We start from the raw sequence: 144,179 nt of genomic DNA on the forward strand, positions 1-144,179 counted from the left end.
TGTAACTGGCAACATGTAATGTTTGTCATCTGTTAGAAGGGTTTTTGTTGTTGTTGTTGTTGTTGTTATTTACTTATATATTGGTTCATTATATCTGTTTTATTTCATTCGTTATTGCTTATTTATTTATTTAATTTACTTTTTTTCTGACCGTCTGAGTTAATATGAATGGGGGATCGTGGAAGGGATTAATAACGGACAATATCCTACTGTTCACCCTGTTATCATTATTTCAATCTGTATTGTCAAACAAAATACCAATAAAAAAGGTTTGAAGTAAAATATACCCTTATGTCCAGGGCTGTCCTTAGGTTGGTGCAACTGGTGCGGTAGTTTTTTATTTATATGTATATATTATGTATAAATTTATGTTAATATTTATATTAACTGATCAAATCTGACATTAAAACCATATTCTTAAACAGGCACTGTTCACAAAATGCACAGTATATTTTAAAATCTGACATACGATCAGCATGTCAGAATTTGTCAGGTTATGTCCTCATTAAATACAGTGCTGGATGTCTTGAAGGACGAGGATCGGAGGGCACAGAAGCAAATAAAGATCAGAAAAGCAGTTGACACTGATGGTAGGCCTATTTCTGGTCATTTTCTTAGATCCTGCTCTGATCGGCTTGCAGGTTTATTTCCATACATCTTCAACGAATCCCTTGCTATGGTTCCCACCTGTTATAACCGTCATGTAGCCTTCCTGTTATTTTGACATGGAGAGGATTTTCTTTTCCCCGAAAATGCTTGTTAATGTCATTGCATTGTACTAAAACTGACTGACTTTGATTACTGATTAATCGACCTCATTGATCTGAGCTTATGCACCTCAGTTTTTGAATGAATGTTGAATAGAAATGTGACAGCTCATAAGTCTTAAGTGTAGGAGAAAAGTCTAAGTACTGTAATGTTGTTGAGATCTTGTTTGAAACTTTGGAAGACACAAATATGAGACCAATGTGTGATGATGAGATCTCTTCTAAAGCTTCAAAGGAGACCATTGTGAGAGTGTTGGAGTTTTTGTCTCAATAAAATAAAATTGAAGACAAAGCTGATACCTAAATGAGGCATTTAAAAGAATCAGCTCTTAGTATCTAGGTTTAGAGTAACCTCAGTCCGAGTCATAGCCTTGTGGGCAGCACATCAACATTAAGACACAACTGCACCTGAGACAGCATGAGGTCCAGTCCCAGTTAAGGACACTTTCCTGCTCCTGTTCCCTTCTCACCCATCTCTCCTCCTATTGCCCTGACCGTTGAAGGTGAAAAACCCCAATGTTACCAAACACAGAAAGAGTAATCTCTGAGTAATAAGACTTTTTTTATAATAATGTCTGGAAAGAATTTACAGCAAGACAATAAAGAGATCTGCCATGTTTCTTACAACCTATTTGCATTTCGGACTCCTTTCTACAGAACTTTCTTATTTTTCAGTTATGTCCAAAAATAATTTTTGGAGACAATGAGACACTGTTGATACTAATTTTTCCTCTTGGTGGTTATGAAGGTCTTTGAGAGACTCATCAAGAACACCTTGCTCCCCATTACCATAGACCCTCTTCAGTATAGACCCTCTTCGGTTTGCCTACCGTCACTGAGGATGCTATTGTTTATGTCCTGCACACTTCTCTTACCCACATTCACAGAAACAAAGGCCTACAAGGCCCCTATTTATCGGCTCAGCATCAAAACAATAGTACCCCACAGGCTGACCTCCAAACTTCAACAAGAAACCAAGGAACTGGGTGTAGACTTTAGGAAGAGACTTTTTGTACAGGGTCCACAGAAAGCAAACTTGCTCAGTGAATCTCAATGTGGTATGAGAACTGCTCTATCCAGGACTGCAAAGCTCTGCTGGGAGTGGTGTGCTTAGCTGAGCAGTTTGTTCAGCTGATTTGTTTCAAATCATATTAATATGAAAGCCCATGAAGCCTTACATGTTTAAATAGGAGCACGCTTCCTAAACCTGTTGTAAAGTTTTATTGTCTTGTGTGATTGATTACAGTAGAAAATGTACAGGAGGGTAATAATTGATGCAGTGACAAAATTGCACTGCAGTATTTCATTTGAATGCCTTTATCAATTTCCAGTTTAGAAGTGAATAAAATAAATTATTTTCACCTAGATAAATAAGAGACTTCTTTGACTTGTATAATTTCAATTTAACATAAAGAGAACTCTGCAGTGTACAAAATGTACATAATGATTTTGCTGTAAAAGAAAGTTCTTTTTAGCAGATTTGTTTGAGGTTCACAGTATATGAATCATTCATCATCATCATCATCGTCGTCATCATCATCGTCATCATCATCGTCGTCATCATCATCGTCGTCATCGTCATCGTCGTCATCGTCATCATCATCATCATCATCATCCTCTGTATTCACTGCTCCAGAGAGCACATCTTCTATCCAGTTTTCCAGCTCTTCAGGTGTAGGCAGCTCATCATCATCAGGTATCTCCAACCAGACACTATCCGCCTGACATAGAGGCCATGACAGTGGGACAGATCCAAGCATGAGAAAGAGGGCTTTCATAATGAATTCAGCAGATCTGGTTAAAAATTAAAGTAGTGCACTTACATCTGTAACATTAACTACACCAATCTGTGGTCTGAAGAGGTCGACCTTGAAGGTCTTCTCCCAGTAAGGAATGAGCTAAGAAAGGAAATGTGCATATAAAGAGGGGTTCAACCGAAGAAAGATTTTTTTCTTCCAGTTTTTGTCATCACATTACAGTATTACTGACTCAAAATATTGTCATGCATCTATCCAGACTTATTTTAGTCACCAGTGGGAAGTTGTCTGGGTCAATCCACACAATACTCAGGTCTGGATTGTGTGTGTTGTCTCTGGCCACTTCCTTCAAAATCTCCAAGAATTCAAAACCATCTGAAAACCATATTCAAGGTCAAGTCCTTTTGATGCTACTCACACTAAATGAATAGCATTTTGGCATTATAAGCAATGAAGAGGTGCCCTGAAATTGTACATACCAGGGTCCTCTTCTTCTGCAAAGGCTACAATGTGGATTCCATTCAAATCATCCTCCTGCAAAAGAGAACTTTTATTTCAGTGTGTCATTGCTTAATGGTATCCACAAGTATTTCTCTGCTCTGCAACGGGGCTTTATTTTGCAATTAAGCTGACTTTTCACTGTTCCACCTCTTACATGGCCTCTCAATAAATGAGAGCTCTGGCAATGTGGGCATAAAATATTGATTTGGGTTTCAATAACTGGACATCTTATACCGGGTGCTTATTAGAAAAACAGTCAATTACAATATAAACAGTCCAATGTAATATAATATAATAATATTAATAGTGAAGTCCGCTGGAGTCATTTTTATGACAATCAATGACTGACATGCAAGATGGAGCCAGTCATGTTTGTATAAAACAAGAAAGTGAGTCTGTGATACGAGAGGCATGAATGCAGCCCTAGTTTAAGTTAATGTTTGAGCAGACTGATATAGAACACTGCGACGGATGATATTTGGAGGTATCTGACCACTAGATAATGCAACTGACCAATCAAAATAGTTTTCCAGAAAGCCATGCAATAAATTATGATAGTCATATAAAATATAACAATCCTACAATTCCAATTTTTTTTTAAAAAATAAGGCTCACCCAAGTCTCAAACATGTCTTCTGCCCTGAGCTTTCTTAGAGTTGGTCTGTGGAGGTCAATAGATATCATCAAAATGAATTTGACATCAGTATCAAATATCTGTCCGTTCATCCTTCAAAATATCCTTAGATTAGCTTTTACTGATTACCTTCTGTGTTCGGATATGAAGGCCACCAGCTCTTCCTCTGAGTGTGGTTTGTCTGGAATGGTGACTGGTTCCTCCATGAAGGGCTCATAGAAGTCCACCTCATTCATCTTCAGAGTCAGCTCTTTTGCAACCTGAAACGCAACAATTAAAGCAACACTTCTGCCATCAGTAGCGAATTTTCCACTCCCCAAAAGAAAATATGGCACATTGATAGCTTAAAGATATTCTAAACATAAACAGAGTATAAAATAAAACAATACTCACAGATTTCTCAAAGGTGGCAAAAAATTTGATAAAAGGCTGAAACTGTTCAGCTGCCTCTTGGAAAGCAAGATAATCTGAGGAAACCAGAGAAAATTAAAAAAATGATGCTAGCATTTGTTTGTTTATTTATTAAAAGATAACTAAATCAAAAGTTGTAAATTCCATTTTGATCCCTGGGACCTTTATTTTTGAAAGTGTAGCCTACCAGAGTGGTGACTTGAAATAAATGACCTTTAAATGTCAACTATAGCTTGAAAGAGTAGTAGCCTACAATGCTCAAGAGGTTTCTTTGTGCATTTAAAAACATAACTGGATAGTACAGACATTTAAAAATGAATGTGTTAACATTTATTACATGGTATTCATTTTTTGCATACTATGAGGTGTATTTGGAAAGTGCAGAGATCAGATAACCACAGCTGAAGGATGTAACTGGTCCTCATAGTCTGAGCACACATACTTACGTTCAGAGTCACGACTCTTGAAGAAACCAATGAGTTTGATGTCTTCTTCCATACGGTCAAAAGCTCGTAACTCCAAAGCATTGTCAATGATCTCAACAGGATCTTCCAACAGCTGAAGCATGAGGGAGAGATGGAGGCAGAAAATTAAAATGGCATATAAAAGCAGTACAACAAATAAGATGTCTAGATTTACAATAAATACAGATTCTTTACATCCAGAAGGAATTCCACAAGAGTGTCTGCAGCAAGCAGGCCATCAAATTCAATCACACGGTCCTCTTTAAAGACATAGACGCTGCCTTCCTCATGCAGACCTCCAATGAAACATAGACATTCATCACTGCCATGTAAAGTAAAATCCTAAAATCCTCACAACAGCAGAAATTTGCATAAAGAGATGCTGATACACTGTACAGTATGACTATTTGCTTGTACAGTGTATCAGCATCTCTTTAGGCAAATTTCTGTTTACACAATGCTGTTGTGAGGATTTTAGGAGATGTTTTAAGGCCATGCTATATATCATGGGTACATAATAGTCATGTTTGTGTCATGTTTGTATCTCCCTATAGTCAGTGCAATGCACTTTTGCTTCTATCACTTTTTCATGAGACCAAAACAGATTTTGATTTTATTTGTCTTACACCTGTTAAACTAAGATGGAATGAAGATTTGTTGGGATAGATGGCTGAAAAGTGTTTAAAATATTTGACAGCTTATCTTAACACTTCATGGGGCCTATATATTCCATGAATAAACATATAGCAATATAATTCTTAAACAATTATGGATATGCGTTTTCACCTCACCTAGTTTCTTGGCAACCTTAGCATCTTTTTGGGAGTCAACCATTCCAAAGCCAATGCCCTTTTCCTCCAAGACTTGAGCAGCTAACTATGGAAAAACAAATCATGATTAGCATTGTAACAGTTTTTTTTTTTTTTTTGTCATACTGGAAAATGTGAAATAAAATAAAATAAAGTCCAATAAAATACATATAACCTAAGTTTATATATATATCTGTTTTAGATAATATTAGTAGTACATGGAGTACCGCTGAGTCACACTGGCATCGTTGTCTAGATAGTGAACCTGTGAGCCACGAATTTAGAGTTAAGGAGGCCACACACATAAAATTTAATAATTTTAGAAGTGTTCTCGTTCCATAAATACACACAGTGTTCTGCTTTCATCACGATGCGAGTAGTATAAATGGCTGAATTTTAAAAGCCAACACTCCAGTTTCCCGAGCTCACATTCAGAAGCTATCAGGTGCACTGAGCATAAAGTGTCTGATTAACATGGTGACTGATGATGTCCACTTTTTAATCCAGATAAATACTTAAGTGAAAAAGAGATGTGAAGATAGACATGTCAGTCAGCTGCAGCCTGTGGGTCTCTAGAGTACTGATATTACATACAAAAAATATATTTAAAACTATATTATATTACATTTATTTTTATTATGACATTTCTTACTTGCAACCCATTTACATTAAAATGTCATTTAAAAAAAATAAATACATTTAATCATGTTTACTGCACGTCTATAGGCAATTCCATGTTGCTTTGCTCCAAATAACACCCTCTGAAGTCCATTCAGTCTTATATCTTACACCATACATTCACTCATGTCTTGTCCTCTCTTACCTCTAGCACTAATTCAGTCATTTGTAACTGTTTCTGCAGCTCTTTTGCAGTTGGCAGAGGAGCGTGGTAGAACAGGCACAGCATGTCGTATTTCTTCAGCCCTTTGTGGTAGTTCTTCTCATTTATGTCCAGGACACGATCTTTGCCATCATAACGTGGGAATTCGAGGCCTTTCTCAGCACTAGCCAGGGTAGAGAGGCCCAGAGAGGCAAGCAGCAGGATCCAAGTGATCTGCATGGTCTATACTAGTGACTTAAGACCTTTCCAAAAAGAAACAGTGGCTCTTCATGCAGCTCCACTAGGTTTAAGAGTTCTTTCCGACGGTATGTGTGCCCTTCTTCTGTAAATTCAGCTTTCTCCAGGCAAACCCTTGACTCTCTGCCTTCTCTCCTAATCACAGACAAAGAGTGGCTGGTGGATTGTGCTGGTAATAGGATGGGAGAGAGCAGGCAGGATACCTTACATAGCAGTGTTCCTCTAACCCTTTTTTAGGAGCCCAGTTGTTTCAGAGCTAAAAATACCCAAGTTGGACAGCAAAGGGACAAGAGCACTATGGAAGAGTGATTAGGCTTCAGCTGATGACATTTGATGCTAAGAAGGGAAAGGAGTGATATGAAGACTTCACTGCAACATAAGACAGTTGTAAACAGGAGCAAATGGACTCTTTCTTGTATGTTCATGTGTGTGAGTTGGAAATCAGCTTGCTGTTGATGACAAAAAGTCACTGTGTAAATTAATGTACTGTACTGTAACCGGACACCTGTGCGCGTCTTTGTGTGTGAGATGGGGTTTTTTTTTTTTTTTTTTGGTCAGGTATGTCCCACTACATGTGTGCACAAGTTAAGCTGACAATGTACATGTGCTGTTAAATTTGGAGATTTGATCTCTGCAAAGTCATTTGCACAAAAACTGGAATCTCTAATCGAGGCAGGAACCCTCAAAGACTGAAACTGTATGTTCTCTTAAAACATATTCCAGTTATATTTGTTTTATTTACAACTCTATTTTGTTAAGTGTACAGTCAGTTATTAGAAGTCAGCTGAAGTCAGACTGTCTTTCAGGCTCCTCTAAAGAGCACCATTAAAAAAATTTAGCATTATATTTACTTTTTTTTTTTTTTTTTTCATTCATTTTCAATTGATTTTTCTAAATATGAATGAATAAATGAATTAATGCACGCTGACTTGACTGAAATTATATGTAATTAATCAAATTATGCCCACAGGCTTCTATAAGTGTTCTTTTGTCTCCAATCCTAACACTTGTTAAATCACATTTTATTACTGAACCTTTGAAGTCTGTTTGACTTTAAATAGAGTTTGTTGACACAGAAAATACACCAGCAATGCTCGTGCCCAAATTAGGATCAGCTGTCTCAAGGATTCCTGTCTAATTGCTTTAGACACAGCATTTCTAAAAGGTCTTTTTCTCATACAGTCACAATGTCTTAAAAGTAGTCTTACAACATCAACACATAAATCTTAAATCAAACTAACTGCTAACATGCTTTACAAATCACTCATGTTAGGTGATCCAAACCATTCCAAATCCTGTACTGGAACTTATTTCAGAGCTGTTTTGTGTCCAAGAGTAAAGGTTCATTGGATCTCGGGCAGATAACAGAACACTGGAAGTATGCCTTAGTCTGGGAAGACCAGACTCATTCTTTGTACTTGTGGTAGGTAATGCTCCCTTCTCTTGGTCTTCACTGTGCTTAGTATCGACAACAACATAACAAGCATCACAGTTAGCAGATCATGTTGCAAATGTTTTTCTCAGTAGGCCATTGGTTTAGGCTATAGTGGTTAATTCTCAAGGATTTTAGTCATGGTGTTTGTGACTGACTGTACAGGTGAGGCTTAGATTTAGCCAATAAGTAATAACAATGTAAAACAGAAAGAAAAGAAACACTGGAGAGAAAACTTGGTTGTTCCAGTTTCTCTGTTCAATATTTGTGTCAAATGAAGTTGCTAACTGAAACCACTAGATGGCATGTGTGTCCCATGTCAGACTCATTTTTCAGTAAATCATATCTAAACTCCATTGAATACTGTTCCATTTTTATGTGGTTTGGGGTGAGAAGGAAGGAAGGTCCTTTTATGTTTATGAATGTGAATGAAAATCACACCCCAGATAGTCACTTTTTTATGTTTACTACATTCATGAATACTTATATCCAGCCACACCTGTATGGTTCCTTTCAGTTTATCACACAAGATTTGAAGTCTGCATATGGTGTAGCAAACAATACAGCCATTCAGAAACTGCAGTATAGCCCAGTTCTCTCTAAAAAATTGTCCACGGTTTCTGCATTTCTCAAAGAAATGTAAACATTTAGCTGAACATACTAAATGAAACACAGCTTTAGACATGTTCTAAATGCACCCTGCTGTTTTCTGCATTGGTCTGTGTTGTTAGCACTGACATTTAAAGCAATTTAGCATACCTCACAAACACAGAGGCATATTGTTTGATTCAAGTAGCCTACTGTTGTGGAATGCTGTGTATTTTTTTTCTTAAAGTGTCTTCATTACTATAGCAACACTGAACTTACAACCTCTCAATTTCTTTATGTAATGGCCATCATTTCTAAGTTCTTTCCAGTTCAAGATTTGAACCAAGTGATACTCTATGAATACATTACAAATGACAAGTGATTTTGAATCCTATTTAAATGACAAATTAATGTGTACAAGTATATGTACTATTTAAATTAATTAATGAGCTTGGCAAACAGGTGATCTCTTTGGATACAGAATAAAGTCTGCATCTGCAGATACACACTACATTTTCTCTATTTCCAGCAGAGAAAAGCTATGATGCTCCTTTAAGAAACACTCAAGGACAAAGTGAGAAATGGAGTGAGAGAGAGAGAAAAGAGGGGAAAAGGTGATGGAAATATTTGACTTTCCAGTGGAACATGAAATGTTTAAGAATTGCTGAAGACTACAAGTAAGCAAGGTCAGATTGTATGACTGCATCAGTTCCACATTTCCTCCCTTTTCTCTCATTTAAAACAGATACATTTTCAATTTGGTTTACGCATAAAGGGTTCTGAAGGGAACCAAAGTGCATGCAAATAAAATGACACAATGCATCATAAGAACACTATGATGTTTAGAAAGCACTGCTACTGATTCGAATCAAAAGGACATTTTAATACGTTACACAGTAAAGTGGCCTGAGGGTTGAGGGGTATAAAACAGTTACTGGAGCAGAGAAACAGCATCATGAGCTGAAGGACAGCATGTGCCAAAGGTCTCCAACCTTGCTCCAACCCCACACACCTGAACCAGTAAATTAAGGTCTCTAGCAGTAGCGCCGTTCCCTATACGCAGAGTACGCAGTTTGCGTGGGGCACCATCCCAGTTGCGCCATTCCCACATCCACGCTCGTATCTCATGTTGCGGCTGAATGCAAATGATCATAATTGATGGATGGACAATAATATATGCCCATGAAAAGACATATAGAAAAGAAATCGAAAGACAGTAAAAAACTGGCATAAAGCTGGCTTGACGTTGGACGTACATTATTTGCAAATTTAGGGACCGTCTCTAAAGTTACATGCGATATTGGTATATACTTTTCTAACGTCAGTAGCATTTGAGAATCACTTAACAGTCATAAAACCACTGTAAACTATTCATCTAGATGTCAACTATAATGCACACCTTTTACATTTTTTATATTTATTAAAATAAACTGTAAATCATATGTAAATTATGCTACTTTTTCACAACCGAATGGGCTCAAATTCAAATTTAAAGCTCAGTAGCATTTGAGGAGAATGACTTACAGTCATAAAAACAACTGTAAAGTGTTAATTTAGGTGTCAACTACAATTCACACCTTATACATTTTTACTGTTTATTAAAATAAATTGTAAATCATTTGTTAAAGGTAAAAACGAAGCCCGTGCATCACTTTCAGGCACATTCATAATCTTGTGAAACTTTTTTGGCTTTTGACGTTAATAACGTGTTGTAATGTCAGAAATAATTTCACTAACACCAACGCATCTAATATTCTCTCTGACTTTCCATTTTCCCTTACGAAAATTATGGTTTTTAACAAGAATAACACCAAAAATCATGGTTCTTGTACCCATTGTAACTGCAAATTAACCATGGTTTTGTTTCTTCAAATAATAATTTACAAAAAAATATTTTTTTGTTTATTTTTTTTGGTTATAAAAACAGACCTAAGCCATCAATAGCCTTTAAAATGACTTAAAATGCATTATACAAAAACAATGAGGCAGTAATGATTGGTTAATATCACTTTTAAAATACATAATGTAAGCTAATACAAAATAAACAATTTATTTATGTTATTACAAATACCTGCAAAGAGAGCCAAAGGCCTGGTAATTGCTGCTGTTACATGTACAGGAGGATCAAACCCTTGTTTAGGCTATTAGCCAAACATTTAATTCAAATATTCACTTAATCTTTCATTTTTGGCCAACTTTTTGCTATAGATGACACAACCTCTTTAATTTCTTTGACAAAAAACATGTGGACATCACAACCCTTAACAAAATAAACCATGGTTTTATCATACTAAAACTGCTTAATTTTCTTTTGCATGATTTTTGAATGCTTGACACTATAAAATCAATCACACAACTGTATTAATAAAATCATAGCCATAGGTAACTGTCTAGAGCTACAATTGTAATTTGTAAACAATAGATTTCATTTATTTACTTTTTTATTTCTGTAAAGTTCTATTTTTACCCATATAGTAGTTTTTTCTTCATAATATTTGAGGAAGGGGGCACAACAATACAATCCTTACGGCACCAATTTGGCCAGCAGCGGCCCTGGTCTCTAGGGTTACTTGGAAAATAACTGACAGGTGTGTTGAAGCAAGGTTGGAACTAAAGTCTGCAGCAAGTTTTTTTGGGGGGGAAATCCGTCTTTCTTTGGTTATGTATTTTGAGGTGGGGGTCGATCACATGCAGGGTTGGGTACACACCAGTATACCTCAAACCATCATATTTATCCATTCAGTAAAATGGCCTAAGTACAACTCACATAATTACAAAAACAATGCTTCTCTGCAAGTAACTAGCAGTTTTATGCTTCAACTACTACAACTAACATTGTGAGGGCCAAAATTACATTGTGTTGTTTAAAAAATCTCAGTATATTGTAACAGAAAAGCTGCATTGAGATAAATTACTTCATTATTCCAGAAAGTTAAAGTGTTATAAATGAGAGAATGTTTAAGCCAAGTCATTTGCATGTATGTTAGTCTGAGAACCTGATCTAATGATAAACTGGTTTTAATGGAGCTGTTATATCCTGCTTGTGTTAACTCAGGTAGTCTCCTCAATGTCAAATATATTAAAAATATATAGCTCTTTTATGAATTCTGGTACAGTACTGTATACCTTACGCACTATAATGATCACTTCTAACACTGTCCTTTGTACTTTACCATTACTTTTGTACTTTACCATTTTATATATATATATATATATATATATGTGTGTGTGTGTGTGTGTGTGTGTGTGTGTGTGTGTGTGTGTGTGTGACCCTGGAGTAAATCACTGGAGTATATTTGTAGCAATAGCCAAAAAAACATTGTATGGGTCAAAATGATTGATGATTGCCAAAAATCATTAGGATATTAAGTAAAGATCATGTTCCATGAAGATATTTTGTAAATTTCCTGCTGTAAATATTTTATTAGTAATATGCATTGCTAAGAAATTAATTCAAACTTTCAGATAGCTGCATCTCGGACCAAATACCCTCATATTCCAGAACCCCAAAATTCATCTCGGGCCAAAAATTGTATCTCGACCAAATATTGTCCTATCATAACAAACCATAAACCAATAAAAAAAAAGCTTATTTATTCAGCTTTCAGAGGATGTATACAATCTTTTATCTCAAAAACACTTATGACTGGTTTTGTGGTCCAGAATCACAAACACATATATATAAACTTTGGATTTCTCAGAAGATTCTGAGAAGGTTACAGAGAGAAATGAAAAAGTACAAAGGCAGCATGGTAATTTTCCATGAAGTCTGTCCCTTCTAGCGTCATCATGCCTCACCCAGTTTCTGTCATTTGATCTGTGACACCCTCTTTACCCTCCACCCTTCTGGCTTTTACCATGTACCATTTTTTACTTCTTTTTTTATTATTATTATTTCTGAAAATAACAGACTGGCTATGCATAGAAACAGGCCAAAGTTGATCGAAAAAGAAAAAAAAAACAATTGGCAAGAAATATCAAGGGTTTTTTTTTATTGCAAGTTGATGCTGAACTCTAAACTTTATATTGACTTATTTAAGAAGTATCTTTAAGTACAGTACATCAGGTTTCACTAAAGATAACCAGTGTAGAAGGTGCATGCAGCTGCATTATACATTGGAGAACACAGATCTTAAAAAGGACAGCTAATGATTAGAATCAAAAGGGCAATTTAATACATAACACAATAAATTAACCTGGGGTGTGGAGCAATGTAACATTCCAGGGTACTGAAGCAGAAAAACGGCAGCATAAGAAGAAGGACTTATGGTAATGACTGGTCATGGGCTGAACATTATCAGTTAAGCAGGCAGCAAGAGGAGATGTAAGATGATCCATCTTTACTACTGTCAATTTAAATGGTAATTTCAGTACTGTTTAGTAGTTAAATATGTGTTCTGCACCTTGTGTTAAACCGGTTTGGCAGTTTGGATCCTTTGAGGTCTGTTACCACAGTCCTGAACTCACTCCTAAAGCATCTTGATCAACGCAGCATCCATAAATATTTCTCTTTTCCATTCAGATGCTATTTTGTGGAATGATTGCATTAGTTGAGGAATCTCCTGCAAAGCGGAACTGCTTGACCGGCCATCTATATTGAATTTTGGGAATGTGTGACATCAGTGTTTGTTTTGCTGTGGGTTGTGGTGGAGAACAGTATGATTCATCATATGAGATACTGAACAATGCTGTTTTCCATGTGTCTCTGCCCTGGTGTCTGAATGCTTGTGACAGGTTTACATTACTGCATGACCTAAGGCTTGACAGAGATGTTGTCTTTTGTTCACATTGTATGATTCGGTTAACTATACTTTGCATTATAACCACAAGCATGATGAATACCTTTCAAAATTGAGGTTAATTGTCATTTTTATACAGTGGGGGAAATATTTATTTGATCCCCTGCTGATTTTGCAAGTTTGCCCACTTACAAAGAAATGAAGGGTCTTTAATTTTTATGGTAGGTTAAGGTTGATTTTAACGTATAGAGACAGAATACCAACCAAAAATCCAGAAAAAATCACATTATATAAAGTTTAGAAATTGATTTGCATATCAGTGAGTGAAATAAGTTTTTGATCCTTTAGCAAAACATGACTTAGTACTTGGTGCAGAAAACCTTGTTGGCAAGCACAGAGGTAAGACGTTTTTTTTAAGTTGGTCAACAGCTCTTTGGTCTTGCCTATTGTGGTGGGAGAGGTCAGAATGGAAGATACAGATTGTGTGGACAGGTGTCTTATACACCTAACGAGCTGACATTAGGAGTAACTTCTTAAAGTGACAGGACTAATCTGTGTTCCACATGGGCACATATGGGAGCCATATTCTTGCTCGTTTGTAGGAGATCAAATACTCATTTCACTCACTGAAATGCAAATCAATCTCTAACCTTTATATAATGTGTTTTTTCTGGATTTTTTTGGATGATATTCTGCCTCTATCCGTTAAAAATAACCTACCACAAAAATGACACACCCTTTATTTCTTTGTAAGTGGGCATACTTACAAAATCAGCAGGGAATCAAATATTTTACCCACTGTACATAGTAGAGCAATGGACAAAAACAACAGATTCTTCAAAACATTTAACCAACATCCAAGCGGCGCTGAATATCTTGTATCTGGAAAACAGTAAATTTACAACAGATAAAAAAGTTACAAAAAATTGTTGACCATATTTATATACATATATAGTTAATATTACTGCATTAATCTAATTTTTATTTTTATTTTTTTATTTTTTTTGCACTTCATTACATTGTTTTGGGGGTTTTCTTTCTTTTTTAACTTTGTGTGTGTGTGTTGGAATTTTGTCAATATTACATTTTAATGATTAAAAAATATTTTTATTGTTATTATTTTTAACTATGGTTACAAATGTTATAAAAGAAAGGATACCCTTCAGTTTGACACAAATCAAAAAGGAATTGTGGATGACACAAGAATGACAAATGACATGCTTAAAAATGTTCTCAACATAAGACATGCTATTATGTAAGAGTCATTTCATAATCAAATGCTTGAGTTGTTACTGGCATTCAGTGTCGTGGTTGTTAGATTTTTTTTATTTGCTAATAAAGATAATACCACAATAATATAATGTTGCCCAAACCCAGTTGGAGAAAACTGCAGTTTTTTTTTAATAATTATTTTAATTTATGAAGTAAATTTCCTCATAACTACAGTAATTGGAATTGCATCATATTTGCATAATTTTCTTTAAAAACAAAAGCAGCTTGTTTCATTCAAATGACAATAGCTTTTATTTAGATGGTAACATTATAACTAACATGATTTGTAAAAGAACATAGACATAGTCTAATGGTCCCAGGTGAAAAAAAGTGCACTTCCATAATGTACTTAAAGTGCTCTGTTTTCACGCACTAATTTTGTACTTAATATACTAAAAATTATTATTTAGTACTTCTTAAGGCAAACTTAAGATCATCTAAGTGTACTCAACTGTGCTATTTTGGGAAACCATGAATATGAACAAAAATGCACTTTTAACACACTCTCTGTATTTAAAAAATTTATTTAGTTACAACTTTTAGTACACTTTGACCATCTTTCATACACTAGTACATTCAAGTGTACTACAAGTGGTGAGTAAATAATTTTTTTAACACAGAGATGGTATTTTAAAAGTGCATTTTAGTTCATATTTATGGTGTCCCAAAAGAGCACAGTTAAGTATACTTAGTGTTATGGCTGGGTGCTATTAAAAGCGCACTTAGATGATCTTAAGTTCATATTACGAAGTACTAAAGGATCATTTTTAGTATATTAGACGCCCCTCTCCTCCACACCTGCACTTCAGATCAGTGAAGATGATGTGCGCCAGGTCTTCTGGAAGATTGTTACACACCAGCCTGTCTGAAAACCTGTGTTGACCAGCTGGCCCCCATCTTTTCACAGATCTTCAACAGATCACTAGAGCTGTGCGAAGTCCCTTCATGCTTCAAATGCTCCACCATCATCCCCATCCCAAAGAAACCCAAAATTACAGGACTAAATGACTATAGGCCTGTGGCTTTAATGTCTGTGGTCATGAAGTCATTTGAAAAACTGGTGTTATCCCACCTGAAGAACATTATGGGACCCTTGCTAGATCCTCTTCAGTTTGCCTACAGAGCTAACAGGCCTGTGGAAGATGCAATCAATATGGGACTGCATTATGTTCTGCAACATCTTGACAGACCAGGGGCTTATGTGAAGATCCTGTTTGTGGACTTAGGGTTAGGGTTATTTAGGGCTTTTAACACTATCATCCCAAACCTCCTCCTGCCCAGATTAACTCAGCAGCAGAGGTTGTACTTCCTTTGCCAGCTGAGAAAGTTCAACCTGCCACAGAAGCTGCTGAAACAGTACTTCTCCACCATCATTGAATCCATCCTCTACACTTCTATAACTGTATAACTACCAAATCTGACCTTGGAAGACTACGCCGGATAGTCTGGACTGCTGAGCAAATCATTGGTACAACCCTATACTCTCCAAGAACTGTACTTATCCTGAGTGAACAAAAGGGCTGGCAAAATCACTCTGGACCCCTCACATCCAGAACACTGCCTCTTTGAACTGTTGCCGTCTGGTCAGCGCCACAGAGCACTGTGCACCAGAACGGCCAGGCACAGGAACAGTTTCTTCCCTCAGGCAAATCATCTTATGAACACTTGACAATAATTGTGGAACACACAACACTATTTATATATACTTATTTATCTAACACACATACTTAGTTTACATTTCGCATTTGCACATAATATACCTGTATATACAAAACTGTCTATTGTAATATATCTGTAAAAACAATTGTCAATCTGTATATTGTTATTCCCTATTTACTTGTTCTACTTTTATTCTTTTATTATCTGTGTTTTTGTCCTGTCACTGTCATTCTGTTGCACTGTGGAAGCTTCTGTCACAAAAACAAATTCCTCGTATGTGTAAACATACGTGGCAATAAAGCTCATTCTGATTTTGATTCTGATTAAGTACAAAATTAGTGCATGAAAATAGAGCACTTTACGTACATAATGGAAGTGGGTTGTTTTTTCACCTGGGGTAGTTTATTTCACACAAGTAAAACTTTAAAATATGCTTTCTGAATTACAGTTACAATCACCCTTGCTTGCAACTAATTCGCATGCAAATCGCATGCTCTTATTTGAATTGGGCATTAACTGGAGTGGAATATTCTGCTATGAGTGCATTTCCCACACCTATATGGCCTTTAGCTGTAAAAATGAAGCAGTCAGTCCAAATGTGCACATCTGAAATGGATTTGTTGTTTTTCACTGTTGCTGTCCGGCTGCAACAATGAACAAAGAGCAGCCCACGGCATTGTTTTGCCAGTACTTTTCCACTGCCTGTAGTATAGCAGCACCAGCCTCAGGAGGAAATGCAGAGATAGAAAAAGAGGTCATAGTAATATTAACTAAACATAGGAGCAAATAAACGGGTTTTCACAGAACGGCTCTATAGCTGATAAGATGCTGTTAGGTTAAGAGGTACAGAAGAGGTAAAATATTGCCTGTTGAATGGATGTGATCAGACTTTCTACTGCATGTTGCACTTCTCAGTACTGCATTTGTCCTCATCATTCTCAAGTCCAACAGTCATAATACTTCTTTACCCATGGATAAGTAGTTCAAACCAGTAATGGATAAGTTTAGACAAGGTTATGCCTTCGATTAGACTAGGAATGATGAATCTCCCTTTGAGGTGAAACTCCAAGTCACAGGTTGCACTGCATCGGCTTGGTTACAAAAACTTGCAGCATGTAGATTGTGATTGTCATATATTTGGAATGTTGTCAAAACAGATTCTTGGAACATGTTTCCGTTTCTCATCGTTCTCAGAAACATCAAACAGAGTATTGACACACCCTAACAACCTGCAGGGCTTTGCCAAACAAAGGTGTGAGGTGGAGTTTGGCTCAAAACAATTATTTTCCCACGCATTTTCATCTTCAAGAAAGTTTTCCACTCGGTCACCTTCATTCCTAACATGCATCTGAATGCAAATTAAATGGAAGCTGACAGTGGAAAACTACTGCACAGAAAAATTGTCATGCTGTGCAGAGAGTGAGAAAGAGAGGGAGCACTGCTAAACTGTATCCTTTACAATTCACTTCAAAGCAATGCAAAATCTTTATTTTATATTCTTTCAAAGGCATATTTAAATTGATTTATATTACACAGACCACTAGCATCTGCTAATATAACTATTGAGTGACTTTATAAAGCTAATGTGCACTGTATAAGCTATTAAAATGGTTGATTCTCTGCGTGTGTATAGGAGTAATTGTCTTCCTATTGCAGATGGATTAAAATATTTATCTTGAATATTCATTTAGGGGAAAAAACAACAGGACTAAATAACTTTATGCACAATTATGATGGCATTGTTCATGCAATATCATATTACTAGAAGAAAGGATTATCATCTATACAAGAAGTTATATGGAGCCATGAATGACCGAAAAACAACAATGTAAAAATGTCACTTTGAAATGCAGTGGTGTTTGAGTCAACTGTTTGGAATATGACATTAAAGGTGCAAGTAATTAAACAACATTCAAGTAAATGGCACAATATATAAGATTTAATGTCAAATAACCACGCTCACACAGTTTTTCCTTTTCAAATTAATGTCTTTTTATTCATCCGCAACTTTTGATAATAAAAGTAGCAAATGTACAGTGTACAAAACATCATTGTGTATTTCTGATAAGATCAGAGATTGAAAGCAATAAACTCCATATGCATCTTTTAAGCTCATGGAACTCATCACATTGAATCGATAAAGCCAGATTTCTAGCAACAGAAAACATCATAAGAAATGTACACACTCTAAACTAAATCGCACAACAGAAATATTTGAAATCCATACACCATTCAATGACAAATGATTCAATACAATAAAAACATGAGCTACTGAAAACAAAACCAAATAATCACAAAACCCTTTTATTGTTATGAAAGGTCACATTAAAATAAGTACCTCAGAGAGTGACGTTGAATGAAATAATGTAACCGTCAATTACAATTCACATTATTAAACACAAAACAAACAACATATAAGTGCCTTCAAAAAAGACAACCCCATCATCATTTCACTACTAAATAAATGTTTAAATATTCTAAATGTTTGGGTGTTGGTTTGAAAATCTGTGGTGTATCCAAAACCGACAATCAATTCCACACCCCTAAGTAGTAGTAGGGCATTGCCAGAAAAAAAGGTCATATGCATAAAAGTGTCCACTGTGTGCTACTACAAACAACACAAGAAAACTGATCATTTATATTGTAATTTCAAGGAGATCATGTCAGGTTTGGATGATGGGAACAATGAATCTGAATCGATTAGGCCTCAGATAACCGCAAAAGTTGCTAAACTAAGTTGCTAAACTAATTTAATTACAGATTATGTAGCGATATGACTAGGGATGCAGCGATACCTTTTTTCAGATCTGATCCAGAAAATTCTGAGTATCGGCCGATTCCGATCCGATACCAACGGCGTTTTTTTTTTTTTTTTTTTAAATCAATGTAGAATTTCTATAAATGTGTTGACCTGATCGTCACTCTTTTGTGTGTTAAACACAATCTACTAAATATAGACCACTTCATTTTAGTGAAAAATAAAAAATGAAGAATATATAATCATAATCTATGACAAAAATACTATGACAATAATTTAGCAGCAAAAGTTATTCTAGAATAATCATGAGTGCACAATTTTATAAGATCTAAACGTTTAGTGAAATAACATTTAGTGAGGAACACATAAAAGTGAATGTGTCGGACTAAATCTGGTAAAATGTTAAATTGCTCTTTGTATTGTTGTAAAATACATTAATGAAAACAAGTAGATGTATTTATATATAAATATAGGCTATACATTTAAGACATTTCTTTTAATTGTATAGCACTGTAATGAAGGTAATGACGTAATGAAGCACAGAAAATGCCAGTTTCGGAGCCGATACCGAGTATCAGATCAGTGCATCCCTAGATATGACTGTGCTTTTTTTCCTCTGAGATTGAGAATGAATCTACAAATAAGAATAAAATGAGCTGATAGCTGCAAAGAAATAGGAATCACTTCAGTAACATTCACAAGGACCACAAGAGTCCAAAACCAAACTGTTCATTTGGGGAAAATAGATATAAAAGAATGAAAGTCTATTGAACATATTCTTTTTATTCATGTACCTCTTTTACAAAGAGATTATCTGTACAAAAATGGATTTAAACATATGGATTGATTTACATAGATTTAATTTATAATGTAAAACAATAGCTCTCCAATGACTTTATCCCTACTTCATTTTATTTGGAATGATAAAAAGGGACTTTTTGCAGGTTCATTTAAAATAAAAATAAATAACTCACTCAAAACTCTTGACATAACTTCTGACTTTAAATGTCATTACATTTAAGGTATTTTCACGGCATTAATACAACATTGTGAACTTGTACTTAAAAAAAAAAAAAGTTACATCTGTTTAGAAAATCCCTCGCGCACATCTCATTTTCACTAAGGCCATCCAGCAGTTCCCCTTTCTCTGAACAAATAGTGCATTCAACAGCAGATCAACAACAGGCAATGCCTGTTACTGTAGCCACAATCAAATTCTTCTTCTAAGAACAAGATACTATTTTGTGCAGCAATCAAAATTGGACATTCCAGTCTTAATGTTTTGGGATCATAATATCAGTTATACTGTATTAATGGCAGTGTTCCCCAGCTAGTCTTTCCTGTGTCTTTCCTCTTATGGTCATTTAGTAACATCCATATAACCAGTTTGTGTATTTTATAGTTGAGTTGTTTTGTAGCGATAACATCTTGAAACTCTTTTTGTTTTTCTTCGCATTAAGTGTTATATTTATTTACAAAAATCAATGTCTTCACGGCTCTGCACAAATGCTCTGCAAAAAAGGCATTTTGGTGTTTTTGTCCAATGAAAGTAGCTTTAAATACAAAGTAAAGAAAATACAGCAAATTAAATATACAGTTACAATTTACATGAATAAATACTCCCTTGTATTTGGGAATGTACATTAGGTTTAATCAGATGGCACAACACCTTAATTATATCTGTTTAAATAAAAAATTTGACATCATGATACCCACCAATTCTCACTGTAAATTCTTGATTTTCACAATTTGTAGCTCACATTAAAACTTTGGAAACACTATTCCTGTTAAACAGGTAACAAATTTACATGTGAGGTCAAGTTTTAGAAATTTGGTAGTCTTAACTGTGCATATGCAAAAGACAACTTCTTTACACATTTAAATACTACTATATGAGTGGTCTGTTGAATGAAAAAATGACTTGAGGCAAAGAACTGGCCTCATTTCGGTTTTGGAGGAGTGCACACATTAAGGCAAAATTCACCAAGGAATAAAAATAGTACATCCTACATTACCTTAGCTCTACCAAGTATAAACTCTAAAAAGCTATGGTCTCAATAATCTATTTGGTTGTCAACATACCACAAAGAACAGCTGAATATTTTAAGGATGTGTGAAAGAACCAAGGTAAAGGAATAAATAACTTCTATCAGTATGATTCAAAATGCTTAAGTCCCTAAAAGAAAGTTCTAAAAAGAAAAATAAACCACACTGTAAATATTACAGACCCTAAATGGCTTGTAATAACAAATCATTATATAAATGTGCTGTCTTTCAGACAGGCCTTATGGTACTGCAAGATCATCATATTACAGGGAGAAGTACACAAACATGAAAACACCCAGTGAACAGACAAATACCAGGCCTAAGTTAAGTAAAAGCTTGATCTTAGGAGGTTCATAAAGCAATTCACGGACAGCTCCTTCATCTTCTTCAACCATTTTGGGTTCGACAACAGATGATTTCTCTTTGTGACAACAAATCCAGTCAAACACTTGCAGGCAGCTCTCTTCGTCACACTTGCCTTCATTCTTCTGTTTTACAAGATTTGCATGACCATTGGCATACAGCTCCATCGGTGTGGATGCCTCTGTGCTGGGGGTCATGGGATCTTGCTCACAAGGGGAGGGCATAAGGAGGGTCATGTCAGCCCCATCAAGACATCTCTCCTTCTGGACGTCTTCTGGAACATCTTTTTTGAGAACACCATCGCCGCTGCCATTAGTGAGTTTGTACATCTCCTCTCGTTCACTCACAGGAAGGCGCTTAAGTTCTTTCAAGCCCCAGATTGTGGTACGCTTGACCTTCTCCTCTTCTGGTGGAGATGTGCACAGACTGACACACACAGCCACCAGCCCAGAGATCCAAAACAGTCCAGCAGCAATGTACATGTAGTGGACATCTGTGATGAAAGCCGGGCGTTCATCCAGCTGGTCACATCTTGGCTCACGATATATGAACCCAAGGAAGAGACGGGCAGTGCCTAGTACGAACCCAGTCATGCCGCCCCAAAATGCGCCGGTCTCATTGCAACGTTTCCAGAAGACTCCAAGTAGAAAAAGGGCAGCAATGGGTGGAGTGAGGTATCCTGCAATTTCCTGGATATACAGGTACATCTGGCCACCTTGCATCTCAATAATGACAGGCACCCAAGCGATGCTGATAGTCACCATGAATAGCACAAAAAACCTGCCGACGACCACCAGCTCACGGGAGGAGGCACATACACGCACCATTTTATAAATGTCCAGTGTGAAGATGGTGCTAGCGCTGTTAAAAATCGAGTCTAGGTCACTCATGAGGGCAGCGATCATCACAGCCATCATCAACCCCCTGAGACCCACCGGCATCACGCTCATAACCAGCCGAGGGTAGGCGATGTTGGAACAGCCAGCCTGACTGCCGCACACAGCCATGCAGTGCTCTGGTCCGATGCATGCCAGCTCATCGGGGAACAATATTCGTGAGATCATCCCTGGAATAACGATGATGAACATTGGAAGGATCTTCAGCATTCCTGCCATAAGCGTGGAGCCTTTGGCATGGGCGATGTTCTTGGCGGCTAACACTCTCTGGACGATGACCTGGTCAGCACACCAGTACCAAATGGATGAGGGCGTTTGACCCAAAATGAAGCCTGGCCAAGGGATGTCCTCATCAAGCGGCCCTCGTAGGAGCTTGAGGGAATCTGGCTTGGGATGGATTCGGCAGGAGTTTGTGTACTGGAAGCTGAAGTTGCTGTTAGCCAGGATGGCTGTGACATTGGGGACTGCCTCCATGTATTTTTCCCGCACCCCTTCCAAACCGCCGACCTTGACCAGGCTGATGATGGTGAGGGTTAACGCACCGCCAACCATGAGCACGGCCTGTAGAGTGTCCGTGTAGATCACAGCAGCCAGGCCACCAGTCACTGTCAGCAAGGCAGTCATAGAGATAAGCAAGATGATCGAAAGATAGAGGTTCCAGCCAAGAGACTCCTGGATGAAAAGAGCTCCTGCGTACAAGTCCACTGAGAGTTTAGTAAAGATGTAGACCAGAAGTGAGAGGGCTGCAAAGTAAATCTTTAGCCGCTTGCCCCCATAGCGCTTGGAGAGGTACTCTGGCATGGTGTAAACTCCAGAGTAGATGTAGACTGGGATGAACACCCAACCAAGCAGCTGCAGAAGCAGGAGCGCATTGAACTCCCAGGCGCCTACTGCAAAACCACTGGCTGCACCAGAACCAGCAAGTCCAATGAAATGCTCGCTGCCGATGTTGCTGACAAACAGTGAGGCACCGATCACCACCCAATTCATAGTTCGACCTGCCAGGAAGTAGCCACTGACAGTGCTATGATTGGCCTTCCACATGGCGAGCAGACCAATTACAAGCACGAGCACAAAATAAAGTGCAACAACTGCAATATCCGCCGCCTCCATCGCTGGTCCCGTTTTTAACATGTTTAAGCCACTATCACAGTTCAAAATGCAATTGTCTGCAAAAAAACTGGTTTATTTGGGTAAAGATGCAAGCAAAAGCACACAAAATCTCTTATTCCTTTGGTTTGCTGTCTTTATAGAAGGAAATGGAAGCATCCGCCGTCTGTCAGATGAATTTCCATTTGGTTTGTGTTTGGTTTTGATTTGATTTGATTGGTTATCCAGCGGTGCTCTCATGAAGCACAAGAGTTATTTTGGGGAGGATGTCTCTGGCTTCTGGTCTAGAAATGGCAAGAGTTAACATTCCTGCAAGACAGCAAACACAGAAAGAAAGAGCGAAACAGGGCATGCATTAGATCAGGTGTGGATCAAAAGACTTAAGCTGATGACAGATTTTCTCCACCCCATTCATTATTACTAGCTATTGACTATAAACACCACAAAACAGGAATTTTGATAAAGATTTTATTTGTAACGTTGTTACAGATGTTATTCTGAACAATATACAAAGATTTACAAAGGCAGAAAAAATAAATAAAACATTTTACATTTTATAAATTTATTGGTATTGAACAATATTGGATATTTAACTGTGCATTCTCATTTACCCTATTTTACATTTAGCTTAACAGTGTTATTAGTATTTTAAAATATTAAGTGAGGCAAAGTTAAACACTGTTAAATACAACCTTCAGCAAATCTCAAAATTAATTTAACTGCACATTATAATGTGATGCTGCCTAAATTCATATAGACTTTTAATATCAGTGTATCCTTAGAAGAAATTAATAGCAATAAAAAACAGTTTAATTCACCCTTTCCATTTTTTAAATAAGCTATATGATTATAAAATAATAACAATCATTCATAATTCAACTACACAATAAATCAGAATCATTTACTCCTTTCAATCTTTATAAAAAATTTATTTAGACCTCACTTTCAACATGTATAAGAATCCAGCTCACATTTTTTGACAGTGTTGTAAAATCTTTGTCTCCAATCACTGCCTGACTTTAATGCTTGCATAACTTGAACATACGCAAATGTGCCGCATCACTTCCCAATCCACTGCTCTGCCGTCTGAAAGCTATACCAGATCGGACTAAAGGCACTAATTCCTTGTGAATCATAGGGCAGATTATTGCATAACACTACACTGGTTGGTTCTAACCGCTATCTTAACATCCCATCTAACAGCAAGCTAACTTCAGACTGCAACAGCCCTGACAACTAGTCCGGTCATAGTAATGTTCAAGGAATGTTTAAAAAAATGACTACTGTCACCTACTGGAACAACTGTGAAACTACTCCTGTAACTCATTTAAGATGCATATCACATATGTATCTGATGTATGCTGTCAGAAAAATGCCAACTCTGTTTCTCGTGCATTACAGCCCAACATGGACAGCCATGTGCCCAACTGTTACCAAACAAAATCCCTCATCACCAATCTAGGTTAAATCCACACAATCCTGTGCTGATGTTATCAGAGTTGCTTTAAATTTAGCATAACTGACAACACATCACAAATGATAAAATATTAAGTCAATACTATAAACAACTAGGTGTTAAACGGACAGTTAACCTCAATTATGTCATCCTTTACTGACCTCATATCATTCCCAACTCCATACGACCTTCTTTCTTAAGTGGAACACAAAAAGAGATGTTAGGCAGAATGACAGTCTTGATCTCCATTGAGTTTAAAGTATAGAAAACAACACAAGTCAGTCACAAATATTCTACCTAACATCTCCAAGAAAGAGCATCAAAATTGGGGAGTAAATGATGACAATTTTCATTTTTGAATGAACCATCAGATCCCTTAAAATCTAACAACATCCAGCCAGACTGAGATAATCTCCTTAAGGATTCTCTGGTTGGCCAAGAAAAAAATGAAAGGGACTTGGGGTGGGCAAGGAGGAAAATTTCCACTTGCAGCCAAGTACAAACGTGCTTTAATAATCAGTGGCAAAGACTTTTTTTTTCACGACAACAACTTTCAACAGATAACTTAAAAATGCAATACAGCAAGTAGTACAGGAGGAGAGATTTTAACCTTTTAAGGACGGGTGACTAAATCTAACCTGCTTCAAAAATAAAATCAAAGCCCTATTACACTGGTTATTGACACTCATGTCGTGTTAGGAAATGTGTGGATTAATTCTGCGTGGAATTTCACAACAGTGAGTGACCGGAGAACAAGCCACTGCAACTCCTGCGAAATTTCTAGAAGCCACGCTCGCTGGAAAGAACGATGCTTTGTGCTGTAATGTTTCATAGTGACCAAGACAGTCAATAGCTATATATTCACCCTCAAAACCTGCACGACCTTCTTCACCCTATCATTTTCAAAAAAAAGCTAAATAATAAAGGTGAATGGTTACCAAGCTGTCAAGCTTTTTTTTAAATGAGAATTTTAATTGACCTACCCATTTCATTTCAGACGTATTCTGCGTCATGCCATTTGAAAAAAAAGCATCTTAAAAAGACTTGATTAATTATCTTGAAGATATTTACTACTAAATCGCGAAATTCTTCAAATATGGCGCATTTGTACGGTGCAACAAATGCAGTCTCTTTACAAGTCCGTGTTTGCGCGGCTCATTGGCTTAGTTACCTTCAAAATTCCTGTTTGATCAATACAATAGTTACACTTGAGATACAACTTACCATTTTCATGATACAGTCTTGAAATAAAGAACTGAGCAGCGCGTTAAAAGAATGAAGGAAGGGCTCCAAGAGATGTGATCATCTACATCGGTTTCTGACAGCTTCAACGCGGAAGGAAGCAGGATATGTTCGTTGTCAGAAAAGGTCTTTAAAAGTTCAGAAATTGAAGACTGCATTTCTTCGGAATGAACGGTGCCCCAAACGCGCCTTTTATAAACGTCCATCCACTCTTGATCTTCCGCTGTGAACGTCCGTCCTGTGCATTCGGTTTATTACCGCGACGTGGCCACTGGCCAGGGCAGGTCATTTGCATATTAAACCACGCCTACTATAGTTTATCCTAAGAGCCTTTGTTTCATGGCTTATCACCTCTTGTAGTCCTTTACTTAATATTGGAAACTACTAGAAATCGCCCTCTTTAGCCACGATCAAACCTCCTGGACTAAAGGAGAAACACTCTGTGGAAAGGTTAAATCTAAGCCTCTAAGGCAGGCCTATTGCAGTCAAAAGAACAATCTGGAAATGCACCATTCAATGCTCATTAAGAATGTTCTTTACTAAGTTTGTTTACCTTAGTTTTACTGTATGCACATTTCATCCATTTAATTTCATCATTTCATCCAACATAGCAATAGATTTTACAGCCATTCTGTCATTAGGCATTAGAACAGAATTCTAATATGAATAGAATCAAATAGAATAGAATTGTAGTCTATCCACAGATCCGCAAGGTCCTCCGAAGATCATCCCATGTATGGGTGCACCTGAAGTGCCCACCCACACGTTAAGGCTGAAGTAAAACACAAAAATAAACACAATTACTCATTGCTTATGGTATATCTTTATCAATAGTCTGTATCTGGGTGAAAGGATCAAGATAATTTTGTGACATGATGTCATATGCAGCTGACCTACTTGCTCATGGGGTGAGCTGCATCTATCCTCTCACAAAACAATGCAGTGCAATTAAATTGCAGAACATAAGATAAAGTTGTTATTCCATATCAGCTGAGGTGAGGTAATCTCATTTATGAATGAGGGCACATAAAACTTTTTAGACACATACATTTAATAAAGATATGCTAGAGGAATTCCTGTAGTCAGTAGGAATGACCTTGATAATTTTACAATACAAGATTGGAGGTTAGAACTGTGATCTTTAAGCATGTTTCCAAGCTTCCTGTATATCAGGTTTGGCAATCCTAAATTGATTTAATTTTGGACTGGCCACCAAATTTAAGATGAATCCTAGGCTACAATACCAATAGGTTAAGGCTTTAAATTAAGATGTTTCAACCAAGTTGATTCAAGGTAAAATAATAATAATAATAATAATAATAATCATCATCATAAATATAAATACAAAAATAATTATTAATAATAATAATAATAATAATAATAATAATAATAATAATAATAAGTGGAAGATTTATAAAGGTTCCAGGAAGTTTTTTTTTTTTTTTTTTTAAGTATTCCGTAATTTTTCGGGGTAATTTTCCACCATGAACAACCACATTTCCCACAATGCATGAGCGCAGCTCTTGCGTATTTCTTCCCAGACTTGCACGCATGCGCAGTGCTTTTGACCTACACCGTCGCAGGAGAAAATGGCAGCGCTTGGAGTGGGGCTGCGGGTATGACATTCTGAAAAACCTTGGTATTTGTATGGTAAACCGCGAGCTGTTTGGTTTTGTGTAGTTAAATATAAGTAATCTTTGGGAAATAAAGGCTTTGACCAGTTGAATCAAGACGCTTTTTCTGATAACTGAACGAGGCCTTGACATGCAGTGCCTTATCCGCGACATGGTACAATCATTCAAACCGTGTGCTATTGTAAGAGCCGACTCATTTAATAATGTTCACTAGCGTCTCGCTCTCGAGTTGTGTTCGCTGCATAGATTCTTTACGTTTTGCAAAGAACCTGATGCGTTTCTGCTCCTCATACCGTACGTTTCGAAATCTGTAGAAGTGATAATATAGTTCAGTTTAGTAGGTTTTGGAATCATAGATGTATATTTATGACCAGGTCGTGTCATTGAAAGTTCCTGTTTCTCTCTCCGTAGGTGCGTCAGTTTAGCACCTCTGTGATCCGACCAGCAGCAAAACTCGTCAAGGTAAGAAAAATCATCCATGCCAGTACATAAAGTAACGTTTTCATAGTAAGGGGAGAGAAAAAAATAATGTTTCCCATCCATTGCAAAAGTTACAGTGGTGACCACACTTTCTTCTACAAAGCACGATATTTTAAACCGCTTGCTTATACAGGAGATCCATATTAGTGTATTATTTTGAAGTACTGATGTTGGTAGTAATTATGGTGTTTTGGTGGACTGCACAGTGAGTGTGTTTTGTGTAATAGAATTAAATCTGTTAACTCCGTAAGTTTTAATACTGTATATACTATGCAATAATGCCAACATATATAAGCACACTGTAGTAGTGTAATTATTATTTTATTTTTTATTTTTTGAAATGCTAGCTGTATTCTTACCACAGTTTGTTTCTCCAGCCCCCTATCCAGGTCTATGGGGTGGAGGGACGTTATGCTACTGCCCTGTTCTCTGCTGCCAGCAAGCAGAAGAACCTCGATAAGGTCGAACAGGAACTTGTCCGTGTGTCTGTGAGTTACACTTTGGATTTGCGTCTGTTTGTTTCTGCTTGTTTTCCATAATGCTACATTCAATTCTGGCTCATCTTTCTTTTTCCCCTCATACTAGAGCCTGATTAAGGATCCTAAGCTGTCAAGTATCGTGATGAATCCTCATATCAAGCGCAGTCTCAAACAGAAGACTTTCATTGATGCTTTGACTAAGGCGAAACTCTCCCCCATCACCATCAACCTCATCAGTGAGTTTTCTAACCAGCCTTTATTTTCACTATCACTCAGGTTCGGTGGCGGTTTTTGGCACGCTCGAAGCGGGTCTCGCCCAGGGTATGATTCAGTGTAGAACCGCCACTGCTCAGGTTGATTCAATAGAACTATGATGTGATTAAAAAATGTTTGCACACATTAAGTGAAAAGTGTAGTGTAGAAGAGCGACTTTGACATTGAAAAACATTGAAATTCATGATAGTTGCATTTAGAAAATTAGGAGTAATTTATAGGTTTGAAAGTGCATTATCTATGAATATTTACAATTATTTTTGTTTACAGATGTCCTAGCAGAAAATGGCCGCTTGACCTTGACCCATGATGTCATCACAGCCTTTGGCAAAATGATGAGTGCCCACAGAGGAGAGGTCACATGCTCAGTCACCACCGCTCAGGTAAGCGGTGTATACATTCATGCACAAATATATTCGCATGTTAATATCACTACTAAAGTAAATAATTTGTATTCAAATATTTTTTGGTTGCGTAAAACTTTTTGAATTTGTTGTTCATTAAAGTTTTGAATGGAACCTTTGTGTCTGTGAACAGCCTCTGGATGAAGCTAATCTTGCAGAGCTGAAGGTGGCACTGAATGGTTTCCTGGCAAAGGGAGAGACCATCAAACTTGAGACCAAGGTAGGAGGGCTTGTTCCCAAAAGTGGGCATCATTTTATTCTAAAGTGCTGATTTTAAAATTAAGGCTATTCAGGTCAGCATAATGTTTTGATTTAGATTTTGTTCTCTAAAGTTTAAAAGGATGACGGTCTTAATTGTCTTGCATCATTTCTAATGTATCATAGCAGAGAAAGTGTTAAAATATTTCCTGCTTACTGAGTTAGAATTAGGCAAAATCTAATTAAAATGACCTTTTCTTGTTTTGTCATTCCTTGTGAAATTGTACGCACAATAAAAGATTGTTTTTATCAAAAGGATTTCTGATATTTATTGTAATGTATTACAGATCTTTAATGTGTTTCTTTTTCTCACAGTCTGATCCCTCTATCCTTGGGGGCATGATCGTGAGCATTGGTGATAAGTATGCGGACATGTCTACCAAGACAAAGATCCAGAAGCTCACCAAGCTGATCAGGGAGACCTAAGTCCTGTGGACTGACCAGACCTAATCAATACAAGATTCAGGGGGTGAAGAAAGAACAACCTCTCTCTGCTATTGTGTAGTTGAATTACCTTGTCCAGCTGTTCAAAATAAATATTATGTAACATTTAAACTTGTGTGTTATTTTTAAAATATTTTTTTATGAAATATGGCATGATACCATCTTATCTCAGTGCTCCTGTAGCTCAAGTGGTAGAGCATTGCGTTACGAAGCGCAAGGTTGGGGGTTCGATTCCCCGGGAACACATGATAGGTAAAAATTGATAGCCTGAATGCACTGTAAGTCGCTTTGGATAAAAGCGTCTGCTAAATGCATAAATTTAATTTAAATTTAATTTCCAGTGAATATGTAATTACCTCAGTACCATAGTACCAAAACCAAACTAATACAGTTTATGGGTGATAATGCAAATTTATGTTTTAATTGTTGTGAACAAAAATGTTTAGGGTAAAACACTAAAGATTGAAGGGTTTTTTTATTTTATTTTATTTTATTTTGCTGCATTGGCTACACTATATTAAAAACTATATTTATATTGGGTCCTTTTTCGGTTTTCATACGTTTAATTACTCCACCTTGAGCTGCTAAACATTTTGGTCTCTGTAAATGTTTTATAAAGTAGGTGTTAATATTATCCACTGACTTCACTTCAGCAATTGTAGTTGGTCATTTCTCTGAGTTTTCAAATATTTCTTTCATTATTAAAACAAAGTTTCTTTAGGTCTTTTTTTAAATAGACCTTTATGTAAATTATTCCTTGGATCATAAATTTTAACTTCAGTTTTAATAGGTTTGCTTTCATTGTCAAACTCAGCATTTATATTTAGATTTTATGATAAACACAAGAGGGCGCCAGCAACTAAAAATTTGCACATGGAATTTGATCAACGCGTTCAAGCGGTACTCATTCAAATGAGGTTATTATTTCTGTCCTTTCCACAAATGTTTAATATTCCTGTCATATCTAACCAGTTTTAACCCCAGAATAAGAGCGAAAACCTTCTGCTATCTTCAAATACTTTAGAACTCAAACTTTGCACAGGATAAGAGCTGCTTTGCATAACCACAGAAAAATAAAGGGCCACCTATTCAGCTATACTATTCAGTATCTGGATAGCCATTTTTCAGGAGTAAAACAGTTTTGTTACTGAGAGCTTAACTTGTAACTCAAATTTAGACCAGTGTTTGCTGTGGAAAATATCTTAAGGTATATATATATATTTTTTTTTCCTGTAGATTATCTCATTGGGTTATTAATGCATTAGTGCGTTTGCTCATATAGCTTACTATATTATTTAATGTTATAAAAAAGTATTTTATGCTCACTTAAGCTGCATTTATTTGATTAAAAATACTAATGGATTAAAAACAGTAAAATTGTGAAATATTATTACATTTTAAATAACTGTTTTCTACCTGAACGTATTTTAAAATGTAATTTATGTCTGTGATGGCAAAGCTGAATTTTCAGTAGCCATTACTTCAGTCTTTAGTGTCACATGATACTTCAGAAAGCATTCTTATATCCTGATTTGGTGCTCAAGAAACATTTCTTAACATCAACTTTGAAAACCAAGAAACATTTTTTTTCTTTTTTTCAGAATTCTTTGATAAATAGAAAGTTCAAAACAACAGCATTTATTTATTTGTTTATTTATTTATATTTGCATTTAAAGCATAATTGCTGAATAAAAGTATTAATTTCTTCTTCGTTTTCAATAAATAAACAAATAAAAGTGAATGATATGCACCAAATAAATGTCACATTTATATAATGCTACATATCTGTCTGAGAGTCTCTCTGTTCATCTAGCCATGTTTTCAATTGATGTTCATTAAGCTTGTATGGTGTAAAACGAGGCCTTGATAAACTATGCTTCATAATCTGTCATGCGTTGTTATTATCACTAGTGCACTGATGGTCAGCCGCCTCAAAATGTGACAGCTTGGTGCAGGAAAAGTAAACAGATGACATCCTGGAAGATACCAACGAATGGGGTGAAGCTGGCAAAGAATGTAGCTCTCTAATAAATACCCTGTTTTCGCCCAGCACACTAAAACTGATACCAAATTCAATGTTATTACAGATAATTTATCTTTATTTAAACGAACTCTATATAATTTAGGCATGCAATAAAAGCGTATAATACTGTATGTCATCGCCGCGTGGTTCGTCCCCCTCCGCCCATCAGGAAGTGTACACAAATGAACTCTTCGGTGGAAATCAGCTGAGCGATTCAATTTTTGTTGGCTACAGCTTTGAATATTAATATGGCGTATCTGCCCTCTCTTGCGCTCGCCTTTTACTGTTTTTAAACTGCCGATTTATCTAAAATCGTAAGGTTATTTGGCACGAGACCCTGTGATCTGTCGACCATCCTGTTTTGCTGCAGTGAGTGAGTCATTCAGTTCTCACAATAACATCTGACGTTGTAGCCTAATGAATGTCATAAAAATTTAATGTGTAATGTATTGTACATGCTGTACTAATAGTATTTATGTAATCTAGGCTGTAGTTCAAAAATAAGATTTATATGTGGTGATGGATGCTGCATATTATTATCCCAGCAGTATGTGAAACGGGTTTTGTTAAAAATGTGTACTTCTTTAGTTTAATTTCATTTTATAATTTTTATTTAAATGCATTCAACCATCTAGCATAATGCCATTCCACGTCTATAGAAAATGTGCAATGATTAAAGAATGAGGATTTAATACTCTTCGAATAGCTTATGCATATTGGATATGATGTTCTGTGTGGTAGCCATGAAGCCACTGGATGCAACAAGGACAGATTTGAGTTGCATAACAGGTCTCTGTATGTTGTGTTGCTTCACTGTTGCTTGAATCAAACAGTTGCTCAAATATTGTGAAAGGAGTTTAGCAAAACCCCTCCTTTATATCTGCTGAAATGAAGGCCTAGGTATTTATCACATTCACATGTATATCCGTTTGCTGTACATTCCTCTGGCTCCCAGTGCACTGTTTACACTGGTATGCTTCTAAGAGGAGCACGATTAATGACCAGATCAATAGACCAATATCATTCTGTGCTTTGTACCATAAATGCATGGCCTCGGGAAGCTGGTTGTGTATATGCTTTGTAGAGTGGCTGACAAATCAATCCTGTCCCCTTGCTTTAGAAGATGGAGATTGTTCACAATATGTGGTGCATGAATTGAATACTGTAAATGGGCGATTTTACATGACATTTAAAATAACATTCAAACGTTTGTGGTCAATAAGATTTTTTTTAAGTAGTACTTTCATTGATAGAGTGAAGATTTACCTTTTGAAAAGGAACCGCCTCACTGACAAATTTTGTACCTTATTTTCTGAAAGTGTATCTGTAATTTTTAAGACATAAATAACATCCATCATCATTTTAAAAGCTTGCTGTTGCTTCCTTGCAGCCTTTTTAATGAGCTGCTGTTATAAAGACCGTAAGCTTCTGATGATATTAAGAACATAAGCCAGGATAATTGTGTAAGTGTTTGTGTTTGCTATATTGGCTTTGTGCCTCCCCCTGCTATACACAGAAACTCTTTGATGTGTGAATGAAGTGCAGGAGCTGAAATTAGTACTTGATATTTAGCAGCTTACTAATTGGACTGTAATGAGTCTAAATTCATCATGGGAGTTGTTTTGTACATTTCTGGGTGGTAAGAACAGAAAGCTGAACAGGTAGTATTAAGAGTACTGTTACACATGAATCAGATTGTTTAGGTGGGTTTGTGTTCAACAGGCACGTGTTTTGGGGCTTGCTTCTCTGTTAAATCCCCTGTAAATCTCTAGATTCCCATTTGATGCTCACAGCATCAGACTGAACAGATGTAAGTGTCACAGTGTGTGTTTGCATGCATGTATGTGTGTGTTTTCAGGGCTTTTATGACCAGACAGCTAACAGATGTCGCCATATCTAATCAGAGACCATAATCTATCTTATGCTGTCTGTTGGTTTTGGTGTGTGTTTATTTGTTATTGCCAACACAGAATAATGCAGATGCATTTTCTGCAGTTATTTTGTCAGTATGTCATTTGATTGATACTGGTTATGTTCAGAGTCAATGCTCTGCAATTATTATGATTATACTGACAGTGTAATCAGCCAATAATAGTGCTATGGATGCACTGACTCCTCTCGTGTGATTTGTTGCCGGTATTTTGCTGTTATCCCCTGTTCATGGCATGTATTAGAACCTCTGTGAGAACAGTGAGCTCAAGGGATGCAAAAGAGATGCTGTGTCCCTCTGTAATCCGCTGATGTCTCTGTTGGACAGTATTACTTTAGAAAAAATGAGTGGATTATATGCTACTTGTTTTGATTTATTTTTGTACTGTCATTTATTTATCATCCAGTTTATTTATTTTTTCAGGAGGCAGTGCCGCCCTTGAGAGAAGACACCCCTGATATGTGTACACTATCATTAAAGAGTTTTTTTTTTTTTTTTTTACGGAGAAATTGAGTACTGGAAATGGAAGATTGTAAATACATTTACTTTACATTTTGAGGTTCTTTTGCACTTTACCTGAATTAAAAAAAAAAAATCTGAAAACATTTCCACAAAAATATTTATTAGCTAAATAACAGTTTTTAACTGTGGTAATAACAAGAAATGTTTATTAAGCAGCATATCAACATATTTAGAATGATTTCTGAAGGATCATGTGACACTGAAGTCTGCAGTAATGGCTGCTGAATACATTCAATGATGGAAACTGACATTTTAAAGTGTTTACAATTACCTTTCTTATTATATCTTTAATCATATAACTCTAGTCTTAGTGAACATCAGAGGCTTACTGACCCCGAACATTTAAACGCAGTATGAATTGTTTCAGGCATGTGTTTACAACAATACACTCTGTTGCCATAGTGTCATGTTATAGCATTTATAGAAATTGTTCATAATTGAGTTGCTAGGGTTGCTTACTCTTCTTAGTCTGTGATTTCTAGGAACTGAATATGTCTTGGTCCTCTCTTTCTATTTACTGTACTAAATTTTTACCCATGTATTGGGCATGAGGTAAAAATCATAAGTCTTTTTGCTCAGAAAAGTGATAGCACACCTCTCCTTAATAAGTCACGTATGATTTGAAGTTATGTGTGCAGCACACAGTTTAATACTTAAGGTTAGTAGTTTGTTCAAACTCATACTTGCCTTAGTATGCACCACTGTAGCTATTAACCCTTTGTACACTTCTATTTAAGAAGATGTTTGTCATTAGCAGGATTTCACCCTACTTTGATGCCTTTGTTCCTTTGTGCACTCATGAGTTGTGATGCAGGATTTCTCCTGAGAAGTCTGTTTTGTTTCACAGACAGATGCTGAGCATGCTGGGACGTGACTGAGGCATGATGGATCCTGAGGAAGCTGAGCTTCAGAGTGACTACCGTTATCGCAGTTACGCAGCTGTCATCGAGAAGGCGCTGCGGAACTTTGAATCATCTAGTGAATGGGCCGATCTCATCTCCTCACTAGGAAAACTCAACAAGGTAAAGTCTGGAGAAAACAAATCAATACACTTAGGTTAGCATTCGCTTCAGTTGAAAAACAGTCAATATGAGCAACTTTTTAAAAACTCTTTCAGCTCTTTATTGATTCCTGTTCCTGCAGAGACAGTGTTTTATGTTTCAGAGAAATCAATTGATAAATGTCTTACCTATAGTTTCACATTAAACTAGTAGAGAAGCATTTTAGATTTTAAAAAGGCACACTTTGGCTTTACTTCCCTCTGCAAGTAGAGGAGGAAGTTTGCTTATTTCAGTTTAAGTTCGCTTTTTTAGAGAAGTGAGAGACTTTCCTTTATAATCTTCAGTCCTGTTGAATAAAGGCGTTGTTTATAACATTACTGCTTGACCACTTGATCACTCATGTTCAAAGTGCAATTGATTTGAATAAGTTGAACAGAACATGTGTAAACTGTCCTTAAGATTAGACCAATACTATACTTTTCATCTCAACCTTCTTCTTCCTCTTTCTTTTTTTCTAAACACATTTCCAAGTTTATGTGCAGATGTGAAAAACCTGTTGTCTTATTTAAATTTCTCTCTATCTCTCCCTATCCTTTACATGGCATGTGATTTTCTTGTTTGCTCAATGGGACTTTCCGGATATTACACGAGTTAAAAAAAACATGGATAGGAGTGATATCTATTAAGTTTTGTGTATTTGTTTCAAATATCTGGCATCTAACGTGATGCTATGATCAACAGTCTCCTTTTTAACACACTCAAAGTATGTTCACTTTGTATATCAGGTGACATTATTGATGGTATGTATTGTAAAAGGTTTCAAGAGCTGTGCGATAACAAACTAAGCCTAGTTCCTCCTCTGAGATCTTGTTGGTAGTTTGTTTGAAACCTGTTCAGCAAATGTGGTTGCTGAGTGAGATATGTGTTAAAGTGTGGAAAGCTTGTAGCTTAGATTGACAGTCATTTTTTTACTGATGTAATCAATCTACAATTAGCCTTGCTTTAATGGTAAAGTATGTGTATGTATGTGCAATCATTTTCAGCTATTTTATATAAACACCACCGTTAAAAAGTTTAGAGTCAGTAAAGTTTTTTAGATGTATATAGATACCTATAAAAAAAATAATTTAAAAACTTTGACCAGTCAGTATAATTTTGCAGTTATTTACACCATCCATCCTGCTCTGCTCTTCCATTCTTTGTGTTTCTCAGGCTCTCCAGAGTAATCTAAAGTACTCGCTATTACCGCGGCGGCTGATCATCGGGAAGCGTCTGGCTCAATGTTTGCATCCTGCCCTGCCCAGCGGCGTCCATCTCAAAGCACTTGAGACCTATGAGGTCATTTTCAAAATCATTGGCACAAAATGGCTAGCCAAGGATCTCTTCATATACAGGTTAGTGTCAATGATAAACACTGGGTGAATCCTACATAGAAATGTGTAGGTCATATTTCACCCCAAAATAAAAAAAAAGAAAATTAATACTTTTGTTTCATATTCATGACAAATAAGCACATTTACTGCATTCCTTTTTCCAAATGCAGAAAATGTTCACTTACATTAATATCAGCACAATTTAATGTTTTAATTATATTTTCTATAAATGTATTTATATATTTTTATATATATATTTTTCATTTATTATTATTTAATTAATTATTTTTAATTAATGTATTTTATATTATATTTCTAAGTGAATTAATAGTATCTTATAATAATATTAATGCATTTTTATTGTAATAATGAGAACTGAGACAAAATAGGCAAACACACATTTTGCATGTTTGAAATATTTAAAATATAACCCCATTTTGTTATTAGATTTTATGAGATTCACTTTCACGGGCAGTTATGGTGGTATTTGTGTGTATACAGCTCAGGACTGTTCCCATTGTTGGGTCATGCAGCGATGTCGGTGAAGCCAGTTCTGTTGACGCTGTATGAGCGGTACTTCCTGCCTCTTCAGAGGGCGCTGTTACCCAGCCTGCAGGCCTTTATCATGGGCCTACTGCCAGGACTAGAAGAGGGCGCAGAGGTCTATGAGAGGTGCAACTTAACACCAGACAATAAATGATTCTTATGGTGACACTCCAGAGATTTTATCCTAAACTTTATTAATATTTCAACAACATACTCATTATTGGATCCTGAACTACTTTGTCACTTTCACTACAACTGTGCCTCAATTAATCTGTAACCAATTTAATGTTAAGTGAGATTACATTGATTAACTTGGAGTAAAAGTATGCACTCTTATTGATCTTAAAATACAAGTTCTTGTGTCACTGTTATAAGTGGCCCAGCAACATTTTTAAATATTTTTGAATAAATTCTTTAAAATTAACTAAGCACATGGGATTTCTAAGCATTTTCATAAACTTAGATTAGTCTAGACATAAAGTTTGTCTGAGAATATGGTGGATGGTTGCCAACGTGGAAAGTCAGAAAAAAGGCAAGCTTTAAAAAAAAAAAAAAACATGGACTAAATATTGACTAATGTTATAAGTTATTGTTTGAAAGTATTGAAAATGTTTAAAACCCCATATTATTTAAACAATGTTACTGGAATAGATTCTGTCATTATTTGCTCACCCTCATGTTTTTCCAAACCCATATGAGTTTCTTTCATCTGTTGAGCACAAAAGATATTTTGAAGACAAAAATATGACATGAGTGTGAATAAATGATGACTGAATTTTAATTTTTGGGTGAACTATCCCTTTAAGAAAATGCTGTGTTATCATTACAACACTTATTATTGTTCTCTGCTGTCTTTCTTCCTGTCTCAGGACGGATGCATTGCTTGTGAAGTTGTCTTTGTTGGTGGGTCAGTCTGTGTTTTATGGGGCGTTGTGGGGTTCATTGCTTATATGTCCTCTGGTACGGCTCCCTGCCTCCCTCTTCATCGTTGCACACTTTGACCACTCAGTCACTCCTCGAGAACAGAAGTATATGCTTGGGACAGACCACAGACTAGTGGTGAGTGTGTACTCTACTTTACAGACTGTATTGTCATTTGGTTCAAATTACACATGGTGTCTAACTCTGACTTAGGTCTGTTGTTTTAAAGGAGTTGCGTAACTGAAATATACACCTCCCCATCTCTCTGCTCCAGGTGAAAGCTGTTTGTCTTGCCTTACAAGACTCTAATGTTCTGGTCCAGAGAAACATGCTGGAAATCCTTCTCTACTTCTTTCCCTTCACTACCTGCCAGGTTATCCTTCTTCTCTTTTTTTCTTTCTTTAATTCCATCTACATTTGTGTAACCAGTCATCACCCATAAACATGTCCCAGACCACCTGTGAAATATTTTATTAAAATAATCCTGTCTGTAGGATCCTGAGGAACGTGCAATTCCACTAAATCAAGATGAGATGATCAGTGTGGTGTCTGCTGCCTCACTCACCCTGCTCAGGAGAGATATGTCTCTGAATCGACGCCTCTATGCATGGATACTGGGTATCGCTGACAAATTTCCAGAAAATGACATAATACCACAGAAATATGGTTTCATAAAATAAATAGAATTTATCTATTAAAAGAATAGTAAGGCTCAAAATTGAAAAGTACTGAATGAGCGATTCTGTGTATTTTCAGGCTTGGACATCAAAGGAGGAATGGTGGCTGCAGACTCCAGTCGCTTTAACTCTGTGGAGGAATACACTGCATTCTACTTCAGTACACACTCCAGAGAATTACTGGTGCAGGTATAGAAGATAACACACTCACTCGACTCAACTCAAATTACATTACATAACAGCTTAGTCAATGTATCAAGTAGAGTTTTTCAATTAGAATTGCAGGGTCACACTAATTCTCGCTATTAACAAACCATTAACTATGACTTTTGTCTCAATAAACTCATAATTTGCTGGTTATTAATAATTAGTAAGGTTGTTGTTAAATTTCAAGGGGTCATATGATGCTTTTTTTTAAAGATCATTATTTTGTGTATTTGGTGTAACAGAATATGTTGACATGCTTTAATGTTCAAAAAACACATTATTTTTCAAATACTGTACATTATTGTAGGTCCTCTATGCCCTGCCTCTCCCAAACGCGTCATTTTCTACAAAGTCCCTCCTTCTGACAAGCGCAGTCTGCTCTGATTGGCCCAGTGCATTGTGATTGGCCAAACACTGCAAGCACTCGTCGGGAAATGTAATGCCCCTTTCCCTAATCACGAGCTTCATGTTTCAAAATAAATGTAAAGACAGTTAATAATGTCCTTAGTTTCACCGTCAGCCCGAAAGGGGAACAGAGTCGCGGGACACACACAGTGATGAAGTGTGTTTTCAGTTCATAAGCCACGGACGGTTAAGACAGCTGACTCCACTGTGTGACCCTGTCTCTCTCTCTCACACACACACACACGACGCGTAAAACTCCGCATTTCAACCGTCAATAGCAAATACTTAAACTAATAACAAAACATACTTACAGTAGCTGATTCAGAAGCACAAGACTCTCGTAGCAAAGTCAGAATTACCTCCTCTCCTAGGTTCACGAAACATTCGTCCATAAAATGGGTTGCTGTTCTTGTAAGTAATCTTAGAGATTCCTAAATGCATCTACTTTCGGAAGGCCAAATAAAGTGCTTTCGCCTAGAAACACACAGCATCTCCCTGACATGGCTGCTTCAACACTAACTGTGGTTACTGAGACCACACCTTCTTTCTTTGCGTGAACGTTTGGGCGGCATTACGCAAAAATTTCCACATAGTGACGTAGAGATGTGGGGGCATGTTAGAACAAGTCATTTTAGGGGGGTGTGGCAGGGTCTTAACTCTGATAAAGAATATCTCTTTGGATTTGAGACTCTAGTCCAGGGATCCTCAAATCTGGCCCACAAAATCCACTTTCCTGCAGAGCTTAGCTCTAACCCTAATCAGACACACCTGAGCATGCTAATCAATGTCTTCAGGATCATTAGAAAATCACCCGTAGGTGAGTTTGATCAGGGTTGGAGCTAAACTCTGCAGCAGATTGGCCCTCCAGGGCAAGATTTGAGGAACCCTGCTCTAGTCTTTGCAACTTTACAGATCTTCTTTATGCACCAAGAGCTTGTAACACTCCAAAGAGAAAGGAAAATTTGAAATCGCATTATATGACCCCTTTAAGTATTGGGTAGGATTAGGTATGTAGAATATGGTCATTCACAATGTGCGCTTTATAAGTACTTATAAACAGCCAATATGTTAATAATAGGCGTGCTAATAAGCAAATAGTTAATAGTGAGAATTGGTCCCTATACTAAAGTGTTACCAAACTGCAGTTCACATTACACATTCCCTGTATGTCAGTGTTTGCATTCTGTACATGCATAGTGAACACAGCTCATATTTGACATTTTGTTCATAGGCTGTGGTGAATATTCTGAAGCAGAAAGATATAGAGGCCAACCCTGACAATCTAATAGAGTATCTCAGACCGTTTCGCATCATCATTAGCCTGCTGGACAAATCTGAAATAGGTAAAGACACCCACACGGTTCAAACTGTAAAAAGCTTTACTTTTGATCTGTTTTACATAATTATTTATATATTTGCATTCTTCCACACACACAGGGCCATTGGTGTTGTCTGATGTGTTGCTAGAGGTGGTCAGAGCTTTTTACATCTACTGTAAAGTGATGTTGGGAGAGGACAATCTCAACTCCAGCCTCAGTGGCAGCCAACTCAACAGGTCAGAGAGAAGGAATCAATGCTCATTTTTTTCCCATAGCTTAACTAGTAGAGAATTGTATTAGCAACACCACTGTCATGGTTTTGATTACCAGAGAACACAAATAATGTCAGGGTCCAGATCTAATTCTACACAAGGGTTCAAAATAGAAGTAAAAACCTGCTTTAGTGAGTCAATGAGTGAGGGATAATGTACAATATCCCAAGTTAACCTGACATGGTGATCAGGCTTTTAATATCCTAAAGGGGTTTATTTTACAGTAATGTCTGCCTGACTGTACATTATCCCACATATAACTTGCCCATTTACCAAATAAATTTGAACTTTGTTTATATGTAGTTTCAGAGTGCTAAGAAACGTGAAACTATCACAGTGTTCAAAACTTGTTGTCAGGGATAACAGTCATATATCTAGTTTAATGGTTTATTATAGAAAAATATTTGACTGCAAAATGCTGCAATTGGCCAATCAGATCTAAACCCTGTTTGGACTCTAACATACTGAAGAAATGTATAATTTAAATTCGCTGTAAGTCAATATACACTACTGTTCAGAAGTTTGGGGTCAGTAAGATTTTTATTTATTTATTTTAAAGAAATTAATACTTTTATTTACCAAAGATGCATTACATTTATCAAAAGTGGCAGGTTGTTTACATTGTTCCAAATTTCTGTTTCAAATAAAAGCTGATCTTTTGAAATTTCTATTCATCAAAGAATCCTGCAAAAAAAAAATTATCCTAGTTTGCATAAATATATTAAGCAATACCACTAATTTATTAAATATATTAAAACAGAAAACAGTTATTTTAAATTGTAAAAATATTTTACAATATTACTGTTTTTATTGTATTTTTTGATCAAATAAATGCAGCCTTGGTGTACATAAGAAACTTCTTTCCAAAAGTCGTACTTACCCAAAACTTTTGAATGGTAGTAGAGATGTACAAAAAGAATTAATACAACAATGAATGCTGTTTCTGATTGTTCACTGTCTACTTATCTGTGCAGTAAAATCAAGGAGAACAAAAACTCCTCTGAGATCATAAAGACTGTCAATATGCTTGTGAGTGCTATGAGCAGCAATTATCTCTGGGACTACATGACAAGACATTTCCAAATTTGTCTCAGGTAAACACACACAAACTCATAATAAACAGCATTACATGAACATAAATGAGATGATGGGATGATGCCTATTATTATGTTTGTTTCTTAGCTCACTGCGTGATCCAGCTAGGAAGCATCCATCTAAAGACTGGAGTAGCCCTCCCTCAGTGACTGAGCTCTCGACACTCATTATCTTCCTGTTGGATGTTATTCCTTTGGTATGATCCGGTGATTCATCTTTGGAAAGATTTTACAAATTTTTGGTCATTTGGTCTTATTCCACTTCTTGGCTTTCTTATTAGGAACTCTATGCAGACATTCAAATGCATTATCTGCCACAGATGTTGGGCAGCATGCTGCAATCACTGCATAGTCACATGACATCCCTTAGCCTACAGGAGCTCATGCAGGCCATGAGAGCATGTTTTAAAGTGCTCAGTAAGATCCAGATGCCTGTGGCTTTTATGGACATGGAGGCAGAATCACAGACACAAGATCTGGAGCAAACACAGGTAAGATTGGTCAGTATTACTGTACGCTACCATCCAAAATTTGGTGGTTGATATAATTTTTTTTTTTTCATGTTTCTCTTATGATCACCAAGCCTGCATTTATTTTACTAAAGTAAAAACAGTAATATTGTGAAATATTACTACAGTTTAAAATAATTATGGCAAAGCTGTATTTTCAGCAGTCATTACAATCTCACATGATCCTTCAAAATTCACGACCAGGGAACATTTCTAATTATTATTAATGTTGAAAACAGTTGGGCTGTGTAATATTGTTGTGGAAACTGTGATACTTTTTGTGATTAATAGAAAATTCAAAAGAACAGCATTTATTTTAAAGATTTTTATAACAAAGGAACAGCCTTAAGTGTCACTTAATGCATCCTACTGAATAATAATAATAATAATAATAATAATAATAATAAAACATACTCACCTCGAACTTTTGAATGGTAATGTATATTTTTACCACTGCATTTAGTGTATCATTTTGATGATGAGACAATTAAAGTTTAAATGCCATTCATATTATAGTTTGGAAATGTGTGTTTTAAAAGGGCTCTATTTTTGTACAAATACAGATTGTGATGACAGGCAACACCAAAGTCAAGGAAAGTGACCAAGTGAATGGTAACCATGATGACATCTCCAGTGAGGGGGGTCTAAATGGACAGGAGACACAAGAGGCAGAGCCAGGTGTAGCTCCATACCCTCCTTTGCGCTCTGAAGACAGTGGATTAGGCCTGAGCGCATCTCCATCTGAACAGCACCTCCTACCAGGCCGTAATGGATCAGATGCTGCTTCTGATGTGAACCCTGAAGCAGAGGATGTGTGGAGAAGAGGAGGAACTATAGAATACATGTCCAAATGTGTGCAGGACATACTGGCATCTGTGATCACAAGGTAATTCAGTGTATACTGTGTGTGCCCAATATGCACATTTTCTATACGCATGAAATACTGAAATTACTTGGTAGATATGATAAAATGTGCTTGTACAACCAGAAAATACTGCAAGGAATAATATATTACAGAATGCAATGCACTTGAATTGACCTTCCATTTGCAGTGTGGTAAATGCACCAAAAGTGTCATTTTGCATATAATATAATTTGATTAAAAAGATGAAAATATTTGTTTTACTAATATAACTAGATAGATTAAATAAAATGCTACATAGTGAGGTCACTGCATTTTGTATTCATACTACTTTTTAAAAATAGTAAGCCGTAAACAGTGTTTATTGCCCAGTTTCTTGTAAGCAAGTGGTTTAGAACATTTTTGACTCCAAAAAGACTTCCAGTTTTTTATAATTTACTAGATAAGGATTATAAAGATTGATGATAAGGACTTAAAAATATATATATTTTTCTCAAAAATTCTACTCAATAAATTATTTTAAAGTTTGACATTACTAAAAAAATTATATTCAGTGCAAAAACCTTGATTCGTCTTTGTTTAAATGTTTTTAATAATCCCTCTTGGAAATTTGTTGAGGCCCTTAGAGGGCCCTGGCTCCCTGGTTAAAGATACTAATAGTATTCTTTTCTGGCCCTGCAACTAGCAGCATGCATGCTCACTGTATTTGCCCTTTTCTTTCTCTCTCTCTCTCTCTCTCTCTCTCTCTCTCTCTCTCTCTCTCTCTCTCTCTCTCTCTCTCTCACTCATGTTCATCTCTCAGGCATTTGTTAGATGTCATGGATCCAGAGAAGAAGAAACAGGAAGAAGCAAATCAGCTAGATCCTAATGCTTCCCCTAGAGGCAGTAAACGGTCTCCATCCAAACGGAAAGGCAGTCGAGACTTGGGTTTAATCAAAGACAGACTTGCTGAGTTCTTCAACCCTAGTAAACTGAGGATCCATGCCCTTCATGGGTCTTCTAGGGATGGAGGTAAAGACCACAGACCAGCCGAGCTGGAGTGGATGGGAAATTTCCAGTCAAAGAGTAAAGGGGAGATAACGGACTCGTGCCGCCAGGCCTTCACTGTGGTCTGCCAGCTTCTGCTGGAATGCACAACATTTCCCATCTATTTTACTGAGGAAGAGAACCAAGACCTGCACACATCTATATAAAAAAACACATGAAAAAAAAAAAAATATACCACACCTACACTAAAAACTTTTTTTTCATGCATCAAGCAACACAAAACACACATATTCTACCAAAAAAAAACTGAGTGTTTTTATCCTCAGGGATTGAGGGAACCCTTCCTGACTGGCTGAGGTCCTTGATGACTCTGTGTTGCCTGACGAAAGACTACCAGGTACAAGTTCATCATCTCATTCTCATGTCATTCCAAGGATATAGGACTTTCTTTTTTTAATGGAACATGCAAGATGATATTCTCAAAAACCTTGTTGTCTGTTATTACCACCTTTAATTTCTTTTTAAACATTTCCACACACTCCATCGTCTACCAATGTTCTTAGAAACAGTTAGTCCCACCCCCAAGCCCACACTATTGGTTGAGACAGAAGCTGATATTGTCAAACAAACAGAACAATGTTTTGATAGTGATGCACTGTTTATATTCAGGATCGTTGGCCTACAAATCGCTTACTTAGAGTTGCCTCTGCACAGTAGGACAAAGTATTTTGACATGGAAAAGTTACCTTTAATGGTTGCATTGCCAAAACTGAATCATTTTACAATAAATCTTTTCTTATATGTGTCTGTAGGTGCAACATGTTGCAATCTCCTCTTTGCTGGAGCTGATCAATCACTCTCAGTCGTTAGCTCTCGTCATTCAGGATAAAAATAAACGTTATAAGAACTCTGATGCAAACCCACTCAGCGGACAGCTGCAAATGGTCACCCTTCCTCCCATCTACCCAGCTGTTCTCAAAACTCTGGAGGATTCCACAGACTTTTACTTGGTAATACACATTATGAGTTACAAGTTGCATTTCATATAGCTTCATGTGTTTTGAATTTAAAAAATTAGTTCTGAGAAACGATTAATTGCGATTAATTGCATCCAAAATAAAAGTTTTTGTTTACCTCATATATGTGTGTATACTGTATATATCTATACAAATACATGCATGAATATATTTAAGAAAAATTTTAATTTTATATATTAAATATATTTATATATAATATAAAATATAAGAATATAAATGTATATACATTTAAATATTTATCAAATATATACTGTATGTGTGTGTATTTATATGTACATAATAAATATACACAGTACACATACATAAATTATGAAAACAAAAATTATGGATGCGATTAATCGTTTGACAGCACTAAAAAAAATATGATATATAAATGGCTAATTCCAGAGACATTAGAAGGGTCAGGAAATGCGCCGGATGTTTTTTATGATTTTGTGGAAGTCCTGCATTTTAGTTAATAGAACCAATTGCCCTTTTGATAGAGGCATCGCCTATTTCTTTTTATTCTGTGTAGGTGCATGTATGTTATCTGGACTACCCTGACTAGCATGATTTGAGGAATAAAAAACACAACATTTATGATAGTATTATGTACAAATTTTGTGCTAAATTTGCACATTATTGAAATTTAATATTGACTGGTTTAATTCAGTCTTTCTCCAGTCAAGCAGATAGTTGTACTAGTGTGCCTATCGTCTACATAAAAAATAGTTGCCTTTCTTAATGTGACATTTTTTTCTTCGCTTTAATTCTCTTTTTATTCCTCTTGTAGCGTGTATCTCAGGTTTTATGGGCTCAGCTGGACACGGAACGTAGAGAGCATCATGTATCTTGTGTGGAGCTCTTCTATCGGCTTCACTGCTTGGCTCCATCTGCATCCATCTGCGAGGACATCATCTGCTTGGGTTTACTCAGTGGAGACAAGGTACTGCATTTTCCTCATTTAATACATCTACACACATTTATAAACATTTATTAAAATGTGTATGTGTATGTGTGTGTTAGGTTGTGTGTCTGGAGGCACTCCACAGGTTCTCGGTTTTGTGGCACCTGACACGAGAGATCCAGACCAATCGCAGCACTTCTCTCAACCGCTCCTTTGACAAGTCATATACATATTTCTTATCTTAACTTTTGCTTACTTCAGTAATATTCTCCCATATTTTTGTGCCATATACACTTAGTGTTCACTATATCTTTCTGTTTTCTCAGGTCTTTGTTTGTGGTACTAGATAGTTTGAACAATCAGGATGGTAGTGTGAGTGCCGCAGCACAGAACTGGTTGGTGCGGGCTCTCTCCCTCAATGATGTGGTCCGTATCTTGGAACCGGTGCTGCTCTTACTGTTGGACCCCAGAACACAGAGATCACCCATACAAAGCATCAAACAGAATCTCTCTGTTGGTACGAAATCAAAACACACACATGCACACATACCAGATCACTACACACAGTGTTACCAAGTTACATTTTTAGGTCTGCAGTCTAAAAACTCAAATGAAACAAATTTATGTAATAAAAATTTGAATCAGTAATTAGCAATAAGAATCCATTTAAATTGTTGTAAGGCAATTATGAATTGAGGGTTCTCTCAGCCTCAGACGTCACACCCACGGACTGTTGGCTAAACGTCTGATGCATATGGCACACAAAATTGGATACACTTCAGGAGTTTTGAAGTCGACATCTGATTGGTTGAATTCTACAGAATTTCCGGAAAACATGTGCATAGCGTTCTTTAACATTCCAACTGTTATTGTGGGGACATTTCTATGCCCCAAACATGACACGGCACAAAACATGATTGGTTGGTTTACCTGTCAGTCATATGGCCTCTTGGGCATTCCTAGACCATTCAAATCGGCCAAGGTTCCCAGAAACGTCTAACATCAGTCTGAAGGTCTGGCTACGTGAGACTAATATGAAGTAAACTGTAATATACCACTATATCTAAAATAATGAATATAATAATGTGCACAAATAGCATTCAAGACTGAAAGCAATACCAAGAGTTCATTCTTGTTCTCGCTGTGGGGTCTGATTCTGCTGTATATGTGATTTAGGTAATTTAAAGGCACTGACCTGGAGAGACAGATCCATCACAAAAAGTGTTGGAGACAACATCACTCCCAGATGCCAAATAGAAGAAAGCCTTGACAGGCGCGTCACCATAGTAGACCGTGAAGCACTGTGGGCGGAGTTGGAACGAGATCCAGAACTAACACCTCCAGACTCCCCAACAATATCCCGGAGTGAGAGCGAAGAGACCGAGGGAGAGGATGAAGAAGTAGAGGAAGAAGAGGAAAGTGAACACACCGAATCTGCAGACACCAGTGGCACTCAGAACTCCACTGAAAACTCCAGCTCAAGTTCCGCCCCTTACTTGCAGCGCCATGGTGATGGTAGTGTAGAGGAGGAGGGTGTGGCCAACGGCCTGCAGAGGGTGGATTCAGAACGCACGCAGGTTTCGGATTCGCTCTCAAGTGATGAAGATGATGGTCAGTTGGAGGCTATGGCCAAGTCCCGGTTGCTCAAGCGTCAGCGGGAGAAACGTGAGGCAGTAGATTCGCTGTTCCGCCATGTTCTGCTCTATAAGCAGCAGTACGAGAGCAGCCGAATTCTCTATGCCTTCACTATTTTAGACACCATTCTCCGGACTAGTGCAGGGCCATTTGTGGAGGCTCTCTCCAGTACTTCTTTGGACTGCAGCTCCATTGCCCATCTCAACCTCATCCAGAACCTTCTGCAGAGGCACCGTCAGGCTCAGGATGGTGGCAGCTTCTATGGCCGATTGCAGACCTCAACTCCACCAAGTGGAGCCACTCCTGACCCATCCCAGCCAGCATCTTCTCCTCTCCATTCACCATCTTCTCCTTCCTCTCCACCAACTCTCTTGCTAGAGCTACTCACCTGCCTGTGTATGCATTATCTCCGCTCTCACTATCCCTCCTATGCTAGCGTTCCCACTCGCCAACTCCAGGCAAATCGGGAGGTCCAGGTGAAAAGCGTGGAGGTGCTGACAGAGTTGATGATCCAGTTGGTGAGAGTGGCCCAGCAAGCTCAAATCGGGGAAGCAAAGGGAATTGCTAGCTTGGAGGCGGTGCGCAACCTTCTTTGGGGCTACAAGGTGCAACAATACGTCCTTCTAACACTTTCCGCCTCCATGTATGTCTGCCAGAGAGCTGATCGGCCAGAACAGCACAAATTGCCTGAAGAAGACCAAGGAGGAGATGAAGGGGAGATCTCAGAAGAAAGCCTGATCAACTTTGGGCGGGATGGGATCTGGGCTGAGCACCCACTTCAGATTGCCCTACTGAAGCTTTTGAAAGTTCTTATTGTATTGGAGCACCACGTGTGTCCACCACACACCAAAGCACAAGATCATGATCAAAGCAATTCCAACCAACAGCGACATGCAGAACCACCATCTTCAGCCTTGGCTCGAGAGTGGCAAACAGCTGTGATGTTCCAGCAGTCCATCAAAGCAGTGCGTTACGTATCCAGTCAGCCTATCACCGCTCAGGGCATGTTTGTGTCAGCAGCAGCCCGAGCTTTGCACCCGCAGTATGGCTGTGCCATGCACCCAGCCTGGGTGACTCTGCTTTGTGAAGTGTTGCCATATCTAGGACGATCACTGGCCATCATTGTATCTCCCATAATCGCCCAGATCTGCAGGAACCTGGATGAGCTTGTTAAACAGCACGAGCACGATGGAATCAAAGCTTCACACAAGTAAGTAATGTGTGTGGTTGTTTGCATTTGTGTGAGAGTGGGTGCACATTAAGTGTTGACCAATGAGGTGTCAGTAAATACTTTTTGTTGTTTTATTGCAACTATAGCTTGAATTCAATGTATATTTCGTTGTTCTCTTTAGTAGTACCTTAAAGAGGGAGAACATAGCGCCTGACTATCCTCTGACACTCTTGGAAGGACTGACCACTATCACACACTATTGTCTTCTAGACCACAAAAAAGTAAGACATAAAAGCACCTGCAAAAGCAAATAGTGATGGATCCTGGCAAAGGTGACGTGGACATTCACCTAGGGAGCCTATCATACATTCACACTGACAGTGATTCATTTCTGAAGGTCACTACGTAACTTTCATGTTGGTTGCTACAGCACTGTATAGGTCTATTTGCAAAAACTGTCTGGAGTTTGGCATATCACTGTCAGTGTGAACGAATCACATTATAAAATTCAACCAAATACTCTCCTTTTCCTAATATACATCCACTGACATACAGTTGTAGTTGCAAACAAGTCTGATCTTGCCATGGGTATCAGAAATGGCAGGATTGCCACTGAAACTTCAAAACACTAATGTGACTTTTGTTTTGTTTTTTGTCTTGTCTTGTCATTTTTTGTAGACTGCAGGCTGTGATGTTCCAGACCTACGAAATGCTAGCAATGCCATTCTGGAGGAGTTTCCGCACATGATTAGCAGCATGGCCTTACTCTGGGGTGTGGTCAAGGGCTGTGACTCCACCCATGGCAGCAGAGCCTCACCCACCTCTGTGTATTTTAAAGGCACAAAGGTATATTTGATACAAGATGTTGCTGTATTGTTGTCCTCTTAGTGGTGCCAATCATGTGTTTTTGTTCTCTGCAGATCTTGAGGCAAAAGGTTCTGGAGTTCTTGATGCCACTGACTCATCAGTTTGGGGTGCAGGTCATGGCCTCTGTGGCCGCCGTATGGAGTAGCAGGAAGAGTCGCAAAAGACGTTCCAGAAACAAGGTGAACAATAGATATCAGAATCCAAAAATGACATATCATTCAGTAGGTGTCTGGAATTATGTTTTTAAATTTTGTGTGTTTGTGTACGCATGCATAGATTTTACCAGATGCTAGTGATTCTCAAATGACCTTGGTGGATCTGGTGAAGGCACTAAACACACTCCGTACGGACACCATACTGCAGCTCATCAGAGAAGTAGTGAAGAAACCCCATCAGATCAAAGCAGACCAGGTACTGCACGCACACATTTACATAGCAGTCTAAATGGTGACACTCCATATAAACATCTTTTGTTTTAATAACCCTAACCCTAAGAAAAAATTCTCTGCATTTTCATAATAAAAAAAAGGTACATTTACCAGTAGATTTATTAATGTTTACTCTCTTTCTCATTATCAGAAGACTGCATTAGTTGACATTCCAATGCTACAGTTTAGCTATGTCTACATTCAAAGGTAACATCATTCTCATATTTTAATTGTACCTTATATTATTTGCTATCATATGACGTTATTTACTTTAAAATGACCAAAGTCTAGTGAACTGTTGCAATCTAATTCAAGCCTAAAGTTAATGCTACTTACTGTTTAATGGAAGATCCACCTTTGACTATATTCTTGTACAAGGTGAATGTTTTTAGTGCAGTATTGATGGAAATGTCCTATATGGTCTTTTTTGCAGTCTCAGTGCTCAAGCTCTTCAGGAGAACATCAATCCTCTCCTCTGTCTGCTCAGAGAATCTGTCCAGCTTAATCTCGCCCCTCCTGGACACTTCTTGCTCCTCGGGTAAATAAAATAATGTGGTCACTATTACGTTTTCTCATACTTAGGTTCAGATATTTGAACAAACCCTAATCTTAAATATTAACTTCTGGTGCATAACATGTCCTGGACTGTTTGGTGCCAGTACAACCAGTGCAAATAGACCAGTATGAAACTGCCTAGTCGTCAGATGCAACATTTCAAGAAGGCGGCAGCCAGAAAACTCTTTTAGAGACCTCTTATTAATTACATGAAACAATTGTTAGATATTATTGAAAGGTAAAACATCTTTTGAAACTCCAATCTTTGTTTATTTTACTATTGCAGCATCCTTAATGACTGTGTAAATAGACTTCCCAATATCGACAACAAGAGGGATACTAAAGAACTGCAGGTAAGACTGGTACAGTGAGAGACAGCAAAACCAGTATTGTGTTGATATAGTGAGTGAAAACTAAAAGTTTAAACAGACATGTCTTGCTGCTTATTGTCTGAATTGCTAAGCAGGAGAAAAACATAACCCAACATATTTATTTACCAACCTGTTAAAATACATAGTAATTGTACTCTCAACAGGAAGTGAGCCAACGCATACTAGAAGCGGTGGGAGCTGTTGCTGGCTCGTCTCTTGAGCAGACTAGCTGGCTGAGTCGTAACCTGGAAGTGAAAGCACAGCCTCAAGTCTGTCTTCAGGGAGATGAAGATGATCATGATGGCAACGAGTCTGAGGGTAAACCTACACTGAAATACATGTGCTTTTAGTAAAATGCCAATTGCTGACAATTGCAGATATAATCTGAACAGAGGCAGTATTAAAATGTACTTTGTTGTGTCTTTCTCTCAGAGTGTGCAGGCCAGGGCAATGCTATGGTGTCATCTTCAGCACCATCTGTATTCAGTGTACAGGCTCTAGTTCTGCTTGCTGAGGTAAGAGACAAGAAGAAATGCACACACGCAGGGCTCCAGATTGTAACTGAATGGAATTTGTAGCAATACTGGGGAAGGGAAAAAGAAAAACAAATTTAATTGCCATTAATGCAAAATGATAAGCAATACAGAAATAATAAGAAAATATAATTGTGTTAATTAAATTATAAAGTGCAGTTGTTTATTGAATTTAATTTATGCTGATGTGATTAGAAAAAATCGACAGGTATCAAGAATTTCAGCATTTCAACAGATAAACAGTGTGTTCTCATTTGTGCTAATTATTTGTAGGTTCTGGCTCCTCTTTTGGACATGGTGTATCGCAGTGACGAGAAGGAGAAAGCCGTGCCTCTTATTTCCCGTCTTATGTATTACGTTTTTCCCTATCTAAAAAATCACAGGTAAGTATGCCAAAGATGCGCTTCAGTTGAAAACTTGTGATAGTGATTAGTGTTAGTAAAAGCTTTAATCTATTCATTGTTAATTTGGCAGTGGCCATATGTATAAATATATATGGCAGTTTTCATTTAGAACTCATACTCATTTGTCAATTTGTATCTCTCAGTGCCTATAACGTGCCCAGTTTCTGTGCGGGTGCTCAGTTGTTGAGCAGTCTGAGTGGATATGCCTACACTAAGCGAGCATGGAAGAAAGAGGTGCTGGAACTCTTCATGGACCCAATGTTTTTCACAATGGAGTCCTTGTGTTCCTGCCAGTAAGATACACTTACACAACATTCTAAATTTTCAAGGCATGCTGATAATGTCAAAATGGTCAAATATTGCTCAAATAATTTTCCTAGCCTATGCTCAGTGCTCACCAAGGCTGCATTTATTTGATCAAAAATACAGTAAAATCAGTGAAATATTACTACAATTTATAATAACTGTTTTCTACTCCATGATATTTTGAAATGTAATGACAAACCTGAATTTTTTTTAGAAGCCTTTACTCCAGTCACATGATTTAGTACTTAGTTATTAATAATTTTTCTAATTAATATCAATGTTAAAAATAGTATTTGCTGTTAAATATTTTTGTGAAAAACATGATTGTTTTTCAAGATTATTTGATGAATAGATATAAAATAAACAAATAAAAATGTATTTGAAATGGTGATCTTTTGTAACATTATGAATGTCTTTATTGTTACTTTTGTTCAATATAATGCATCAGTGCTGAATAAAAGTAGTCAGTACTGTTCTTTTTTTATTTATTTAAAATAACCCAAACATTTGAATGATGGTTTATCACAGTTTCCACAAAAATATTAAGCAGCAAAAACTGTTTTTTAACATGGATGTGCACCAAATCAGTGTGTTGGAATAATAAATAAAAGATCATTTGACACTGAAAACTGTAGTAATGACTGCTGACAATTCAGCTTTGCCTTCGCAGGGATAAATATTTATATTAAATATAAACTATATTTAAAAAAATATATATTTAAATTGTACTAATATTTGGCAATATTACTGTTTTAACTGTATTTTTGACCAAATAAATGCAAACAATAAACAACTAAAGCAAGAGTCTGATGTTGATGTTGAAGCCACTAAACTCACATATTGTGCTTTAGCTGGAGATCCATCATAGACCATCTTCTGACTCATGAAAAGACAATGTTCAAAGACTTGATGAGTGAGTATATGTACATTCTTTTGCATTAGTTATTTTTTGTATGATCAGTGTATTGACTTGTATTGCGTGTGTTCATGTTGTACCATGTGCAGGCATGCAGAGCAGTTCTTTAAAGCTCTTCAACAGCGCTGAGCAGAAGCCTATGTTACTGAAACGACAGGCTTTTGCCATGTTTAGTGGAGAGAATGACCAGTACCACTTCTATTTGCCTCTCATACAAGGTATCACTCAGTCTGTGTGGAAAACAAATAAAGGTTTCTTGTAATGTCCTTTAGTAATGTACAATAGCAAAATGGCCAGCTAACACTTTCTTTATCAAATATATTCTAGAGCGTCTAACAGAGAACCTGCGTGTGGGACAGATCCCATCAGTGTCAGCCCAGATGTTCCTCATGTTCCGTGTTCTCCTGCTGAGGATCTCACCACAACATCTCACCTCTCTCTGGCCAATCATGGTCACTGAGCTGGTAAGAAATATGCTGCACTAAGAGTATTTGTTTTTTGGTTGTTTTGCATGTTATTTCTGGGTGCAGTTTGAATATTTGTTTAATATTTCAGATACGCATTTTTAACCGCCTTGAGAAGACACTACTGGATGATAAAGTTTCAAAGTGAGTCTTCCTTTATGAAAAATGCTGTATATATTTTGGGCCTTCATTTAAAAAATATATATCTTTCTGTTTCAGGAGTAAATTGCGGGGTGGCAATGACAAGAATGGTCTGCTCTTCCCTCAGGCAGAGCTGGACATGTATCTGTCAGCCTGCAAGTTCCTGGACACCGCTGTGTCCTTCCCTCCTGAGCACATGCCTCTGTTTCAAATGTGAGACTCCAGTGAACTGTGTGTTTGCATGTTTGGCACCGCTTACTTTTGCAATAGCAGTGATAAAAAAGAAAACATTTCTATGAATTGTCAAATTTTAGTTTACTTAAACTTCTTAAGAGCAGAATCAGTGGTTGGACATTTTCTAATGGCCACATGAGAAAACATACACTACTGTTCAAAGTTTTGGGGGTCAGTAAGATTTTTATTTTTTTTATTTTTTTTCAGCAAGGATAAATTAAATTGATTCAAAATGAGAGTGAATACATTTTTAAATGTTTGAAAATCAAACAAATGCAATTCTTTCAAAGTTTTTATTCATCAGATAATCCTGAAGTACATTAAATTAAAGTACATCATGTTTTCCACAAAAATATTAAGCAGCACAACTATTTGCAGTATTGATAATGGTAATAAATGTTTCTTGAGCTCCAAATCAGCCTGTTAGAATGATTTCTGAAGGATTATGTGACACTGAAAACTGGAGTAATGGCTGCTGAATCACAGGAATAAATTACATTTTAAAATGTAATAATATTTTACGATACTACTGTTTTTATATGCAGCTCTGGTGAGCATAAGATGCTTATCTTAAAAACATTTAAAAATCTTATCAAACCCAAACATTTGGTGGTAGTGTATGTAAGACTTAAAGGGTTAGTTCACTCAAAGATTACAATTCTGTCATCATTTACATCATTTACATCTTTTAAAGCCACTATTTTTCATACAGTGAAAATGGTTTAATTTTACTGCCAAAATAACCCCAAAAATCACCATTTACGTTTATACGACTGTGTGCTAAATTCTAAGCTTTCTGTTGGAAAATATTTCAGACTTGAAATACAGCACACAATGTGTTTGTGTGTGTGTGTTTGTGTGTGTACTTGTTTATCCTAAATTGTGTGGACCAAATGTACCCATAAGGATAGTAAAATGTGAACTTATTGACATTGTGGGGACCAGCCTGCGGGAATTTTTTTTTTTTTAATAAAAATAGTAAATGATGTTTATCTGAAAGTTTAACAATTCAAACTGGTTTACTGTAAGGGGTAGGTTTAGGGTTAGGGTTGGGGTTAGGGGATAGAAAATACTGTTTGGTCAGTATAAAAATAATAGGGTTAGGGTTAGGTTAGGGTTAGGTCTATGGAAAGTCCCCACAATTCATAGAAACAAACGTGTTTGTGTGTGTGTTAGCTCTTTTACATTTTTAACCTAAGTGGTCTGTCATAGTTGCCCCAACATTGACAGCTATCATTAAAGGTCAATAGGTTCCCTCTTACTTCTAGGTGACCTTTAATGCCTGACCCAACAAAAATGGCTTCTGATCTGCTCCATACCGTAAAATTCACTGTTCATGATCTGTCAATATCTGAGCTTTATGTATGTATGTATTTGTTTGTTTGCAGGTATCGCTGGGCTTTCATTCCTGAAGTAGATGTCGACCATTATGATGGACCAGGAAACACTCTGCTGGAAGGTGAACAAGAGTGTAAACCTCATATTGTTAGGATACTGGATGGAATAAACCGACGCTATGGGGTAAGATCTCTATGCACAGAAACACATGCTTCAATGTATCTGTGAAAGAGCACCAGTGAACCAGTAAATTTGGTGCTTTTCCACAAATAGACCCAATTATCAGCTTGTAAATATCTTGAATGTGTGTTCAGGAGCTGAATGGAACAGCTGGAGAGTCAAGCACAGATCGAGTGGAGTTTCCTCTGCTCACAATACGTTCTCTCTGCTCTATCGTGGATCTCGTGCCATTCTTCAGCACCCTGTGCTGCTCTTTTAATGGCTCCTCCACACTCCTCCCGCACTATGCCGCCGACTACCCACCGCCCAGTAGTGATCAGGTCATGAAACGCCTAGAGCACATCATTGAAGGAGAGTTCCTCGATGGACTGGACAGTTAGATAATAGATCACATTCTAATCTTAAAATGCTTTGCTCAACTTCTGTAATTGCTTTTGTAATTAATGTAATTGGTTTCTCTTTGAAGACAAAAGTGCAATGAAATTTCTTTGTAGCATATTAGCTTACATGAAATGTATAAAGGACCATGCTAATTTTCGTGTTATAATCTTAATCAATGCACGTCAAGTTGTTTAAGGTCTCTAGAATGTTATGACCATTCTGAGTCATACACGCTGTGAATGTATATCTTCTTTGTATTTTAATCTGGCTTAAGGCGGGCACATTCCATTACTGTTTGTTTCTGAATGAGCCACATGAAAGATTATGTGGCCATGTTTCATTGGCCATAATGGTCAAAACAAACAGTTAAAGCATTTATTGATAGATTTTTTTTTACTTGTATGTAGGGCTATTAGTCATTTGACTTGATATCCCTTTGCAGTATTTTCTTTCTCTGTACTTTCTGACCTCTGTTTTTTTTCCTGCATGCTCATCTATCTGTTGGGAAATATTGACAATGTAAGTTGTTTATCGTCAAGTGTCAGTTTGTAAGACTTTCTGTTGCATTCTGTGTCTTTTATTCAGCTATGTTTCTCCACTCACTTTAAATTAAAGATAATATGTGGATATTGAATGTCTTCTTTTCTGTGTAGAGTCAATACTCTGTTAATATTTACAGCAAAGGAATTGTAATGCACATTTTTATTCCTGTACCCAAGTGAATGTTTGTGATCCATGTTTGTTTTTCATTAATTGTAGGACCTCAAGGACGTTTTTATGCTATTGCTTTCATTTTAGAGTGCACCTGATTTGACAGTTATAGTCTTAGTCTCAAATGTTACTGCTAGTTTACTACCTTGGCCTTTGACTGAAGTGCCTAAAAATAAATGCTCTAGTTATGAAAGATCTTTGCTTGTTCTGTAGTTGTTATATGCAATATAGCAACTACAAATAAGCTTCAAATAAGAAGCTTATTTTCCCATTAATTTTACTGAGATGATAGCAGAATTAATGGCACTAAGACGTCCACAGCCTCACTCCATGTTATTTAGTGCTTCTCTGGAATGTTGTCAATTTTATTTTTCTTGAGGAAAAATGTTAATGCTTACAAAAGTGATTTATTTTATGCGTATGTTCTGCACATTAATAAATTATCCCTGAATGAGAGTGTTTGTGGCTTTTTTGTCTGTCCTTAAACCGGCCATTTTAGACTGAAAATTTGTAAGTTTTGAATTTTTAAGCTTTTTTACTTATAAAAAAAGGCTAAATGTTCTTAAAAAATAAAGTCACACTACAGTCAAAAATTATCACCATGGGAAATGAATGGAAAAACAAAAATATAGAGCGATTTTTGGGGGTATATCAGCCATGATAAAGTAGACTGATAATGCCTAAATATATATCCAAATGCAAAATATAATAAAAAAGTAAGTAAAATAATTTAAAATAAATATGTGATGTCTACATTGTCATTGCATTTATTTAGTGAGTGGCCATAAAAAACAGGACTGTGAAAAGCCAGCTTTTTCACAAAATAAGGCAGGGTGAGTACTGCTTTCTCCAGTGTGAAGTCAGGAAAGAATTAGGCACATCAAGCACAATTTACAAGCAAGCTCAGAAACAAAATAGGCTTTGTCAGAGGATTTTGATGTGAGAGGACATCAGGGGATGGACTTTTTCCACTGTAGGAAGGTTTAAAATTAAAATGCATTACAATGGGGCTGTTTGAATACTTGAATCTGATTTGCTAATTAAAGTTCTAAAGCATGCAAATCATAGATACACATACATATCTATGATGAAAATATTGACTGCATTACATGTCACTTCGCGGTCTTTACAGCCTACAACAGCACCAAACCCCAAGCAAATAAATATAGTAAACGAGGATAAAAATGACAAATTATTTCCATGTTTTTGCCACAAATTTACGTTTTATCAGGTACCCCCACTCTCCCTCCCATACAAACATGGACACATGCACAGAAACGTGTTTTCTCTTAAGATTTTTTCAGGAAAATAGTTTAGCAAAAAGCTGCATGATATTTCTCACTAGCGAGAAAATACGCTGCTACTCTTGAATCTTACAGTTTCGATATTACTAGAGCCGCTGCTGCCGAATTACTTGTGGATTATTGTGATGTTTTTATCAGCCGTTTGGACTGATGACACCAATTGATCTCAGAGGATCCATTTCTCCAAATCTGAAGAAATAAACATTATCCACAACTTCGATGGCCTGAGGGTGAGTACATTTTCAGCAGGTTTTCATAATAAACAAATCCAAAATAACAGTATTTTAATGCAAATAATCAAATTGTCGTGAATCCGGTCCCTGTTGTTCCTCCCAGTCGCCATCAGAGGGCTCCATTATCCCTGTCTAGGCCTGCGTCCCAATGTTCATATTGTCCATCCTAAATTCTACGTGATATTAGTTATTTTCTATTTAAGGCGGATAGAGTGGATACTATAAGCACACATTTTCTATGATGACCCGGAGTTACCCATGCTCAGTGCAAGTCTTGTTTTGCTCTTGCAAACATTTCTTAGCGTTCACCCTTGTTTCTTGTGGTTGTGATCTTGGACACAAGGTTTCCCTGGTTTTTGATTGTTTGCTGTCTGCCCTGATTCTCCTCCGCCTTGCCTCTGCTATTGTGTTTTACTGGTGTATTCTTGGATAGCTGTAATTATTATCAGAATTATAAGGCCTGGTTCTCCAGTGCGGTCAGAGAAGTCACCTGAGGATAATTTTGGTGTCGGCAGACAGCTGGTTTAACTTAAGTCAGGTGCGTAGGGAAATTTCTAGCATATGCGTGTGGCAAAGTTGGTGACATAGCAAGTCTTTGTCCTGAGAATAAGAGATCTCATCAAGGCTTGTATTGTGTGTAGAAAGGATGGTCACATTGCAAGGTGTTTGGAAAAAAAAAGAAAAGATCAGGAAGTTGTTTGTTATACACGTGGAAGGATGGGACATAGAGCAAAACCGTATCTCTTTTCACATAAAGAAAGATAGGCTATCCTGATTTGCTTAAGAAAATAGGCAGATTACATACCCAGTTGGCACCACTGAAAGGCGAAAAGAAAGAAGTCATTCACACCTGGCCAGACACATCATTGCATGCAGGGGCGTAGCCATCATTTCAGATGTGAGGGGGACAGAAATGTATATATATGTATAATATATATATATATATATATATATATATATATATATATATATATATATATATATATATATATATATATAAAAAAACATTGTATAACATTTCTGTAATCTATATGCCAGTCAACAGTTTGTGAACAGTAAGATTTTTTTATGTTTTTTAAAGAAGTCTCTTCTGCTCTGCAAGCCTGCATTTATTTGATCCAAAGTACAGCAAAAGTAGTAATGTTGTGAAATATTATTACTATTTAAAATAACTGCTTAAATAAATAAATTCTTTCTATTTGAATACATTTTAAAATGTAATTGAATCTTGTGATCAAAGCTGAATTTTCAGCATCATTACTCCAGTCTTCAGTGTCACATTCTTCAGAAATCATTCTAATATGCTGATTTGCTGCTCAGGAAACCTTTTTAAATTATTATTATTATTATTGAGTACAGTTGAGTAAATTTTTTTTCTTCAGGATTCTTTGATGAAGGATCCAAAGATCAGCGTTTATGTGAAATAAAAAGCTTTTGTAGCATTATACCATTCAAAAGCTTAGAGTCAGTATAATTTTTTTTTTCCGGAAAAGAAATTATAGAAATTAATACTTTTATTTAGCAAGGATGCTTTAAATTGATAAAAGTGATGATAAAGACATTTATAATGTTATAAAAGATTTCTATTTCAGATAAATGCTTTTCTTCTGAACATTCTATTCATCAAAGAAACGTGAAAAAATTCTACTCAGCTGTTTTCAACATCGTCATAATAGTAAATATTATTTTGAGAAAACAAATCAGAATATCAAACACTTGTTTTATCACATAATAAGGCAGAATAGTTTCTATACTGTAATAAATGCTATATTAATTAGCATATAGCCTACTTTATTTATTACCTGGAGATGACTTGAAAAACACAAATAAACCATATAATGTCGCAGTCGTATGTTTGCTTCATGTTTACAAACGTTTCTGTTTTTCTGTGAAAACAAAAAAGCAATATAGCTGGATGCTTTAGTTCATATTAGTGATTTCCTGGTTTAACTTTCTGCGCGAGAGCGTCCTCCGGCTTCGAGGATGAATGAAACACACACTGCATGAGTGTTTAGCGCTCCGCGGTGTTCATCTCACCTTATTCTGGGTACGAATAAAACATCAAATCATGTGCAGACCATCCTGACTCTTTGAGTTTAAATCTACAGTTATTCACACCAGCTCTTGAAAACCTCTATGCGAACACACTTGCCCGAAAAAAGTGCGGGGACGAATTTACGTGATATTAAAAGTGTGTGTGTTTTTAATACAAACATTTTATGACATTACTGATGTTTTGTGGTACACTTCTGCAACTTCAGTGTTTTGAATGGGAGAAGATATGTAGTTTGGGGGTCTATAGACCTTATGTAGCCCTGTTCCTTTTCAGCACTACACTTATTGTCTTCTGGTTTGTATGTCCACAGCGTGGAGGTAATGTCGTACAAATGTATTAATTAACCGCTTGTTTTAAAATCTTACAGATATCCGCTTCAAACAATGCACATGATAACTTTTGTAAACTCTACAATACTTCACCAGCTAAATACTTTTTAACAGCAATGCAATAGAAATTAACAGAGCTACCATGTGGAAGTTTAAAGATAAAATGCCACATAAGGTTGTTTCTTTGCCACATAAAGTTCATAGACCTCATGAAAGATTCACCATCTTACAGATGTACTCTCTGAAATGATAAATATGTTTCACAGACAAGTGCTTTCAGCCATATATTTATAAGGGGCATGAGCCTTAGTGAAATATTAGTCTACTGATAAATAAACTTTACAATCATTTTTTCTAACAATATTTCAACTGTCATGGCTTGTGTTTTCTTTCAGCTGTTTAGAATTTTTTTGCGATTCAGTTTGATTCATTCAGACAGTTCACTCTGAATCATTTGCAGAGGTGGATATTTGCCTAAAATCCATTGTAAGACACAAAACTTACAAATGTCTTCTTGCATTTTTAAATGAGGATGCAGCTGTGTGCACCGTGTAGCTTGCACACCCCCACCCCGATTATAACATCATTTAATGCCATTCCAATCCACCTTTTTCCCTGCAAGCCTACTGTGTTTTATATTAAAAGGCACTTCCGGTTTGAGGAAGTTCTATTAAAAACGGAAACAAACAGCAATATGAAAAAAGGCAACATATACTGTGCATTTTTGCTCTCCAGATTTATTTCATGATGTATGCCATGAATATTTTACTGTAATGCTCCAGGTTTGTTTTCACATGCTTTTAAATGTTATTGTGTCCCCTTTTCACTTCTTAACCCTATCAGTCATGTTTATCTAAATGTTTCTAAAGCAGGTTAATACAAAATTTGTTCCCCCATAATTTGCTCAAAGGATAATGGGGCTCAGGATAAAGGTGGATAGCCAACCTTACTATGAAATATACTTATTTTTGTACATGAATTTAACTCTACAACACACAGAATTTGCTTTAAATGTGCTTTTATTAATTTATTTTTATTTATTTGATTGTAAGATTGTTTCAGAGAAGGTACTGAGAAGAGATTAAAGTTTAGAAGAAATTTAAATTAAGCTTAATTTCAGAATAACTGAAATAAAAAATTTTTTTTTGTAAAGATAAGATCAGAAAATGTAAATGTAGTACAATCAAAGTTACTGTGGAGCAGGTGACTGCATATGATCTCACAGGTCTTTAGCACAAACATAGCCCATTGAAGTCGAATAGGATGCATCGTTCCAGCACTGGTTAGCTGTAGGGTGGAAAAAGTAAATAAGTTTTTCTGATCATTACAGTGGTGATAGAATCAAAATAAAACAGAATGTTCAACTAAAGGCACTTGTCATTTCATGTAAAAAAAAAAAAAAAACGGAATGCAATCTTACAGGTCCAGTTAATCTCCACAAAGTTCTCGGAATCACCGCCATTAGGTTCATTAGAGCACCAGTTAGTGTAGTCATATGGAGTTCCATCACTCCACACCCACTGTCCATCCTAAAGAGTGAAGAGAGTGATTATAAAGAGTGCACTGCTGTATTCTGAATCCAGTAAGCAGCAAAGTCAACCCATCTTCATGTTTAAAGTAGAAATTTCAGTCTAGACAAACAAATAAGTCTTATTAGGCCACACAGTTTAACTTACTTGTATAGCATCATGAGCACCAATCCAAGAGCGCATGGAAGAAGAAGGCAACAGACTCAGCAGAAAATCGTTTTCCATTTTATTGTGCACAGATGCGAGATTTGAGTCAAGATTTTGGCAGTTTCTCTAAATAGACAGATTTTTTTTTATTGTCAGTACAAAATATATTTTTAGTATGAAGCACAAAGTGACTTTTTTAAACAAAAGTTTTAGTCACTCGTGAACAATGTCTGGTCTGATTGTTAATTTGCTCATGATTAGTTTTCTGTATTATTTATTTGCAGAAAAGAAAGTTTTACTTAAAGAAAATAATACAATAAAAATCACCTACAAATAGCACATTACCTCTGCTGTGATCATGTTAACCGTCTGAGGGAAGAACTTGTAGCATCGGACTCCAAAATTTGTCCATCCATAAGCGCATTTTTCTGCCAAATTAACTGCATCCAGTACATAAACATTAGGGCTCTTGAAATATCTAAAACCCCTTTTTAAATATTGTTATTTTATATAGATTATTTAATGATTGTTTTATTATGTGCTGCAAATGTGTGTATTTTAGACACACTTTAGTAGATCCCTTTATTTATCATGCAAATATTAGTTAAAATAATATATTTCCTGCTATCCCTCTCCATAAAGCTACAAACAAACAACAGTTAAGATTTGATTGAACAAGGTGTTAAAATGGAATACCAAGTTTTTTAAAAAAAAAAAAATCTTATAATAAATATCTCTTGGCTACCATCTGCATTCCCAGTGGAGAACACAATGAAAAGAAGAATCAGACTTCTCAGGATTGCCATGATGAACCTGGAAATAAATAAGTAGGAAAATTAAATGTCCGTACTTTGTGGATTCTCAATGTATTTTAAAGACAAAGCAAAAAGATACTTTAAGTAGAAAGGTTATTCAGTAGATCTCTGTGCTAAAAACTCACCTTGTTTTTCAGATTGTTGCCTCCAGAATCTCAGAGGAAGGTTTTGTGAAGTTCCAGAAAGTTCCCTGCTTATATACTCTAATTGATGTCAAGTGTATAAGTCACAAGGATGACACAGGGTGTGACTGTTTGATCTGTCAATTTAATAAAATCGAATACAGGAGAATGGGGTAAGATAAGCTTGTATGAAATATATATATATATTAGGTTAACTAAATATTTATTTTTCACTTTTTTTGCATAGTAATAAGTTGAATAGTCATAAGGGATGATTACCCATGAAAATCTTAAATTGTGTAAACTATGAAGTCCCAGGTGAAAAAAAAGTGCACTTCTATAATGTACATTTAGGTCCATAAATATCTGGACACAGGCACAATTTTTATTATTTTAGCTGCTGACCAAAACATATTCAAGTTACAGTTATATAATGGTTAAGGTGCACACTCTGAGCTTTAATTTGAGGTTATTCTCATTAAAACTGGAGGAAAGGTTAGCGAATTACAGCTCTTTATTATGTTCCTTATATGTACCTCCCCCTTTTTCAAGGGACCATACGTAAAATTGGACAATTGTCTCAAAACCTGTTTCATGGACAGGCATGGGCTATTCCTTCATTATTTTTCACATCAGTTAAGCAGGTTAAAGGTCTGGAGTTGATTCTAAGTGTGCCGTTTGCATTTGGAAGTTGTTGCTGTGAACCCACATCATGCGGTCAAAGGATCTCTCCATACAAGTGAAACAGACAAATGTTAGGCTTCAAAAACAAAACAAATCCTTTAGAGAGATATCAGGAACATTAGGAGTGGCCAAATCAACAGTTTGGTACATTCTGAGAAAAAAGAACGCTCTAGTGAGCTCAGCAGCATAAAAAAGCCTGGACGTCCACAGAGGACAACACTGGTGGATGATCGGAGAATCCTCTCCATGGTAAAGAAAAACCCTTTCACAACATCCAGCCAAGAGAAGAACACTCTCCAGAAGGTAGTGTGTTAGTGTCAAAGTCTACAATCAAGAGAAGACTTCACGAGAGCAAATACGATCACCACAAGGTGCAAACAAGGCCAGATTAGACAAATTCTAATTTTTGCCAAAAAATATCTAAAAGAGCCAGACCACTTCTGGAAGAGCCAAAACATACAGCAAAAGCAACCCAGGAGTTTTTGAAGGTACACTCTTAAAAAGATTGTTCTTTAAAGGTTCTTTACATGTAGAACCAGTTCTATTTAGAACCATAGCATCCTGAAGAACCCCTTTAATGCTGAAATTGTTCTTTCTGTCAGAGTTTATGGTTCTTTATTCTCGCCCTTTAGTTTTTCAAATCTGTAACTGTCAAAGCACTTCATTACTTAGTTTCTGGAGTTCAGTGATCCAACTACACACTGTCTACACACTCTCAACAGGTAAATTATTTCATTCTTAAATTTAAACACAAAATTTACTTTAAAATTGTATCTGGTTTTCAAACAAACATGTTCTTTTCTCTTCTTTTTTGAGTGTGAGCAGCTCTGGCTGAGGATAACCCTCTTCTCCACTAAGTAAGTAACAGAGACATTGAATTTATCATCCATATTGTTAGATTTTTTTTTTTAAATAATTACTTATTTATTATTAACAGAGGCTACACTCTAAAAAAAATATGGCTCATTAGGCTTACTGATTTTCTGGAGTTCAGCTATCCAACTACACAGACTGTCAACAGACTCTCAGCAGGTAAATGATTTCTTTCTTAAAATGTCTATAACTTTTAACTTTCAAATTGTAACTGGTTTCTTACAAATCATGTCTTCTTCTCTTTTCAGTTTAAGAGAACATGTAAGTGTGACCAGCCCTGTTCAGTTAAGGATACTTCTCTCCTCTTCACCACTAAGTAACAAAAATATTTAATTTATGGTCCTTTTTTGTTTGTTTTTGTTTTTACAAAAACAAATAGAAGGAGAAACATTGTAACTCTGAACTCAATTGTGTATTTCAGATGCTGTCACATTCTACAACCTCATCATCTGCAGAGAGAAACTGCCACTCAATCACACCAAAATACACATAATGATGGACAGGCATCATAGAGGGTTATGAAATTATGGTATTTTACTGGAACTTGGTTTTCATTTCACTATTTCCAGTTTCTATCTTGTTTTACTTAAATGTATTTATTTATGTTCAATGTCAATTGTCATTTATTAATGTATTCTGCTAATAACTGTTGTTAGAGCACTGTCAGTTTTGGTACAAATTCACATGTCATTAAAAAATAAAAGTACCTAAATGACACGTTGTTGTTGTTGTTGTTGTTGTTTTTATGTAAAACCCTAACAGACACTGCAGGATATTGTACATTACTACAACAATACTAATAAATAATATATACAGATAATATTAATAAAGATATAAATATGTTAATATATCATTAAAAAGGTTATTTACTATACCATTAAGGTCCAATATAGCATTTTCAATGCATGGTTCTTTATGGAACCCTATAAAAAGGGTTCTATTTAGCACTAAAAAGGGTTCTGCTATTGTTACAAGCCGAAGAACCCTTTTCTGGTACTGTTTAGAACCATTTTTCTTAAGAGTATACAAAAGTGGAACATTCTGCAATGGCCAAGTCAATCTCCTGATCTCAGTCGCATGACTGAGCATGGATTTCACTTGCTGAAGACAAAACTATAGGCAGAAAGACCCACAAACAAACAACAACTGAAGTCAGCTGCAGTAAAGGCCTGGCAAAGCATCACAAAGAGTTCCAGACTTAAGGCAGTTTTTGCCTGCAAACGATTGTCAACAAAATATTAAAAATGAACATTTTATTTATGATAACATTTATTGATCACAGCACTGTATCACAGTATGCATTGGCAGTAGCAAGTTCCCGTATTTGCTTGCAGCAGCAGCAATAATTTACAACTACAGCAATAACCAACAGCAGAAGCAGCATAGCAGATCTATTCCGCCAAGACCAAATACATTAACATGCTAAAATCTTTTGTGAGTCGTCATGATTGAACTGTACTTAAAGTGCTCTATTTTCACACACTAATTTTGCACTTGTGGCCAGGTATGGTTACCCATACTCGGAATTTGTGTTCTGCATTTGACCCATCCAAGTCGTGGTATTGGGGATGGAAGAGAGCGCTGGTTATTCACTCTCCCCACAACAATTCCTGCTGGACCTGAGACTCGACCCGTGACCTTCAGGTTACAAGTTACGACTCCCTGAGCATTAGGCCACAACTGGCCTGTGCTTTTTTGGGACACCATGAATATGAACTAAAGTGTGCTTTTAACATCTTTCATACTTTAGTGGGTTCAAGAATACTACAAGTGGTAACTAAATAAAAATTTTTAAATACAGAGATAGTATGCTAAAAGCACATTTTAGTTCATATTCATGGTGTCCCAAAACTGCACAGTTGAGTACACTTAGATGTTCTTAAGATTATCTTAAGTAGTACTAAATGGATTTTTTCCCTTGGTAGCTTAAATGAGTTCAGTAAGTCCATTAAGAAAAATGACCTTTAGAGCAATATCATCAAAGCCCACCAAGACATAGTATGCACAATTCTGCTACATAATTCTTGTTAGGATGACAAACTGAGACAGACTGCTGGGTTCATTGCTGGCAGTTGTGTATTCACCCTGGCACCTTTTTGTTTTTGGGTGAGTAAAATGTTCATCAAATATAATGTATAACTGTGTGTCAGATCAGTTCCATTGCTATAGATGTGTCTGGCAAGGTGTGAATGGCTTCTTTCTTATCTTCTCTGCACAGTGCTGGCTGGGTATTTAAACTGCATATTTTCTTAAGCAAATCATAAGTCCATCTTTATTTTATATGAAAAGTGGAACAGTTTTGCCCTGTGTCCCATCCATGAGAAAAACAACTTCCTGATCTTTCCTTCTTTTCTTCAAACAATGCCTTGCAATATGGCCATCCTTTCCACATGCATGGCAGACAAAACCTTGATGGGTCTCGTTCTCTGGACAGAGCTTTGCAATATCACCAGCTTTGCCACACACATAGCAAAGCTCAACAACTATCTGAAGTTTTTTTAATCACATCCTGTATCATCCTCGCGACTTATACATCAAGTAAAGTATAAAAGCAGGGCTCCTTCTGGAACTTCATAAAATCTTTCTCTGAGGTTTTGAAGGCAACAATCTGAAAACCGAGTTGAGTTTTTGGCAAAGAGACCTACTGAATGACCTGTCTATATAAAGTATCTTTGTGCTACAGTATCTACTGTGTCCTGTCATACAGTAGTGCTCTCTTTTCACCTTCTTTACTCATTAGGTAGGACAGTGGATGTGGAGTGATGGAACTGCATATGACTGTACCAACTAGTGCTCCGGAAAGCCCAATGGCAGTGGTTCCTGGGAACTGTGTGGAAATCAGCTTGACCTGCATGAATAAAGTCTGTTTTTTTAATACTTTCAATAATTATTTACAATCATGTAAATACATATCATACAGTAAACATCAAATGACTCATTTGTCATTAATGGCTTAAAGGGATAGTTCACCCAAAAATTACCCCCAGGGCATCCAAGATGTAGGTGACCTTGTTTCTTCAGTAGAACACAACTTTTCATTTTTGGGTGAACTATCACTTTAAGTTGAACATTCTATTTTATTTGATTTTAACAACACTAAAATTCTTAGAATAACCTATTTCATTTTTCCACCCTACAGCTTACTGTTCCTGGAAAGATGCAACCTATTTGTTCTAAATAGGCTATATGTTTGTGCTACAGACCTTTATGTTTGTTTGTGTTTCCCCCTCCATAGAGGACCCTATTTGTTCTATTGTACATTCAATAAAGTGATGACTCATTTAGCTTTAGACAGTATGTTGCCAAGAATGAACACATTCAACATAAAAAAAAAAAAAGGGTTTCAGTTGAAGGTAACTAAATTACAAAAAACAATGGATTTTTATATTGTCTATATGTATGTCAAACATGTACAAGAAAGTAATGCAGTTTTTGCAAAGCCATCAACTGTTGTTATTTTGACAGTCACTGTGCAATGATTGACTATATGTTCCTATTGGATAGAAATATAGTGCTAATGTTTTGTCCGAATGACTCGATTTGGAATTGGGTTTGCTGTGTTTTGATAGAGTTAGTATATGTAGAAAAAGGTATTCAGCGTTTTGAAATGTAGAGTTTGTATTTATTTAACAAAATGTGGTTTTGGCCAGAAAATTACCTATTTGGCTAATTGTGTGATGTAGGTGTGTTGCTATGTTAAGAGTTTAGAAAAAATACTTTAAGTATTGGAAAACGCTTGTTAGCAATTGAAAAATTTATTTCATAATCAGATGAGGGGTCTGCAAAAACGCCGGTTCCCCAATGACAGGAAGATGAAAAACTGTCCCACTTGTTTATTTTAATGTTACATTCAGTTTAATTAATTATTTGTTTTTCATCAACTAATGAACCCCCTGCAGTTATCTTGTGAACCTCTATTTCCTTCCACTTTTGAAAAATGAAACCAAAATGTCCCGGAAATGGCTGCTGCCATCTTGCGCTGATGACATCATTTGCAACCAGAGTTTATGCTGTAGTGATTGTGAGGTGAAGGTGTGATATCAGGGTCCCACCCAATACTCCTGCACACTCAAGAGCAAGCATACAATCACGATACCATTCACCATTTTTTTAATAGCATCAAATAACTAACCAAACTTATTAAAAAACAAACTGTTGAACATACATCAGTATGATAAGAACTACCTAAATTTACAGAAACCATCTTTTGAAAAAAAAAAAATGAAAGTGTAATTACATATTTTTGGTTCGGCTCATGACCCATTTGTTCACATGCAGACGGTGTGGGTTGTAACCATACTGCAGTCAGCCAGCAGGGACCGATAAAATATTATGGCTTTACTTTTCCGGATGTTTGCAGAACACTTGGTCTACAGTCATGGCCAAAAGTTTTGGCAGTGACATAAATTTTGTTTTTAGCAAAGTTTGCTGCTTACACTGTTGTGGTGTTCATTCACATTGCTTCTAGATTATTGTGTAGAGTGATCAGATGCATTTTAAATAATTGCTAAAAGCTTCATTGGCCAAAAAATGAACTTTTCACAAAAAAAAAAAAAAAAAAAATCCTGGCACAAAATGACCAGCTAACATTAATTGACTAATCATATCAGCAGCACGTGTGAATGAGAACTAGTCAGGTGAAATCACTATCATACTAATTAGATTGTAAGAGCAGACTGATTGCTATAAAAGGAGGGAAGAAGCGCTTGTTAGCAATGGTTACCTCCAAAGAAACATGTTCAGCCATCATCGCTTTGCATCAAAGTGGGCTCTCATAATTCTGCCCAAAAACACTGCCATGAAGAATGGTATCAAAACGTCCTGCAAGAGCGACTTCTTCCAACAATCCATGAGCAATTTGGTGATGATCCGTGCATTTTCCAGCATGGAGCACCATGTCACAAAGCAAGAGTGATGAAGTGGTTCGAAGATCATCACATTGAAATTTTGGATCTGTGGCCAGGCAACTCCCTGTCTCTCAGTCCCATAGAGAACCTGTGGTCAGTCCTCAAAAGGCGAATGGACAAGCTAATATCCAGCATGCCAGAGTGAATTTCATAGGTTATGAAGAACAAGTGTTTATTTTAAATATTGTAAATATTGTAAACTTTAAATATTGATTTTTTATTTTATTTTTTTTTTGCCAATAAAAGCCTTTAAAACTTATGATATGCTTATCATTGTTTTTCAGTATACCACAGAGAAAAATAATCTACAAATAATGAAGCAGACAAAATTTATGTCACTGCCAAACCTTTTGGCCATGACTGTAGATCAGCAGCATGAAGCCTGCAGCCTTTAGCCAAAAAAGTGTAACAGTTAACACTAACGCTGCTTTGGCGGTACATTGGGAAGGAGACCAAAGGCCTTGGATGACTGACTGTCGCACAACTCTGATTGAAATTCAGTGACATCAAGACTATAATGTGATTGGTTATCAAGGCACATGTGATCCAAGTTGACAAATGCCGGGACACATTACCCGTGTATTTGCCGGAATCGCAGTGTCAAAGGGGCTTTACACTTTCTCCAATGGTAAGTACTACAGACCCTCGTATCTCCCAATAAAAAGACCATCTTTGGTCCAAACCTGTTACTAGAGGAACATTTCTGTATGGAGTTTATCTCCAACCCTAATTAAACACACCTGTACCAGCTAATCAAGGTTTTCAGACTCACTAGAAACAAAGAATATAGAAGCCCAAGAAGCGAAACTCTGATGCTTTTTTGGTAACAGGTGATGCTTCAGTAGCGCATCCGCCATTTTGGAGTGAAAAGTCCAACTGGACAACAGCACAGACACACAGAATAACAACGAGAGAGAAGTCAAAGTGGACTAAAAGAACACAACGGTGGGCAATCCACTGCAAAAACTATAAGTGTTACAGTAAAAATCTTGTCTTTCATCTTTTTCTCAAAGACAGCCCTGCTGAAAAAAACAATAGAAACCATTACAGAATTTGTAATGGTTTTAATGGTTCTAATGGGAATTCCAATGGTTTTAATGGACACTGTAATGGTCTCTGTTGGTCTCTATTGGTAATTTGCTTTCTTCTATTGGTGGCATGTATTGTCTATTGGATACCATTAAGGACCAACAGAACACCTTTGGAAACTTCTGGTGGTATCTACTGGACACCAGTAGAAACCATTATGACTCCAATAAATTAAGTGGTTTCTTTGGAAAACTGTAATGGTCCTAGTGGGTAGGCTAGACTGCTGAAAAAAAAAAAATAAAAAAAAAAATAAATGAACACACAAACAATAGAAACCATTACAGAATTTGTAATGGTTTTAATGGTTCTAATGGGAATTCTGTTGGTTTTAATGGACATTGTAATGGTCCCTATAGGTCTCTATTTATAATTTGCTTTCTTTTATTGGTGGCATGTATTGTCTATTGGATACCGTTAAGGACCAATAGAACACCTTTGGAAACTTATGCTGGTACCCACCCAGCACCAGACGTCATTCGGACATCGTTTTTTTTTTTTTTTTTTTTTTTTGCTAAATCTCGGCCCGTCATGGCCTTCTTTTAGATCAAAAATTGACGTTGAAAGTTGGTCTTTGCTTGTTTCGTCGGATTTGGTCCAAATTTTGCCCTAAACTCAGCAATGGTCTTTGTTTTGTCTGTCTGATTTGGTTCAAATATAGCCCCAAAATCTATGTTTAATATTAGGTTTTGTTTTTTGGTCCATCTGATTTGGTCCAAATTTAGGCCAAAATAAATGTTGAAATAACAGTGAAATTCTGCGTGACTTCTACGTGCTGTAATGGGCGCGCGCGCGCTGAACTGGAGCGGAGGACGTCACCATGGAAACGAGGCGGCAGCCCAACCGTCAAGCAGCTGAACGCTGACTCTCAATGTGGTTTTCACTATTGTTTTTTAGGTAAGTTTCGTCTATATAATTACACAAATAGTACATTAAAGTGTTTCTGACACTTTATTTCATGTAAATGATACGCTTCCGTTTAATATTTACTTTATAGAAATGGTTTAGTGTCATCAGAAAAAGTCCGTTAGCATCTCCACTGTAAGGCTAACTAAAAGAGGTAACGATAAACTTGAGCTCTTATTTATTAAGTTTTGGCTTTATATGTCATCTTATGTGTAGATGAGCGCTCTCTCGCTCTCTCTCTCTCTCTCTCTCTCTCTCTCTCTCTCTCTCTATATATATATCTCAACGGATGAATGGAAGTAAGCTAATTAATTTAACCTAAAAGTATGCACTGTACAGTTAACGTTACATCACTTACAATGGGCTGAAACCTTCAGGTTTTGATCTTTCATAGTAACGTTAAACACATAAACACCACTTGTTCTGTTATTTCAGAAGTGCCAGAAAAGAAAAAAAACCTCTATGACACAGGAGATGTTCCTGATTTTAAAATTTCTGAAGGGAGATAATGAAAACACAGACACACACACACACACACACACACACACACACACACACACACACACACATATATATATATATATATATATATATATATATATATATATATGTGTGTGTGTGTGTGTGTGTGTGTGTGTGTGTGTCTGTGTTTGTTTGCTTGTTAGTTATTTTGATGTCCATGCAGTAGGAGCATTACTAAATTAGTAAAACTAAAATGTTTAAGTCTTTTTTTTTTGTATATACACTGTAAAAAAAAGTCTGTAGTTTTTACAAAATAATTTTGGCAGCTGTGGTTGCCAGAATACTTTTGTAAAAAATACAGAAAAACTGTAAACACAATTACGGCCAAAAACTGTAAATATTACAGTACACTGTAAAAAAAAGTCTGTAGTTTTTACAAAATAATTTTGGCAGCTGTGGTTGCCAGAATACTTTTGTAAAAAATACAGAAAAAAACTGTAAATTAACATACTGACAAAAAAAAACTGTACATTTTACAGTATAAAACTGTAATTTACAAACTAGAAAATTTGAATGTAAACCAGTAAATTCAACAACGCACACTGCTATTAAAATCTGTTTTGTACCTTTTAACATACTGACAACCACCACCATAATAATGCAGGTGGTAAAATAGAAAGCCACATGAAGAATCGAAGTTCATCACAAGTAGCTTCGCCACAAGCAGAAGTTTATATTAATATATAGAAGGTGCACAAAGTCATTTCTTCATGCAAACACAAAACACCATCATGGTGACACACGATACTTAAACAATTCAATAAACTTTCATTAAACAGCAGAAGATGTAACATAAAGCCCAAATGTACAACTGATAACAAAAAAACTATTAAAAAACATGATTATTTAAAAACAAAATACTTTCAAATGTGGAGCGTCACACAGGGAATTCTGGGAATATCAGTTTACAGATTTTGACTGTAAATTATACATTGATTTGTTCTTTTTTTATTTCTAAAAACTGTAAAATTAACAGCATTTTACTGTAAAATTACATGAAATGTCTGGTTAGATCTTTTACAGTTTTTCCCTGTATATAGTACAGGAACTTACTGTTAACCTATTAACACTTTTTTTTTGTAGCGTTTTTACAAAATTGTACAGTTAAAATGACACTTATTTTTTACAGTGTACAATATGCTACAAACAAATAGCCTAAATTATAAAAACAATATTATTATAATTGTAGCCATATTTTTATATATATAGATGGGCAACCTCTCAGGTTCACAATTATTTTAATTTTTTTGTGGAAAAAAATGTATTACCTCAATTTGCATCGTTTCATCAATCATGCTAAAATTAGTCTACAGCATAAACTTGTAAAGTGACATACATACTTTATTTGTATTTTTAAAAACAACAGACTAAAACTTTAGTTTTTACAATATTTGCATGTCAAATTAACAAAATTGTTTTGTTATGAGTATTACAGTATTTCTCTGTTTTTTGATACCAATAATTTGTAATTTTAACAAATAATTTTGATTACAATCACATATTGTTATTGTAAATATAACAAAATATTATGTTTAATAGTTTACAAAATTCCACTGTGAATTAAACAAAAAAAATATGTTTTGGGGTTTACAATACTTTTCTGTATGGATTTTACATAGTTTTTCTGTAAATTTCACGGTCATTTTTTACAGTGTATTCTGTCAATTATTATTTTTCTTTTCTGCATTTCACCTCTGCTATAGTTTATTTATAATAAACCTGTCATTGTATAATGAATATTGTTGTCTCTGTGACAGTATGCTTATGTTCCTAGGTTCTTCCATGCTGATGGCTGTGCTCTAGAGTCATATCTCCTGTCGAAGAACATTTTTAGACATTATGAACCATGAAAAGTAAGTAATTCCTCAAACATACACTACCATTCAAAAATGTAAGGGTCAGATTTGTAAAAATAAATATTTTACGCTCACCACTGGCTGCATTTATTTGATTAAAATACAGTAAAATAGTAATATTGTGAAATTACCATTTTATAACTATTTTCTATTTCAGTATGTTTTAAAAAGTGATCAAAGCTGAATTTTCAGCATCATTACTACAGTCTCCAGTGTCACATAATCATTCAAATATTAGTCAATTCTTATAAAGTGCAAGAAGCTCTTACAAATATTAATGTAAATAGTATTTTTTTCCTTTGGTGATTTGTATTGTATACCCAGAATGCAATGCACAATGAAGTAGATTCCCATTCTCTAACTCCAAGCTACACACTCTCACACCGTGTCTACACTGGACGCACCAAAGTGACTGTTGAAAATCATTTGAACTTTGTCAGTACATCATAAATAGAAAGAGGCATCAGTTTACCGTCTGTGATTTGTTGTGTGGTGCCGTGCCACATCCAGTGTAGAGAGCATTACTGATTAAAATAGGCTCTGTTGTATTTTGTTGTGCCGTCCAGTGTAGACACAGTGTTAGACCTCTTATTAAATATCATTACATATGATTCATGTATGATGCCATTCATCACTGATAGATCTTTTCTATTTCATCGATAAACCACAAGGTAACTGTAACATATTTAAACAATATTAATAAGAATAAATAAAAATGCATCTGTGACTTACTGTAATATTGCTTCTTATTTTTCAGTGGGTTGAAAGTTCTTATTAAACACATAGCTTTATTCTCATCTCTGTGCATTTTCAGACGTTGTGCATATTTCTGAATCAAATCTTTTTAACTTTTTAACATCATAATATTGGTTGTCTTCTCTTTTGTCAGAGTTTAGCTCCAACCCCAGTTAAGCAGATCGGGGCAGCTGATCAAGGATCACCAGAAACTCTGCAGAACATTGGTCCTCCAGCCCAGGACTGGACACCAGTGTTGTAAGTCATCAATCTAGAAGTTATCCTGCCTCTTTGAAGTGTCATGTTCAGAATATATTACAGGAGATCTCTCATTGTCTCTTAAGGTCCACTTACATGCAGAGTTTTGCTCCAACCTGCATTGCACCTGAACACATTAATCAAGGTCTTCAGTTTTACAAACTATTAGTGTTGTCACGGTACCAAAATTTCAGTATTCGGTACCAGTACCAGTGAAAATCCATTGTACTCGGTACCAATTTCAGTACCAAAGCAAAACACAAAAACATGCTAATTAATTTTTTATTATTATTATTATTATTAGCTGCACTTATACTAACAATTAACACTTATACTAACAATTAACTAACAAAACAGCGTTCATTTCAATCCGACATTCAAATGTTTATCAGGATATATATACACAATTATATATATCCTGATAAACAATGACAGTCAATCACTGATCTTTATTGAACTGCTTTTATAGTTTTAATAATTACTTTATTTGTAATGAACACAATAAAGGGATTTTACAATGGATTATTTGTTTTTTTTTTTTACTTGAATGCTTTTGTTCAGATGTAAAATAAAAAGTGAATTATTATTAAGAAAAGAACTGCAGGAAAAGATGCAATGTTGCTCTGTGATTTTGCTTTGGAACCTTTAGAAAACTTTAACCTGATTTTTCTCAAAATTGACTTTGCCAACTCTTTCAACTTCAAACTGGTGTAGTTCAGTAATTTTTTTGTCAGATTTCAACAAATTCTACATCATTTTGAAGGACTATTAATGAGAATAATAATAATAATAAAAAAAAACCTAATTTTTGCTCATTGTGACTTATTTTGCCAGCACAGGTCACACATGCTACTTAATTTCCACTTGAGAGTGGTCAGATTTAAAGTCTGAGATTAGTCCATCAGTTCTTGAATTTCAATTTGTTTATGTGTGTGTGTGTGTGTGTGTGTGTGTGTGTGTGTGTGTGTGTGTGTGTGTGTGTGTGTGTGTTTGAAACAAGAGTGTCTGTCTCAGAAGCTGAAGAAAAGAGGCCACACCTCAGAGGAAATAAGCGCCCCCTAAGTGTACAGAAATACCTGGCTGAGAAGATCAGTGACAAACCAGATAAAACTGTCAGTGGTAAGTATTTACATATCCATATCCGAATGTAATTACTACAACCTCTTATATGATTTGAAGTAAATAGAGACTATGTACCATAAAAAGTAGACAATGTAATTATTCAAGACTATTTGTGACCCTGGACCACAAAACCAGTTATAAGGGTAATTTTTTAAAAATGTAGATTTTTATATCAATAATATTAAGAATTAATTTTCCATTGATGAATCAAAATAGTTAGGAGGACAATATTTGTCTGAGATACAACTATTTAAAAATCTGTAATCTGAGGGTGCAAAAAAATCTAAATATTGTGAAAAATATTTAAAGTCCAAAGCAAAGCATTTTTTTAATCAAAAATTAAGTTTTGATACATTTATGGTAGGAAATTTACAAAATATATTCATGGAACATGATCTTTACTTAAAATTCTAATGATTTTTGGCATGAAAGAAAAATCGATAATTTTGTCCCATACAATGTTTTGTTGCCTATTGCTACAAATAAACCCCAGCGACTTAAAACTGCTTTTGTGCTCCAGGGACACATTTATTCACTCACTCATAACAACAAACAACACTGAACTACACCTAAACCATTGAGATATTCAATACAGCAGACAATAATTAATGACAATATGCATCTATTAAAGCAGCGCATAAGATAAATTAAAAATTATCTGCTTTAAAAAATGTGTCCATTACACATTTTATAAACATAAAATGTGTAATGGACAAAAGTTCATATCTGTCAAGAATTTGAATCTGCTCAAAGTGCCCAAAGTGTTGGACGAATTTAAACATGATGATGTTTTGTCAACAACTAAGTTTTTGCAACTTTTTTGAGATTGCCATATAAATATATGTATGGATAATCTCACATACTGGTAATGTGGTTTAAGTGGTACATTGTCCTAACAAATTTTCCTTCTCTTTTGCAGGTCTAAGACAGCTACAATGAAGCCACAAATGCAGTTCATAGTTCCTGTATTTCTATAATGCATTAAGGAATAACAGTAATTAAAAAAAAAAAATGTAATGTCAAGGTTTTGTGTTAATTCCAGCTATGTTGAGTATTCTGTGAATAATTTAGATTTTAGGTGCATATTCTTAATTCTTTGCAAAACAACCTGAACTGTTTGCTATTGAAAGGTTGGTATGTAGTTTAAATAAATAAAAATGATATTCTTGACAAAACCTGTGTATAGTTGTATTAATAATTTAAATTATTTAATTAATCAATGGCCTAATTACCAGTTATCAGGTAAACATTAAAATCAGAACCAATACAAAACTGCAACGGAAACCAATAAATATGTGCAAATAAAGACCAATAGAATCTTGTAATGGAACCATCAGAACCAATACAAAACTGTGATGGAAACCATTAAATATGTGCAAATAAAGACCAATACAAACTTGTAATGGAACCATCAGAACCATTACAAAACTGTGATGGAAACCATTATGTGCAAATCGTGACCAATACAAATTTGTAATGGAAAACCTATACAAACCAATAAATCCTAATGGAATATGCCCAAAAACACACTACGTAATGGAAACCATTTGGTAATGGTTTTAATGGTTAATTGCTGATGGTTTGTAATGGAAACCATTAGAATTTCTGTAATTGTTTCTATTGTTTTTTTCAGCAGGCAGGTAATTATTCACATAAGTGCAAAAATAAATTGTGTGTTTTGGAGCGGGGCGTAGCACTGTCTTATGCACCTGCTAACTGTTTTTAGTCTAGTTGTAAACTTAATTCCTTATAGAAACGGCAGGTCCTAGCCATAGAAACCGTTAATAATTATTTATATTGATATGACACTAAGTTAGAATAAGCTTGTGCGACTTTTTACACATATTTACACATTTAATATGTGGCAGTACGAAAAAACATACAAGGACTTTTAATATGTTATGGCTGAGCGGATATGGGAAATAAACTATCCGGAATTGAGGAACTGTGTATTTAAATTGGAGCTGCAGGAGAACGCAGCAGTAATTAGCAGAGAGATGCAGGTCACCTAAATCCAGTCAGACGCTGTCGCTGCATTTAGGAGACCTCACTTTGTGACAAAAAAAAATATGGGATTTAGGTAATTAAGGAATAGAATATTACAGATACACCAACTTTTGTTTCTCGTGCAGTCTTTTCTCCAACAGTACACTTTTGGTTCAATCCTCATCTGGGCAGTTTTGCTGTTACAGACTTCAACCTCTAACTGGAGAGCAAAACAATGCTTTCCTCCACTGACCGCCATTTTTTTTTTACGAGGTTGGTATAAAGTAGTAATGTAGTAAGACACTGATATTAAAGGCCACATTCAGTATGCACCTTATTGATGATGCATAATTTGTACTGGCAAGCAGAAGAACCCAGAATATAAACGCAATTTGCAAAGTGTCATTGTAATGTATGTACTATTGGGTCTCAGCATTCTGTGATAAGCCTGCTCTCTAGTGGTGACTCATATAGTGATGTATTGAAGTTAATAGTTCAGAGTAAAAACAATGTGAGTTAACACGACTCAATTGTCTGCTGTGTATCATTCATCTGCCAGCATACACAACAGTCATACTAAAATTTATCTTTTAAAATCACTGTTTTAATAAGGCACTTTAGGTGTTTTTCACATTAAAAGTTTTAGAATAAGGCCCTGTTTTTAGTGATTAAAATATGGCGACGGGTGACTTGTATGGATTGCAGATGGCCAAAACTTGCATTTTGTTAACATATCTTTGTTTTTATTGTTTTGAGAGGTTGGAAACAGATCGAAAATTGACAGGCTTATGCTGCAGTTCTATGGATGTTTTGCCCTCCAGGTCTTTGAGCCAGTCACATGTCTAAAAACCATAGGCGCTGGAAGGTTTTTTTCTGTGGGCAACTGTTTAACTGTTGGAAAAAAAAAAAAAAATCTGCATCTATTTTACATGAAAAAAAGTGCAAATACCTGGCATTGTTGGCGGATTGTGATTGTGCTAGTCAACATTACAAAAGACGGCTGCCAATTGTCAAGTTAAGTGGTGTAGGTGGGTTTGAATCTGCCTTTTGGCAAACTTTTTTTCCCTTTTCAAATTTCAAATCACATCAGAAAAGCATTTATTTTTAATGAATTGAAGAAAATCATCAAAAAGTTGAAAATAAAATATTGGGTAGGGTTAGGGTAGGTGTAGGGAGGGCTTTTTTCCCAATAAGGTGGTATCCATTTAATAATTTGAATTAAAATTCACACTCAATTTACACTGAACTCATACTGGTTCATAATGTATTACAATGCTGAGGTGCATATAATTGCAACTATTTGCAATAAGTAATTAGCAAAATATCCTACTATTTTCAATCGTTGCTCCCCTAACGATTGAAAGATTTTACTAAATATTTGTTAATTTTTTCAACTCAAAAGTAAATATGCATATAATGTAGTTATTTTAATCTATTTAACTGTTATTTATTGTAAGTAAATTAATAAATAAAATCAGACTTACTAATAGGCTTTCCCAATCTTATTTGCGTAAGAAGTTGGCGCGTGACGAATCTGCATTTTGCCGGATAATAGCCTATGCTTGCCTGTTGCATGCTGTTGCATGACATGAATGGATTGGTTTTTTTTTTTTTGTTGTTGTTTTTTTTGTTGTTTTTTTTAACAACATAAAACAACTGCAGAGGAATCTGAACCTAACCAAAATAAAGAACGATGAAGCTAGATGCCCGACTCCAGACCCTGACAGCGTCATAAAGGTGATCCATTAGACACTCCCTCAGCAGCTCAGTGTTTTATTTATGTCAGGAAAAGGACCATTTACATCCAAATGTAATTTAATGCACACAGAACACAACCTAGAAATATATTTCAGAATATTAACTGCTTAACCGGCCATTTTCAGTAAGATTTAACGTTACTAAATGTGTTTGTGTGCCTGTGCGTTTAACTTGAATAATGTTCAAAAGATATCTGTTTTAAAGCAGTGTGCTCAGAATTGCCAAAATGGCACTACGCTGTTGATGATTCATGTACTCCTTGAAAACCAAACATATCTTTTGAGAGAAGTATTTTGTGTCTTTCACAGCAAAATCATTTTATACATCAGTGGATAAACTGCATAGTGCCTTTCATAAAAGTCAGCCAGTTAATTAATGTATTAATGTAAATTCTTTCTTATAGAGCCTGTTTGGTTTAGAATACCCTTTAGACACTGGATACCACTTGATTGATGCAAATATTAGTCAATACTACATTTCCTGTCATTTCTTTTCATGAAACTACAGAATTTCAAAGGTTTGGCAGAACAATCTTTTACATTTACATTTATTCTTTTAGCAGACGCTTTTATCCAAAGCGACTTACAAAGGGTTTTACAAATAAATGTTTTGGTTGCAGAAAAGTTAAATGTCTGCATTCATATAATGCACATTGAAGATTCTCAGTGTATTAGCACAAATATACTTTAAATAGAAAAGTTATTCCATATTCTTCCTCTGTCCACCTTCAACAGAGGATTCATGACAACTAGGGGATCTGGGAACTGCAAGGGGTCCACAAAAATAATCTAAATTATTAAAATATGCATTAAACCAAAAATATTAGTTACTTTCTCTCAAAGCTAAAGTTGGAGCTAAAGCTTAGCTACATTTTTCATTGTCACTTCCACATTACAGTATTTCACATGATGCTGGAGCAAAGTGAGAAATAAAGTTGTGAAGAATAATATTGTAAAAAAATGTATTGGTATCATCTGAAAACAACTCTTTGTTCAGAGCTGTGATCTGTTTGAACAATACAAGGAAACTGAGAAAGGAGGAAAACCTTCACAGGAAAACCAACAAAACTTTTTTATGCTAGTTAGTAATCCATGGCAATCACTGATAATGTAGACAATATTATTTGTCATAAGTCAGGGCTTAATTTTTTGCCAGAACAAGATGGATCTGGCACCTCCTAAATCTGATCCAGCACTTGGAGGATTCCCCTCGTCACGCACCAATGAAAGACATTCGTGCTGACCCATGCATATATTTCATGAAAAAGTGGGAAAAAGAATAGGTGTGATTGGCTTCACACATTTTCTTGATCCTTGAGTGCATTGACCTTTTTGCAAGAAATTTGATTTACAGTCAATTGTGAGATATAAAAAGGAATTGTATTTTGGATCTATTTATTGGTTCTTTGATTATACAAATCCAGACATAACATAATTTTTTATGGTTTGTTAGCATAATGTTAAAGTTGCAGTTCACTCAAGAATTAAAGGCTGCCAGTCGAAGAAACAGCAGAAACAGAAATATTCTTTTGAAATATTGAAGTCAATAAATTGGCTGGTGTTGTGTGTCAGACATCAAGAGGACAGTGATACTACAGATACAGATCACAGAGCCAATAAATTATATTTTAATTTTACTTAACACTGTAAATCTGAATGTCGGAGGGACAATGAACTTTACTTTGTTAAATTTAGCTTTGTTTGAAACGTAATATTTATTGCACACATGAACAGGAAACCTATTGTAAAAATGAAAAGATACCATCTCGAAAGTGTCTCTGTTGAGAGCTGTGTTCTGTTTGTACAATACAAGGAAAAGTGTTCTCATGAAAATTCTAGTAGTGATCCATGACAACAACTGATAATGAAGATAATATTATTTGTAAAGTCAACATTTTAAGAGAGTTTAAATTATTTGCAAAATATGATGGTACGTGACGTTTGTGGCCTTCTATGACAGTGGTCTGCTAGCCAGAATCATCTGAAGATTCAATAAATTCTTTAGCATGAGTAAGAAGAAAATTAAAATGGCAGGAAATTATGCTGTATAGGACATTTGGTTCAAAATTAACAGTATTTTAGCAAATTAACAGTCAAACTTTGAGCAGTTTGTGCCACTAAAGAGTTTGAGTATGTCATGTGATATATAATGTCATAATTGTGAGATATAAGAAGGAAATATATTTTAGGTTTATTTTTAGTACCTATATTTTAGTAACTATACACAACCACTTAGCTCCTCTCAGTGAAAAAAATAAATAAAAAAATTCATAGTGATCTATTGCTTTTGTAGATTATTGATGAAATGCCTCAACTTCTGTTTTCTGTCATTGTTATTATTATTATAAAGCCTTAAACTGCTCTGTGTGAGATTTTTTAAATTATTTTAATAGAATTTCTTGGTAACAGCACTGTAAAAAATGTTTTAAATGTTTTTTAAGTAAAGAGATCGAAATTAAGGGGAAAAATTAGTATAAACGAACATAAAAATATAACTGCTGCACTGATGGGCTGTTTTCTTTCAAATCAAATCGTAAATACACACAGAAAAACGTATCCTTGTGGCGCTGCTGACACAGTTTAGCGTAAGCAGTTTGCATTCAGCTCATATTCTCCAAAATGGTGCTACGGTGATGCGGAGAGACACAGAGGAGAGGAATTGTTGAATAAAGTCATTATTTTTGTTTTCTTCATGTACAAAAAGATTTCTCATCGCTTCATAATGTTAGAGTTGAATCACTGATGACAGATGGACTATTCTGACGATGCTCTTCATACTTTTCTGGACCTTGACAGTGTATTTTACTTGGCAGTCTATGGGACAGTCACAAGCCTCCCGGTTTTCATCCAAAATATCTTAAATTGTGTTCCAAAGGTGAACAAAGCTTTTATGGTTTGGAACAACATGGGGTTAAGTGATTAATGACAAAATTTTCATTTTGGGGTGGAGTATCCCTTTAAAGAGACAGCTCGCACAATGTAATTAACATCAAAATAAATTCACAAGAGCAAATATATTGTTTGCACATGATTATTTACATTAAAAGCAAAATAACTGAAATAATAAGAGCACATGTATAGATCTGGAACTTCTTTAAGTCTGCCTAAATATCATTTAGTAATTGCAATGTCTTCTGGTCCATATCCTTTCCTTAGGAAGGTGTGCTAGACACTGATTAATAATGCAACATAAAAATACTATACTTATTAATATATTTTGCTATTTTATTGTGGAGTGACACTTTCATAAACTTTTCTATACTCCTCTGATTATATAATGGTAACTATTACAATAACATAGCACAACAACAGTGATCAGCAATAATGATAAGCCTAATATTCACAATAATAATATTAAGGACATACAGATCATAACACAGTCTCGGAGGTAAGAAGTGGATTATCCTTCACCTGAAATGTTGTCTTATCATCCAGAAATGCGATGCAAATGTTGGATCACAATAATTAGGAACCACAGTGTCCACAAATCCCTTCACTTGATTGGGATGTTCTCTTTTATTCTGGCAAGGGCAGTGACTGTATACAGTATATTCACCTTTTAGATAGGTTAATTTAGCTATTACTTGTTTGAGCCACTTGGGGGAGTATTGCACTTGGGGGTGGCATGTCACTGGGAGTTAGTTATATTTACAGGTGTGGCAATTAGTTAGGGAAAGGTATGGATGGTGGGGAACACATGGTTCTTACCATAGCCGTGAGCAACCACTCCACCAACAGCACTTTATTAATTAGCACTGGGTGAAGTACCATTTTATGTAAAATACCTTTTCTGCCTTTATAATAAATGGAACACCACCCAAAGAGAGCTAATGCCTGGACTTAGGATCTTTATGCTATGCGTTGAGAACACCAAGCCATCCTTGCCGAAGCTTATAGGATAGCCTTCACAATTTAGATTATTTATTTATTTTTTTCCCCTTGTCCTTCAAATATTATTATGGGTATTGGGGAAATGTCCCTTGTGATTATATTTAACTTAAGTAAATACATGCTTATTTAGTTTTTATAATGAGTAAACTTAATATTTCACTTTTTATGTAAGTAAACCTAATATTTTAGTTTTCATTCAGTCTTATCTTTACCAATTCGGCCTTATTTTTTATGTGTACACAAGTCCACAATTTAACAGGTGTAATGTTAATGCTGTGGAAAAAAACGCTCCCCTTCATAAACCCATCTTATTGAAGCTCCAGTCAAATGCTTTTGACTACACAGTCTCCAGACCAAGATGTGGTGCGTCTGTGACCATATAAATATGTGCTGATTGGAGGGAGTATCATTTTAAGAGGTGTAATGTTAACGCTGCGAAAATGACACTCCTCTTGGTAAACCCATTTATTGCAAATAAATAAATAAATATTCATAGTTGTTGTGTGTGTGTGTGTATATATATATATATATATATATATATATATATATATATATATATAGTCATTATTATTTATATAGACTATACTGTAACCCCCCCACCACCACCACCACACACACACACTTTTTTTTATCTATAACACTTTTGATCAATGGTTGTGAATATCAATATTTGTAAGATTAAGTCAGTCGAAAGGATTAGTCAGTTTTGAGAAAAATCAATCTAATTTTCACTCTAGAACAGGGGTCTCCAACCCTGCTCCTGTAGAGCTACCGTCCTGCAGATTTCAGCTCCAACCCCAATCAAACACACCTGAAGCAGCTAATCAAGGTGTTCAGGGCTACTTGATAGTTACAGACAGGTGTGTTGGAGCAGGGTTGGAACTGAAGTCTGCAGGAGAGTAGCTCTCAAGGAGCAGGGTTGGAGATCCCTGCTCTAGAAAAATATTGAACAATTTATTTGTTATAAGTTATAAATTGTGTCTATTTGTTAATGAGGGATTTGTACTTTTAATTGTATTAATAATTATGTGTTATATTTTAATAAATATGCAAGTGTAACTGCAGTATTTATTCCACCTTTGATCTGCATTAAAAAAAATGTGTATACTAATCAAATAGATTAAATCAATACATTTTGATTAAAAAATAGCATGCTTCTATGTAAACAATGTTCATGATGTGAAGAATATTGCCATAGTAGATGTATTAGGCTGACAATTATTAATTCATTACAAATTAGTAAATGGCATTATGATTATTTAAATGTGTTTGAATATTTATTGCAGTTTAGTGTTTAATTAAATTTGCAAATCTCAAAAAATAAAATAAAAAAAAGTCCTGTGTGTTTTCTGTCTGTTTAGAATCAGAAAAAGACAGAATGAATCATTACTGCTCTTATCGATCAAACAAGTTTGCAAAAGGTCTTGTTCATGATCTCACAGAAAAAGTAATGCGATATTTTATAAAACAGAAAACAAAATGAGAGTTGGATGCGGTGGATATTTGCATACATACTGTATGTCTTCTAGAGTTTGTTAGTGATTAGCATGTGTGCTTATTGCCATTCTAATAACCAGCCTTGCTATGCATAATTTGTATACATTGTCCACAACGCACATTATTTTATTTATTGATGCTTTTATTGATTTGATGAGTGTTTCAGAGAAGGAATGGAGAAGAGATTAAAGTATAGAAGAGATTTTTAAAATAAAGACAGAAAATGTAAATGTATAATCAAAGTATCTGTGGAGCAGGATATGATATGAATATGACCTCACAGGTTTTTAGCACAAACATAGCTCCTTGAGGATGAACAGGGTGCATCATTCCAACAACGGTAAGCTGTAGGTTGGAAAAATGAAACAAGTTATTCTGATCAGTATAGTAGTGTTAGAATCTAAATAAAAAAGCATGTTCAACTTATGGTATCTTAATATCCAAATGCCATTTCATGTTAGGCTACTGTATGTAAATTATTATAGAAAGTACACACAAAAAACTGCATTCTTACAGCTCAAGGTGATGATCTCTATGCAGTTTTCACCACCTGCACCGACATTGTTAGGTTCTGCAGAGCACCAATTGGTAGAATCATATGCAGTTCCATCACTCCACACCCACTGTCCTTCCTAATGAGTGAAGAGGGTAATTACAAAGAGTACACTAACTATACTCCAACTCTGGTAAGAAGCTAATTCAGTCAAGCTTTAAAGAAATCAAACCAACTTCATTAGAAAGTTTGCTTTATGTTTAAAGAAGGAATTTCGGTCTAGACAAACAATTAAGTCTCTTTAGGCATTAGGGCTGAGTAAAATTATCAATATCTCGATTCTCTTTTTTACGGAACGATATCGATTCTTAAATCCCAAGAATCAAATAGTTTAGCCTGTTTTCAGTTAATGGACGGAACATTTCCCATCCAATAAATCGCAATAAGCATTGTGGTTTGGTGCTTTTAATATGAAAAAAAGTCTCAGGTTTCAATTTATGTCCACTGTATTGCAGTATTAAAACAATAAATGCCATTTTGGCATTGTTTAATGTGGAGTGAAAGATCGCTGTAGCGCCTCAACAGACGCGGCATTGCGTAGCGCACGTGAACTGATCATCTCCTCCACATTAATACCAGCTTCAGCACAAAATAATCTGGATTAAACATTGGAAGGTAAATTAAAAGAAAGAGTACAATTTATAATACGTATCCTGTCTCATGTAATCACTCAAGAAGTGTTTCAGCCGCGCAAGGACGTCAATATAACAGCTTGAAAACATTGTCACGTAACGTCACATTTACCTCAGAAACAAACATATTCGGTGATCATCGTAAACTCGTTAGTCAGCCAGAAAAATAAACTCTAGAGAGGGGTATTTTGATAAATATATGCACCATATAACATATTTATTATAATTTTTACTGTTCTTATGTTTAATTTATGTTTGAATAAATCCATCATTTTTTAATGACAGCCACCATTTAAATGTTTATATTAAAAAAAACGAATTTAAGTAGAAATATTATTATTTAATTGTAATTTTATTCTTTTCGAAACTTATACATATGCTATAGCTTACAAATCAGTCAATTTTGACCTTCAATATTATAGTAATGTAGTACCAAATGACTCTCATGTATATTTTACAGCATTAGTTGAGAGATTTTCTTTCCTTGAGAAAATTTGGCATGTACTGTACCTGATATATATCAAAAATAATCGATATTGAATGGAATCGAAAGCTTGTCAAAAATCTGTCAAAACCCAGCCCTATTAGGCATAAAACTTACTTGTTCACCATCATGTCCACCAGCCCAACAAGTTACGGAAGAAGGCAACAGACTCAGCAGAAAATCGTGTTCAGGTTTACTGTGCACAGATACGAGATTTGCATACAGACTTTGACAGTTTCTCTAAAGAGACACATTTTTTTTTTATTATTATTGTCAATTCAGAATCGAACAGTTTTAGCACAAAGCATCAATTACCTTTTAAACATTTTTAGTCATTTGCAAACAAATTGGTCTGATTGATTATTTGCTCAGTATTAGTTTTCTGCCTTATTTATTTGCAGAAAATAAAGTTTTACTTAACAAATATTAAACAAATCACCAGTCCCACTTATGTTAATGTTAAGTGTCTTCATGTAGTAACATTTAAATGAATTATGTCATATAATGCACTCACTTAGCACATAGTACATGTTTTTACCAGCCTGGTCTCACTGGTTATACATATATTAATAATTAACGTTTAATAATGGTGAAACGTACAATTTGGACATATTTAAAATATACACAAATCTTTTATATCATAAAGAAATTAGTTATATTTAGATTTTTAAATCCCTTAACAAAACACCAATCCAAACCTAAACATAACCATTTTATACTGAATGTAAAAACATAATGCAACAGAGCTAAATGTGTTTGAAAATGACAATTTTAGTAACAATATATCATTAAGATATGCAATACAACATGAACAATATAGGTACATTGTAGTGTATGTATATATATATATATATATATATATATATATATATCATATATATATAATATATATATATATATATATATATATATATATATATATATATATATATATATATATATATATATATATTGGTCTATATTGGAAGTTCCAGAAAAAGTCCTGCTTTTATATTCTACTTGATGTCAAGTGTGTTTACGTCATGATGAGGATGATAAAGCATGTGATTGTTTGATCTGGGATGTTGGGGGAATGGGGAAAGTTGAAACTGCATAAAAATTAAATATTAGATTAACTAAATAATTATTTTGTTAGGATCCTGCCCTGACTGTCTTGTCTTTGTTCAGTGTTTCTTTGTTTGTTTTGTGTCTAAGCACATGGTTCTGTCTCTGTTTGCGCTGCCATGTGCTCCTCTTGTCCCACCTCCTTGTTTCCCCTGGTCACACCCCCTTGTTTAGTCCTTGTCTTCTTGATTTTTTTAACCTAATCCTCATGTGTGCTACTCCATATATTGGGTTCCTTTTCCTTTTGTCTCTGCAGGTTTATTTTGGTGTTTCTTGGTCCAGAATTTATCCTTTTGATCTTGCTCAAGTTATTTTTTGATCTCTTGTCTAGTTATTTTATGTTCTCATTTCCTTTTTGGTCTTCTCTAGTTCTGTCTAGTTCTTGTTTTTTGATTTTGTGCATTCTAATCTAGATTTGTTTCTCTTTCTAGTGGCTAGACTGGTGCGACATTTGAGTTTCACTTCAAGCTACGGGTTCCCTGTGTTCCTCCCTGGTCTTTCCTCTGGAGCTGCCTCCATGCTCGAGTCTGTAGCCATCTTGGACTGTCTCAGTGGTCATCCCTCCTGCCCGTGTTGTGTCATCTGCCCTGCCCCTCTGTTTGGACTGTTTCACTCATTCCCCCTGCTGTTCTTGTCTACATTTTGTTTATGAAATACCCTTGTCTTCTCATCTGCCTTTGGGTCCCATTTCTTGCAGATCCCTGACATATTTTTTATTTTGAACATATAGTGAAAAAAAGTGACGTGACACACAGCCAAGTATGGTGACCCATACTCAGAATTCATGCTCTGCATTTAACCCATCCAAAGTGCACACACACAGCAGTGAACACACACGTGAACAGTGACAAACAAACACACCGTGAACACACACCCAGAGCACTGGGCAGCCATTTATGCTGCGGCTCCTGGGGAGCAGTTGGGTGTTCGGTGCCTTGCTCAAGGGCACCTCAGTCATGGTATTGCCGGCCCGAGACTCGAACCCACAACCCTAGGGTTAGGAGTCAAACTCTCTAACCATTTGGCCAAGACTTATAGTTAAGTTGCTTAAGTCATAATGACCTTTTTTTTTATATATAAGTCCTTATAGGACAAGGTTTAAACATCAGGCTGCTGATGTATAGGACAACACAACATCAGGACAATGCAAATGTGTTTTTTGGTACATTTGGTACATTGCTGGAGTAAAATACTTGTATCCCAGTTTGGATAAGGATAATTCAACTGGCAAAAACACTTTAGGCCAAGATTCTTGGGGATTAAAAAATGTAAAAAGCTTTTATTAACTCATGGCTAAATGAATTTAAAAAAAAAACACGTTGAGTGGCTGTTACCTTCTTGAGTGCATTGGTCTTATGTGTTTTTGCAAGACATTTGATGTATAGAGTCATAATTGTGAGACATAAGAAGGATTTATATTTCAGATTTATGACTAAAGAAATGGTTCTTTGATGATATTTTAGGGACCTGGTCTGGATTCAAATCCAGACATAGCATACTTTTATGGCTAGTTAATATATTGTTAAAGTTGCAGTTCACTCAAGAATTAAAGGCTGCCAGTCGAAGAAGCAGCAGAAACAAATATTCTTTTTACACATTACATGAAAAGTCAATAAATTGGCTGGTGTTGTGTGTCTAACGTCAAGAGGACAGTGATACTACAGATTCATATTACAGAGCCGTTCAATTATATTTTAATTTTACTTAACACTGTAAATCTGAATGTGGGAGGGACAATAACTTTAGCTTTTTAAATTTAGCTTTGTTTATTATTTATTACACACATAAACAGGAAACCTGATCCCTCATAAAATATTATATTGTGAATATGAAAAGATATCCAAAAATAACTCTGTTCATCGCTGTTGTCTGTTTGTACAATACAAGGAAAAGGAAACAGAGAAAAGGTGTGCACATGTAAATTATACTAGTGATTGATGTCATCAAGTGATAATGAAGATAATATTATTTGCTAAAGTCAACATTTAAAGACAGTTGAAATTGTTTAAATATTTGCCAAATTTGTCGGCACGCAAAGTTTGTGGCCTTCTTGGAAAGTGGTTTGCTTTCTTTTTATCAATTTATTTTTTGTCATTTTATGCAATCATATCTATATATATATATATATATATATATATATATATATATACATTAACATTTACATTTAGTCATTTAGCAGACGCTTTTCTCCAAAGCAACTTACAAATGAGGACAATGGAAGCAATCAAAAACAACAAAAGAGCAATGATATATAATAGTTCTAATTGATCTATACACACAATATGGCCGCCGCTGCATGTGCAGGCAGAAGTAAAATTCGAACGAAACCTGAAATCTACCGCACAGATACAGGGAAAATGATTGTGGAAGATGAGTTTTTAAACTTTCTTTCTATTAAGATCAAAACTGTGAAACAGGACGAGATTGTTTTGATGGCTGTGGACCATTTTGGATCAGAATGGATTACAAACTCCACCAAACTGCTATTTGAACTGTGCCCAGGTACTACTCGCAAGCTTATGGCTCATACTGGGCTGCAAAAATATAATCCGATCTGCGGATTATCACCGCAGACATAAATCAATGTCTGGGTGCTGAGCAGCCTAGACCAAATCTGGAGAGAGGGCCTATTTTCCAAACCAACAAGCCTGGAACAAGTCAGAGATCCTCCACTCCACAAGTCTGTGAGAAGACCCAAGTTGGCATGGAGGGCCAGACCAGCGAGAAAGACTCAAGCCAGAAGGTGGAGAGTTCTGCCTTGGGCTTGGACGGGCCAATCAGAGCCACAAAGGGAGACCCTCATGTCACGTGGAGTGATGTGGCTGCTACCCCACCCTGGAACTTGGTCCAGGACAAGAGGAGCAACAGCCGTTGGAAATGCTTCAGTTAAGGCCAAACCTCCTCTGCATCCTCCCAAAGGTAAGAAAACTGGTGGCATTGTTGGGACTGGTACTGCTGGAGACATCCAAGTCATTAAGTCTAAGCTGGTGAGTGTATTTGCAACAAAATTCTCACCTGATTTAGACTCTGCGACTTTGTCTAGTTACATGAAAGATAAACTTTGGCGTGATGTAACTTGTCAAAAGATGTTCATTCAGTTCATTTAAAATAACTGCAGAGTGCAAAGAAGTGGGTGAAACGTATAATCCAGAGCTGTGGCCTGAAGGAACTTTTGTGCGGTGATTTTATGAAGCACGCAAACCCAAGTCTACAGGGGGGCTAATGGCAGTGATGAATGTGCCTTTAATGGGGGCTGGGGTACATGATGCCTAGTGCTAGCCACAGTGATGGTGGTCAGAGTGGTGTCATACAACTCACGAGGCTTGCGCCTAGGACAGACTGCTGGGGACAGAGCGCATCATGTTATTGTTGACCAGCTACTGGAGACCACAGACATTCTCTGCCTGCAAGAGACATTTTTAGCCAAACAGGACCTTGATAAACTTAATTCTGTCCACACTGATTTCCATGGAGCAGGAGAGTCCACAACAGATTTAAGCACTAGAATGGTACGTGGTAGAATACCTGGAGGTGTGGCCATTCTGTGGCGCAAGAAATATGACCCAATGATCAGTATTATTAGATTAGAGGTGGACTGGTGTATTGCAATTAAAGTTATGCATGATATGAATGTTTTTATCATTTTAAATGTTTATACCCCATATGATTGCTATTAAAATGAAGATGAATATATGAACAGATTGGCATTTTTAAACTCTTACATTAAGGAATGTACATATGCAAATATATTTGTGATGGGTGATTTAAATGCAGACATCTCTGATGACAAATCTCTCTTTGGTCAGCACTTGATGCAGTTCTGTCATGACAGTAAACTGGTTCTTTCCAGCATGAAATTTCTGCCTGTAGATAGTTATACTTACATCAGTGAAGCATGGCACACAACATCCTGGCTGGATCATGTAATCTGTACATCTGATGCTCATGATAGTCTGGAAACAGTTGAAATTATGTATGGGTTGACTACCACTGATCACTTACCTGTCTCTATGACGATAAATGTTGATAGCCTACCTGATTGCAGCAGATTGACAGAAGATGGCGCCAATGGGGTCAAAGTGAATTGGGCTAAACAATCTAAAGAGGATGTCATGTTTTATTGTGGGAGGACAGATGTTCTCTTAAGGGAAGTACAGCTACCCATGGATGCTATTTTATGTCCAAATATTAACTGTGATGATGACACTCACTGTAATGACCTATGTGAAATGTACAATAGTATAGTGAGTGCTATATATGAGGCCAGTAGACCTCTACACACTCACTCCAGAAAGGTTAAGAATACCAAGCCTGGTTGGACAAAGTATGTAGCTGCCCATCAAGAAGCCGCTAAGACAGCTCATAGAGCCTGGGTTATAGCTGGTAGACCCAGACAGGGGCCAGAATTAGAGCATAAGAAACTTACAAATGCTAGATACAAATATGCAGTGTGCTTTGTTGGGAAGCATGAGCAAGCCTTAAGAGCTCATTCTATGGCTGAAAACTTGCTTGGTAACAATGTCACTGAGTTCTGGAAAGGGGTAAACGCTACAAATAGGGCCAAAGCAGTACTGCCATGCCACATTGAAGGGGTATCTGGTGGAGACAATATAGCAGAGCAGTGGAGGCTGCACTACGCAGCTCTGTTTAACTGTATTAAAAGTGAGCCTTATTGTGTAGGCAAGTTAAAGGAGGAAGTGATTCATTTTACTCCCAGCGAGGTTTATCATGTTATAGAGCAACTAGCTGATAAAAAAGCTAGTGGCAAGGATAACATCACTGCGGAGCACCTTAAGTTAGCCAGCCCCAGGGTAGCAGCTCTATTGTCCATCTGCCTCACAGGGCTGATGACACATGGCATACTGCCAGACACCATGTTGACAGTCACATTAGTGCCAGTCATTAAGGATAAGGCAGGTAAAATAGCCAGTTTGGACAACTATAGACCCATCACCTTAGCCAGCATTCTTTCAAAGGTGTTAGAAAAGATGCTACTAGATAGACTGAGTGAGTTCATTTACACCACAGAAAATCAATTTGGTTTTAAGGCCAAGCACAGTACAGATCTATGTATCTATGCCTTGAAAGAAGCTGTTGAATCCTACAGAAGGCAGGGTTCTACAATATTTCTAGGGTTTATTGATGCCTCCAAGGCATTTGACAGGGTAAATCATCATAAGCTTTTTACTAAACTCAAGCTTAGGGGTGTGCCTGGATGCATCATACATATCCTGGTTTACTGGTATGCCAAACAACATATGCAAGTTAAATGGGGAAACAGCCTATCCTCACTCCCCTTCACGCTGTAAGGCAATGACCTTCAGTGTAGGCAATGGAGTACGGCAGGGGGGACTTCTGTCTCCAGCCTTGTTCAACCTATACATGGACATCCTGTCGAAACAGTTGGGGAAGTGTAAGACAGGTTGTCTGATAGGGAACACTCTGTTAAACCATCTGATGTATGCAGATGATTTGGCTATTATGTGCTCCAGCACTGTTGGGTTCCAGCAACTGTTAGATATATGCTCTGAGTATGGGGTTGAGTTTGATGTAAAGTACAATGCAAAAAAGAGTGTTGTATTGATATGTAGGACCAAGCAGGATCAGAAGCTGCATTTTCCAGTGTTTTACCTGTCAGGGCAATCCCTCTGTGTATCTTATTGTACGAAATATCTTGGGCACATCCTCACTGACAGGTTGGAAGATGATGCAGATATGTATAGGCAGAGACGAATGTTGTATGTTCAAGCAAACATGTTAGTCCGGAAATTCCATCACTGTTCTGATGATGTGAAGGTGAGATTGTTTCGTGCATGACCACACTCACTGCACCCCTATGTATGCAGCCCCATTGTGGGTCAACTACAAAAAGGAGACCATGCGCAAACTTCAGGTAGCATATAATGACTGCCTGAGGATACTGCTAGAAAAGCCCAGGAGTAGCAGTGCAAGTAAGCTCTTGTGTGACTCAGGGCTAAGCACTTTACAGGCTCTCTTGAGGAACCTAATGTTTAAGTTCATGTCCCGACTTGATGAGTCTCAAAACTCTATTATGATGAGGCTCACAAGCCCTTGGTGCAGCTCGGTTAGATATCAATCATATTTGTGTAAACATTGGTATGGGTGCCTGTTAATACTCTCATGAATCAAAGTATGTTTTTATGTGTTTATGTATCTATTCCTTCTGTTATGTTGTTGGTCTTGTTGCAGCAGTCCAGTCCTTTTTGAAACGAGACGCTTCTGACGCTGTCTGTTGTTCAAGAGTGGCTTGACACAAGGAATCCGACAGCTGAAACCCATGTCTTGCATATGTCTTTGTGTAGTGGTTCTTGAAGCACTGACTCCAGCTGCAGTCCATTCTTTGTGAATCTCCCCCACATTTTTGAATGTGTTTTGTTTCACAATCCTCTCCAGGGTGCGGTTATCCGTATTACTTGTACACTTTTTTCTATCACATCTTTTCCTTCCCTTCGCCTCTCTGTTAATGTGCTTGGACACAGAGCTCTGTGAACAGCCAGCCTCTTTTGCAATGAACTTTTGTATCTTGCCCTCCTTGTGCAAGGTGTCAATGGTCGTCTTTTGGACAACTGTCAATTCAGCAGTCTTCCCCATGATTGTGTAGCCTACAGAACTAGACTGAGAGACCATTTAAAGGCTTTGCAGGTGTTTTGAGTTAATTAGCTGATTAGAGTGTGGCACCAGGTGTCTTCAATGTCGAACCTTTTCACAATATTCTAATTTTCTGAGGTACTGAATTTGGGATTTTCCTTAGTTGTTAGTTATAAACATCAAAATTAAAAGAAATAAACATTTGAAATATATCAGTCTGTGTGTAATGAATAAATATAATACACAAGTTTCACTTTTTGAATGGAATTAGTGAAATAAATCAACTTTTTGATGATATTCTAATTATATGACAGCACCTGTATATATACATATATATATATATATATATATATGTGTGTGTGTGTGTGTGTGTGTGTGTGTGTGTGTGAATATTTTTTTTTTAAACAAAATTTAAAATGCTGAAAAAATATGCTCTATGGTGTCTAGGCCATTTGGTTCTATGCACATTATACAAATTAACATATAGCCTATGTAAATTAACAGACTTTGCTCTTTTTATTATAATAACGTTATTTGCCATTTTTAAGAATTCTAACCAGTAACTTTTTTGGAAAGGAGAATTAAAGAATCAATTTTTTTTCCCATCAAAATGAACCGGAATTTAAATAAATAAATAGTCTTTTTTAAAATCCCTGTTTTGAATTATGTTCTAATCTGAGGAGCATTACACAAAAGCAAGATAAGGGATTAAGCTGGGATTCTAGTTATCCTGGTTGAATTTAGCCCTGGCTCGGCTGCATGAAAGCACGCTAAATTAAGCTAAATTACGTTACTATGGAGATTTATTCTTTGCAGTTAGCCTGCTCCAGACCAGGGTAAGATTAATCCTAGTGATTTATCTGTTGATGAATACATATATTATTGCAGTTGTTGAGATTATAAGAAATGGCTGATGAAGTTGCAAAGGTGGTTTAATTTAAGTCCATGACGAGGTCAATATATGCTTAAATCCAATTTAGGTGTTTACTTTTAACAATGGCGTGTCCTTTGTTGGATGATGTACTAGACATGGAAGTGTTAATACTCAGACAAGCATTCAGGCATATGAAAGAGTCTTCCGAGACAGGTCAGACCCATTGTCTTTTGCAGACAAATATCTGACTGAGGTACAGATTCTCTGGTGATGGCATCCGATATCTGTGTAGGCTGCTGGGTCCAAAAATACAACACAGAACAGTGTGGAGCCACGCTCTCACTGTCCCAGAGATGGTCTATGTAGCGCTGCGATTCTTCGCAAGTGGCATGTTCCTTCATTCTGTTAGAGATGCTGAAAACCTCAATAAAGGCACTATTTGCCGCACGATAAGAAATGCTAGTCTAGCACTTGAAAGGAGTGAAATTATTTCCTTATGAAATTAACTCCTCAAGAAGCCAAAACTCAGGAACACACGCAAAAAAGATGCAATGCTACCATGCAATAAAACAATAAAACTGATCTGGAAAAAAGATCTTCAAGGAGAGTAAACATCACCTATCTCCTTGCTCATTTACAACCCCCTTCCTCCCTCTCCTCTCCCCTCCCTGCCTCTGACTCTCACTCTTCTCCCCCAACAGCAAGAATATCCATATGTCATATTATATCTTGTGAATATCTTTTTTCATCCCCTTCATGTTTGGTATCATTTTAAAGATCTCTGTGCGATTGGTAAAATGGTCTCAATTTCACAGTAGTCACTTGAGCCCCTTTCACACTGCGATTCCGGCAAATACACAGGTAATGTGTCCCGGCATTTGTACTCGGGTCGCTAGATTTTGCACTTTCACACTGCCAGTGATTACCTGGAATATGTGCGTGCGTTCACACACAACCCGTAAAGGTCCCGTGAATACACGTGATATCAGGGTGTGACGTGTAATGTACGAGTCGAAAACATTAGGCACGTTAACTTTCACTAACGCTGATGAACGATCTCAGCTTCAGCGTGGAAAGTAAGGAACTAACTGATCTCTGCTTCGTTACAGTTTGCGCATATTTTTTCGTCGCGAACGTTGATCTGCCTTCAAAACACGCTAAAAGAGTCACGCGATAACGCACGTCATCACTACGACATGGCATTAGTTCTGGCTTTTGTTCACACAGAGCTTGTTCCGGGACTGAACCCGGCAATGTTACTAGGTCCCCGACCCGGGAACAATCCCGGAATCAATCCCGGGACGTGTTTGCTTTCACACAGAAGTCGACCCGGCAATGTTCCGGCAATTTGCCGGGTCCGACGTGCAGTGTGAAAGGGGCTTTGTATTATAAGAAATAATGAAAACTTTTGTAGAATTGTGTTCTGCTGAGGAAGGGGTATGTCTATCTGTCTGTCTATCTATCTATCTATCTATCTATCTGTCTATCTATCTATCTATCTATCTATCTATCTATCTATCTATCTATCCATCTATCTCCAAGCCAGGTGTGACCCTGGGGCCATGAGAACCTAACAAGCCAAAAGGTCTTTGTTTTACAACTGATTTGAAGATTTCTTTGTTTCTGGTCTGAGTATAAAAGAGAAGTGACAAAAACATTACTGTGGGAATCTGTAGTCAGAAAAACCCCCATGCAGTGTGTGAGAGTCTCTGGAGCTCGCTGCTGTGTGTCTCTCTGCTGTCAGATATGATTCAAAAATGTAATTGTGTTATACACATTGTGCCCATAGAGCACACTGTATAATTGTTTGTGCTACTACATGTACACATTGGCTAGTTAAGTTTATTCTCTAAAACAGTGCTTTGCTATGTGTGCTGGACTGAATTGATTTTGATTTATTAGAAATGTTTATTATTTTGTATGTGTGTATTTAGTGAGGACTTTTATTTTGAAAAGTAGTCACCTGTACTCTCTTAGTTCAGGAAACAGGAAATGTGAGTAGTACTGCAGTAGTTCATCAAAATGTGGTAGCTGTTTGGCTAATCCTTGAACATCATCCTTCTTTGCATCTGTAAGTACATAGTGTTAAATTTATTGTGTGATTCTTTAAGAAGGTTATTTTGACATTACGATGGATATTTTCTTAGCTTAATTATCTTTACATAATCATTGTTAATAATTTCATACTAAGTAATTGTATCCTTTGTGTATTTTACAGTTTCACAGTTGATTCATAAACTTCATAAACAACTTAACGTCTCCAGCGAGTTTTTTTGAGTGACTTTTTAACTTACTGGATAGTTAGATGCCAGAAGTTTAGTAAGGCCAGTACACTATGCATTTTAGACCATGTGCCTTAAATTAGGATAACTGCTACATGTGTGACTATGTTAAATTTGTTTGTCTCCTGCGTGGATCACTCGGCCGTTCCCCATATGGCTACAGTGTCTATGTGCAGGAGCAGGGTTGCCACGTGGTTACAATAGGAGGCTTTTGTTACCGCAGATTTACGTCCAGGATAGGTCAAACTGAAGGCTCGAGAATAATAGGAGCAGTAGGCACGTCATCAGAAACCTTCTGATTTCTGTCTATCACTGGTATTAGCAGGTTGTACAGGAAAGGACTAAGTGAACTACACTTTTTGTCATAAGCAAGCAGTAGGCGGCAGGCAAAACAGGTATTATTCTATCTACACCCTCTGACTAACATCAGACTGGCGAGGTTGTGATCGTAAGATCCACGTGAAGCTAGCATGAGACTTAAGAGACATTAGGTCCCCAGTGAAGTCCCCAGAGTTGCCATATCTTTCACATTGATATTAATTATATTATTACATTATTTTTTGTTTGACTATTAATCAAGTTATGGCAAGAGTGAAATGTGTCACCTTATGTGCGCTTATGAGATATTAAAGAATCCTGCTTTACGCTGTACTTCTACTCTCTAAGATGATGACTTCATAGTGTGTGTGTAACGAACCATACTGATAAAATTCTAGCTAGGGCTAGGCGGCCTTGAAGTTCTGATAAGTTTTCTTTGTTGGTGATTTTTAGTTGTACGCAGAGCGGCCTAAGAACTCCATCGAGAGCACTGAAGCTGACTTCTGCTGATGAAACTGCAAACCATGTTCTTCAGTAAATTTTTCTTTAATTGAATGCATCTCTGACTCCTGGTCTTCATTCATCATATCTGGTCCTTGGGTTTTAACTGTAAATTCTCCTACAGTTAAATGGTGGAGAATGCGGGCAATTGTTCTTTGGTGACATCCCTGATCAATCAACAGACCAAGGTAGGAAAGATTTTATATTTAATATTGCTGGTTAGGGACTGTCTGTAAGCGGAGGGGGTCGAGAGAAGGAGGAAAGATAAACTCACTCAGACGTGAGGGAGTTAGACACCGGCTCCTGGGTGGAGTAGGTAAACTGGTGTCGTAGTTACGGTACACCTGTAAACGAAGTAACCTTGTGAGTTAAAGGTGTAAAAGTGCACATCGGTAGGTCTTAGGAAAAGATTATATTTAGAGATTTGAACAGTTACAGGTGTACAAGTGCACACCTATAGGTCTAAGAGAGACGTGAATTTTAAAGGTGTGCACAGTCCAAGGGGGACAAAAACGCATTCTTAACAGGCACTTGAACCCATAAAGGGCAGTGCTGGGTCAAGCACCGAGAGCCAAGGGGCACGTCCAGACGTAAAAAGGGCAGTGCTGGGTCAAGCACAGAGAGCCAAAGAGCATGTGAAGCCGTAAAGGGCAGTGCTGGGTCAAGCATAGAAAGCCAAGGCAAATTGCATTTACGACCGGGTGAGCCATAGTAAGGGTATAGGAAATACCGAGAAGAATGTAAGACGCTAGGCGTGGGTTCTAGTCGTAAATAGCTCTTCCAACTCTCGACCACCCACCATTACAGACAGGGGTACCCCGAGCTTTAGTGAATAGGTCAGGTCAGTGGTTAGGGAACAGAATACCCAAAAATTTGAGTTAAAAATAAATAGTGATAATCTATATGTGATATACAGATAGATATATAGTTTAAGGGAAAGGATTGATTGATCTGGGATGCATCAGGAACAGCCCCGAAAGAGCTAAAATTTTGTTTTCATGACCCTAATTGGATTGGACCAGTATATGGAAATTCTGGAATATACTTTGCAGTTTCATCATGCAGAAGTCAAGTGCTGTTGGTAAGATCGCCGCCTCAATCTCTTTTTGGTTTATGATAGAAATATGACTGACAAATTAGGTAACTTGCTCAGCCCTGATAGAAATAATGAAACAGAAGAGAGCAAATGCTGTAAACAGCTCTGCTCTGAAGCTCTGACTTTAAAAATATTCTCTGAATTCATTGAAAGAATGGTCAGTCTGAGCTTTGATTCTGATTGGAAAGTTAAAACAAAAACTTGTCTGGCTTCAAACAAAGAAAGAACCAGAGAGATAAAAAATTCTAAATGTATGTGCCTATTTGTTAAAAATAATCCCAGAAGTAACTGAGTGATGATTTAATCTGATTCTTTGTACATAGAAGGTTTAAATGACAAAGAATGATATCATAAGATCTGTTCTAGTTCCTGTATAATTGTTGAAAGTCCTGAAAATGCATATTGAACAGAATTCTGAGTTGGTGAAAAGACTGTAGGCACACACACAAATTGGCAGTAGCATTTTGGAAAAACTTAGAAGCTTATGTTTTGCTTTAAAAGATAAGATTGCTTTGACTGCAATGAAGCAGTTGTTTTTATCTCATGCTAGTCCCACCATGACTCTGGTTTAAGCTGTAAAAGTAACAGAGACATGTTCTTATTGGAAAATTGCCAATTTCCAGTTAAAAATTATTGTTTGCATATGAGATGATAATGTTGTAAACAAGTAACACAAACGGGGGTTTCAAAGTTAATTTAAAGAAAGCACAGCTAGCATGACCCGAAGTAACATATCTGGGTAAGATATCCCCTGACAGATTTAAAACCATTGTTGAAATTCCAAAGCCATGGCCAGAATTAAGTGAATGAATACATACAAGTTGATGTAAAAGTAATGACAAGGACTGCAAAGAACTTTGAGAAACATTTGAGTTGCAAAAATAAAGTAAAAATACAAATAAAAAAGTGCATGTCATTTCTGACAAGTTTTAAGCTGGGCTAGAGTAAAATGATGAAATTATGTAAAAATGAATGAAAATGCATTGCTACCAGTCCCTCGGAGTTCTCTCTCTCATTCAAAGTCAGCTAAAATGCTGTTATCTGAGCCTGTGTCTTAAGTGATAAGCTATTTATAGTAAAGCGCAGTGTTTCAGTCAAATCATAGACAATGAGATGTTAAAGGACATGACACAAGGAGTTCAGATTTAATGCATTAAGAGGGCAATTGGTAGTTAAATGTTAAACTGCCCAATACATTTAAGAAATAAGAGATTGTAAAAATAATGCATAACAATTTAGGAGCTATTGTTGAAGAAACATGAGGTCTTTAAAATCATAATACAGACCCTGAGCTATAGACGTAATGATTTTGAATAGTTAAACAGTTGTATTGCTATTTGTTCTATGACCAGTAACTTAGCTGTCTTATTTTTAGTCTTCACCATCATACAGGGTCCGATGGCTACAGCTACAGAAGTAGCAGAACATTACACTGAATGGACGGGTGAGAAATCTATATTCACTGAGTAATCTTAGCATGTTGGTTTGAGGATATAAAATTGAATATTAGTGTGATTAACCTGTCTCAATGTTTTAACACTAGTAGGTGGTGTCAATGGCTCTCATGGTTCTTGAGTGCACCTTTCCTAAGCTGCAGGAAATACTGGATTCTGGAAGAACACTGTCGAGGATGTTGCAACGGGAAAGAGCGGTTACCAGTGTGCATGAGGTGATTTCTCAATGACGGGTAAGATCCTCTTCTGGCCAATAGGGGACAACCTAAGGCAGGGGGTCACCGCCACTGGGCACCTGCCCCGAAGAGAGGTGTTATATGTGAGATGGTAGTGGAGTTGAGCGGATGCTTCATAGGCCTAGAGCATCATTAAGAGGGGAACTGTAGGAAGTACAGGAATCTGCCTCAAAAATGTGAGCTCCTCCAGACCTGATCACCAGCAATCGCGTTCCTTGATGGCTTGTTATGACAAGCGTCCACGACTTGATGCAACTATGCCAGGGGATCACACCCTGAGGAAAAGAAGCTTATTTATAAAGAGGTAATGGCAATGGGCTTTCAAGAACCATCTGAGACCATGTGATGACAGCCATTATTTTGAGACAAAATTTCTTATGAGGCTGAGATGATATTGAACTAATAAGTATATATCATAGTTTTTACTCATGCAGGTCATTAGGAATGGCATAAGATGATTACAAGATATGGTGGTGACTTAAAATGAAGACTACTTTTGCTGAATCAAGAGATGGTTTAGATAACAAAGGTTAAGGAAATTAAGCATTTAATGTAAAACTACTGTAATTCTAAGAAAGGCTCCTAGCATTATGTATTTTAAACAGTCTAAATTGAGATTTGAGATATAGAAACTTTGATATTTTTAACCTATTTAAATGATTAAGGGTTATATGTTGTAATTAATTTGATATTATAGTCCAAGTTAAAGTTTGGTGAAACTCTCAAAAGATATTTTGCACAGTAAGAGAGAGAGAAACTCCTTGAGTGGACGCAGGGATGGTGCTCTGCTTCTCTTATCGGCCTGCTAAGCAAGAGTAACCCAAACAAAGCAATGATATTAAGACCAAAACAACCCAGCTGATTTTCCTCAAAATAAAAATTATTAATGAACAGGCAAACTTTGAGACTAGATAAGAGACTAGTAATAAACTAGGTAAAACTGATAGGGAAAAATGTTAAGTTTAAATCCCGATTTAACACCAAAAATTAATACTGATAATTCTGAGTGAATCTAATGAAAAGAGAATACAGAACATGGGACGAGCTGTAAGTGGATTGGTTATCCAGCTCTGTCTGCTACTGGTAATAATGACTTATTTTGGCCTTTATGATGCTGATTTGAATCACTCTCTGGATTAATATGTTTAAGAGTGTTTATATGATTTGGATTTGTGAAATTTAAGATTGCCGTCCATAATGGGTTTAAAATACATGCCTAAATTCAACTGAGGGTCTAAATTTTAACAAGTTAACACTGTTATTGGAATGATAAAGGTAAATATTTTAGACTTTACGGCAAATAAACAGTGACAGATTGGCTAAGTCACTAACCAAATCATCCAGAGAGCACCCTCACATAAAGAAAGGCTGGTGTGAAGACAAAGGAGTGAATACAGTTCATGTAATATGGGTTAAAAGCAAAAGGAGCTGTAAGGCTTTGTGGGTCCTCAAGGTCTGAGTGATGCAATAGTTTGGTTTATGTAGAACAGAGATAAGTTGAACAAAAACTTTTGGATCTGCTGGCTAACCCGTTGATGGAGGAATACAGTAACAAGAGGTTTGAATTAATTTAAATAGCACAGCTTATGTGCTTATGAACACCTGTCAAGTCAAATCAAATTAATATTGTGAACACTGACAGGGCTTTTTGATAATGTATACTGTTTCAAAACAGATTTACAGAAACTGAGAATGTCTCTTTAATAAATATTTGGCCGTTTAGAACTAAGCAATAGTATTGTTCATTTAGTTATTGGATTGGGAATTCTGTCTGCTCTTTTTCGGTTTATAACAATTTTGAGTAAATAAATATCACTGCCAAATGACAAACATTGAATGAAGGGTTTTTAAGACATTGATCAGGTAGCTGACCTGTAAGCATTTCTAACTGACAAAACAGTGAGAACTAAATTGACTTTGTACGAGGTATTGAGGATTTGCTTCTGAATGTATCGTTAATTTAGTCTGAGTACAGTAATATGGTATGATAATTGAGAAGATTTGCATAAAAAAATCATAATAATAAATATAAGGCATTGAGGATGATTAACAGTAATGCCATGATATAAAAATACATGGATGACAATAAGTGAACAAGTAAGTTCTATTTTTGAAGTTATACACTTTGATACTTATGTCATTTCGACCAAATGTTCTTAACATTGACAAGTTTAGGTTTATGTTCATTTATGTTTAAATAGCATATGGACTAAGATGACGGCAAATGGATGCGTGGTGAAAGAAAAATTAATAAAAGGGTTATTAAGTAGTAAACTAGGAACTGTTCTAGGTTATTGAGGAAATAACGATTATGATTTCTTTTATTTCTGTTTTTAAAGATGGCTTAATCTGGGTCATACTTCTTAATGGTTTATTTTAAGTTAGACTACCATTTTGTTTTGAACCACAACATGGTTTCTAATGGTGGAATGAATGAGTGGAGTTACAATACCTTTTCTTGCAGTATAATGGTTTGGATTCATTTAGCTGGGCTTCCGGAGAATAATATATATACATTGTAATGAGTTTATTTTACTCTATAATACTTTAGTGATTTGTTGAATCTGGTTAATTATTATGCAAATTTAGTCTTAAGGCTGTCGGATAAATGTTTTGTTTTAGAGGGTAAGTGTGAAGTAGCTGTAGTAGGAAGAGAGGTATTTACAAAGGTATGTTGATGAAAGCATATATGGATGGAGGACACTTTTCCAGGCAGAGGGACACACAGAATGATTAACTGGATAAAACATATCTTTTTATGTGAAGAAAGACTAGTGCAAGTGCAGAAATAGTGGGATTAAGTAAGTAGATGAATGTATATGGGAAGTATTTTGTACAAAATAATGTTTATTACTAGAAATGTCAGACAGTACCAGAGATGTTAAGTATATGCACATGCTTATGTTGACCAACAGCCTGCATTTTTAGCATGCATAATGACTACACCTGACTTCATTTAGTAGACCAGACGTGGGGTATTGGACCCCACATTTGGTCTAAAACGGGGGATTGAAGGAGTGAATGCCGAGTTGCCATATCTTTCACATTGATATTAATTATATTATTACATTATATCTTGTTTGACTATTAATCAAGTTATGGCAAGAGTGAAATGTGTCACCTTATGTGCACTTATGAGATATTAAAGAATCCTGCTTTACGCTGTACTTCTACTCTCTAAGATGATGACTTCATAGTGTGTGTGTAACGAACCATACTGATAAAATTCTAGCTAGGGCTAGGTGGCCTTGAAGTTCTGATAAGTTTTCTACATATGTGTGTTAGTATCTGTCTGTACAGGGAGAAGCTCAGACAGTTCCAGGACAAATGTTCAACTGCCAATGTCCAGCGTATCAGATATAAGTCTGTGGAGAGTTTATCTAGGTTTTGGAACCAATCAGAATTTTGCTGACTTATGCATTGACGCAATTAGTTCTCTGTCAAGAGTATAATTGTTGGTGATTTTGAGTTGTACGCAGAGCGGCCTACGAACTCCATCGATAGCACTGAAGCGGACTTCTGCTGATGAAACTGCAAACCATGTTCTTCAGGAAATTTTTCTTTAATTGAATGCATCTCTGACTCCTGGTCTTCATTCATCATATCTGGTCCTTGGGTTTTAACTGTAAATTCCCCTACACTATCAAAAGGGCAGGTGATTTATGATCATTTATAAGGAATGTTTTGATGGCATTCATTTTAATACAATCATTTATGACATTACTGATGTTTGATGTTTTGTGATAAACTTCTGCAACTTTGATGTTTTGAGTGGGAGAAGATAGTTTTTGGGTCTATAGACCTTTTTTATTTTATTTTTATTTTTATTTTTTTATTTATTTGTTCTGCACAGATATCACATGGATACAGTACAAGGAGGGGAACGAAACCCAGTTGGGTTTATACAGAGTTCCACTCCACTTACATGAATAAACAAAAAGGCACGCAGACAAATAAGTTGACTACTAAAAAAAAAAAAGAGAGGGGAAAAACATATTTTCAGAAGCATGATTGTCCTAATGAAAGTAACTTAAAGTTACAGATGTTTAAGGGAAATAGTAAAGGAGAGTCAAAAGTAAAAAGTAGCATATAAGAGTCAGCAAAACTATAATATACTACAGAGTACTATAACAAAAACTGTCATTGTAAAATCAAAAAATCTTTCAACTGTTTTTTAAAGACAAGCAAAGAAGACATGGATCTTAGGGACAAACTTAATTTACTCCATAGTTGAGGACCCCTAAAGCTGAGGTCAGTTTTATGACCTGAAGTTCTAGAGAACGGCAAGACAAGATTTATTTCTCTATGCCTTGTTTGATGGATATGAGTATCTGAAATAAAAGTAAAGAAGTGTTGTAATGTTGGTGGAAAATCTTCTCTCTTATGAATAAACTTATGAATAAATATGCATGATAAATAAACATTGACTTTCTCAATTGATAAAATCTTGTATCTGAGAAATAGAGGTGCAGAAGGAGCATATTTAGAAGAGTAGGAAATCATACACAAGAACTTCTTCTGAATTTTAACAATTTTTGCGAGATAAGTGGGAGAAGTAGCACCCCAGACAACATTACAATAATTCATAAAGGGAAATAAAAAGCTGTAGTAAAGCATTAGATGAGCAGATGAGTGAATTGAAGGTAAAACAATTCTTAGAATACTTAACATTTTAGAGGATCTTGTACAGACTAGATCAACATGTTTGGACCAAGTTAAACCTTCGTCAATCAGGACACCGAGAAATTTTGTTGAGGCCACTTGAGTAACTGGAGCTCCATCAATTTCTATACAAGCATGTTCTTTGGGGTAGAATTTATTAATATTATGAAATATCATAAAATTACATTTTTTGACATTAAGGGTTAGCTTGTTAGTGCGAAACCAATTTGATAATATTTTTAACTCGTCATTAACATGTTGGATCAAGGCGACAAAATCCTCGTGTACTGCAATGAGATTAGTGTCATCTGCAAATAATATAGGTAGGAAATGATCACAACAAAGGAATAAATCATTAATATAAATTAAAAAACAATAAAGGACCCAGAATAGAACCCTGAGGAACCCCAAATGAAATTTTAGAAGTTTTAGAAAAGAAACCATTAAGATAAACAAATTGTTCTCTGTTAATAAAATAATTGCGAAACCAAACTAAGGCAGTACCCTCCACTCCATATCTATTAAGCTTAGAAATCAAAATATCATGTGAAACAGTATCAAAAGCCTTACTTAAATCAAGAAAAAACACAGAGAGCAAATTTTTTATTATCAAGGGCCTTTGATATATAATTTACAAGCTGTATTAATGCATGTTCTGTTGAATATTTTTTTCGAAACCCATATTGATGTTTGTAAATAATGTTATTAACAATTAAATGTTTATTTAATCGTTCATAAACGAGTTTCTCAAATATCTTAGAAATACAGGGCAGAATGGATATGGGACGATAATTGCTAAACACCTTTGTATCACCTGATTTAAAAATGGGAATAACTTTTGCAATTTTAAGAGCTTGGGGAATAATTCCAGATTGAAATGATAAAGAGATTACATGAGTAAAAGGTTGAATAATATGATCAATGGTCTCCTTAAGGAGGATACTCTTAATGCCATCGTGGCCAGGGGCTGAGTTCTTTAAAGAAAAAAATAATATCTCGGACCTCCTGCGTAGTTGGATGATCAAGATTAAGGAGGGGAGAGTACCGCCCATTTATTTGGCTACATGGATCATTATCAGTTTTCTGTATATTATGTGCTAAATCAGAACCAATTTTGGTAAAGAAATTATTGAAGCCATCAGCTATATCAATAGGGTCTGATAGACACCTATCATAGTCCCTCATCTCTATGGGTGCAGATGCAGCCTTCCTATTACGACTCAGTACCTGATTTATAATGTTCCAGGTTGATTTAATGTCATTAGAGACTCGATTAAACTGGTCGGCATAAAACTTTTTTTTAGTCGCCCTAATTAAACTTGTGAATTGGTTCCTATATTTTTTGTATGTTTCTAGGTTATGAGGAGTAGGCTTGGTGACAGACTTGCGATACAACCGATTTTTCTTTCTAGATAATTTCCTCAATTCACCGGTAAACCAGGGTTTGTCTCTAGCTACTTTGGATTTTACAGCTATCAGAGGAAAACTGGATTCCAGAGCAGAATTAAAGAGAGTCAGAAATAAATCATAGGCTTTAATAGCATCCTGCAACAACATGACCTCATCCCATATGATAGAGCTGATGGCTAATTTGAATATTCCAATATTTTTGAGGGTGAAATTTCGATATTTTACATGCACATTATTAGTAATACAAGTTCCAAAGACAGAATGTATCATTTGAAAGACTGGTAAATGGTCAGACACGTCACACCATAACAGCCCTGATGACACTTTATAGTCACATGAGTTAAACAAAATGTTATCTATAAGAGAGGCTGAGTGTGTGGTAACCCTAGTAGGTTTTGTAATTAGAGGGTAGAAATTTACAGAGTACAGGGTATTAAGAAAATCATGTGTAGCAGTATAATCAGCATGTAAGATATTCAAATTGAAATCACCGTGTAACAGACAGAGCTTATGTTCCTTTGAAATAATATCTAAGGTTGAATCAAGTGCATCAATGAAGGTATTTATATCTGAAGCAGGTGGTCTGTAAATGCATCCAATCACAATGCTTTTCCCTTTAAATAAATAACATGAGGGAATTTCAACAAATAAAGATTCTACTAATGTTAGGTCGAAGTCATTACTTAAATCCTTTCTGAGAATATAATTAAATGAATCAGCTACGTACAGAGAGACTCCTCCTCCTCTTTTCATTTCTCTACAAGAGTGGATAGCATTATAGTGTAATAGATTATAGAGGTGTGATGTATCATTATGGAGCCATGTTTCCGTAAATGCTATAACTGAGAAGGAGTGCGACAAGGTAAATAAGAAGGTTTTAAAGTGATCGAAATTTTCTCTGAAGCTACGTGCATTCACATGAATCGTGGAAAACGAGGTTTGATCAGAATGTGTAGGAGACAAACAAGGCAAAAAATTAAACTGCTGTTCGGTATAATATTCACACGACAAATTAACAGAATTCAGATAGTTGTTATTGGAGTCAGGATTAAAAAAGGTTTCGTAAATTCCAGAGTTGTTGTCCATGTTCAGCTCAAATGGGTTCAAAGTCCGTGAATCTATTACAGGTGCTGCATGTTTCCAGTCACTTGTTATGAGACTAGAGTCAATTGATGTCATAATAAGGAAATGTTAAGACCTTACGTAGCCCTGTTCCTTTTCAGCACTACACTTACTATCTTCAATCTTCTGGTTTGTATTTCCACAGCTTGAAGGTAAGGACATACAAATGTATGAATTAACCACTAGTTTTAAAATCTTACAGACATCCGCTTCAAACAATGCACATGATAAAACCTGCTAAATATTTTAAACAGCAATGCAATAGAAATAAACAGAGCTACCGTTAAAATGGAAGTTTAAATACAAACGTTTCTCTGCCACATAAGGTTGTTTCTCTGCAAGTTTATAGAATTCATGACAGATTCACCATCTACAGATGTAGGCTACTCTGAGAAATTACAAAAATGTTTCTGAAAATGTCTCTGAGGCATGAGTCTTTTAGAGAAATATTAGTCTACTGATAAATTAACTTTACAATAATTTTTTCTAACAATATTTCAGCTGTCATGGCTTGTATGTTTTCTTTCAGCTGTTTAGAATTTTCTTGCGATTCAGTTTGATTCATTCAGACAGTTCAGTTCACAGAATCATTTGCAGATGTGGATATTCCTAAAATCCACTGTAAGACACAAAACTTACAAATGTCTTCTTGCATTTTTAAATGACGAAGCAGCTGTGTGCACCGTGTAGCTTGCACACCCCCACCCCTGATTATAACATCATTTAATGGCATTCCAAATCCAACACAGACAACATATACTGTGCATTTTTGGTCTCCCGAATTAGTTTATGATGTATGCCACAAATATTTCACTGGAATGCCCCAGGTTTGTTTTCACATGCTTTAAAATGTAATTGTGTTCCCTTTTCACTTCTTAACCCTATCGGTCATGTTTATCTAAATGTTTCTGAAGCAGTTTAATGCAAAATTTGTTATCTGTTAAAACGATGGAAATTTTGATTAGGGCAACTTATGTTACATAATGTAGACATATATTACAACAGTGACATTTAACACATGCATGATATTGTTGAAGAAACAATCAAGCTTTTGGGGTTAATTAAGGTATGTTAAAAGTAATTTGTTAATGCTTTCATACCTTTAAAATTCATTTTAATGATCGATGGCTGAATGTTTTTGAAAACGCTTATTATTGCATTCATAGAGCAAACCTTTAACTGATTATTTACAATATAACCTAATTTACCTCCATAATTTGCTGAAAGCATAATGGGGTGCAGGATAAAGGTGGATAGCCAAAGTTACTGTGAAATGTTTTTATTTTTTTATACACTAATTGAACTCCACAACACACAGAATTTGCTTTATCAATGCTTTTATTAATTTATTATTTATTTGATTGTAAAAGTTTCAGAGAAGGTATTGAGAAGAGATTAAAGTTTAGAAGAAATTTAAATAAAGCTTAATTTCAGAATAACTTTTTTTTTTTTTGTAAAGATAAGATCAGAAAAATGTAAATGTAGTACAATCAAAGTAACTGTGGAGCAGGTGACTGCATATGATCTCACAGGTCTTTAGCACAAACAAAGCCAGCTGAAAACGAACAGGCTATATCGACCCAGCAAGCGTTGTTAGCTGTAGGGGGGGAAAAGTAAATAAGTTATTCTGATAATTACTGTGGTGGTAGAATCAAAATAAAACAGAATGTTCAACTAAAGGCACTTGTCATTTCATGTTAAAAAAAAACAGATTGCAATCTTACGGTTCCAGTTAATCATAACACAGTTCTCGCCACCACCGCCATTAGGTTCAATAGAGCACCAGTTAGTGTAGTCATATGTAGTTCCATCACTCCACACCCACTGTCCATCCTAAAGAGTGAAGAGAGTGATTATAAAGAGTGCACTGCTGTATTCTGAATCCAGTAAGCAGCAAAGTCAACCCATCTTCATGTTTAAAGTAGAAATTTCAGTCTAGACAAACAAATAAGTCTTATTAGGCCACACAGTTTAACTTACTTGTATAGCATCATGAGCACCAATCCAAGAGCGCGTGGAAGAAGGCAACAGACTCAGCAGAAAATCGTTTTCCATTTTATTGTGCGCAGATGCGAGATTTGAGTCAAGACTTTGGCAGTTTCTCTAAATAGACAGATTTTTCTATTGTCAGTACAAAATATATTATTTTCAGCATGAAGCACAAAGTAACTTTTTTAAACAAAAGTTTTAGTCACTTGTGAACAATGTCTGGTCTGATTGTTAATTTGCTCATGATTAGTTTTCTGTATTATTTATTCGCAGAAAAGAAAGTTTTACTTAAAGAAAAATAATAAATAAAATAAAAATCACCTACAAATAACACATTACCTCTGCTGTGATCATGTTAACCGTCTGAGGGAAGAACTTGTAGCATTGGACTCCAAAATTTGTCCATCCATAAGGGCATTTTTCAGCCAAATTAACTGCATCCAGTACATAAACATTAGGGCTCTTGTAATATCTGAAAAACCTTTTTTATTATTGTTATTTTATGTAGCTTATTTAATGATTGTTATTATGTGCTGCAGATGTGTGTATTTTAGACACTAGTAGATCCCTTATTAATCATGCAAATATTAGTTAAAATAATGTATTTTATATCCATAAAGCTACAAACAAAAAACAGTTAAGGTTTGGTAGAGCAAGATGTTAAAATGGAATATCAAGTAAAAATCTTAAAAATGTTAAAAATAAATATCTCTTGGTTACCATCTACATTGGAGAACACAATGCAAAGAAGAAGGAGACTTCTCAGAATTGCCATGATGAACCTAGAAATAAATAAGCAGGATAAAGACAATTAAATGTCTGCACTCTGTGGATTGTCAATGTATTTTAAAGACAAATCAAAAAGATTCTTTAAGTAGAAAGGTTATTCTGTAGTGCTAAAATCTCACCTTGGTTTTTAGATCGTTGCCTCCAGAATCTCAGAGGAAGATTTTGTGAAGTTCCAGAAAGTTCCCTGCTTATATACTTTACTTAATGGCAAGTTTGTATAAGTCACAAGGTTGACACAGGGTGTGACTGTTTGATCTATCAATTTAATAAAATCGAAGACAGGAGAATGGGGTAAGATGAGCTTGTTTAAAAAAAATATTAGGTTAACTAAATATTTATTTTTCCCCTTTTTTTTGCATATTAATATAAGAGTATAATTTGAATATTAGTCATAAGGGATGGTTCCCTATAAAAATCTGAAGTTGTATAAAATATGAAGTACCAGGCAAAAAAAAAAAAAAGTGCACTTCCATAATGTACAGTTAGGTCTATATATATTTGGACACAGGCACAATTTTTTATTATTTTAGCTGCTGACCAAAACATATTCAAGTTACATATATTAAGTTATATAATGGTCAAGGTGCACACTTTAATTTGAGGGTATTCTCATCAAAATTGGAGGAAAAAAAGGTTAAGGTTAAGGAATTGAAAGGTTATGGAATTACAGCTCTTTAATATGTACCTCCCCTTTTGTTAACCTTTTAAACGGTTTCCCACATATGGTATTCTTATTTCCGTGCCCCTGGGAGTATGGTCCCACATATGGGATTTAGAACGTTTGGTGACGTCACATAACTGTCAAATTCAAACTGCGTTTTCGCGCATTGGCTGGTGCTGAGCCAGAGCGAGACGTGCACTGCTCTTGTCATATTATCACAACTATGCAGTGTTATTAACCACATACTGCATATTTTAGGTTTCAGACATTTAAATACAGATAAATACTAGTAAAACAATATATTTAGAGTTTGAAAAATACACGCATATGTCTATGGAAGAAACAATAACAATCCATTCAAATTTAATTTGCATATGTGCTTTATTCATATCAGATACACATCGAGGAAGCAACTGTAAAGTTCACTCTATTCATCACCCAGTTCATCCGCCACTTATTACTTGTATTTCAGGAGAGACTGATGAATTCAAGTACTGTAAATCTGACTGACAGGACTCTCTGAACTGCAGCGTGAACAAACATGGCGGCGCCCATCTCACATTACAGATCACGATCAAGATCATTTAGAAAGGGTTTTAAACAACAAAACACACTTATTAACACATATTTATGAATCGGAATATCAGATTGTTCATGACATGGTATGCATGTTTGTGAATATTTTAAATAAAAAAAAAGGATAAACGAAATAAAAGAGATCCATCTGTCATTCAGTGTTATTGTAGACACGGTGTGTCATGTGACAAGCCTGACACGTCGCCATGGAAACATTAAGGGGAACATTCTAAAATAATGGTCATCTTAAAAAAAACTCACTCTGGGGGGACCGCTAGAATATTTTAAACTCACCACTGAAAAGGTTAAGGGACCATAAGTTATATTGGACAATTGACTCAAAACCTGTTTCATGGACAGGCATGGGCTATTCCTTCATTATTTTTCACTTCAGTTAAGCAGGTAAAAGGTCTGGAGTTGATTGTGGATTAAAGCAGAAGTGGATCTCCTGGCAAGCAAGATGAAGCTGCAGGTCAGGAGCTAAGGCAGCATATTCTTCGTCCAACGCTCACCTCCATGGAAATTGGTCCTTCGATCTGACCATAACTGTGCTGGGGTGCCTCTCCTAGCAATGAACCTCCGAAAGGCCATGAGAAAGGAATCCGTACTCAGGCTAGGGAGTAAGTCTAAGTGTAGGGCTCTAGTGGTGAGACACTTAAACAGAACACCCCAAAGCTTCTCTGTATGTCTACCAATCTTGATTAGGAAAGGACAGAAGCAGTCCATCCCACATGAATGAAAGGCAGGCTTGTGAAGCTGAAGGCGGGCAGAAGGTAGATCAGACATCTGAGGCATGGAAGGCTGACCTCTCCACCGGCAACATTCTGGACAGGTATACTGAAACAGTCGAACAGCTTCACGGCCTCGTAGGATCCAGGATGATGCAGCTTGTTGTCATAATGGCAGATGATCAGGCAAGTAACTGGATGTTTAGGGTCGAAGACTGCAGGATGGAGAACAGAATCTGTGAGGTCAGCCACTCTCCTCAAACAACCACCCACTCTAATTAAGCCATTAGATGGATCCATCTCAGGGGCCAAGGTGACTAGACGGCTACTAGGTTTCACTACCTTCCAGATTAAACTACTTTTAAGAACATGGACTTCATCATGACAATAATCTGTGGCTTCTGGACCTATGCCAGAATCTGGCTCACCTTGTAGATCTCGGGCAGTAACATCCAGCAGGTCTATCCAAGTGGAGTAATTCCATCTATCAGGGTGGATACAGGTGGTCGTGAGGTAGTTACTCCACAAAAGGTAGACTTGTGCAACTCTGCTGGATCTTCACCAAGCTCAAAAGTACGAAGGACAGGCCATTCTTGAGGGTCAATCTGAGAAGATGTCGACTTTGTGGGTAACTCCCTCAGTCCTAACTGCCGGGGGGACATAAGTCCAGGGAAGAGAGACACTAGGAAGGCAGTGAAGCTCTTCTTCCCACAACATCCAAGAATGGAGAAGATCAGGAGGCAGGCTGGGATCGTCCTGCTCCCTCTGTTTGTTCCAAAGGTGCTTAACGATCACTTTCGCACCGGTTGTGTAAGGAAGGAGCAGTCCCAGAAGGTCATACTGTGTAGCAAGGACCCTGTAAATATACCACAAGGTAGGGGTGGCATAGATCACTGTGTTTATAGGACAAGGTGTCGGACTGCCAATTCCAACTCAACCCTAATGTGGACTCAGTGACATCTGCCTTCTCCTGTGTCAGCCACAACTCCACACTAGTCACTCGAGCTTCAGGAGGTAGGTGACTTATTACAGCTGGTTCTTCAGATCTCTAATCCAGCCCCAGACAGGATAGTGCGCAGGTGATTAATCAGACTCTGGGCTGCATCAGCAGTGGGTAGGCTCTGGAGGCAATTATCTATGTAGAAACATCTTTCTACAGAGAAACGAATCTCCTCATCTGTTAAGGGGTGCTGACGAGTGTGGCGCTGGAGTGCATAGATAGCACAACAAGGGCTGGAGGTGGTGCCAACCACTTAAAGATCTGAGGAGCCTCATCCATCTGCAGATCTCGCCATAGGAAGTGGAGTAGAGGACGATCTTCAGGCAGGAGGCGAACCTGGTGGATCATCGCCTTTATATCTCCACTCACAGCTACAGGATGCTCGCAGAAACAAAGGAGGACACCTAACAACAAGGCTCCAAGGGTAGGTCTGGGCAGTAGGTACTGGTTAAGGCTCTGACCTCGGTACTGATGGGAACAATTAAAGATGAGATGGGACTTCCCATTGTGGCTAACAATGTGGTGAGGAATGTACCAACACTCAGAGGTATCAGGAACAGAAGCAGGCACTACACAGACAGCTCCAGTCTCAAGGAGTCTCTGCATCTCCATTGTGTAGGTATTGGCTTTCTCAGGATCTTTCAGCAGACGTCAATCCACGCTGCAGAGGTTAGGCAGGACTGAATCTCTCTGAGCATTTAACAGAGGCATATCTCTATGATGAAGAAGAGGAGTGGCAAGGTGATGAACACCCTCAATCTCTAGGGTAAGGGTCTTAAGGTCAAGCAGCTGAAGGGTTTCCTGATCCTGTTTGGAATGAGAAACTTCTTTACACTCACGGTAAGGAACTGTATCCAACTGCCACAATTTCTGAATGTGATGAAGGAGCTCATCTTGGACAGGAACCAAAGACGTAAGCAAGCACTGGCGAGGAGTCGAAGGACAACCCATAGAAGGAACAGGACCCTGAAGTGTCCATCCCAGGTGGGTACAAACAGCAACTGGCGCTCCTGGGCTGCCCCATCGAACAGGCTAAGTGGGGGTGATAAGGTGCAGTTAATCAGAACATATAAGGACATCAGTAAGGACACGAATAGGAAAGCCCTTCAAGTGTCTGTACTTCCACCGTAACTGCTCAATTGGATAGGACTGGTGCGAAAGGTTAAGGCAATCAGCAGTAAAGGCGGGACTGATCTGATAACCGAGCTGCGGTCGGTAGATGGGAGAAATCTGGAAGACTATGGAACAACCACGAATGACCTGAACATCATCTCTGACTGTCCATAATGGAAGGTCTTCTGGAACACCCTAAATTCCCAGGGCTTCAACAGCATTGGATAGCAGGATTGTTCTCTCTGACCCATCATCCAGGAATGCAAAGGTATCTAGGGTGTGATCCTCATAGGGCAGCTGCACTGGAACCACTTTGAGCATCACACGGCCGCTAACAGAAAGCTTATCCAAGATGAACCTGTCTGAGGAGAAACTCATGAAGCAACTCTTCTCCACAGTAGCAGAATCCTCAGTAGAGGAAGGACTGACATTCATGCCGTGAAGGGAATGAAGATGTAGGCCACGGTAAAGACTGCAGGGCGTCTTCAGATCACATTGGGCAGCATGGTGGGATCTGGCACAGCACCAACAGGAATTAACCAGGACTTAACTTGATCAGGGGTAAGCTGGGCAAATGAAGCACACTGACTCAGGTAATTCTCAGACACATCACAGAAAGGACAATAACGCTTCGTTCTAGCAGGCTTCACTGGCTGCATGGAACCTCAACTGAGGAAGGGGACAAGGATGAGGATGGGGCTGGTATACGCGTTTTGGGGTATTTTCTCCTGATAACCCCGAAATGAACTTAAATTACACTTTCAGTTTTGATTGAACAGATAAGAGCAATACATCAATCGAATCTGTAAAGGGTCTACCTTTTTTTGTATACAGACATAATAACAACAAAACTTTGTGCACTTATAAAATAAAGATAACAAAGAAGGAGTGCTGTCTGCAGCCTTTGTCTGTGCTGATCTTCATTTACAAACGCGTCATTAAAATGAACTGTAACTCAGTGAATACTCAACACAGAGACATGAGAGAGATATCTGTAGAAAGCCTGACATGTCTACTTTTAAACTAAACAAGTGCTGCCGAAAACAAATATCCTGTGATAAAGTAATCCATATGAAAACAACGCGATGTCCGTTTTTCACGTCTCCCTTCATTATCTTATAATGCGACCACGCCCCCGCGCTGAACGCGCTTTTGAGATGATAATGTTTCACTGAAGCGCGCGGCTTGAATACGCCCACACAACAGAAGACAACGCAGCGAGATTGTTCTTCAAGTTTTTTTATTTTACTGTTTGCTTCGCGATAAGAGGAATAAGACATAATTCACCCCAAAAAGATGTGATGTGGTTGAGGATTTGAGATTTGGATTTCCTCAGAAAAAAAGAATGAAGCACTTTATTCAGCAGAGATCATAAACATGAGTAAGTCTCTTATTTATTTATATACTTGTACTAGTTTTCACATAACGTGTAAACATTTTACTACTTAGAATTTTTTCCCAAAGACTTTTTTCCAAACTATAATTCCTGACTAAATGTATAATCAAGTGAAATATTATGAAGTTTCAATAACAATATACACTACTATACCATTCAAAAAGCTTGATGTAAATAATAAAAATGTACCAACAAATGTAACTGTAACAAATGTAATAAACAATGCTGTTCTTTCAATTTATCCCCCCTAAAAAACCTGAAACAAATATTCTCAGCTCTTTTCAACATTAATAATAATAATGATAATAATAACAATAAATGTTTTTTTTGTAGAAAATAAGATTGTTAAAAGGATTTCTGAAGGATTGTGTGACTGGAGTAATGATGCAAAAAATTCAGTTTGAAAGTCAGCTTTGATTGTTCCTAATAAACTGTTTAACTGCACTCACAAGTGAATATTAAATTATGTTGTGGGATAATTAAATATATTCTAAATAAACTACAAACATAAAATTATATACATTTATTTTGTCCTCACATTCTTTCTTGTAACTCATCCCTCTCAGTGACACAGCTGACTGAATGGCTCATTATGCAGCTCATTATGCAGGCCTTTGTCTTCTCAGGTGTGAATTCATGATAGTTGACGCCTACTCGCATATGACTTTTACCAACAAAAAAGTGTCTTATAAAATTTAAATCAATATATTGTTTTCTGTAAGTGAGTAAACAAGATGATTTTCACATCATTTAGAAAAAAATCTAGGCTACAAGCTCCAGTTCTCAAAAGTCCCGGGAACCAATTTTTTGTATGTGTTTTATTGCCTTATTCAAGTGATTTAACATTTTTAGTTTTTCACTAACCGCGCATAACATTTTTTTTCTCAAAAACACAATCATGTACATACATGCTGCTCACATATTATTATAGCCCAGTTTGTGCTGATTACAGTGAGATTAGACTTTAGCCATTTAGATATTTATAAGAAACTGAAAAAAAGCACAAATGTCAGGGCATGACAAAACTTCTCCAGGCCCCAAAAATACCCTTAGACTCCAGAGGGTTAATAATTGGAATCTTTTCTGGGAGCATCCTAGGCTTTTTCGCACTGATGGCCTGCACCCCAGCAAAGTCGGAGCGGAACTCCTGTCGGACAACATCTCCAGGACTCTACACTCCATTTGACTAGTAAGCCAATTCTCAAATTAGTGCTATGATAGCTTTTGTTCTACCCGCTTAAATGTTAGAAGTACTTGCGTTGTCCAATCTATTAAGACTGTGTCTGTTCCCCGAATAGTGAGGTCAAAATATAAATTTAATGTAGGATCAAGAAAAAATCTTATTGTGATTAAACCAGAAAAACGTAAAATAAATGAAAAAAAAACAATTTCTAAAGTTTGGGCGCATAAACATTAGATCACTCACACCCAAAGCAGTTATGTAAATAAAATGATCACAGATAATAGTTTTGATGTACCCTGCTTGACTGAAACCTGGCTAAAACCAAATGATTATATTGGTCTAAATGAGTCTACTCCACCAAACTACTGTTATAAACCATGAGCCCCGTCAGACTGGTCGAGGGGGAAGTGTTGCAACAATATATAGTGATATTCTCAATGTTACCCAGAAAACAGGATACAGGTTTAAATCATTCAAAATACTTCTGCTTAATGTTACACTGTCAGATATGCAAAAATTTATTGTATCTCTTTCTCTGGCTACTGTGTATAGACCACCAGGGCCGTATACAGATTCCTAAAAGAATTTGGAGATTTCCTCTCAGACCTGTTGGTTACCGTTGATAAAGTGCTAATTTTTCTGAGATTTTAACATTCACGTTGATAATACAAATGATGCATTAGGACTTGCGTTTACTGACTAATTAAACTGTTTTGGAGTAAAGCAAAATGTCACCGGTCCCACTCATCGTTTTAATCATACGCTAGATTTAATTATATCACATGGAATCGATCTTACTGATATAGATATCGTACCTCAAAGTGATTATGTTACTGACCATTTCCTTGTATTGTGTATTCTGCGTATTGATGATAATAACTAAATGGCTTTGCGTTATCATCCAGGCAGAACTATTGTTCCAGCCACCAAAGACAGATTTGCAAATAACCTGCCTGATTTATCTCAACTGCTCTGTGTACCCATAAATACACATGAACTAGACAAAATGACTGGCAACATGGGCACTATCTTCTCTAATACATTAGAAGCTGTTGCACCAATCAAATTGAAAAAAGTTAGAGAAAAACGTACTGTGCCATTTTACAACAGTATCACCCACTCTCTCAAGAAAGAAACTCGTAGTCTTGAGCGCAAATGGAAAAAAACTAACTTGGAAGTTTTTAGAATTGCATGGAAAAACAGTATGTCTAGCTATAGACAGGCTCTAAGAACTGCCAGGGCCGAGCATATCCACAAACTCATAGAAAACAACCAAAACAACCCAAGGTTTTTAACAAATAACCAGACGCCACCCGATCTAAATAGTCCCTCACAGTTAAATAGTAATGACTTTAGGAATCAGAAATACAATAAACAAATGTAGATTCTACAGCGTCTAATACTTTAGTTTTATCCATCACACCCAAAGATAAACTGCAGTGCTTTACAACTATAGGACAAGAAGAGCTAAATAAACTTATCACTGCATCTAAACCAACAACATGTTTATTAGATCCCGTACCCACTAAATTTCTGAAAGAGTTGTTACCTGTAGCAGAAAAACTGCTTCTCAATATTATTAACTCGTCGTTATCTTTAGGTCACGTCCCAAAACCATTCAAGCAGGCGGTTATTAAGCCTCTTATAAAGAAACCACAACTAGATCCTAGTGAACTGGCAAATTACAGACCCATTTCAAATCTTCCATTTATGTCTAAAATTTTGGAAAAAGTTGTGTCTGCTCAGTTGTGCTCCTTCCTGCAAAAAAAAAAAAAAAGATCTCTATGAAGAATTTCAGCTGGGTTTCAGGCCCCATCATAGCACAGAAACTGCACTTGTTAAAATTACAAATGACTTGCTTCTTGCATCAGACCAAGGCTGCATTAGTGCTGTGTTCGACACCATAGATCACAACATACTCATAGATCGATTACAAAACTATACAGGTATCCAAGGGCAGGCTTTAAGATGGTTTGCCGATTGCTACCACTTTGTTTATTTAAATGGGGAGTCATCTCATTTATCACCAGTAAAATATGGAGTACAACAGGGATCTGTCCTAGGTCCTCTGCTATTTTCATTATACATGTTGCCACTTGGTAATATCATTAGAAAATACGGGATTAGTTTCCACTGTTTTGCTGATGATACTCAACTATATATCTCAACGAGACCAGATGAAACTTCTAAATTATCTAAGCTTACAGAGTGTTAAAAATGTAAAAGATTGGATGACCAATAATTTTTTCTTATTAAATTCAGATAAGACAGAGATATTACTTATTGGACCAAAAAACATTACACAGAATCTCGTAGATTACAATTTGCAATTAGACGGATGTACTGTTACTTCCTCTACTGTCAAAAAATCTGGGTGTTATATTAGACAGTAACTTGTCTTTTGAAAATCATATTTCCCATGTTACAAAAACAGCATTCTTCCATCTTAGAAACATTGGCAAGCTACTGTAAGGGAAACAAGTCAATTTAGCTCAAAGGGAATCATTTAAGATTTTAAAGGGAATTTGAACAGAATCACTGTTTCACGGCTGATCACTGAGATGGCCAGCGATTCACTGAACGAGCTGTTTAAAACATCAAATCTGCACTGTATATTAATATCCAAAGTATAGTGAAAACACTATTAATTAGCACAGTAACAAGATCGGCAGTTTAAGACATTAACTTGTAAGCACACAACACAAGATACTTCTCTTTTCAATATGAATAAGGCTTTATTAGATAAATCTAAGACATATAAACTAATCTAACACATAAGCACACGCACTCACACATTCACACAAGTTGCAGGAAGATAGAACGTTAGGAAAGAATGAGTTTAAGAGAATGAAAATGTGAAATCCCAGGTTTACAGCAATACGTGAAATTGCATAGACACGAACAACCATCAGTCACTTAATTAACCCTCGCATTGAGTTCCTCAATGAGGTTAAAATTATATTAGATAACACCAGTACAGATCAGAGTCTGGAGGTACGTTACTTGTGATGCCTGTGTAACGGGGTTCCCTTTGTTGTCGCTGACAAGGGGGTTTCCTGAGGTTGCTGATTGGCTGGAAGTTCAGTAGTCATTGAAGTGACGTCTTGGGAAGCCCGTGGTTGGGCGTTGGCTGAAGATGCGGAGTTGTGGGCTGGCTGAAGTTGTACGGGCACGCGAGGTCAGACTCGGAGACACGACGTTACAAAACTTAACTCAGAACACGAAACTCTCAAACGGAAAAGAAAAGAAACTAAAGTAAAAGAATAGAAGTAAAGTTTGACGAGACTAGGTGGTGTTTCTTCTCATCGTGGCTAAGTAGCAGCAGGCGTGCAGGCCGAAGCACACTGGAACAGCGCTCAAAGAACGCTAAAAGTGATGACAAAAAGCATGACTAAAAGCTTAAACTACAAGAAAAAGCTAAAAGCAGGCTAAAAGCCGGCATGACTGATAGCAAAAGCTAAACGCAAGCTAAAAGCTAAAAGCAAAATTTGATGGCATCCTGAGTATTTAAACTGGCCTTTTGGCCAAGCTCAAATGTTGTCTTGACCAATTAGATATTGTCTTTTCTCAGGGTGTTGCGATGTTTGTCCCACCCATTCATAAATCATATGTTATCTTATCAAGCAGGTGGTCCGAATTTTCCCGCTCTTAAACGGTATAATTTGGACATGATTCCTATAACAAGAATATGATACATTTGACAAATAACTGATGGTCAGAAAGGTTTCAAGCAAGAAGATTCGATTCGACACACACATACTAAACATGAATATGATCCCTTAAGCTATTCAAGAGTTATTTAAAAAGACATACACAATAAGTGATTAGAAACATTATAGTCAAATGTGTGGGTTACATGTATGATATTGAGTTAAGCAATGGACTGGTATCCATTTAGAAGTCTTTTTTGAGTTCATTTTGGTGCATATATGCATTGGAAGGCATTCTCTGTGCCATTCTGTGGAGTAAGGATACATCCTGTGAAGACCAGAGAGGTTAACAGGTCTCCTTAGGAATTTCAGTCTGGTTTTGCTAGGTGGGGGGAAGTCAATCCAACGATCTTGTTTACTCTCATGGCTTTACATGTGAGGGTCACGCTGTGCATCTCTTTGACCATCAATCTGGATTACTTGCCCCAAATTTGACAATCTCTTCTCCAAATTGAAATTGTCAATAATTGTTCTAATGTTGTTAATGTTGAAAGCTGTTCTCTGAAAGAGTTGGTTGGTTATCTTGCTTCAGACTGTGGTGCTAGGAGTTGATTTACAACATCCTGCCTTTCTGTGGAATTCAGCTCATGTTTCAACCAGGCTCCCGATCGAATCTTTAATTTGTCTGGTTCAGGCCTGATACGCTACACTACGAAACATGTTACCTGTTTCTGATGCAGAAAAGCTAGTTCATGACCTCTAGACTGGACTATTGTAATGCACTGCTAGGTGGTTGTCCTGCATCCTCAATAAACAAGCTACAGGTAGTCCAAAATGCAGCGGCTAGAGTCCAGGTCAAGAAAATATGATCATATTACCCCAATTTTACAGTCTCTGCACTGGCTACCTATTAAGTTCCGTATCAGTTACAAAATATTATTACTTACTTATAAGGCCCTTAATAGTTTAGCTCCTGCGTACCTAACTAGTCTTCTACCACGCTACAATCCATCACACTCCCTAAGGTCACAAAACGCTGGACTTTTGATAGTACCTAGGATAGCAAAGTCCACTAAAGGAGGTAGAGCTTTTACGCATTTGACTCCCAAACTCTGGAATAGCTTTCCTGATAATGTTTGGGGTTCAGACACACTTTCTCTGTTTAAATCTAGATTAAAAACACACCTCTTTGGCCAAGCATTCAAATAATGCATCTCATAATTTTGGACTGCAGTTATATCTGATCAAATGTGCATTATTATTCTTTAGCTTTGGTTAAACTAATTAATTTTACTTGGCTGGAACAGCAGCTATGCTAATTATGTCTCTATTTGTTTCTCTGTTTTGCCACGGGATTTACATCCCGTGGTAACTAGGATTTACATAAGCTCCAGTCTGGATGTTTATTTACATTTACATTTAGTCATTTAGCAGACGCTTTTATCCAAAGCGACTTAAAAAAATGAGGACAATGGAAGCAATCAAAAACAACAAAAGAGCAATGATATATAAGTGCTATAACAAGTCTCAGTTAACCTAAACACAGTATACGTAGCAAGGACTTTTAAATACTATATAAATAAAAAAAAGAAAATAAATAAAAGAAAAACAGATAGAATAGAAAAAGAATAGAGTAAGCTAGTGTTAGAGGTCTTTTTTATAATAGTATAATAAATGGAAAAGAAAATAGATAGAATACAAAAAGATTAAACAGGTAGTTTTTTTTTTTTTTTTTTTTTTTTTTTTTTTTTTATAGAATTAGAATAGTGAGTGAAAAAGTTAGAGGGTCAAATAAAGATGGAAGAGATGTGTTTTAAGCCGATTCTTAAAGATGGCTAAGGACTCAGCTGCTAGGATTGAGTTGGGCAGGTCATTCCACCAGGAGGGAACATTTAATTTAAAAGTCCGCACAAAAGTGACTTTGTGCTTCTTTGGGATGGCACAATCAAGCGATGTTCACTTGCAGAACGCAAGCTTCTAGAGGGCACATAAGTCTGAAGTAATGAATTTAGGTAAAGGGGTGCAGATCCAGTGGTGGTTTTGTATGCAAACATCAATGCCTTGAATTTTATGCGAGCAGATATTGGTAGCCAGTGCAAATTGATAAATAGAGGTGTGACGTGTATTCTTTTCGGCTCATTAAAAATTAATCTTGCTGCCACGTTCTGGATTGATTGTAAAGGCTTGAGAGAATTGGCTGGAAGACCTGCCAAGAGAGCGTTGCAATAGTCTAGCCTGGACAGAACAAGAGCTTGAACAAGGAGTTGTGCCGCATGTTCGGAAAGAAAGGGCCTGATCTTCTTCTTAATGTTGAATAAAGCAAATCTGCAGGACCGGGAAGTTTTAGCAATGTGGTCTGAGAAAGTTAGCTGATCATCAATCATAACTCCAAGGTTTCTTGGCTGTTTTTGAAGGAATTATGGTTGATGTGCCTAACTGGATTGGTGAAATTGTGATGAAACGATGGGTTTGCTGGAACCACAAGCAGTTCTGTCTTGGCAAGGTTCAGTTGAAGGTGATGGTCATTCATCCAGCAAGAAATGTCTGTTAGACAAGCTGAGATGCGAGCAGCTACCGATGGATCATCAGGATTAGTAAACTTGGGGATCATAGGAGGGGGGCCACGATACACCGACTCAGAGGAAGGGACTACAGGTCACACCTTATGGAAGAAATGCTGGGACACTAGGATCTGAAGACGCTAACTGGCCGTGGGCAGGCAATGGCATGGCACCAGGTGTGAGCAACTCTCTGAGGTCCTCAGGCATAGGAGGCAGAGGGAATTCACCAACATCAGGAACACTAGTTCGAGGAGGGCACAAACGAGTAAGTAGCTGCATCGGACCACTCAAGGTCACCTACTTGTCTAGCTAAGGCTGCATCAGGCTGAGGCCAAGGTGGCGGAGGAAGACCAGAGAAAGTATCATAATCGACTAGAGGAATGGATACGCAGGGCTTCACCAGAGGACTGGACAACTGCAAAGCTGAGGGTTGCATTGGCGAAAGAGGCTGGCCTCTGGCTTGGCTAAGGTCTACTCAAAGGGACTGCACTGCTTGAACTAACTCTCGAACTTCTGCACGCACTGCTCTCAACTTTCTCAGGTCAGCTTCGAAGGCTGCACACTAGTGTCTTCTCAGTGCGGAAAACATCAGGCTCGGAGACAGGTCTGCGTTGGGGGAAACTGCACCTCATACTGCTCTAGGTAGGCTGGAGGATGAGTAAGATGCTTAGGGCGAGCTCCTCCAACAATCCGAGGAGTCCATCATATCAGAAAAGAATACTCATCCGGCTCGAAGGACCACAGTGTTGGAGAGGCTTTGACTGTCAGGATCTGATTCAGACTTGGATGAGTGAACTGGATGCCGGTTAGAGCACAATAATTATATAAGGATGAGAACACAGGTGATCAGGTTTAGGGAATGTATTGATAGGAGATTATCAATGACAGGCAGTAGAGGCATTAGTCTGGAACACAAGAAATACAATAAAGGATAATGAATAACTAACAATAACTAGGCATAAACAATAATAAACATCCATCTTTACAGAAAGAGACATCAGTAACATGTTTCCGTGAAATATATAATCCAAGAAGGGAAATAAGGTATCACATTGCATATTATAAGCCATAAGCGATCATCTAATAAGATAAACATCACTATACATGGATATAATCGTGGCATGTCACAGTGATCATTTGTTTGGCATCATTAACAGTTCGAAATTTCAAATCACGTCATAAAGGTATCATTGAATACCAAAATAGTGATATACATCTCAATAAAGAAGGAATGATCTTATATAGAACAGCATTATTAGGGCACTTTTAGTTCCAGAACTAAATGTACAGTACTAAAGTACTGGGATGATTTTGCGCTCACTATTTCCCAGTACCATTTAAAGGGTTGCATTCGCACTGACAGTGTGTACGAGGAAGTGATGTAAGCAGGTCGACAGCGACATCATTTGTGCGCAGCGTTCAACAATGGAAACAAAGAAGAACAAAGTTAACAACAGGAGGATGAAGGACGCTGTTATCGGAGCTGTGCTTTTGTTGTGTCTCACGGGTTTCACAATAATGGACATGGAATGTCGACATATACATAAAGCGATTGAAAGAACGGAAAACAGGACTAAGAATCTCCAACGACAACTGTCAGTGCTACGTTAGCTACAAGTGCCTGCACTTCAGCGTCCGTCCATCTATCGCTGTTCATCATACTTGCGAAATAAGTTGACACAATGTTTACAGTATGTTTACACAGCATTTTAAATCATGGCGGGTGATGGCGTTTTCGAACCAATGTCTACTTATGTCACAGGTGGTACCAGTTGTGCTGCTTAGATCCTGCTCCAGAGTAGGAGCTAATTTGGTTCTCGAAAAAGGCAGTCCGGTACTAAAATCGTACCCAATACCGGTGGTGCAAAAATGCCAAAAAGTGGGTAGTTCCACAATTAGTTCAGGTACTATAAAATGTTTCCCACGGTGGGAAAGGCCCTATTAAGCTAAACTATCAGAAACAATGGCTGTGGGCATGTCTGGACATGTATGTGTGACAGAGTTAAAAATAACTCAATACCAATCTCAATAAACACAAATATAAAGCAAACAGGCTTACTTGTAGGTCAATGACTAACACCTCAAAGTACCTTCTGCAGGAAACATCAGAAATAAACAGGAATAAACGTCCTTTCAGTGTTCAACAACAGCAGATACTTCAGCAGGCAACAGCGGCTCAACTCTACTATGATGACGTACAATGTCAGAATAAAAGCTCTCTCTTAAAGGAGCCTTTACAACAATCACATTCATAACTGGCCCGTATTGGTTGTTTTACGGGCTGTTTTAATTAACCACTCTCTAGATTCTATAGTGTATCTATACGTTTGATTGACTGTATTTTATTCTGATAATAACAGGTTGCAGCGTTTGCAATGCACCCTCACCCTGGCAGGAGTTTTCAAAAATGTTCGGTTTCAGTAACCTGGTGCTGCGTTTACGTGTGGACGAACGGCCAAACTGCGTAGAAAAAGCTGCAGTTTTAAAATTAACCACGTCCGTGTGGACATGGCCTCAAATGAATCAAATAGAATCGACTCAGAAGAGACGTAAATGAATGCCCGCACGTCGCCTGATCCACAAATGCACATCTTAATCACTATATACACAAATGATGATACTTTAATACAAACTATAACATTTGTATTCACAAATATGTCTCTATTTGAACAAAATGCTGCACATTAATGTAATTCTTAACTCAGCAGACACTGGTTGAAAAGCATTTGTTTCAGTTTAGTGATGCACATTTGTGAATTAATCGTGTACACTTTAATGGTTGCTAAGGTGTTGCTAGGTGGTTGCTAGGCGGTTGCTATGGGTGAGGGGACATGAAATGCTGTAAACTGTGAAAATAAAGTCTCAAAATCCAAATGAACCGAACAAGATCAACTCGAACTAGACGTCAATTAATGCGCACGTGTCACCTGATCCACTTATGCATGGATTCCTTTTTGCGTGAACAATTTATGATATATTAATGCAGAACAGAACATTTTTATTCGCAAATATGTCTGTATTTGTACAATCATTTAATTCTGAATTCCACAGACTCAAATTGAAAGGCATTTGTTTGTGGTTAGTAAGTGACATGTATAAAATGTATGAAGTACATGGAATTTTTTTTTTTTTTTTTATGTGTACACAAGTCCACAGTTTAACAGGTGTTAGTGTTAGCTGCGAAAGCAGTTATCTCTGAAGTACGTCCATAAGACCTTAGGTGGTAGTCTTTTGCAGATTGGCCTCACAAACCTACTGGTTTTCAGTGCATAAAAACCTGCTGCAGAACCTGCATGAAGAATAGGGATTTAGTGAGACAGGTGAGGTTTTGTTAGGTAGGCACAGGTAGAGGGGCCCATTGGTTTGCTTCTGGTTTATGCTGTGCACTATTGAGTCACAACTTCACTTCACAGTGTATTTCCCAAGTAACAATTCATTTGTGTATTTTGGATTTTGTGGCTATTTTGCATTTTGCTGTTGGCTGGCTGAGGCTTGACGCTGTCATTTTGTCCTCTATTAAATGTTCTTCTTTTTGATTTTGACTGCGTGTTTTTCGGTGCCGTTATGGAATTTAGTCTAGAGGACTTTGTGGCTCACCTGAGCCTAGAAGAATTTAAACAGTGCACTAAAAATAATCTGTTCTCTATTGCTGCTCATTTCAAAGTGCCTGTTTCAAAGCAAGATAAAAAAAAACAAGATATTATCAATTGCACACTGCCTTAGCTGAAAGAAAGTTTCTCCCTCCTGTCAACGCTGTCCTGTCACATGCTGTTACACATCCCGATCCTGAGCTGCGTAAATTGGAGTTACAGGTGGAAATGCTGTGCTTAGATATCAGGAAAAAGAGCTCCAGCATGAGTCTGAGCTGTGCAAATTTTAAATAGAGGAGACAGGAAGACATGAATCAGTCCACATTAGAGCTAGACAGTTGAGCAGGGATTCTGCTACTATGGACACAGATTTTGATGTTAATAAATGCATTCATTTAATCCCGCCTTTTTCTGACAGAGATGTTGACAAATATTTTGTGCTGTTTGAGCGGGTAGCAACGACCTTAAAGTGGACTACAGAGGTTTGGCCTCTCCTTCTGCAGTGTGTGTTTACGGGTAAAGCCCAGGAGGCATATGCTTCTCTTTCACCTGAGGCAAGTTTAGATTATGACCAGGTGAAGTCTTCAGTTTTATGGTCTTATGAGTTGGTTCCTGAGGCTTATAGGCAGAAGTTTCGACGCTATAAGAAATCCAAGGGCCAAAGTTATGCTGAATTTGGTCGTGAGAAAATTGTACTGTCTGATCATTGGTGTTCTGCACAAGAGGTGAAAAACATTGAGCAGCTTCGTGATTTAATTCTCATGGAGGAATTTAAAAATTGTCTACCAGATAAAATTGCAACATACTTAAATGAACAAAAAGTCACGAATGTGTCTGCTGCTGAGATATTAGCTGATGAATATGTTCTGATCCACAAAGAGGGCTTTGAAAAGCCACCTTTTCCTCTGTCACAGCATGGTCCCGTTACGCACACTCACTTTGGTGAGCATGTCAGTCCTAAAGACAGTACACCTAAGGTGAGGCTTGTGTCTAATCTAATTAACAGCTGTTTCCTGTGAATAAAAAGAAACCTAAGGCAGGTGCATTGGTCAAAACATCTATAGTACCGCAGCACCCTCAATCTAGGGTGACCATATGCGCCGTTCATACGGGACACGTCCCGGCCAGGATTTTAAAATTGCCTAAAACATCCAAAGCAGTTTGACCAATAACATGCAGGTATTATACATAATCGACCAATCGTGGGGCTGAGCGTGAGAAGGCGAGATCTACAGGGAACAATCAAAGCATGCAAATATGCGCACGTGTTTGCTCGTTCGTTTGACTTGAAGCGTCGCGGCTCAAAAAAAAATACAGCAAAGTAGAGAGCGATCCGAAAGCATAAAGAGCCGTCTGCTCTGCTCTCTAGCTCTCATGAATGTCGCACAACGATTGACCTGCAAACAGCCAAAACCTGGATATTTTAGGCAATATTAAAATCCTGGCTGGGACGTGTCTCGTATGAACGGCGCATATGGTCACCCTATCTCAATCTGAATGTATGGATTTGGACATTTATTCCCCTTTTTTTATGAAGGGTGCAGTTTCATTGCCTGACAGCTGCATAAAAGTCCCAGTAACTATTTTACATGATACTGCTTTTAGGTCTATTATTCTTCAAAGTGTGTTGCCTCTTTCAGATAAAACCTCCTTAAGCTGCGGTGAGCTTGTGCAGGGTTTTGATATATTGTTAATTTCCCCATGCACACTATTCAGCTCGAGTCGGACCTGATGTCTGGTCCAGTTGCGGTGGCTGCTTGCACCGTTTTTCCCATTAAGGTAGTGGATTTCCTCTATAGGCAATGATTTGGCTGGGGGTAAAATCCCCAGGTTACTACTGTGCCCTGATTAATTGCAGATGAAATATCCCACAGTGTTTCCTGTATGTGCTGTCACACGTTCTATGGCTAAAGCTAATGTTTTAGAGCATGATGGTTTAGAGGGTAGCTTTATGATAGATCCTGAAATAGAGTCCAAGTTATCCCCTGATATTAACTCTGCCGCCTGTCTTCCACTGACAGTCTCTGATCTCATGGCATCATGTGAAGGTGGCGTGCACAGTTCGCTCCATACTATGTTAGAGCTGAAGAAGCCATTGGAGAGCTTTGGTGGCACACACATGTCCTGGAAACATTTGATTTTGGAGCAGAAGTTTGATCAGTCACTCGCCTCTTTATTAGAACTGGTTGTCTCTGAGAATGAGCTTGCAGACATGGCTTCTGGCTATTTTCTTAAAAATTATGTCCTGCTGTGTAAGTGGACACCATCTTACGCTTCCACACAGGATGAAAGGAGCATTGTCACACAAGTTTCAAAATGAAATACTCAGTCTGGCATATGACAATCCGTTAGGTGGTCACTCAGGTGTTAACAAAACTTACAATTGTATCTTGCGCCAGTTTTTTTTTGGCCAGGGTTAAAACGGGATGTAAAGTTATACTGTACAACTTACTGCACTGCATCTGCAGTTGTAAAAGCACTCATTAAGTTCTTTTCTTTGTTTAGACTCCCTAAGGTAATTCAGACTGACCAGGGTACAAACTTTATGTCTCAGGTTTTTGCACAGGTGGCTGATCAGCTAAATATCACCCACTGTTTTTCAAGCACTTACCACCCAGAAAGTCAGGGCACACTGCAGAAGTTTCATCAGACTCTTAAATCCATGCTTTGTGCCTATTGCCTTGAATTTGAAAAAGAGTGGGATGATGGTGTACATCTTCTGCTGTTTGCAACTTGGGAAGTTGTGCAGGAGTCTACGGGTTTTAGCCAAACATATAAAGTGTTTGCTCATAATGTGTGTGGTCCCTTAAAACTGCTTAGGGAGAATTGGTTGAATGAGTCTAACCGATAAAAATCTGCTTGATTATGTCAGATCTTTTCGCCTGGGGACAGTTTAAGCCTGGGGATAAAGTTCTGGTGTTTTAACCTATCCCTGGGTCCAGCCTTCAGGCACATTATAGTGGCCCCATGTCATAGAAAAGAGAGCCAGTGACAGGGATTATTCAATTCAATTCAATTCAAGTTTATTTGTGTAGCGCTTTTTACGATACAAATCATTGCAAAGCAACTTTACAGAAAAATTACGTTTCTAAAATATTTAGTAGTAGCTTATCAGTGGTGACTGTCAGTTTATGTGCATATGGCAGAAATGTTCAGAAAAATCAATAAAAGACGTAAACAAACAGACGATTAACACCATTAACAGCAATTATGCAATCAAACTTATAGCAAAGTGTGGTAGTTCTGTATGTTGTCTCTGGGTTAGCATCATCTGAGGTCCTCTGAGGGGCTGGCATCATCTCTTCTCAGGTGTTCTGGATCCAGACTGGAGCTTGTGTAAATCCTAGTTACCACGGGATGTAAATCAAATATTAAACAAATAGAGACATAATTAGCGTAGCTGCTGTTCCAGCCAAGTAAAATTAATTAATTTAACCCAAGCTAAAGAATAATAATTCACATTTGATCAGATATAACTGCAGTCCAAAATTATGAGATGCATTATTTGAATGCTTGGCCAAAGAGGTGTGTTTTTAATCTAGATTTAAACAAAGGAAGTGTGTTTGAACCCCGAACATTATCAGGAAGGCTATTCCAGAGTTTGGGAGCCAAATGTGAAAAAGCTCTACCTCCTTTAGTGGACTTTGCTATCCTAGGTACTATCAAAAGTCCAGCGTTTTGTGACCTTAGGGAGCATGATGGGTTGTAGCGTGGTAGAAGACTAGTTAGGTACGCAGGAGCTAAACCATTAAGGGCCTTATAAGTAAGTAATAATATTTTGTAACTGATACGGAAATTAATAGGTAGCCAGTGCAGAGACTGTAAAATTGGGGTAATATGATCATATTTTCTTGACCTGGTAAGGACTCTAGCCGCTGCATTTTGGACTACCTGTAGCTTGTTTATTGAGGATGCAGGACAACCAGCTAGCAGTGCATTACAATAGTCCAGTCGAGAGGTCATGAATGCATGAACTAGCTTTTCTGTATCAGGAACAGGTAACATGTTTCGTAGCTTGGCAATGTTTCTAAGATGGAAGAATGCTGTTTTTGTAACATGGGAAATATGATTTTCAAAAGACAAGTTACTGTCTAATATAAAACCCAGATTTTTGACAGTAGAGGAAGTAACAGTACATCCGTCTAATTGCAAATTGTAATCTACGAGATTCTGTGTAATGTTTTCTGGCCCAATAAGTAATATCTCTGTCTTATCTGAATTTAATAGGAGAAAATTATTGGTCATCCAATCTTTTACATTTTTAACACACTCTGTTAGCTTAGATAATTTTGAAGTTACACCTGGTCTTGTTGAGATATATAGTTGAGTATCATCAGCTTAACAGTGGAAACTAATCCCGTATTTTCTAATGATATTACCAAGGGGCAACATGTATATTGAAAATAGCAGAGGACCTAGGACAGATCCTTGTGGCACTCCATATTTTACTGGTGATAAATGAGATGACTCCCCATTTAAATAAACAAAGTGGTAGCGATCGGACAGGTAGGATCTAAACCATCTTAAAGCCTGCCCTTGGATACCTGTATAGTTTTGTAATCTATCTATGAGTATGTCGTGATCTATGGTGTCGAACGCAGCACTAACAACAGTGACAGGGATTATAGCTACTCCTGACCATGCCTGTCATAGCAGACTTTGACAAAACTTTTCTTCAGTGGTTGCCCCACTCACTGACCTGCTGAGTCTGAAAATTGCATTTAAGTAGTCACCAGAATGCCAGTATGCTTTTGAGTCTCTTAAAGCCCTCCTGTTGCACGCACCTGTCCTTGCTGCCCCAGTGTACGACAGTGCTTTTAAACTAGCTATTGATGCTAGTGATGCGGGAGCAGGTGCTGTTGTGTTGCATGATGGGCCTGATGCCGTTGAGCACCCTGTGTTCCAATCAGCGCCTAATGAGATGGGCGTTGTTTGTCCAAGCTTTTAATCTAGAAATAAAAAATGTAGCTGGCAAAAATAATGTCATGGCAGATGTGTTGTTGCGCATTGTTACATGGTGATTGGTGGCTTTCTTTTGTAGCTCACCATTCACCATTTGGGGGTGGGGGTGTTACTGAGTCATCAAATAAATATTAGTGCTCATATTGTCTTTTCTTTTTTTTCTTTTTTTTTGTTGTCTTTTCTAGTTTCTGATTGATTGAGCTGGGGAGACGAGGCTATAAAGTTGAAGGAGGCGGACCCTCTCACTCTCTCTCTCTGCCAGCCACAGTTTTCTCCACAGCCACATCACCACATACTTTTTCTTAGTTTGTAATTTTAGTTTGGAGTGGGGAGTCCCAGCTTGTTTCTGTTAGTTTAGTTATTTCTTGCTTTGTTGCTGGGCCCCCCGTCTCTTATTTTTGATTACTTTTGTGAGTAATTTGTATTAAAATAAAGCAGTTATTTGGAATACGTCAGCCATTGTCCATCTATTATGTTATGGTTCCCTTCCGACACCTAGAGCCTTATACAGGGGCCGTAACAAAGGTTAATGCTGTGGAAAAAACACTCCCCTTGGTAAACCCATCTTATTGAAGCTCCAGTCAAATGCTTTTGACTACACAGTCTCTGTCACCATATTAATATGTGCTGATTGGAGCGAGTATCATTTTAAGAGGTGTAATGTTAACGCTGCGAAAATGACACTCCCAGTGGTAAACCCATTTATTGTAAATAAATAATTAAATATTCATAATTGTTGTATATATATATATATATATATATATATATATATATATATAACACAGTATATATCACGGGCTGAGCGGCCGCAGGTCCTCTCTCAAAAGGAATTGGTGAGCATATTGTGATAAACAGACACTACCTCTTTCCTCCTCTGTTCAGCGTGTTATTTTCCATAATGTAATGATAAAATTAAAAATACTTTCATATATTTTAGATTCATTGCCGACAACCAAAAGTCAAATTTTCATTCTTTTATTGTTTTAATACCGATGGAAGAGCTGCTTAAACACCTTTCCGGCAAATAAGCTCACGTCAAGGAGACGCCGAAAAACGCCGCTGCCTGACCCCCGTGTCCAAGCCGTACAGCTGATGCCGCACGACGATTCGGAGATGTATATTCAAATTTTGAGGCAATCCGGGTAATTAGCATTCTCATGACCGGGGAAGGTTCTGACGGCTGAAAGCGGGACTATGGAGAGGTGAAAAAGGAAATATAGGCCTAAATCCGGTCCCTCATCTGATCTGATCGACCGAATGGCATGAAACCGATACGAGCTCGTAACTGGCCATAAAAGGAGCACCTGCAAAAGGCCTGCGGTTCCTGAGGCTTTAAAAACTCCACATCAGCCCTCTGGTAAAGCCTGATTACAACCAAAAAACCGCAATCCAGAGCCCGGTAACGTAGCGTGCACGGGGATACACAGGCTGCGGCACGTCGATGTGATCACCCCGACACCTTGGTTCAAGTGGGAATCTTAAAGACCTACCGGCAAAGCACACAAGGCCTGAGCCTGGCCGGGGACCCACCGACGCCAGCAAGGACGCCCTCGACGACGCCCCGCGCTGCTGAGAAGGCTTTCATGTCTTCCAGCAGATAGCGGGGGGGGGAACGCTCGCCAACGAGCAGCGGTAAGATTGCCTCAAGTGCGCGGGTGGCGGAAGTGAGAGGATTTTACAACCGGCAATCCCCATTTCGTCATGAAAACGGCCTGATTTACTGTGTCGCGATGAAGGGGCTGCTGGTCCGCGAAGCAAAGTCCAGACGAACTCGCCCATGCTGTACCTCGGCGCTCAAAACACCTCGCAAACGGATCCGGATCGCTTCCACTGGGAAGGACTGGAGGGGGAGTCTGGGTACTGCCAAAGCTTGCCCGGAAAAACGGACATCGCCACATACTCCTCCCCCCAGCCCGCTGATCCCGCTGCACATCATAGAGGTGCAGAGGTGGACCTGGTGGGGCCGGAAGTCCTTGCCCGGGGGCATGAACACATCCTAGTTATCCTGAGGAAGCCACCGCAAAAGAACATCGCACAGTGGCTTCCTAAGGACCGACCAGGCACTCCTTTCATGTCCCGGATCAGACCTTGCAGCCCTCAAAGTCCGGCAGATCCGGACCAGCTTGTACCATCCACAAACTGATGAAACGGAAGACAAGCTGCAGATGCTGCTACGTCGTGGCCGAGGACCAACCGCGACTGGGACCAAATGATTCCACTGTTTCGCGTGTTTGGTCCAGGCTTCCACCCCCTTCACGCCCTCTCGTGCCCGAGGGTTCTAGATGTCGCCCGGGAAGCCTGGGAACAACAGCCTGCGGTATGTCGGAACCCTCGAGCACATCAAGGCCAAGGGATCGACAGGGTCATGCCATGGGCCGGGAGCACCTTTCCAAGGCCCCAGCAAGACCAGCAGCGCTGGGCCAACCCACGGGAGTTCCAGCCAGAGACTACGTCATGGTTCTGGTCCCCACCTCCGCCTGTAAATTTCTGGCCACTCTGCCAGGGCCCATACAGGTCACACCGAACGGGTAGGACCCGTTGCGCCCAACCAGGTCGCCGAAAAAGAGGAGAGCTCTATCATATAAATCTGTTGAAGCGCTGGGTGGGGACCGGACCCCAGCTCTCGGCCCTCACCACCACCTCTCCCGGTAGTTGTAGACATGGAAAAAAAAACCCATCTCTCCGCGGCAGAAGACGGAACTGCAGCACACCTGGTCGTTCAGTTCTTGGATGTGTCCCCCCCCGTGCCAGGGCGGACGACGTCAGGAAGTCCCACCACCAGGAGTTATCGTCATGGCCCTATCGTGTCCGGAGGTCGGCGACACGCAATCGAGACAGAGGTACAGGAGATGTTGAAGTTGGGGGTAATTGAGCCCTCGCGACTGCCCCATCGTAATGGTGCCGAAAAGCCCGAAGGAAATCCGGTTCTGCAACGACTTTCCGCCGCAAATGAGGTCCTGAAGTTTATGTCAGCCCCGGGTCGATGAGCTCCTGGATCGACTGGGAAGGGCCCCGTGCATATGACAGTGTCTCACCAAAGGTTATTGGCTGGTCTAAGGATGCCAAGCCCAAGACAGCCTTGTCAGGTGCCACTGGCAATACCGGGCCTTCACTGCGGGATCCACTGTGTTTTGAATCCAGGACCCAGCCAACGCCAAAGCGGACGGCCTCTTCCAGGATAGGGGCAGCTTTCGCAGGTCTGTCAGGCTCCACTCCCCACCCTCCCAGTTCGCAGGCGCAGGTCGACGCTTAGGGGGGGGGGGAGTTTGGAGCCCGAGCGCGAATCAACACAGCACCGGTCACTAGCCATCTGCTGACGCACCTGCAGCTCGTTTTAAGAGGCGTGCTTGTATCCGGTCACTGTCGTGAGAGCAGCGTTTTTATCCAGGAGAGCACCGCAGGGTCACCATGGCACCTGCTGGAGCACACGGAGATTTTGTCAATAAAATCCACCCTTCGGGGAAACTTCCTCACCAAATATATATATATATATATACAGTGAAAAATTAGCATATTGTGATAAAAGTTCATTATTTTCCATAATGTTGATAAAATTAAACTGAAACTTTTCAGGTCTTTTATGTTTTTGGCATACAGCTCATGAAAACCCTGCATATCCTGAACGGTTCTCTAAACAGTGCCTAATAAATTAACTATAACACCTGCAAAAGATCCTGAGGCTTTTTGTAAAACTCCAAGCCTGGTTCATTACTGAAACCCGCAATCATGGGTAAGACTGTGCTGTCCAAAGGCCATCATTGACACCCTCAAGCGAGAGGGTGAACCAGAAAGAAATTTCTCTGTTCAGAGTGCTGGCACCTGTGGGAAGTCCCCATGACCGAATGAGGAAGATTGTGGAGAAGGACCGATTCCAGACCTTGGGGGACCCGCGGAAGCAGTGGATTGAGTCTGGAGAAAACATCCAGAGCCACTTTTGAACCAGAAACATGGGCAGAAGCGCCTGACCTGGCTACAGAAAGCAAGCACTGGACTGTTGCTCAGTGGTCCAAAGTACTTTTTTCGCCAAATTTTGCATCATTCGGAAATCAAGCAGACCTGAAGGCCCAGTGTCATAGTGATGGGATGGGGTGCCATGTCAGCAGTGCAACAATGCAGCTAGCTATCAGATTTTTGGAGCCTTCATTCCATCACGCCGAAAAGCATTGAAGATTTCGTTTTTTTCTCACAGTGCCATGGTAAAGGTTTACTGACCATGGTATTACTATTGAGTGCCATTCCCTGACCTGAACCCATAAGAATTGAGGTTGACCCAACACTCTGGATGAGCTTAAGTATCGAAGCATCCTGGGCCTCCATAACACCTCAGCAGTGCCACAGGCTGATTGCCTCCATGCCACGCCGCATTGAAGCAGTCAATTTCTGCAAAAGGATTCCCGACCAGACCAAGTATTGAGTGCATAACTAATTTTTGAGGTTGCCTTTTTTGTATTGGTCGGATGGGGATGAAATATGCTAATTTTTTGAGATAGGAATTTTGGGTTTTCATGAGCTGTATGCCAAAATCATCAGTATTAAAACAATAAAAGACCTGAAATATTTCAGTTGGTGTGCAATAAATCTAAAATATATGAAAGTTTAATTTTTATCATTACATTATGGAAAATAATGAACTTTTATCACAATATGCAAATTTTTTGAGAAGGACCTGTACACAAAATATGTCCATCCTATGGGGCATTTCTCATCTCAACTGCATACAGTACATAAATAATAGGAATCTTGTCATATTCACAGCAAAAAGTTTCTATTATTATTATAATTTTATGTAGCTTATTTTATATTTGTGTGATTATATGCTGCAAAAATATGTGTACTTTAGACACTCAGTAATCATGTAAATGTTGTTCTTTTAATCCCTTACTCTTAATATTACTCTCGTAATATTATTACATTCTGCTATGCCTAAAGCTAAAAAAAGTCAAAGGTTTGGCAGAAAAAGCTTTTAAAATGGTTTGGATCAGAGTAATCAATGCGAGAGAGAGAGAGAGAGAGAGAGAGAGAGAGAGAGAGAGAGAGAGAATGGAGTGGACTGTGGAAGCGCACAGGTGAAAAGAATATGAAAAGATATCTCAAAAATAACTCTGTTCATCGCTGTGGTCTGTTTATACAATACAAGGAAAGGGAAACAGAAAATGTGTGCACATGTAAATTATACTAGTGATTGATGTCAACAACTGATAATGAAGGTAACATTATTTGTTAAAGTCAACATTTAAAGACAGTTGAAATTGTTTCAATATTTGCCAAATTTGTCGGCATGCAATGTTTGTTGCCTCCTTTGAGAGTGGTTTGCTTTTTTTATGATCAATTTCTTTTTCTTTTTTTCATTTTATGCAATCAGATAATGATATATATATAAAACAAAGCAATTTTGTCATTACTGTCCCAATACTTTACCGGGTTTCAACAGGACAGTTTTCAAAGCTTGTCTAAGAGTTTTTAATAACTCCTTTATTGTCTCTGTATACATAGAAAGCAGTGGGTTGGCTAATTTTGAAAAGAAAGTTTTATAAAAAGAGGTGAAATATTGGTAAAATGCTGTAAATTTCTGTTTTCTGTCAATTTGCCAAAGTTGCTTCGGTCCTCTTTTGAAAGCCGCTGATATGATAAATAAATAAAGTAGGTTGAAACTAATGAGCTTTAAAAATAATTTTAGACTATAGATAGACTATAGACTAGAACTATCTAATAAATCTATCTCAGGGAAGTCGTGGCCTAATGGTTAGAGAGTCGGACTCCCAATCGAAGGGTTGTGAGTTCGAGTCTCGGGCCGGCAGGAATTGTGGGTGGGGGGAGTGCATGTACAGTTCTCTCTCCACCTTCAATACCACGACTTAGGTGCCCTTGAGCAAGGCATCGAACCCCCAACTGCTCCCCGGGCGCCTCAGCATAAATGGCTGCCCACTGCTCCGGGTGTGTGTTCACAGTGTGTGTGTGTGTGTTCACTGCTCTGTGTGTGTGCACTTCGGATGGGTTAAATGCAGAGCACGAATTCTGAGTATGGGTCGCCATACTTGGCTGAATGTCACGTCACTTTCACTTTCAATAAACAGATCGATTTTATTTGATTTGATTGTCATTTTTAAAGCTTATTAATACAACGTTTTGTTCAAGCACTTGCGGGGGGGATGGGGGGGCTTTTGTGGGCTCAAGCCCCTGCCCTTTTTCAAAATTATTCAGAAGCGCCCCTCTCAGACAAATAGCAATGATATTGTAGTCAATAAAACAAAATGCATTTTAATTATAATTAACATGTGTACAAAACAATAATTTATCTCTCAAAAGTCTGAAAATTCCTGTTATTTTTAAATATATGTCGATCTGAGGCATTGCTGGTTGTGTGCGTTTTGCTCATAGACTGTATAAAAACAGCTTTTGCTAGACTGAATGATATTCCACAGTCTGTTCGTGAGTGAGTCGCCGGAAGGAAAAAATAAACGAAACAATATTTTAAACTTTTTTTCATCGATAATCAAGGCTAGTGTGTCGGTTTAATTATTTTAGAACATTACATTATTCATGCCCGTTTGCCATACCCTTACGAAAAAGAAGTTTATTCAAGTGCTATTAGTATACTTCTTTTAAACTAAAAATAGGAAAGTATGCTTTTAGTTTACTTTTTATGTACTTCTCAGAAATGGGCTTTATGTACTCCTCAGATATATACTTAAAATGACATTTAAGTATACTTGACTTATACTTACAAAAAGTCTAAATATATTTGAGCTATACTCCTAGAATCCGTGTTTTCATTATTATATGGAAGAGGGTGCTAGTACACATCTTCTGTACAGAATTTCCAAAAAAACACAAGTGAAGAAGAAAAAGATACTAACACATGTAACACAATCATCTGACATGAAACAGCATCAAAACTGTAACGTTATGGAACAAATTGTCGACCGATGAAGAGATAATAATTACAGTCAAGCTTTGGGGTGTTGATCGACTCCATCCACATTTTGATTGTGATTCTGAATCTAATTCATAGTCTTTTTTCAGCTTTTTGTTCAAAATGTTATCTCTTTATTTTTTTTATGAAACTTACCCACATTAAAATGTTTAAAAAAGAATGCATGAAGCAAGATTAAAATGTTTTTGTTTACAAGCAGATACCCTGTCCTTTCTTTGGATGTTTTTTTATGTTCAGATATTCATATAACAAAATATATACAAATTAAAACCTAAATAGGGACATAGTAGAACTACACTAAAATAAACATATAAAGTTCACTTAAAGAAAACTTATGAGTATACTTGCAGTATAAAACTACTAAACTAGTAGTTTACTGAGACTATACTTCAAAGTGTACAAATGATTAAATTAGTAAACTAGTGTACCTATAAGTTCACTTTTAGTATAATTGCAGTACAAACTACAAACATACAGGGAAACTAGTTGTGTACTAGTTTGCTACTGTTATACTTAAAGTATACTTAAAAGTATACTGTAGCGTGAACCAGACAAATTAAAGATTCGATCGGGAGCCTGGTTGAAACATGAGCCGAATTCCACAGAAAGGCAGGATGTTGTAAATCAACTCCTAGCACCACAGTCTGATAACCAACCAACTCTTTCACAGAACAGCTTTCAACATTAACACCATTAGAACAATTATTGACAATTTCAATTCGAAGAAGAGATTGTCTAATTTAAGTAATCGAAGAGATGGACAGTCTGACCCTCACATGTAAAGCCATGAGAGTAAACAAGATCGTTGGATTGACTTCCCCCCACCTAGCAGAACCAGACTGAAATTCCTAAGGAGACCTGTTAACCCCTCTGGTCTTCACAGGACGTATCCTTACTCCACAGAATGGCACAGAGAATGCCTTCCAATGCATATATGCAGCAAAATGAACTAAAAAAAGACTTCTAAATGGATATCAGTCCATTGCTCAACTCCATATCATACATGAACCCACACATTTGATTATAATGTTTCTAATCACTTATTGTGTATGTCTTTTTAAATAACTCTTGAATAGCTTAAGGGATCATATTCATGTTTAGTATGTGTGTGTTCGAATCTTCTTGCTTGAAACCTTTCTGACCATCAGTTATTTGTCAAATGTATCATATTCTTGTTATAGGAATCATGTCCAAATTATACCCTGCAAGAGCGGGAAAATTCGGACCTCGTGCTTGATAAGATAACATATGATTTATGAATGGGTGGGACAAACATCGCAACACACCGAGAAAAGCCAATATCTAACTGGTCAAGACAACATTTGAGGTGTGGCCAAAAGGCCAGTTTAAATACTCAGGACACCATCAAATTTTGCTTTTAGCTTTGCTTGTAGTTTAAGCTTTTAGTCATGCTTTTAGCTTTGAGCTTGCGTTTAGCTTTTGCTATCAGTCATGCCGGCTTTTAGCCTGCTTTTAGTCATGCTTTGTCATCACTTTTAGCGTTCTTCGAGCGCCGTTCCAGCGTGCTTCGGCCGGCACGCCTGCTGCTACTTAGCCACGATGAGAAGAAACACACCACCTAGTCTCGTCAAACTTTACTTCTGTTCTTTTACTTTAGTTTCTTTTCATTTCCGTTTGAGAGTTCGTGTTCTGAGTTAAGTTTTGTAACGCCGTGTCTCCGAGTCTGACCTCGAGAGCCCGTACAACTTCAGCCAGCCCACAACTCCGCATCTTCAGCCAACGCCCAACCACGGGCTTCCCAAGACGTCACTTCAACGACTACTGAACTTCCAGCCAATCAGCAACCTCGGGAAGCCCCCTTTTCAGCGACAACAAAGGGAACCCCGTTAAACAGGCAACGCAAGTAACATCCAGACTCACATCTGTACTGGTGTTATCTAATATAATTTTAACCTCATTGAGGAACTCAGTGCGAGGGTTAATTAAGTGATTAATGGTTGTTCATGTCTATGCAATTTCAAGTATTGCTGTAAACTTGGGATTCCACATTTTCATTCTCATAAACTCATTCTTCCCTAATTTTCTATCTTCCTGCAACTTGTGTGAATGTGTGAGTGCGTGTGCTTATGTGTTAGATTAGTTTTTATGTCTTAGATTTATCTAATAAAGCCTTATTCATATTGAAAAGAGAAGTATCTTGTGTTTTGTGCTTACAAGTTAATGTCTTAAACTGCCGATCTTGTTACAGTGCTAATTAATAGTGTTTTCACTATACTTTGGATATTAATATCCAGCGCAGATTTGATGTTAAACGGCTCGTTCAGTGAATCGCTGAATTGACCTGTTTCCCTTACAATACTATACTTAAAAATATACTTGAACTTTACTGAAGTATACTTAATAAAATAAACTTGAAGTATACTACTTTTTGGTAAGGGTATAATACACTAGCCAATCATGATCTGGCACAAGAAGTTCAAATTTCATTGGACAATAATGTGAAGTGGAGCGGTCATTTTCCGTTCTTATTCATAAATCAGTTGAAAGTGAGCCTACATGGACAGATCAGCTTACATTTGTGGAGCGATTTTACATTTTACGATTTTACATTTTTGTCTCATTTTATAAATCAAATTACATCGCTGAGAAAATGGATAATAAATGACTGCAAAAGCACTGCACAAAACCGGGCAGCGCCAAAAGTCGCAATAATGGTAATCAGTATTTAATTCACTTATATTTATGTATGGTAGGCTACACCGTTTACTATTTCATGAAACCATCATAGTTAATGAAACCCAAGTGCCACCTACAGGCCTGTTTTGTGAAGTGTAGGCTGGCGAAATGGTGACGTGAAAGGACTATATTATATTACCATTTTATTTTTAATTTTTTATTTTTTGATAACTATGCAGCATTATGAAAGTGTCTTATGCCCATCAAGCCTGCATTTATTTGATCAAAAAATACAGACAAACTGTAATATTGTGAAATATTATTGCAATTTAAAATGTTAATATATATATATATATATATATATATATATATATATATATATATATATATATTATATATATATATGTATGTGTGTGTGTGTGTGTGTGTGTGCTTTAAAATATAATTTAGCCTATGTCTGTGATGCAAAGCTGAATTTTTAGCATCATTACTGAAGTCTTCAGTGTCACATGATCCTTAAGAAATCCATTCCAATATGCTGATTTATTATCAATATTGGAAACATTTGTGCTGCTTTATTTATTTATTTGTTTTTTGTGAACTGTGATACTTTTGGTGGGTTCATTTATAAATGAAGAGTTGAAAAGAAAAGCAACTTTGTACAGCGATGCATTTTAACCAATCACACACGATTCTGTTGAGCTTGAGAAGGCAATGGCCAATCAGAGACGTGCAGATGAGTCATCGCTGAAACGCGGTGTTTCTTTCACTTGCTCGCTGACTGAATTATAAACAACAAAATGCAGACGTGCGTACGAATGTAAGATATTCATTTCACACATGTAAACAGCTTCAGTGATTTAAATGGGAGTTTTTGAGAGTGCTTGAACTCTGACTGAAGTGAAAATGTTCTTTGATAATGTAAATGTTCTTCAGAAATGTTCTTGAGAATGCTCTCTCTAAAATAGAAATGTTATTAACTTACACTATTGTTATTTAAATTCACATTAAATTCAAAGTCAGTCGTATTAAAATTATTTTATGGAATGACATATACAGTTTTGTTGATGTTGCTGTATTTATATATTTGCTATGCTTGATTGATTCATATAATTGCTGTTAATAGTATTCATCATCTGTTTGATTAGGCTACATCTTTAATAATTTTTTCCGTACATTTCTGCCATATGTACATAAACTGACAGTTACCACTGATAAGCTACTACTAGCCTTAATATTGTATAAACTTAATTTTCTGTAAAAAAAAACAGTTGCTTTAAAACGATCTGTATCTAAAA

General features: G+C 37.0%; 7 protein-coding genes and 1 long non-coding RNA gene across 10 annotated transcripts; 3 read left to right on the forward strand and 5 right to left on the reverse strand.

The window, feature by feature from the left end:
• Nucleotides 1-1,969: 1,969 nt before the first annotated feature.
• LOC109094822 (calsequestrin-2-like) lies at nt 1,970-6,606 on the reverse strand. Its single transcript, XM_042731488.1, has 11 exons — nt 6,167-6,606; nt 5,326-5,410; nt 4,730-4,830; nt 4,517-4,628; nt 4,053-4,126; nt 3,789-3,919; nt 3,641-3,686; nt 3,004-3,058; nt 2,799-2,899; nt 2,591-2,665; nt 1,970-2,488 (listed from the first exon to the last, which is right to left on the reverse strand). The coding sequence occupies exons 1-11, from the start codon at nt 6,401-6,403 to the stop codon at nt 2,273-2,275; spliced, it is 1,233 nt and encodes a 410-aa protein (XP_042587422.1). The 5' UTR covers nt 6,404-6,606; the 3' UTR covers nt 1,970-2,272.
• Nucleotides 6,607-19,632: 13,026 nt separating this feature from the next.
• On the reverse strand, nt 19,633-26,278 carry LOC122138506 (sodium/myo-inositol cotransporter-like). Of its 2 annotated transcripts, none has more exons than XM_042731489.1 (2): nt 25,965-26,278; nt 19,633-23,593 (listed from the first exon to the last, which is right to left on the reverse strand). In XM_042731489.1, the coding sequence occupies exon 2, from the start codon at nt 23,306-23,308 to the stop codon at nt 21,179-21,181; it is 2,130 nt and encodes a 709-aa protein (XP_042587423.1). In that variant the 5' UTR covers nt 23,309-23,593; nt 25,965-26,278; the 3' UTR covers nt 19,633-21,178. The 2 variants fall into 2 exon arrangements, with proteins under 2 accessions (XP_042587423.1, XP_042587424.1); XM_042731490.1 differs by lacking the exon at nt 25,965-26,278 and adding an exon at nt 24,902-25,942.
• A 1,190-nt stretch (nt 26,279-27,468) lies between these two features.
• Nucleotides 27,469-30,065, forward strand: LOC109096800 (ATP synthase subunit O, mitochondrial-like). The gene is made up of 7 exons (XM_019110456.2): nt 27,469-27,598; nt 28,028-28,078; nt 28,474-28,584; nt 28,682-28,811; nt 29,119-29,231; nt 29,386-29,472; nt 29,826-30,065. The coding sequence occupies exons 1-7, from the start codon at nt 27,572-27,574 to the stop codon at nt 29,934-29,936; spliced, it is 630 nt and encodes a 209-aa protein (XP_018966001.1). The 5' UTR covers nt 27,469-27,571; the 3' UTR covers nt 29,937-30,065.
• A 2,065-nt stretch (nt 30,066-32,130) lies between these two features.
• On the forward strand, nt 32,131-57,616 carry LOC109096801 (protein dopey-2-like). The gene is made up of 39 exons (XM_042731491.1): nt 32,131-32,346; nt 35,277-35,451; nt 36,643-36,824; nt 37,305-37,475; nt 38,219-38,408; nt 38,545-38,643; nt 38,765-38,888; nt 39,027-39,136; nt 40,791-40,902; nt 40,997-41,114; nt 42,125-42,244; nt 42,333-42,441; nt 42,526-42,735; nt 43,317-43,639; nt 44,418-44,803; nt 44,914-44,999; nt 45,415-45,612; nt 46,412-46,564; nt 46,645-46,745; nt 46,852-47,042; nt 47,702-49,370; nt 49,513-49,612; nt 50,010-50,177; nt 50,252-50,377; nt 50,475-50,609; nt 50,778-50,833; nt 51,060-51,164; nt 51,468-51,534; nt 51,717-51,870; nt 51,985-52,067; nt 52,359-52,468; nt 52,633-52,782; nt 53,647-53,708; nt 53,801-53,929; nt 54,039-54,175; nt 54,267-54,319; nt 54,395-54,529; nt 55,939-56,071; nt 56,203-57,616. The coding sequence occupies exons 2-39, from the start codon at nt 35,311-35,313 to the stop codon at nt 56,446-56,448; spliced, it is 6,942 nt and encodes a 2,313-aa protein (XP_042587425.1). The 5' UTR covers nt 32,131-32,346; nt 35,277-35,310; the 3' UTR covers nt 56,449-57,616.
• A 4,202-nt stretch (nt 57,617-61,818) lies between these two features.
• Nucleotides 61,819-63,732, reverse strand: LOC109089043 (ladderlectin-like). Its single transcript, XM_019103166.2, has 6 exons — nt 63,699-63,732; nt 63,504-63,571; nt 63,104-63,198; nt 62,759-62,884; nt 62,503-62,611; nt 61,819-62,369 (listed from the first exon to the last, which is right to left on the reverse strand). Exons 2-6 carry the CDS (start codon nt 63,562-63,564, stop codon nt 62,302-62,304), a joined length of 459 nt encoding a protein of 152 aa, XP_018958711.1. The 5' UTR covers nt 63,565-63,571; nt 63,699-63,732; the 3' UTR covers nt 61,819-62,301.
• An 8,299-nt stretch (nt 63,733-72,031) lies between these two features.
• LOC109068144 lies at nt 72,032-77,815 on the forward strand. 2 transcript variants are annotated; one of them, XR_006155632.1, is made up of 5 exons: nt 72,032-72,142; nt 74,431-74,526; nt 75,419-75,522; nt 76,523-76,641; nt 77,564-77,815. It is a non-coding gene; the product is annotated as an uncharacterized LOC109068144 (long non-coding RNA). The 2 variants fall into 2 exon arrangements; XR_006155633.1 differs by having other exon boundaries at nt 72,038-72,142; nt 74,448-74,526.
• An 8,084-nt stretch (nt 77,816-85,899) lies between these two features.
• Nucleotides 85,900-89,107, reverse strand: LOC109078318 (ladderlectin-like). Its single transcript, XM_042730439.1, has 4 exons — nt 89,021-89,107; nt 87,562-87,684; nt 86,290-86,407; nt 85,900-86,120 (listed from the first exon to the last, which is right to left on the reverse strand). Exons 1-4 carry the CDS (start codon nt 89,105-89,107, stop codon nt 86,053-86,055), a joined length of 396 nt encoding a protein of 131 aa, XP_042586373.1. The 3' UTR covers nt 85,900-86,052.
• A 21,325-nt stretch (nt 89,108-110,432) lies between these two features.
• LOC109058658 (ladderlectin-like) lies at nt 110,433-112,089 on the reverse strand. The gene is made up of 6 exons (XM_019075852.2): nt 112,010-112,089; nt 111,822-111,883; nt 111,441-111,535; nt 111,093-111,215; nt 110,837-110,945; nt 110,433-110,709 (listed from the first exon to the last, which is right to left on the reverse strand). The coding sequence occupies exons 2-6, from the start codon at nt 111,874-111,876 to the stop codon at nt 110,639-110,641; spliced, it is 453 nt and encodes a 150-aa protein (XP_018931397.1). The 5' UTR covers nt 111,877-111,883; nt 112,010-112,089; the 3' UTR covers nt 110,433-110,638.
• Nucleotides 112,090-144,179: the final 32,090 nt, after the last annotated feature.

This window comes from Cyprinus carpio, chromosome B9, assembly GCF_018340385.1.
Source record: "Cyprinus carpio isolate SPL01 chromosome B9, ASM1834038v1, whole genome shotgun sequence".
Classification (NCBI taxonomy): domain Eukaryota; kingdom Metazoa; phylum Chordata; class Actinopteri; order Cypriniformes; family Cyprinidae; genus Cyprinus; species Cyprinus carpio.

What these genes read in the sequence shown, in the direction of transcription:
- LOC109094822 (XM_042731488.1), bottom strand. Translation starts at nt 6,403, where the DNA reads ATGCAGATCACTTGGATCCTGCTGCTTGCCTCTCTGGGCCTCTCTACC. An exon ending in CAAGAGTCGTGACTCTGAAC is followed by an intron (nt 4,127 to 4,516) that starts GTAAGTATGTGT and finishes TGGTTTCCTCAG; the next exon opens with ATTATCTTGCTTTCCAAGAG. An exon ending in TGCAGAAGAAGAGGACCCTG is followed by an intron (nt 2,900 to 3,003) that starts GTATGTACAATT and finishes TATGGTTTTCAG; the next exon opens with ATGGTTTTGAATTCTTGGAG.
- LOC122138506 (XM_042731489.1), bottom strand. Translation starts at nt 23,308, where the DNA reads ATGTTAAAAACGGGACCAGCGATGGAGGCGGCGGATATTGCAGTTGTT.
- LOC109096800 (XM_019110456.2), top strand. Translation starts at nt 27,572, where the DNA reads ATGGCAGCGCTTGGAGTGGGGCTGCGG. An exon ending in AGGAACTTGTCCGTGTGTCT is followed by an intron (nt 28,585 to 28,681) that starts GTGAGTTACACT and finishes CCCTCATACTAG; the next exon opens with AGCCTGATTAAGGATCCTAA. An exon ending in GCTCAGTCACCACCGCTCAG is followed by an intron (nt 29,232 to 29,385) that starts GTAAGCGGTGTA and finishes GTCTGTGAACAG; the next exon opens with CCTCTGGATGAAGCTAATCT.
- LOC109096801 (XM_042731491.1), top strand. Translation starts at nt 35,311, where the DNA reads ATGATGGATCCTGAGGAAGCTGAGCTTCAGAGTGACTACCGTTATCGC. An exon ending in CACTAGGAAAACTCAACAAG is followed by an intron (nt 35,452 to 36,642) that starts GTAAAGTCTGGA and finishes TGTGTTTCTCAG; the next exon opens with GCTCTCCAGAGTAATCTAAA. An exon ending in CCTCTATGCATGGATACTGG is followed by an intron (nt 38,889 to 39,026) that starts GTATCGCTGACA and finishes GTGTATTTTCAG; the next exon opens with GCTTGGACATCAAAGGAGGA.
- LOC109089043 (XM_019103166.2), bottom strand. Translation starts at nt 63,564, where the DNA reads ATGGCAATCCTGAGAAGTCTGATTCTTCTTTTCATTGTGTTCTCCACT. An exon ending in CTCCACTGGGAATGCAGATG is followed by an intron (nt 63,199 to 63,503) that starts GTAGCCAAGAGA and finishes TACTGGATGCAG; the next exon opens with TTAATTTGGCAGAAAAATGC. An exon ending in TTAACATGATCACAGCAGAG is followed by an intron (nt 62,885 to 63,103) that starts GTAATGTGCTAT and finishes CTGTCTATTTAG; the next exon opens with AGAAACTGCCAAAATCTTGA.
- LOC109078318 (XM_042730439.1), bottom strand. Translation starts at nt 89,107, where the DNA reads ATGACCACTGAGACAGTCCAAGATGGCTACAGACTCGAGCATGGAGGC. An exon ending in GGGAGGAACACAGGGAACCC is followed by an intron (nt 87,685 to 89,020) that starts GTAGCTTGAAGT and finishes GTGTCTCTTTAG; the next exon opens with AGAAACTGTCAAAGTCTGTA. An exon ending in AGAGATCATCACCTTGAGCT is followed by an intron (nt 86,121 to 86,289) that starts GTAAGAATGCAG and finishes TCCAACCTACAG; the next exon opens with CTTACCGTTGTTGGAATGAT.
- LOC109058658 (XM_019075852.2), bottom strand. Translation starts at nt 111,876, where the DNA reads ATGGCAATTCTGAGAAGTCTCCTTCTTCTTTGCATTGTGTTCTCCAAT. An exon ending in TGTGTTCTCCAATGTAGATG is followed by an intron (nt 111,536 to 111,821) that starts GTAACCAAGAGA and finishes TACTGGATGCAG; the next exon opens with TTAATTTGGCTGAAAAATGC. An exon ending in TTAACATGATCACAGCAGAG is followed by an intron (nt 111,216 to 111,440) that starts GTAATGTGTTAT and finishes CTGTCTATTTAG; the next exon opens with AGAAACTGCCAAAGTCTTGA.